This window comes from Musa acuminata, chromosome BXJ3-10 (assembly GCF_036884655.1).
Source record: "Musa acuminata AAA Group cultivar baxijiao chromosome BXJ3-10, Cavendish_Baxijiao_AAA, whole genome shotgun sequence".
In the NCBI taxonomy this organism is placed as follows: domain Eukaryota; kingdom Viridiplantae; phylum Streptophyta; class Magnoliopsida; order Zingiberales; family Musaceae; genus Musa; species Musa acuminata.
This window is the reverse complement of record NC_088358.1, coordinates 20,548,102-20,686,636: the sequence shown is the minus strand read 5'-3', so window position 1 is coordinate 20,686,636 and position 138,535 is coordinate 20,548,102. Positions and strand designations below refer to the sequence as shown.

General features: G+C 38.0%; 18 protein-coding genes across 45 annotated transcripts; 8 read left to right on the top strand and 10 right to left on the bottom strand.

The window, feature by feature from the left end:
• Positions 1-8,165: 8,165 nt before the first annotated feature.
• On the top strand, positions 8,166-11,920 carry LOC135650370 (probable transcription factor KAN2). The gene is made up of 6 exons (XM_065169614.1): positions 8,166-9,261; positions 9,360-9,436; positions 9,999-10,044; positions 10,133-10,298; positions 11,245-11,311; positions 11,402-11,920. Exons 1-6 carry the CDS (start codon positions 8,649-8,651, stop codon positions 11,516-11,518), a joined length of 1,086 nt encoding a protein of 361 aa, XP_065025686.1. The 5' UTR covers positions 8,166-8,648; the 3' UTR covers positions 11,519-11,920.
• Positions 11,921-36,715: 24,795 nt separating this feature from the next.
• On the top strand, positions 36,716-42,163 carry LOC135651491 (uncharacterized). 5 transcript variants are annotated; one of them, XM_065171567.1, is made up of 7 exons: positions 36,758-36,824; positions 36,993-37,068; positions 37,822-37,922; positions 38,428-38,511; positions 39,033-39,636; positions 39,717-39,828; positions 40,173-42,163. In XM_065171567.1, the coding sequence occupies exons 4-7, from the start codon at positions 38,438-38,440 to the stop codon at positions 40,793-40,795; spliced, it is 1,413 nt and encodes a 470-aa protein (XP_065027639.1). In that variant the 5' UTR covers positions 36,758-36,824; positions 36,993-37,068; positions 37,822-37,922; positions 38,428-38,437; the 3' UTR covers positions 40,796-42,163. The 5 variants fall into 5 exon arrangements, with proteins under 5 accessions (XP_065027640.1, XP_065027643.1, XP_065027639.1 ...); XM_065171569.1 differs by having other exon boundaries at positions 37,822-37,934; XM_065171568.1 differs by lacking the exon at positions 36,993-37,068 and having other exon boundaries at positions 36,716-36,824.
• On the bottom strand, positions 41,617-45,656 carry LOC135651493 (uncharacterized). The gene is made up of 4 exons (XM_065171572.1): positions 45,501-45,656; positions 43,067-43,221; positions 42,693-42,971; positions 41,617-42,391 (listed from the first exon to the last, which is right to left on the bottom strand). Exons 2-4 carry the CDS (start codon positions 43,211-43,213, stop codon positions 41,765-41,767), a joined length of 1,053 nt encoding a protein of 350 aa, XP_065027644.1. The 5' UTR covers positions 43,214-43,221; positions 45,501-45,656; the 3' UTR covers positions 41,617-41,764.
• A 1,225-nt stretch (positions 45,657-46,881) lies between these two features.
• Positions 46,882-51,638, bottom strand: LOC135650387 (growth-regulating factor 5-like). The gene is made up of 4 exons (XM_065169659.1): positions 50,665-51,638; positions 49,400-49,772; positions 47,275-47,741; positions 46,882-47,168 (listed from the first exon to the last, which is right to left on the bottom strand). Exons 1-4 carry the CDS (start codon positions 50,861-50,863, stop codon positions 47,161-47,163), a joined length of 1,047 nt encoding a protein of 348 aa, XP_065025731.1. The 5' UTR covers positions 50,864-51,638; the 3' UTR covers positions 46,882-47,160.
• Positions 51,639-52,952: 1,314 nt separating this feature from the next.
• LOC135582090 (syntaxin-43-like) lies at positions 52,953-57,661 on the bottom strand. The gene is made up of 8 exons (XM_065169660.1): positions 57,394-57,661; positions 55,669-55,945; positions 55,295-55,384; positions 55,127-55,204; positions 54,794-54,871; positions 54,592-54,657; positions 54,423-54,503; positions 52,953-53,457 (listed from the first exon to the last, which is right to left on the bottom strand). The coding sequence occupies exons 1-8, from the start codon at positions 57,606-57,608 to the stop codon at positions 53,350-53,352; spliced, it is 993 nt and encodes a 330-aa protein (XP_065025732.1). The 5' UTR covers positions 57,609-57,661; the 3' UTR covers positions 52,953-53,349.
• A 481-nt stretch (positions 57,662-58,142) lies between these two features.
• Positions 58,143-63,555, bottom strand: LOC135582088 (uncharacterized). Of its 10 annotated transcripts, none has more exons than XM_065169655.1 (6): positions 63,427-63,555; positions 62,433-62,750; positions 61,751-61,973; positions 60,479-60,934; positions 60,241-60,391; positions 58,143-60,150 (listed from the first exon to the last, which is right to left on the bottom strand). In XM_065169655.1, exon 6 carries the CDS (start codon positions 60,137-60,139, stop codon positions 58,271-58,273), a length of 1,869 nt encoding a protein of 622 aa, XP_065025727.1. In that variant the 5' UTR covers positions 60,140-60,150; positions 60,241-60,391; positions 60,479-60,934; positions 61,751-61,973; positions 62,433-62,750; positions 63,427-63,555; the 3' UTR covers positions 58,143-58,270. The 10 variants fall into 10 exon arrangements, with proteins under 10 accessions (XP_065025727.1, XP_065025723.1, XP_065025726.1 ...); XM_065169651.1 differs by having other exon boundaries at positions 63,291-63,540; XM_065169654.1 differs by having other exon boundaries at positions 63,363-63,540.
• A 686-nt stretch (positions 63,556-64,241) lies between these two features.
• LOC135582082 (probable chromo domain-containing protein LHP1) lies at positions 64,242-80,865 on the top strand. 3 transcript variants are annotated; one of them, XR_010502004.1, is made up of 6 exons: positions 64,242-64,591; positions 64,696-64,782; positions 64,897-65,619; positions 73,465-73,678; positions 80,390-80,450; positions 80,533-80,865. XR_010502004.1 is itself a non-coding variant. In XM_065172631.1 (5 exons), exons 1-5 carry the CDS (start codon positions 64,323-64,325, stop codon positions 80,578-80,580), a joined length of 1,188 nt encoding a protein of 395 aa, XP_065028703.1. In that variant the 5' UTR covers positions 64,245-64,322; the 3' UTR covers positions 80,581-80,865. The 3 variants fall into 3 exon arrangements, 2 of the variants coding, with proteins under 2 accessions (XP_065028702.1, XP_065028703.1); XM_065172631.1 differs by lacking the exon at positions 73,465-73,678 and having other exon boundaries at positions 64,245-64,591; XM_065172630.1 differs by lacking the exons at positions 73,465-73,678; positions 80,390-80,450; positions 80,533-80,865 and adding an exon at positions 77,457-80,383 and having other exon boundaries at positions 64,243-64,591.
• A 452-nt stretch (positions 80,866-81,317) lies between these two features.
• LOC135651957 (two-component response regulator-like PRR1) lies at positions 81,318-84,935 on the bottom strand. Of its 2 annotated transcripts, XM_065172628.1 has the most exons (7): positions 84,645-84,932; positions 84,236-84,470; positions 83,426-83,587; positions 83,205-83,338; positions 82,965-83,132; positions 82,653-82,734; positions 81,318-82,547 (listed from the first exon to the last, which is right to left on the bottom strand). In XM_065172628.1, the coding sequence occupies exons 2-7, from the start codon at positions 84,420-84,422 to the stop codon at positions 81,652-81,654; spliced, it is 1,629 nt and encodes a 542-aa protein (XP_065028700.1). In that variant the 5' UTR covers positions 84,423-84,470; positions 84,645-84,932; the 3' UTR covers positions 81,318-81,651. The 2 variants fall into 2 exon arrangements, with proteins under 2 accessions (XP_065028700.1, XP_065028701.1); XM_065172629.1 differs by lacking the exon at positions 84,236-84,470 and having other exon boundaries at positions 84,645-84,935.
• Positions 84,936-85,169: 234 nt separating this feature from the next.
• LOC135651958 (peptidyl-prolyl cis-trans isomerase CYP20-1-like) lies at positions 85,170-87,917 on the top strand. The gene is made up of 7 exons (XM_065172632.1): positions 85,170-85,328; positions 85,590-85,668; positions 86,148-86,195; positions 86,391-86,414; positions 87,161-87,343; positions 87,461-87,536; positions 87,618-87,917. The coding sequence occupies exons 1-7, from the start codon at positions 85,254-85,256 to the stop codon at positions 87,754-87,756; spliced, it is 624 nt and encodes a 207-aa protein (XP_065028704.1). The 5' UTR covers positions 85,170-85,253; the 3' UTR covers positions 87,757-87,917.
• Positions 87,918-88,429: 512 nt separating this feature from the next.
• Positions 88,430-95,333, bottom strand: LOC135582073 (uncharacterized). 7 transcript variants are annotated; one of them, XM_065172077.1, is made up of 9 exons: positions 95,042-95,199; positions 94,660-94,953; positions 93,571-93,633; positions 92,697-92,736; positions 92,177-92,241; positions 91,528-91,644; positions 90,121-90,249; positions 89,702-89,755; positions 88,430-88,818 (listed from the first exon to the last, which is right to left on the bottom strand). In XM_065172077.1, exons 1-8 carry the CDS (start codon positions 95,099-95,101, stop codon positions 89,708-89,710), a joined length of 816 nt encoding a protein of 271 aa, XP_065028149.1. In that variant the 5' UTR covers positions 95,102-95,199; the 3' UTR covers positions 88,430-88,818; positions 89,702-89,707. The 7 variants fall into 7 exon arrangements, with proteins under 7 accessions (XP_065028149.1, XP_065028153.1, XP_065028154.1 ...); XM_065172081.1 differs by lacking the exon at positions 91,528-91,644 and having other exon boundaries at positions 95,042-95,330; XM_065172082.1 differs by lacking the exon at positions 89,702-89,755 and having other exon boundaries at positions 94,660-94,930; positions 95,042-95,226.
• Positions 95,334-95,389: 56 nt separating this feature from the next.
• On the top strand, positions 95,390-104,078 carry LOC104000161 (protein DAY-LENGTH-DEPENDENT DELAYED-GREENING 1, chloroplastic). 3 transcript variants are annotated; one of them, XR_001976053.2, is made up of 9 exons: positions 95,391-96,174; positions 97,047-97,132; positions 97,759-97,932; positions 99,704-99,818; positions 100,559-100,656; positions 101,789-101,924; positions 102,363-102,463; positions 102,664-102,869; positions 103,423-104,078. XR_001976053.2 is itself a non-coding variant. In XM_018819830.2 (8 exons), the coding sequence occupies exons 1-7, from the start codon at positions 95,548-95,550 to the stop codon at positions 102,429-102,431; spliced, it is 1,305 nt and encodes a 434-aa protein (XP_018675375.2). In that variant the 5' UTR covers positions 95,391-95,547; the 3' UTR covers positions 102,432-102,463; positions 103,423-104,078. The 3 variants fall into 3 exon arrangements, 2 of the variants coding, with proteins under 2 accessions (XP_018675376.2, XP_018675375.2); XM_018819830.2 differs by lacking the exon at positions 102,664-102,869; XM_018819831.2 differs by lacking the exons at positions 102,363-102,463; positions 102,664-102,869; positions 103,423-104,078 and having other exon boundaries at positions 95,390-96,174; positions 100,559-100,661.
• An 802-nt stretch (positions 104,079-104,880) lies between these two features.
• Positions 104,881-110,844, bottom strand: LOC104000160 (reticulon-like protein B23). 2 transcript variants are annotated; one of them, XM_009422133.3, is made up of 4 exons: positions 110,513-110,840; positions 109,688-109,829; positions 105,397-105,466; positions 104,881-105,175 (listed from the first exon to the last, which is right to left on the bottom strand). In XM_009422133.3, exons 1-4 carry the CDS (start codon positions 110,731-110,733, stop codon positions 105,060-105,062), a joined length of 549 nt encoding a protein of 182 aa, XP_009420408.2. In that variant the 5' UTR covers positions 110,734-110,840; the 3' UTR covers positions 104,881-105,059. The 2 variants fall into 2 exon arrangements, with proteins under 2 accessions (XP_009420408.2, XP_065026620.1); XM_065170548.1 differs by lacking the exons at positions 104,881-105,175; positions 105,397-105,466 and adding an exon at positions 105,493-105,690 and having other exon boundaries at positions 110,513-110,844.
• A 765-nt stretch (positions 110,845-111,609) lies between these two features.
• On the top strand, positions 111,610-116,266 carry LOC135650609 (GATA transcription factor 20-like). The gene is made up of 7 exons (XM_065170090.1): positions 111,610-112,239; positions 112,349-112,432; positions 112,521-112,633; positions 114,282-114,410; positions 115,090-115,195; positions 115,764-115,835; positions 115,946-116,266. The coding sequence occupies exons 1-7, from the start codon at positions 111,874-111,876 to the stop codon at positions 116,012-116,014; spliced, it is 939 nt and encodes a 312-aa protein (XP_065026162.1). The 5' UTR covers positions 111,610-111,873; the 3' UTR covers positions 116,015-116,266.
• A 496-nt stretch (positions 116,267-116,762) lies between these two features.
• On the bottom strand, positions 116,763-119,413 carry LOC135651257 (large ribosomal subunit protein uL30y-like). 3 transcript variants are annotated; one of them, XM_065171215.1, is made up of 8 exons: positions 119,269-119,413; positions 118,984-119,174; positions 118,810-118,907; positions 118,634-118,691; positions 118,412-118,491; positions 118,208-118,310; positions 117,894-118,118; positions 116,763-117,064 (listed from the first exon to the last, which is right to left on the bottom strand). In XM_065171215.1, exons 1-7 carry the CDS (start codon positions 119,402-119,404, stop codon positions 117,903-117,905), a joined length of 882 nt encoding a protein of 293 aa, XP_065027287.1. In that variant the 5' UTR covers positions 119,405-119,413; the 3' UTR covers positions 116,763-117,064; positions 117,894-117,902. The 3 variants fall into 3 exon arrangements, with proteins under 3 accessions (XP_065027287.1, XP_065027286.1, XP_065027285.1); XM_065171214.1 differs by having other exon boundaries at positions 117,053-117,191; XM_065171213.1 differs by lacking the exon at positions 116,763-117,064 and having other exon boundaries at positions 117,685-118,118.
• Positions 119,414-120,075: 662 nt separating this feature from the next.
• Positions 120,076-121,171, top strand: LOC135651369 (uncharacterized). Its single transcript, XM_065171434.1, has one exon. It carries the CDS (start codon positions 120,080-120,082, stop codon positions 121,169-121,171), a length of 1,092 nt encoding a protein of 363 aa, XP_065027506.1. The 5' UTR covers positions 120,076-120,079.
• A 1,899-nt stretch (positions 121,172-123,070) lies between these two features.
• On the top strand, positions 123,071-125,811 carry LOC104000157 (uncharacterized). The gene is made up of 2 exons (XM_009422127.3): positions 123,071-123,775; positions 124,009-125,811. Exons 1-2 carry the CDS (start codon positions 123,439-123,441, stop codon positions 124,227-124,229), a joined length of 558 nt encoding a protein of 185 aa, XP_009420402.3. The 5' UTR covers positions 123,071-123,438; the 3' UTR covers positions 124,230-125,811.
• A 2,509-nt stretch (positions 125,812-128,320) lies between these two features.
• LOC135651256 (uncharacterized) lies at positions 128,321-130,958 on the bottom strand. Its single transcript, XM_065171211.1, has one exon. The coding sequence runs from the start codon at positions 130,080-130,082 to the stop codon at positions 128,826-128,828; it is 1,257 nt and encodes a 418-aa protein (XP_065027283.1). The 5' UTR covers positions 130,083-130,958; the 3' UTR covers positions 128,321-128,825.
• A 4,912-nt stretch (positions 130,959-135,870) lies between these two features.
• LOC135651368 (squamosa promoter-binding-like protein 10) lies at positions 135,871-136,945 on the bottom strand. The gene is made up of 2 exons (XM_065171433.1): positions 136,431-136,945; positions 135,871-136,042 (listed from the first exon to the last, which is right to left on the bottom strand). The coding sequence occupies exons 1-2, from the start codon at positions 136,943-136,945 to the stop codon at positions 135,871-135,873; spliced, it is 687 nt and encodes a 228-aa protein (XP_065027505.1).
• Between the last annotated feature and the right edge of the window lie 1,590 nt (positions 136,946-138,535).

Below are 138,535 nucleotides of genomic sequence, written 5' to 3'. Positions count from 1 at the left end.
AACATCTTTATCTAATTATACATGCTTTACAATATCACCATCTAGGGCTGTACACGGTGACAAATTGATCACATCAATTGTTGTCCTTAAAGTCTCATCCTAAAACTTTTTAGATAGCTTGGCTTGTGAAAGCATACATATGATCTTTTTCACGATGGTGCAGTTCATCTTCTTTGCAATTGTATTATGCTGATGTGTACCAGGAACTGTCATCTCATATTGGATGTCATGTGACCTGCAATAATTATTAAACAATCCTATATACTCACCACTATTATCTGTTCTTATGCATTTCAATTATCTTTCTGTCTCCCTTTCAACTTTAGCATAAAACTCTTTGAAGATATTAATAACTTGATCTTTTGTCCTTATAACATAGGCCCAAACGTCCCTAGAAAAGTTATATAAAAGTAACAAAATAAAGTGCACCATTGATGCCAGGAATATTAACAGATCCACCGGAAGTTTTTATCCTCAAAGGGACCACATACATTTATATAAACATGGTCTAAGACATGCATTTTTCTAGATAAAGAAAGACTAGTAAATGAAACTCTGTATTGTTTACTAGCCAAACAATCAATAGAAGGATTCAAATGTATACCTTTGAGGTCCGACAATACCTCTCTCTTTAAAACAACTTGTTGCCCCTTCTACTCATGTGTAATCTAAGGCATACATTTTTCTAAATAAAGCAAGACTAGTAAATGAAACTCTGTGTTGTTTACTAGCCAAACAATCAATACAAGAGTTCAAATGTGTACATCTGAGGTCTGGCAATACCTCTCTCTTTGAAAAAACTTGCAACCCCTTCTATTCATGTGTCTTAATCGCTTATGCCACAACTCTATGCTGAAGTCTTTGTCTGTAACATTCAGTTGCTCACCACAAGCTTTGGCTTGTAACTTGTATAAGGTGTGATATTTCTTTGCACTAGTTATAACAAGAGAACCCTTATTGAGTTTTCATTGCTCTTTGTAAAATCTGCTATCATAGTCTTTATCATCTAGTCTTCCAATTGGAATTAAATTCAGCCTCATGTCAATCACATGCCTCATATCCTTAAGCACCAAATTGCAACCAAAGTTGGTCTTTATGTGAATATCACCTATACTAATGATGTTTATTATGCCATAGTTGCCCATCTTGATAATACCAAAATTTTCAAACTTGTAAATAGCAAAAAACTCTCTCCATGGTGTAGCATGAGAAGAAGCACATGTGTCAATCACCCACTCAAGATCCTAACACACACAAGAAAAAATATCATTAAAAAAAGTTAAAGCCAAATAATCAATCCTACATTATAGTTGTGGTATTATCTTTTGACTCTGTAGACTCCACTTCTTTTCTCTTTTTCTTACTCATCTTAGGTTGCTTGCATTAGTTCTTGTAATATCTTTTCTCACCACAATTATAGTAAATAATATATTTCCTTGATCTTGACTTGCTTTTACCCATGTGTGAACTACTTCTTTCCTTGGACTTTGACCTTACTCTATTCTCTGAAATAAGTGCCTCTGAATCATTCTGAGATATTACTGAATTCTTTCTTAACTCATGGTAACAACACCATCTTGTTACGGACTTAGCTGATTTTGCTTAAGTCGTGCGGCATCCTTGCGTGTCCGTTCGCAAAGATTAGCCTCCCCGAAGTCTCCCATGGTCCCTTAGGACCCACAAAAGAGAGAACGAGTCAGAGAAAATGCCTCATTCGGGATCCACAAGCAAATATTTCCAAAAATACTTCATAGACAATGCAAATTACAAACAGACATTACAAGCTCTAAACAGTTGCACAATAAAGGGTCAAAATGGTCCATTATAGATAAAAAATCTCTCACAAGTGTCCACATGACACAACCTTTATTTACAAGCCTAAAGCGGCCATCAAACCTAACTAAAATGAGACTATTAAGCCTTCGACCATCCCTCTATATGTTGTGCAAAGCATGAATATACAAAAAGATACGAACATACATAAGTATTACATCAAACATCCTGTTTCGAAGTTTGTTTGTGATAATCTGGCATAGAATTACTAAGGGAAACCATCAATGTCTCACAACTTTCTGAATTGAGAAGTAACAATACCTACAACTCATCATCAAGAGATATTTTCATAAAGGATAATTGGTTAATGATATTCTATATTTCATTCAAATGCTCAGCAATAGAAGCACCCTCTTTATATTTCAAGTTTATAAGTTTTTTGATCAAAAAAGCTTTGTTGCCAATTGTTTTTCTTTCATAGAGACCTTCCAACTTTTTTCAAAGAGAATATGTAGAACTTTCGATAGAAACATGGTAAAAGACATTGTCATCAAGCCATTATCGAATAAACCCGATCGGTTTTCGATCTAATCTCTTCCACTCATCATTTGTCAAAGTTACAGACTTTGCACTATCCCCCTACAAAGGTCCATATAAATCTTTGCAATATAAGAGAACTTCCATTCTTGGTTTTCATATCATCTAATTGATTTCATTCAAGCTAATCACGTGAGAAACACTATCGGTCTCTATGTTCGAATACAAAAATTAAATCATCAAAACCCTACTTTGATACCAATTGATTGGATATAAAGAAGAACAAACTTTATATACGAACAATATAAACAGTTTGTAACACGCAATGGAATTAAATGAAATCATAATAAAATAGGACATCAAGATTTTTATGGAAAACCCCTCTAATGTGAAGAGTAAAAACCATGAGGCAAACTAGAAAAAATCTACTATAAGAATAATGAATATACAAATCTCAAAGTCTCTTACCCAAAACCTAAATAACAATTACAAGAGAATAATTGGGATGCAAAAAATACGTTATTGTGCATAATATTCAAAATCTCCCTAATTAATCATAGTAAGAATTTATTATAAATCTGATCTAACATAAGATGAGAACACTACCTAGATGATTGAGAACAATATCTTTGTATTATCGTTGTCTTCTTTCATTTCCTTTTTTTATTTTTTTCATCCTTTTCTCCTCTCTTTGAATCACGTTGCTAGTATAGTTTTCTGCCCATATTGCTGTAGTTTTCTATCTCTATTTCGCAGCCACCACACAATCTATCTCTATAGATTGTTGTCACCAGACGATGAGGAAGAAATAAGTTTTGCTCACGGCAAGAATTATGTAATTTCATTAAAGTGAGCAATATTTATAGGGTGAGATTGTTTTTTATCATTATCAGTTAATTAGGAGAGATTTTTTCTATCATTATCAATTAGTTATTCAAATCTTATCATGATCATGATCTTTTATCAGTGGTCGTCCGGCGATGAGTCACCGGATCGATGCCCATCAGGAGGAGCTTCTTCCTCAGACATTTCATCTCGTTGTCTTGTCTGCTCCTCCCGAGCAACTTCATGGCGATCGAAGATCACCTTCCAGGAAGACGAGTGTCGTCTGATGAGTAAGTAACACATCGCAGTGTCTGAATCGGTCTTGAGCAATGTCTGTGCGTATGAAATGAGGAAACAGTGTTTTGGTGAAGCTTCCCCTCAACAAATGACAAGGTATTAAATGCACAGAGTCTCCATAGATTGATGCAATGCGTATGCTTACTGGCCTTTCACAAGGCCCACTTGGAACAATAAGTGCACCAGGAACATTAGTGTTGAAGGCAAAGCCATTACTCTTCAACAAGATCAATCTTAATGCAATTTAAGTCAAGAAATCACCAACCAGAGACTCTTATACTGACAAGTTGGTCCACAAGCATCTGTGCATCAACTTCTTCATGATTTAAGTTTGGTTCTTGAGAGAAGAAAAGTCTCCACAGAAATGTGGTTCATATTCATTGTAGTGAATTAGATATATTCGTGAGGTCTACGTGAGGTCATGAAGAGTTATGGATAGGAGTTGAGTTGAGTTGAGTTGATATGAAAGATGAGATGAGGTGTATAAAGTATATGTTATAATGAAAATATCTGACTGAAACAAGTAAGTTTTGTCTTGTCCATATTATGCTCCTTTTAAGTTTGGTTCAAGAAAAAAGGACAGAGACTTTCACATAAACGATAAAAGTAAATGAATATATTTCAAAGAAATTAACTTAATCAACGTTGAAGCATAAGTGGAATTCTCAAGTTATGTAAGGACATAGGATTAGACAATAGGTAATAGAAAAGCCTGAGACTAATGCAAATGTTGCTACTTTCATGGATCCAGTTATTCATATCCTCCTTTTCTTACTATATGGTAATAGTTTAATCCACTTAATTTTTATCAACTATTGGCAAAATTACAACTTTATGGTGTTCCAAAGACATTGAGAAATTTTCCTACGAAGTAATTTAATCTCCAACTATCACATCTCTTATTTATATATAAAAAATAAATTATTATTTTAATATTAATAATTTATTAAAAAAATTATTTCGAATTCAAATCTCCAACTTGTTGTTCTTGGTAGAACAACAAGTGATAAAAAAAACTCTCCAACCCAGGTCTCACATCTACTATAAAGTAGTATATTACTTAAAAATAAATATAAGATAAAGATATGTTAGCAACACATGTTAATAAAAATAATTTCAGATATTTTGCTGGTAAGAACCTTCAAAAAATTATCAATAAAATAAAAATATAAGATAAAAACATATTGATAGGAAACTTAAAAAATCATAAAAATAATTTCATGAAACATATATAAATATTAATAATTTAATATGATATAAAACAAATCAATGTATTGTGAAACTCATATATAAAGAATAATAATAATTTTTATATAGTAGATAAAATAATGTACAGGTGTCACATGTAATACATCTTGATGACATACATAATAGTCAAATAACAAAGGTATACATCACACTCGATGACACTCTCCCAACAATGGATAAAAAGAAATACTCTATAAGATGGATTCCTCTTAACGACGGATGGAGAGGAACCATATTGCACCCTCAATAGCATATGGAGTGATATCGCTCACCCGTTCAAGTGGAGATATGTTCCTCTCAACAAAAAGTGGAGGAATCGTCTAATTATCACGTCTAATGGCTCACTAAATTTTAAAGGGAATTGCCTTACATGCTATCAGTAATAATATATAAATAATCATAATCATTCATTTGTATTTATTTATTCATACATAACCCCAAGTAACAAGTTTGGTTAAGGTGCAATGGACTAGATAGAGAAATGATAATGTGTCTAACACTAATTACATAGCTAAGCAAGTTTAGCTTCACAAGTTAGGTTGAGTCTTACCATTAAATTGGGTTATATTTGGCTCGTAGGTTAGGTCATATCTAATCACATTGGTTGGGCTATGCTTGACCACTAGATTGGGTCATGCTTGACTATATGAGTTGAGTCATATTTAACTACATAGGTTATATCATACTTAGTCATATTGGCTAGACCATATCATACATGGGTTATATCATAGCTACATAGATTAGGTCATGCCTAACCATATTGGTTAAATTATATTTAATCACATATGTTGTGTTATGCATGATCACATGTGCTATATTGTATATGGCTAGATGGGCTAGGCTGATGAATTAGCCTAACTTAAGTTAGACCCCTAATTTGACCCATTTTATTAAATTAGATTTTAATATTTTTATTATTAAAAAAACTCAAATCCATGAATTAAATAATTTAGTTTCATGTTCTTAAATTTAAAACTATTTAAATCATATAAATTCATATATAATTCTTAAAACATATATATCTAATTAAATAAATTAGAACCATTATTTTAATTTAAAATTAATATTTTTAATAATTAAATCAAATTTAAAATTTATTTAAGTTTAAGAGACCATCAAACAATCATTCTAACGTCACAAATCAATTATCAATATTTATTAATTATAAATTTTAAAATTAAAATATTATTATAGATTATAAAATTTTAATAATCATAGTATCAAAGATTTCATGAATGAAAGTTAATTAGAAAAGAATAATGATCGTATCCCTATCTACGAATCATAAAATTTTAACAATCATAATATCAAAAATTTCAATACATGAATCAAAATTGATTTAAAAAATAAATAGTCCTATCTCTCATTCGGAATCCTCTCAAGGAATTTGGGAGGAGCACAGGAGAAAGATGAACTCTCCCCGAAAAATAAATAATAAATTAATTTATAATTTTAATTTATTTTTATTTTACTTTTATACACACAAAGATAGGATTATAATATTTATTTCTTATAATTCAAACTTAAAAATAAAATTTAAACTATTTACTTTCTAAAATTCATATCACTTATCTGGAAATAAATTAATTAATAAAATTTCTAACTTATTTATATAATTAATAAAATTAATTTTAATTATTTCCCTACTCATACTGTCATAAAACAAAAATTAGCCTTCTCTATTCTCATCTTTGTATGATCTTGACAAAGCCACAATATATTCTGTTTTTACATAATATATCTCTATAAATTTATGAACTTATGCTCACATTATAATATTTGATCTATGATAATATTCAAGATTATGTAGGATTGATTATATATGAAAAATTTTCTTTTTTTTTCTTTTTTACTCTTTCTTCAGTCCTATGTCTGTGTAGAGTCCCAAAACTCTTTCTCAAGCGTAAACATGAAATTTTGAGTTAAGACTACATAAACGGTATATATAAAGAATATGAACTTTCAAAGGGTGTGTTTACAAACATCAAAGAGGTATGTATGCAAAAGAAAGATTTTTCTTTTTTTTTTTATCATCTCAGGTAAAATTGATGTTGCACCGACTGATATGGACCACCTATCAGCAATCCTCATTTAAAGTATGGGCAACTGGCTTTTAACACACTGTTCACATGACTATGGAGCTATTAAATTTCCAGACTTTGAACAAACCAAAGAAAATGAAATCTTGTTTGATCTCAAAACTATCACCATATATATATATATATATATATATATATATATATATATATATATATATATATATATATATATATATATATATATATATATATATATATATATGTACACACCATAACAATATTAAAAGGAAATTCTAGGGTTCTGGTTCTTTCAAGATTTATTTTCTTCTTCTAGAAGTAATTATTTCTTGCATATGTTATTTTCATAGCAAGTCAGATCAAGTGATTATAGAAAAGAAGAATTTATTGCTGAAGAATCAGACATTTAAAATGGAGTTCTTTGCAAAGCTTATTTTTATATAATTTTATATATTTTTTACTCACACATCCAAACTCTATGCAAGATATGTAACACAACACAAAAGATGTGCAAGAGATGCCTGTCTTAATTAAGAAAAGAACAAAAAAAAATATTTTTTTGAGAGCATGAGTATAATATTACAAATTAAGTTATTGATGCTTATAATATTATTTATTTATATATACAAAAATATAATTCATTAGGCAATTTAAGGACTGTTCTTCTTTGTACTACTACCATCAAATAGAAATATAGTCTGTCAACTATGAGCCCATAAGACAGTAAATTTGCAGGATTATAGCAGGTAAAATGATTGGAAGAACAGTTTAACCATGCATGCTTCCTAGTCTTCTTGGAGTCCATAAGACAATGCCACCAAAGAATATTAGTTGTTCTACTTACTAGTTTCATGAACCCCCTTTTTCCTTTCTTCCTTCAGTTTGCCTTTTCTTCCTAAAAGTTTTCTGAGAACCACTTTTCTGAATCACCTACCAGTCTCTCATTGAAGTATGTGAATTTTGCTGGCAAAATAGCTGATGATTCTCAAGATGATTAAGAGCAAAAAAGAAGGAACAAAATTGGCAGGTGTTTGTTTCTCTTTCATGATCAATGTGTCAAATTTATCACAATGAGGAGGATCTCCAATTTTCCAAATTATCAGTGAGAAATGATGTGAAAAGCATTACAATTGAATGGTGCAGTTTGGCTGGGAGCAATAGTAATCCATGTACAGTAGGGTTCACTTTCATATAATTCATAAAGGAAACAAGTGAAAGGGAATATGATCATGAAGCCCATATCACTCATATAGAGACACCCAATGAAGTGTCATTTTCTGGGACATAGTAACCTGTGGAAAGCAAGAAACTGACTTTGTCTTCAAATCATGCTTGTTTACCCCCACAATGTTTTTTTACTTTCCATGCTAACACTGCATACAACCCAGACATCAGAAGCTTTTGTCATTACACCGCCATCATTCCCAGACAAATTCCTCTACATCATACCCATATGAACAGGCCTCTTATTCCACAGATCGTCCAACAAGTACGCCCAAGTTTACCTCAACATTTACCACAGCAGATAGATAAAAGCTGAAGAAGAAGAAGAAGGAGAAGAAGAAGGAGGAGGAGGAGAAAGAGGAAGAGGAGGAAAAGAAGGAGAAGAAGAGAGAACGAGAAAGAGAAAGAGAAGAGGGAGAAGCAGGAGGAGGAAGAGGAAAAGAAGGAGAAGAAGAAAGAGGGAACGAGAAAGAGAAGAAGAAGCAGGAGGAGGAAGAGGAGGTGGAGGACGAGAAGAAATAAAGAGAAAGAGAAGAAGGAGGAATCGTAGGAGGAGGAAAAGAAGGAGAAGAAGAAAGAACGAGAAAAAGAAGAAGAAGCAGGAGAAAGGGGAGGAGGAGGAGAAAGAAAGAGAGAGAAGGAGGAGGAGGAGGAGAAGAAGAAGAAGAGATCTGAAGGTTAGCACAAATGGAGCTCTTCCCAACACAACCAGATTTATCGCACCAAATCAGCCCACCAAACACCACGCCAGCATCAACATGGAGGAAGCCTGATGAGAGCATCGACTTAGGGTTTTGGAGGAGGTCATTGGACTCGACCAGCAAGAGTATCAACAAGAACATCACCAACCCTTGCACGGCAAAGGCCGACGACATCACTCTCTCCTTAGCTAACCCAAGTGCCACCTACTCCGGCGACTCAAGGAACAGCCTGCTTCCCCGCCTCCACCCTCACCCTCGCCACCACCATCACCATCTCCACTTCCACCACCACCACCACCCACTACTATCAGAAGACTATCACGAAGACCTCGGCTTGCTAAAGCCCATAAGGGGAATCCCGGTCTACCACAACCCACCTTCCTTTCCTGTAGTCCCACTGCGTCAGCAGCACCACTTGTGTGACTCTTCTTCCACATCCAATTTCGCTCCCTTCGCCACAACACAAAGCTTGTCCAGACTGAGATTCTTGCCGTCGAGGTTCTCAGCTAAACGGAGCACGAGAGCACCGAGGATGCGGTGGACCTCCACGCTTCATGCCCGCTTCGTCCACGCCGTGGAGCTACTGGGAGGTCATGAGAGTACTATCCACTTCCCGTTGCCTTCTTGTCTCAGTTATTCGTTTCAGATCGATGAAGGGATTTCTGACCAACGCATGTTTGACTGTCTTGGAGCTTAGGAGCGACGCCCAAGTCAGTTCTTGAGCTCATGGATGTGAAAGATCTCACCTTGGCTCATGTGAAATCTCACTTGCAGGTGAGCAAAATCTCTGGTTTCTTACAATCTGCAAAAAGGAATTTTTCTTGAACTTACAGGAATCAGGCAGTCTCGACCTTTTCTTGGATTTGATTGGTTTCTCGCTAATCTTCTTCTGAGTTCTCTTACGGCTGCTATTATTCGATCCCTTTCCCACTTGGTTGATGCGATGTTCCCTAATGATCAAAGACCGGTTGCCGTTGCACTTGGAGAGGAGAAGATCCGTCCCTTCCATTGCCTCTCTCTCTCTCTCTCTCTCTCTCTCTTTGTGTGTGTGTGTGTGTGTTGGGGGAGCATTGCAGCAGCTTTTGCATAGGGAACATAGACAGGCTACTGTAGGGAAAGAGAGGAGGTTAACACCACCAAAAAAGAGAGAAAAGTCCACTGATTGGCTCAAGCTTTAAGAACAACAAAGATGAATCAAGTGTACCTTAGAACTGCATCAATGGCTAAAAATAGGACAAGGGGAAGCTTTAGGTGTCTTTCCTGCAGCAATTTAGACATGGAAATGACCTATAATCCCAATGTCAACAAATGATCATGATGATATGGATGACTGCAGATGTATCGGACTCTGAAGAACACAGATAAACCAGCAGTTTCTTCAGGTAATTTAAGAAACATGTATTTATTTGTCTCTATATTTTCCAGTTTAGAAAGCTTCTTGCTTACGTTTATTCTCGCTCTTTGCTGTAGGTCAATCTGATGGATTTGAGAACGAGTCAGCTGGAGAGATCTGTGATGATAATTTGCTAGATAACACAAATCCCCATAGGTTGGGATCATCTGCTCAACATGGTTGGTCATCAGCTGCACATCACAGCACCACTCACATCAGTGGTCTATGGAGCAATCCTTCAAGGTGATGACGAGTTTGTTTTCCTGTAATTGTATGGCATAAACATGATTTCTTTTGCTCTTAGATGATTACATTGATTCATTTCTGTCACTATGTTTGTACTGCAAGACGATCCATGTTCTGGAGGTAGACTGACATGTGTGAGCTTCCCCTATCCTCTTTCTTTCTCTTGGGTAATAGACATGCACGTATAGGTGTCTGTGTTAGTACTTGACATTCTTTCAGTTGAGAACCATGTCAGGACATGGTTTGTATTTTGAGCACCTCTTCATCAATGTCAATAACATGTTCTCAATCGTGTCATAAGCAAAGAAACAAATTGCTATGTGCCCATTGCAAAGTTTCTCTTCATGGAACAGATGATCACTAGCTATCACTGGTGAGGATAACCATTGCTTGCTCCTCCCTTATATGCACTTGAGACCAAAAGCTAAGAATGTAAACAAGAATGGTTTGGGGATTTGCTTCTCATTGAAGTCAGAGTCTGTGATCTCCTCTTTCTTGCATCAATCTTATGGGCCCTTTAGGTTCGTCAAAGCCTCTCTTCTACTCCTTTTTAACTTTCCACTGTTGATCTCCACATAGATGCTCAGAAAAGGCAGCATGGATCATAGCTTTGTTCCATCTGTCCAGGATCTCATGAACATTTGATCCTTCATGATGATGATATGATCCATTTGCATAGTTCAGAAAGGACACCACAGTGACACTTTTGTTCCAAGACACAGACTCATCTGAAAAATCTGTTCCAAAAGGGACAGATCTGACTGTGGGTACCTTTCTTTTTTCCCTTTTAATCTTGCAAATGTCCTCCGAGCTTCCTTGCATCTTCTTTTTGTGGCTAATTGGTCATGGCATGGAACTGAGATTTCCTTCAATAAGCTATTAAATGTCTACATCTTGCATGTACTGATTCCCATGGTCTTTCTTGCGGTTTCATTTGCAACAGGGAAGGCTGCCTGACTGCCACCATACCTTGTGATGAATCCAACACTGGGAGTATGCATTCATTTAAGGTACCAAATTAGCATTTCAGATAGATATAGCTAATCTTTCATTCATATAAACATCACAAACACCAATATGATGCTTTATTTCTTCTGCAGAAGGACCTGCAACCAAAAAGAATGGAAATGTATTCAGATTTGAACTCATCATGCCTGTCGGAGACATTGAGCCCATGCAAACTCAATCTGGAGTTCACTTTGGGTAGGTCACAATGACCTGAAGTACCCCAAGAACCCACCGCCAAATAAAGGGACTCAAAAGAAAAGTAAAGTGAAAGAAAGTTGAAAGAGACAAGAAGACAATTGAGGCAAAAGGCAAGAGTAGCGAAAGCATGTTGATCTATAGATATGTTCTTCAAAGATATGAAGTTTCATGGCATCTCTCTTTTGCTTTGGTAAAGGGGAAAGGATCAATCAGGGTTGCTTCATTCTCGTGCATGTTCGCGTGTACTCTTTGCTTTATATTCTCCCAAGAAAGTCAAAAGGCAGTCATGAAAACAGGCATCAAACACAAAAATGAGACGATGCTGCATTGCTTTACTGTCCTTCCTATCTCCACGATCAAATCCCTCGGATGATAACATGTGTTGCTGATGAATGAATGAACATTAAAGAGCATCTGAAATGATTTTTTTCTTGAACATGATAACTTCTCAGACAGCATCATCTTTACCGATAATTTCTTTCGCCCGAAAACTTTCTACAAGAAGCTTGCTATGATCTTGAAGTCGCAGTAGCCGTAAGTTCTCTTTGATAGAACATGTTAACATCAGAAAGTGCGCTAGAACTATTTTTCATCCATAACTTTTGATGATTCATCATGGTGTGTGGACTCCAACCAATAGACATATAGGACTGTTTTACTCCTATCATCTCATCTCTACCTTTTTCATCTTCTATGAATCTTATTCATGGATGATTAGCTTTTGTAATAATTTAGATAACACTGGACCATCAAAACAATAATGACACCTGCTGTCTCTACCAGAAAAGGACCTGCAAATTTAACCTTGTAGATGATCCCAATTCAGAGAATGGTGTGAAGAAAAGAGAGTGGTGGCAAAGTGGTTTTTGGCTCTTGTTCATGTGGTTCTGCTCCCCCATGCAGCCCTTGTCTGCATGCCATGGGACTCTGAGCATAATTATTTGTGCTTTTTTATCCCTTTACCCTGCTTTTGCTTTACCAGACACTGCACCTGGTATCTTTCTCCAGTTTCACTTCATGCGACAATGAATAATACTGCTGGTGACCTCTCAGATCTCTTGCAGAGATCTTTGACATGGATTGATCTCAGTTGACAACCTTGTTAACACGGACACCGGTCGGTGACAATCTAAGAACATGCATGCATTCTTGGCCAGTGACTACCCATTTGACTTGTGGATCCACACATCACTCGCACAAAGCTACACCAACACTTGTGTGATTCACAAAGATGTGATCTTCTTATCATGATTTGGATTTTTAATGTGGACGACAACCTTAAATGCCACAACAAGCAAACTATACTTCTTCTACAGGATTAGGATAGCATCAGAATCAATGGGCGAGAACCTACCAACGTGGCAATGGATCATGCAGACATTCTTGGGGGAAGAGACTCATGGACCTAAACCTGTGCACTTGGCAAAATTTGATGGTCAACCTGCACTCAAAGCAGTTTCATTGTGTGCTTAACATCTCGTTCGATCGAAAGGACAGCAAATAAAGGAGAGAAAAAGAGGGATCAACAGTGATCAATTTTCCTAGTGACTTGGTTAATTCAGAAAGCAAAAGATGGGGAAGTAAAAGCAGCAAAGTTACATGGATGAGAAGTAAATAAAGCTTCCTTTATTGTTCCTTTAGGGCAGCTGGATAATAAAAGACCTCTTTTCAGAGGTTGTGGTACAACAGCATTTGTAGCTTTTAAGGCTCTTCCCAACTTTATTTCTCTCTCTCTCTCTCTCATCCTGTCTTCTCTCTATCACTTTCTTCCGCTGACAGAATCAGTATTACTGACATCAAAAGAAAAGTAAGAGGTTTTCTTTACCACAGGAGCCCTGTGGAGCTCAAATTATAAAAGAATGATTACCACATGATGAAACATGCAATCTTCTCACAAGGTTCCAACCCTCTTTCCCTTCTCTTCATTCTCCCCCTCTTTCTTCGCTGGCAACAAAGACAGAGGGGGAAGTGAGAGAACAGCGTGTAGTCCTCTCCTGGTGTTGACGCTTTAGAGAGGAGGCATCAGAGGCTGTCGGCCTAGTGACGTGACCCCTCTATGATGCCTTGTTTTCACCAGTCCTTGCAGCTCCCTGCCTCTTCCCCATGACCCCATGGGACACTGTGCTCCTTTACCGAGTTACCTTTTGACTCCCCCCTCTCTCTCTGTCTCGCTCTCTCTCTCGTCTCTCTCTGCGGTCAATTCAACGAGGTAGCCTGTTCGTAGCGTAGGTGTTCTCCTTGTCAAAATGGTGTTACTTCGGTGGTCAGAGGTGAAGGCACACTGATAAAATGGTTTCTTCATATATGAAGTGTCTCTTTGGAAATGGAAGTCTTGCCTGCCTGCTCTGTGTGTGTTACAGCGAGATCTCAGTGAAGAGGATACATACTATACTGTATATATATTATTAATATGATAGTAATGTATATATATATTTGCAGAAAAATAGATGAGAGGTGAGAAGAAAGAATGAAGGATGAGAAGAGATTGGATGGAATAAGGTCGCAGAAATATACCTACTTGAATCCTTTGGTACTTGCACTGTGCCACAGCAGACAAAGGAGGAAAGCGGACGAGGAAGAAAGTGAAAGGAGGAAAGGGACGTATGGGGAACAGGAGGCTCAGGTCAGCCCTCAATGGCCGGTGAAAGGGGGGGGGGGGGGGGGCCGCGTGGTCCGGTGGCCAACGGGCGTGGAGTGGAGGGAAGGCACGGGAATCAAGGGGGATGAAATGATATAGCAATCCATTGCTTTATGATTGGGAAGCTGCCCGGGCTCGGCGTTCCATGCTCAGCTCTCTCGGGCAGCGCAACACCGATGGCAGCTCCTCCTCCTCCGCCTCGCTTCCCCCGCCGTTAGGCTGATGGGGATCACACCCTCCCCACTCCCGGCCTGCCCGTCGCTCTCCATCCATCCTCTTGTCCCGAATCTCCACACGAGAGAGAGAGAGAGAGAGAGAGAGAGGAACAAAGCTCTCAGAGTTGTCATGCATGCACGTACTCGCCAAGCGGTCTCCTGTTTCGTCTGCAGTCTGCAGTCTGCAAGTCTGCGGAGGACACAGAGGAGAGAGAGGCAGAATTCTCAAACATGTTATAGAACAACACAAGGGTTTGTCCTTCTTGTGCAATCACATTGCATGAGGAAAAAAAACATTCTTTGTTTTAATCTACCACAATTTTTTTTTTCTGATAAAACAAATAATTGTAGTATTGTGGCAATTTTTTTTTTCCATTCCACAGCTGCATAGGATTAATTAAAATAATAACCAGCCGTTATATAAATGGGGACTGAATACATTAGATAGGTCATATCAGGTTAGATTTTGATCAGACATAGAGCAAATAATGCTATTCTTTTACAATTATTTCCTACTATTTTATTTTATCTTTATTTAGGGAGTTGATTCTGCATTTTAGGTATTAATGGTGAGTTGTGCTGCTTGTGCTTAGAACATACCATCCCCAAAGCCCATTGGTTCAGCATATTAATTGGGTTCATATGTGTTTCTGAAATTAAAAAGCATCAAAAAATGGTCTTTCCATCTTTATATGATTTGAGTTATAAAAAAGTTGTATAAAAATACAATCTACCTAAAGTACACCTAAGTAGTATATACACATATAATTTTGGAGGGATACATATGTGCAATTTTGACAAGCAAAGTATTGTTAGCTTGAAACATGCTTGTGTTTGACCATTGTAGCTGTCCTTCAATCTCAATAGAAATTTAGGGAAATTTTTTGTCATTTTGGTTGATCAAACCTCATGAACACATATTGTGGCACTCACTCACCAAAGTCCATATTGTGCCTCAAATAAAATGGCATGTTGAGTGTCAACAACCCCTTTGTTGAAAACACACAATAGACCAGCTTCAAGGATAATTATTCTCTAAGAGCTACATAATTATATTTCAGCTAAATGGTGTATAGATTCTGCATATGTTGGATATTTGAAGATAGACATGATCTCGAGAAGTCGATGAATAGGCTTAGGCTGATAAGAATTCCCCCGTATCATCGAAATTTCACAATGTCTCCCTTTGGTTTTCGCCTAAAGGGGACAGAAGATAATGAATTGGATTTATAAATTTACATAAGTCCATGTACTCGTACCGATAAAAACAAATGACGACTTATCATATAATACCTATCGTAAGGCCCAAGAGGTCTCTCCTCCGTAGGACTTTTCCTAGAATGATCAATTCTTCACGGGCCAAAATGCTCATACCCATGACGACAAATAGTTAAATTTTGAAATGTACATCAGATTAAAAAAAAAAAAAAATCTGTAACATCTTTAACTTGGTAAAAGTTTTTTCATAGAGTTGTGACAGAAATTTACGGTGGGAGACTGATCAAGTATTATGATACACAACAAAATCAACTTTGATGCAGAAGAATATTAAGCACTAGAAAATGGAGAAATCAACCTGGTTGAACTTCCAGAGCTTGACCTTCTCAATGTCACTATAAAAGTAGCAGTCATATCTGCTGCTATATTTTCTAACATGTGTCACTCACTGTATGTTCTCTACAGAGAGATATTTCTGCCTCTATATAGTAGTGCAGTAATCTATTGGATCACTGATTACATATGCAACATAAATTTTTGGCACACCAACTTTGATCAATTATCATTTAAAACATTGTTTTAAGAAAGAAAAGTTAGTGTAGAGTTTCTAAACTAGAAACATTCATTTCACCACTCTATAAATAGGAGCATCTCAAAAACATGATTTGGGATTTGGATTTTTATTTTCGATCTTTATTTACATAAAACCTTAAACTCACATGAGTGTTGAAATGGCCTCGTCAAACATATGTTTACAGTGCTAATTTTACAGATACAGCTTATGACATAAAGGACTCATTTACAATGAAAAATGGTCTTCGAAGGTGGTAAATGACCCTGGAGAATAAGAAAGTTGTAGACAGTATAAACAAATATCAAGTAAACAAAGTCCCATGACCACGGATGTTGAATTCAAGACTATCATATGATCATCAAATACACATTTCATAATGTCATCAAAATACAATTATGCTCTTTATTATATGTTTCTTTATTCTCATAGGTAAGACTAAAAGGAAAGCAAATGACAAATATACATTGTAGAAAAAACTATCTTTTGAATGTGACACAATGCACAAGCTAGAATCATCGAAAAATAAGAAGTGGGTTGTCATGTTGAGAATGTGGTGTTGAATTTATGTTTTTTTATAGGATAGGTATAAAACAAAATAAATAAATATTACTTTATTCATATGTATAAATTATAAATATTTATTATAATTTATTTATTTATTTATCAAATTTTAAATTAAAAATAATCATAGAATTTATTAAAAAACATAGTGGTCTTAACTAAAAAACAACTAACTCTACCTAATAATAGAGGAATGTTTACTCTTCCGATCTAGTATTATTAGAAGACTATTCTGAAAATAAAAAATTTGGACAACGCTAAATAAGAACCCTTGTAATCCAATTGTTAAACAAATATATATCCAAAAGTCAATTATCCCACCCGTATATATCAAATACCTGAAGAAACACTCTTCCAATAATGGATGAAGAGACTTTATCCTTGGGGATAAATATATATTTTCCCAATAGCAGACTAAGACAAGCTCATATCACACTTTAAATAGGAGATAGAGTGGTGTCCCTCACCCACCAAAGTGGGGATATGTTCCTTCTAATAACAAATGGAGGAACCATTTAATCATCTCAATTAATGGCCCGCTAATCCCCGAGGGGAATAATATGACATGCTCTCAAGTGGAAAATAAAATTATCTCATCAAGGTCATGTCTATGTCGGAATAAAATAATATATTAAAATATCTCAATTTATCTTTTAAATATCATTAATATCATATAATATCAATTAGCTTTTAATTGACTTAAACCCTAGCTCAATCAATCCAATTGAGCTTAGCTTAACTAGAAGATAAGCTTAGCACTATCAATAGCAGATGGAGTGGTGTCTCTTACCCGCCAAAGTAAAAACACATCCCTCCCAATAACAAATGGAGGAACCATCTAATTATCTCATTTGATGGCCTGCTTATCCCCGAGGAGAAATACATGATATGCTTTCAAGTAGGAAACAAAATTATCTCATACGGGTCATGTCTATGTAGGAATGAAATAATATATTAAAACATTTTAATTTATCTTTTAAATATTATTAAAATCATATAAGATCAATTATCCCTTAATTCACTTAAACCCTAGCTCAATCAATCCAATTGAGCTCTACTTAATTAAAAGATAAGTTCATGTAGCACTCTCAATAGCAGATGGTGTAGTGTCCCTCACTCGCCAAAGTGGGGACATGTTCCTTCCAATAACAAATAGAAGAACTATCTAATCGACTCATTTAATGTCTTGCTAATCCCCTAAGGGTACATGACATGCTCTCAAGTGGAAAACAAAATCATCTCATGCTGGTCATGTCCATTTTGTAATGAAATAATACATTAATGTTGGGAAATCTATGGGCGACATCACATGCATAACGAAAGAATAGAAAACATAGATTCTCAAAATTTTCAATAATGTATTCGTCGTCATGCAAAGATTAGTGCACAAAATCCGTAAAACTAAAAACTATATATATGAAAGATTATGTTTTACCTAGGGAGATCGTATATCCTTGAATCCCTACATATCTATAGGAGAGGATGAAGGAAGTCAAGCCTCCTCTCTAGCGGTGATCCGCACAGTAGGGCTATGACGACGCTCATCAAATCTCTAAGCTTGCTATCTAAGGAGGAGGAGAGAGGAGAATAGAAGATGACAACCAAGAGAAGCTCTAGCTATAAACCTTTAGTTCCCTCCTATTTATAAAGGCCCTTTGTCAACTTAATCCTAATAGATCCTACCTTATTGGGTACTAGATCTCTGTCCAACTACAAAAGTCTCTTAAATTAATGGATTTATATTCAATAATCTCTCATTAGCTTTTATTGGATCTCATCCATAGGATCCAATAATTTAGGGGCTTATTAGATATCCAATAAGATAGGGGCTCTAGCAGATATCTCATATTTGAACCTTTACTCGTTGTAATATCTACCATATGTGTGTGACCCTTTAGGCCTAATATCGAGCTGGTCGTGAGTCATACCCATTAGAACTATTTCTAACTTAGTGAATTATTATCTTCATAATAATTTACTCGATTCATCGACTATGAACGCACTATACCACTATGCAATAGTCCCTAGACGATATAAGGGAATCCAATCTATTGGACCTATCTATCCTCAATTACTATGTACCTATAGTCCCCCATCTATCTAATATCTCAGAGATCGTATACCGGACATGGTACTGTTAGACCCATACAGTTTCTATTCGAGTCTCGCTCTAATCGGATTCTTTTGAAGAACTCTTTTTCTCTCAATCTGAATGACAATAGTCAAGGATTTGTTTAAGCAAGAACAAATGAGATATTCCTCTAATGACATCGAGAGTTGATGATCCTTTATCGACACTCAATAGTCCTCGTAAGGTTAATTACCACTCTCGATGACTGGTTGTGTTAGATCTGGAACTTCCAAACCTATAAGTCCGGTATCAAAGAATAAAGTACTCATACAGGACATCCTTGGTATCTTAAGTCTAAGAACTAGGTACACCACTAGGACAACGAAATCGCTATCTGATAATGAGGTATAATTAACCATCAAGCATTCTGTGAGTAGAGCAATTAATAAACTCATTCTTCAATGAGCACATACACTATATCCCTAATGTCCCCACATGAGTAGCTATGAGACCAACAGCCTCCATCATATGTATGGGTATACAGTACACCAGTCACTCTCAAGTAACCTATGACTAAGATTATTTAGGATTTGTGTTTAAAGGCAAATCGGTCACATTATTGTGATCTCATCACAATCTGATTCCCATTGTGATAAAATATCAAATAATAATAATAAGTAAAAAGACTATGCGTTAAGTCACACGTGTCATCACTCACATGATTGACTTGTAGAGTACCTATAACTAGTAATTAAAACATCTCAATTTATCTTTTAAATATCATTAATATCATATAATATCAATTAGCTTGTAATTGACTTGAACTCTAGTTCAATCAATCCAATTGAGCTTGGCTTAACTAGAAGATAAGCTTATGTCGCACTCTCAATAGCAGATAGAGTAGTGTCCCTCACCCGCCAAAGTGGGGACATGTTCCTCTCAATAATAAATAAAAAAACCATCTAATCATCTCGTTCAATGGCCCGCTAATTCTCGAGGGAAATTACATGACATACTTTCAAGTGGGAAACAAAATTATGTTATGCTATCATATCCATGTTGGAATGAAATAATACATTAAAATATCTCAATTTATCTTTTAAATATTATTAATATCATATAATATCAATTAACCCTTAGTTGACTTAAATCCTAGCTCAATCAATCCAAATGATCTCGGCTTAACTAGAATCTAACTGAACTTATATCTAATTCTCATTTAATTAATCTAGAATTATTCTAAATTGATATAATTTAGCTTATATTGGATCCAATTTAGGTTATACAAACGTATATAAGTCAAATCGGTTTAGAATCATCTTGAATCGATATAAACTAATCAAATTTGATTTAATTCAATTAATGTTTGGATCTAAATCAAATAAAGTAAAGGCAATGGGTTAGACTGCATAGCATTGGATAGGTTAGGCTAGCTCATGTTCTAGACATGTACACTATACATGACTATACATACACTATACCAGGTTGGGCTAGTCCACAACCCGTGGTTATGTGCATTGTATATAACTACTCATTTTAGGCTGAGTCGAGCTAGCCTACAAGCTAAAGGTTAACTTGTTGGGTGAGCTTAGCTTGTTAGCTATGCCTAATCTATCAATTTTTTTTTTAATTTTAAATTATATCATCATGAAATTATAATTAAAACATATAATCAATAATATTAAGTCATTAAAACATAATGAATAATGCTACATTAAAAAGATAAAATTGTATAAAAGAGGAAATAATTTTTTTAATCAACTACCATGTAAATCTAAATAGAAATTAAGCATTACAACTAGCATTAAGGTTATATATATATATATATATATATATATATATATATATATATATATATATCATGAATAATTATATTATATTTTAATTTAAAATAAAATTTTAAACACATGAAGGCATAAGAACCTATCTCTCCTTAGCAGGATGTAATGTCTCATTTCTCCTATTATTAGGCTTGGTTTGGTGAGGAATGAGAGAGAAGAATCCCTCCATACGTGCAACCTTTTGTAAGATCTTAAATGACCAATAAATCTAAAGACTAGCTTTCCCCTTTGGTCAAATCTCATGACTTCTCTAGTTGGCAATACTTTTGAGAAGATGTGATCACCAATTTTAAACTCCTAGTCTTTTTGCCTTTGATATGCATAACTTATCTAGTGATTTTGGGTTGCTAATAATCTCTATTATATTGTTCAAATATTATCAATTGAGACCTTCAAAGTTTCTGTTCTCTTATTTCATCCTAGTACATAGGTGACCTATACTTTCTTGTATAAAGAGCTATAAATAGGATCGTATGTATGTTAGAGTGGTTGCTATTATTGCAAGCAAACTTAATTATATACAAATATATATCCCAGCTTCTACTAAGGTCCAAGGCATAAGCTCTTAAGAGGACTTCAAGAGTTTGTGTTATTTTATCATATTGACTATATGTTTCAGGGTGAAAGTTGTATTAAACTTTAATTATATGTTCAAAGATTTTTATAGACTGTATCAGGAGGTGAACTTTAGATTTTTTATCAAAGATAATACTAACCGACATCTCATGATATCGAATGATCTTTTATATATATAAACCTACTAGTTTATCTAAGAAATATTTCTGGTTAACAATGAGGAAGTGAGCAGATTTAGTGAATCTATCATTTACTATCCAAATTTCATTATTTTCTTTCATAGTCTTGGATAGTTCTATCATAAAATCTATAATGACCTACTCTCACTTTCATTCAGGAACTAAAATATTTTGTAGTATTCTCGTATATACTTGATGTTCTATCTTCACCTGCCAATAAACCAGATATTTATAGACAAACTATATTATATCTCTCTTTATACCACACCACTAATAGCTTTGATATAGATCTTGATATATCTTAATAGACTTAAGATGGATATTAAATTTTAATCTACGAGCCTCCTTCAACAGTTATATCTTTATTGGATAACTTTTGAAAATATAAAATCAATTATAGAATATCTTCAAATTTTTAATCCAAAAATGATAGTTACTAACTCTAAGTTATGAGTAAGATAGTTCTTCTCATAAAGCTTTTAACTCTCTAGATGCATAATAAACTATCCTCTCATTTTATATTAGAACATAACCAAGTTCTTGAAATGAGACAGCATTGTACACCATAAAACCTTCATCTCTAGAAAGAATCGCTAATATCGGAGTACTAGTTAATTTCTCCTTTAGTTCTTGAAAACTTCATTGACGCTTTTGTCATAAAATAACTTTACATTATTTTCTATCAGCTTGGTCAAAGGGTGTTACTATTTTTGAAAAACCTTCTATAAATATTCTATAATATCTAATCAAACCTAAGAAGCTTTTGATCTATGAAACATTAGAACACCACTTCAGATTCATCACATCTTCAATCTTTTGGGGGTCAAAAAATATACTAGCATCAGAAATTATATGATCGAGAAACATAACTTCATTGAGGCAAAAATAATACTTGCTTAATTATATATATATATATATATATATATATATATATATATATATATATATATATATATATTCTTGTCTTAGGACTTATAAAACTATTATGAGATAGTGTTCATATTCTACCCTGCTTTTGGAGTAAATCAAGATGTCATCAATAAATATGATTATAAATTTGTTAAGATAATGATGGAATACTCTATTCATGAGAACCATGAAAGCAATTAGTATATTTGTGAGTCCGAAAGGTATTATTAAGAATTCATAATGATCGTATCTTATTTTGAAAGTAATTTTCTGCATGTCTCCTTCCCTTATCTTTAATTGATGATATATAAACCACCAATCAATCTTCCAACATACTTGATTAGATAGGTCATCTATTCAGGGAAAGAGATGTATAATCGATGCATAGCCGTATAGATATATCATTATTCTTCAAATAGGGGTACCCCAAGGTGATACATGTTAAAATAGTTTACACTTAGTTAAAATAGTTTGGGCTTATAGTTTAGGCTTTTCTTGTTTAGTAGTTTAAGGTGTTTTATGGCCTAGGAATATTTTCTTAAAGCATTTGTAATTATTCCTTTTATAGTAGAGTTTTGCTCCTCCTCCGTCCATAGATGTAGGTCAATTGACCGAACCACGTAAATCTGGTGTCCTTGTCTTTTTTATTTTTTTACTTTATTATTTTTATTGGGTTGCCAAATTACCCTTTAGTAAATTTCTTAGGGCCAGCTTTAACAAATTTGTATCAAAGTCTGGTTTTGGGATCTTTTGGCAAAGATCGTTGTCGAGAAATTCGATAGAAATGTCAACTTCGGCATGTGACAGCTCAAGATGGAGGCCATTCTATTTCAAGACAGAGTTGATTTGATACTAAAGGGAGCTGAGAATATTCCAGATGATACGTCAAAGGAAGATCTTGCGGGTATGGATAAGAAGGTCTGATCAATCATTATTCTAAATCTCTCTGACGAGGTTTTACGGGAGGTAGTTATGAAGACTATGACTAAGAGCATGTGGGACAAACTTAAAGCTTTCTATATGAAGAAGATAGTGGAGAATCGTCTCTACTTGAAGTAGAGTTTGTATATGCTTCGGATGATTGAATGTACATCTATACTCTCACATCTTGATAAATTTGATTCCTTAGTTATGGATTTGGAGAATATAGATACGAAAATTGATAACGAGGATAAGACCCTATTACTTTTGTGTTCTCTTCCCCAATCCTTTAAGTATTTCTATGATACTATGATTTATGGAAAAGAAATAATTTCGTATTAGAAATTTAAATCTGTACTAAAATCTAAGGAGCAGATAGACAGAGATATCATCGGGGAAAATAGAGGGAATCAAGCTAAGGGTCTGGTTGTCAAGGGTAGAACGGATAAAAAAAAATTTGATAATAGTAGATCTAAATCTAGACATAGAAATTTGGAGTATAGATATTGTCAAAAAATGAGGCACATTAAGGCTGATTGCTTTAAATTAAAAAATAAATTAAAGCAAAAGGAAAAAATTATTGAGAAAACTACTAAATCCGTTGAAGCTTGTGTAGCAGCTGATAAGAATGTTGGAAATATTTTCTTTGCTACTGATGACAAGACGAGGTCTAAAAATAAATGAATTTTAGATTTGGGTTGTTCTTATCACATGTGTCCTAATAGTGATTTGTTTTCCATATATAAATCTTGTAATGATGGAATTATTTTAATGGGCAATAATGCCGCGTGTGATGTTGTTGGTAAAGGCATAATTCGAATTAAAATTCATGATGGTATTGTGAGGACGCTCACTAATGTTAGACATGTTCCTGATTTAAAAAAGAATCTCATCTCTTTAGGCATCGTAGAGGCTCTTGGGTGTAAATACGTAGCTGAAGGTAGAGTTATAAAAGTTTCTAGAAGTGCCATTGTTGTTATGAAAGCTTGTAAGTCTAATAGCTTGTATATTTTGTAAGGAACTATTGTTACAGGCTCGATTGTAGTCTCGTCATTATCATTATCTGATTCTGACATCACCAAATTATGGCATATGCGTTTAGGTCATATGAGCGAAAAAGGTTTGAGCATATTGAGTAAAAGGGGTCTTCTTTGCGGACAGAGTATTGGGCCACTAGATTTCTATGAACACTATATTTTTGGAAAGCAGAAAAGAGTCAACTTCAATTCTCTGACAGTTCACAAAATGAAAGGTACTCTTAACTATATTCATTCAGACCTTTGGGGTCCAATTCGTATTCAGTCTAAGGGTAGTGTCAAGTATATATTGACTTTCATTGATGATTATTCCAGGAAAGTTTGAGTTTATTTTCTAAAAACATAAAAATGAGGTTTTCTAACCTTTAAACAATGTAAGGCTTTGATTGAGAAGCAAACAGGTAAATAGATTAAGCAACTTCGAACAGATAATGGCATGAAATTTTATGAATGTGACTTTGATGAATTCTGTAAAAATGAAGGAATTGTTCATCATCGCACTATTAGGATGATGCCTCAGCAAAATGGTGTGGCCGAATATATGAAAAGAACACTCTTGGAGAGAGCAAGGTGCATGATCTCAAATGCAGGGTTGACAAAAGACTTTTGGGCAGAGGCGATTAATATGGCCTGTTACATTATCAACCGCGCTCCTTCTACAGCACTTAATTTTAAAACTTCGGAGGAAGTTTGGTCGGGTACTCTTGCTGATTACTATGATTTAAAATTTTTTTGGTGTCTAGCATACATGCATGTAAATGAAGAAAAATTAGAGCCTCGAGTTAAAAAGTGCATTTTCCTTGGGTATGCTTCTGGGGTCAAAGGATACAAATTATGATGTTCTGATCCCAAATCCCTAAAATTTATAATCAGTAGAGATATTACTTTTAATAAATTGTCTATGTTATCTTTTAAAGAGGAATCTACAAGTTGTACAAATGATAGTGCGTAGAAGTAGGTGGAGCTTGAGATTAGTAGTTCTGATTTTTTTCAGACGAACTCTTTTACTTAAAAAATGCCAGTAGATAGTCCCGAGTCTACTGACGAAGATGATATAGAGGAAGAGCAATATTCCATAGCCAAGGATAAACCATGGAGAGATATTCAACCACCACAAAGATATGCAAATTTGGTTGCATATGCTTTGTTTGTTGCAGAAGAAACAAGTGAAGTTGGTGAACCTACTACCTACTTAGATGCAGTTTCTTGTGATAATTCCACTAAGTGGTTGATTGCGATGAATGAAGAAATTGAATCTCTCCATCAGAATAGAACTTGGGATCTTGTGAATCCACCTTCAGGTAAGAAAATTGTTGGATAAAAATGTGTGTCTTCGAAAAGAAGGAAGGTATTCCAGGGGTTAAAGATGCAAGGTACAAAGCACGATTGGTTACAAAGGGCCATAGTCAGGTACATGGCGTTGATTTTAATGACATATTTTCACTTGTTAAACATAGCTCTATTCGTGTTTTGCTTGCTTTGGTTGCCATGTATGATTTGGAATTGGAGCAACTTGATGTCAAGACAGCTTTTTTACATGGTGAACTTGAAGAACAAATTTACATGGAGCAACCTCATGGATTTGAAGTTGATGGTAAGGAAGACCATGTTTTCTTGTTAAAGAAATCCTAGTACGGATTGAAGCAGTCTCCAAGATAGTAATATAAGAGGCTTGATTCTTTTATGTTGGGTCATGGTCACACGAGGAGCATGTATAATAACTGTGTCTACTTTTGTAAGTTAACTGATGACTCTTTTTTGTATTTGTTGCTTTAAGTTGATGACATGCTTATTGCAGCTAGGAATTTATCAGAAATTCACACTTTGAAAATGCAGTTGAGTAGTGAATTTGAAATGAAAGATTTGGGAGCAGCTAAGAAAATTCTTGGCATGGAGAACAAAAGAGAACGAGGAGTTGTAAAATTATTTCTGACCAGAAAAATTACCTCGAGAAAGTCTTGGAGAGGTTTGGTATGAAAAATACTAAGCTAGTGAGTACTCCTCTTGCTAGCCATTTTCGGCTATTTGCTGCTCAGTCACCACAGTTAGTTGAAGAGGAAGAATATATGGTGCAAGTTTCATATTCCAGTGCCATCGGTAGTATTATGTATGCAATGGTTTATACTCATCTAGATATTTCACAAGCAGTTAGTATGGTTAGGAAATATATGTCTCGCTCGAGTAAAACACATTGACAGGCTATAAAGTGGATTCTTAGATACTTGCAAGGGACTTCAGATGCTTGTTTGGATTTTGGGAAAAATCATGACACTTTGGTTGGTTTCGTCGACTCTGATTATGTTGTGGATCTTGATAAACGAAGATCTTTGATAGGCTATGTTTTTTGCGTTGACGGTTGTATAGTTAGTTGGAAAGCTTCCTTACAACCAATCATGGCTTTATCTACTATAGAGGCAAAATATATGACAGTGACAGAGGCGATCAAAGAAGTTTTATGGTTAAGAGATTTATTTGGTGAATTATGTCTGCATTAAGATGTTACTATAATTTACTGTGATAGTCAAAGTGCTATTTATTTGACTAAAGACCAGATGTATCATGAGAGGACGAAACACATCGATGTGAAGTTTTATTTTATTCAGGATACCACTGCTGAGGGAAAGGCCCTAGTTCAGAAAATTTATACAAAGGACAATACAGCTGATATGCTTACGAAACCTCTTCCGGTTTATAAGTTCAAGCAGTTCTTAGACTTGGTTGGTGTTAATTGTTGGTGATTTCTCGTTGGAGCTTTTGTGAAGAAGGTGAAGCAAGTTTTCTTAATTATCAATGTTGGGACATGCCAAGGTGAAAATTTGTTAGTTCGGCAAGTCCCACATTGTCTTACATTGGGAAAATCAAGCTTGTTATCTCCTATTACAATTATAAATAAGGGCCTGGGCTTTGAAGCTAGAGGTACCACAAGAAAAACCTAATTGTTTACTTTGGGTTTAATTTCTATTAAGTCCACACTTATTTAAAATAGTTTGGGCTTTTCTTATTTAGTAGTTTAAGGTGTTCTATGGCCTAGGAACATTTTCTTAAGGCATTTGTAATTATCCCTTTTATAGTAAAGTTTTGCTCCTCTTCCGTCTCTCTTCCGTCTAGGTCAATTAACTGAACCACATAAATCTGGTGTCCTTGTATTTTTCTGCTTTATTATCTTTATTAGGTTGCCAAATTACCGTCAGCTTTAACAAACGTTTGTTAGAGCTGGCCCTGAAAAATTTACCAAAGGATAATTTGACAACCCAATAAAAATAATAAAATAAAAAAATAAAAGAGAGAAAGACATCAGATTTACATGGTTACATTCACGGATGGAAATTGACCTACATTCACGGATGGAGGATGAGCAAATCTTTACTATAAAAGGGATAATTACAAATGCCTTAGGAAAATATTCCTAGGCCATAAAATACCTGAAACTACTAAATTTTAAAGCTCAAGCCCTTATTTATAGTTGCAATAGGAGATAACAAGTTTGATTTTTCCGATGTGGGACTATGTGAGACTTGCCAAACTAATAATAAATTGTGTCAAATGAAGCCCTTATCCAAAAAATCATAAATATGTTTCTTTAACTCATTTAACTTAATTAGTATTATTCTATAAGGAGATTTAAAAATAAGTATAATGTCAAGTAGAAGATCAATTATAAATTCAATCTATATGTCAGGTGATAATCCAAGTACATCTTTAGGAAAAAATATTTAAAAAATCTCATATAATAGGAATATCTTTTAATATTAGCGTCTTATGTTCTTCTCCATAAATAAAGATCAAATATCGTTAACATCCTTTCAATAATAGTTGAGTAGCACTCAAGACTAAAAAAAATAAGATGAAGCCTCCTTGAATCCTAATAAACTGAAAGGGTTGTTGATTGAAGGGTGAGAAAATAATAGTCTTCTAAAAACAGTCTAACACTTGCATGGTACATTGAAAGCTAGCCTATACTTAAGATAGTATCGAAGTCCCAAAACTCTAGTAAAATAAGGTCTACTAGTAATTCATGGCTTTCAATAGTAATAACTCAATTTCTAAATATTTGATCAACTATCAAGGAGTTTTCAACTAGTGTTACTACTATTAATACAATATTCATTATCGCAGGATTCATATATAGTCTCATAGTAAAATAATATGATATAAAAAAAAGATAAAACCAAAATCTATAAGCACAATAACATACATATCATAGAATGTGATTATATCTTGAACGATAGATCCAAAGGCTTCAACATCTTGATGGGTGAGTGCATAAACCTCGCTTGACCTCTTTCCTCTAGGTCTCAGTTGCTATTGTCTAGCTATTTACTATATAGTTCGACATTGATATTGTTTCCATAAGTAATCCTTTGACATGTGCCTCAATTGCAAACAAAAGGCTGTCATATGGGGAATGAGGTGCAATCATATCAATCTTTCCAAAAAAATAACATCTTATAATAACTTGGTTACTAAAAGCTCTTGTTTGTTAATGTTCAGATTGTTTGCTCTTACCTTCTTTAAAAGTCCAAAATATAATCCCTCATACGTGTTAGGATCGGAGCGGCATTGGGGGGGGGGGGAGGGGGTGAATTAGTGCAGCGGATTAAAACTCGTAAGTTTGAAAATGATTTCGTAAATGCATAGAGATTTCGATTCGACAATGAATGACTTGGTGAAAGTAGCTCGAATAAAGTAAGAAGATAAAAACCGAAAGCTTGCTACTATGTAAATAACGGTTTAAGAAAGGTAAACACTCACACATTCAAGGAACACACTAATTTAAAGTGGTTCAGTCAAAATGACTTACATCAACTTGCGAAGCCTTTTTCAATGAGGCTCCCAACTTCCACTAGTAAATCACTTTAAAGGGGAAGGACAAATACCCCTCTTACAACCTTTTACAAGTGGTTCAAACTCTTACCGATTTTCAAAAAGAAAGAGGGAGGTGAACACTTAAGCTATTGAAAACAAGATTTGCTAAAGACTTTGCTAAGGCTTTATCTCAATCTCTAACTTCTCAAAGGTTGTGTTCTCTGCTGAGAATTGAGGGGTATTTATAGGCCCCAAGAGGATTCAAATTTGGGCTCCAAATTTGAATTACTTTTGGGTTTCTCGATGCTGGCGGTGCCATCGCCTATTAGTGGCAGTGCCACCGCCTGTCAGTTTCTGACACTGATAGTGTTCTCTTTAGACTACAAGATAGCAATTTTTACGATATGTAACTTTTACTACATACAAGCTACTAAAAATTTCAAAAGCAAATGCAAGATAGCTTTCTTATGTAAGCTCATGATTCTTGCTTCCTATTGCAATATGCAAGTTGCAAGTTTTGCTTCTTGAGATAGGCAAGATAGCACATTTGCTTGAGATTATAAGATAGCATTTCTTGCTTTTGAAATGAGTAAGCTAATAAGTTTTGCCCCTTTTTGCGATGTGAACGTTTACAATTTTTTCCTTCTCTTGTCTTATGCAAGCTAGCTATCTCCCCCTTTGTCATTGTAAAAAAGAAGGAAAGACCCTTTATATCAATTATGATAAAGGTAAGTATCAATCTTATTTATACATCATTATATTTTTAAATTAAAAAATACACTTTTAAAAACCTTATATTTCATTCAATGATATTGAATAAATCAATCAACATTATGAGCATATAATAAATGATACTAAAATTTTTAACTATTTATCAATATTTTGATCATGATATCAAACATTCATCATATAGAGCATTCATGATACAAAACATTAAATCAACATTTATGATACATCATTTTAGCAACAATTCATAGTATTTTAAATCATGATTCACATCATATGTAATACATCACATCATAATTAAAAAGCACAAGTATTGCATGCTCATTGCAAATCATAAATATTTCATATCATGATGGTATCAATTTTATCAAATTATATCCTACCATGCATATTCATAACTTTTCATTTGTATGCATCAAAATAATATCAAGAGTATTTTATGCATAATACCAAATCATCATTTATAATTACATCAATATTCTAATCATTATTTCAATCTATATATCATGATAACAATAAATTTGCACTATAGATAATCTCATGTTTTATCATTCAAACTAGCGTATATTTTTGCAATTAGCAAGCTAACAATTTCCTTTTTCTTTTATAACAGTGATTCAATCATATCAAGGCATTTATATCATAGATACAAAGAAATCATATCATCAAAGATAAGACTTTTTGAATATCGAAAGACATGATTTATTTCAATAGATCTCCTTTATTTTTATAAATGTCAAAAAGAAAGGTAGGAGATCAAATATTATAGTACCTTGATTCTTGCATAAGAAGTCTTAAGTTATAAATTTTGAAAAATCAAGATAAGTCTTATTCAAATTTAAATCATCAAATCAAAATCATTTTCAAGAGATTCATAAAAAGAAAAACATAGATAGATTTTTTAATCTCTCAATTCTTTATAAATCATAAAAATTATAATTAAAAAAAACCATGATTCATTTCGGAAATTTTCTTCTTTAGTAAATAATAAAAAGAAACATGGGAGTTCAAAGAACAAGATCTTGATTCACAATAAAATTTCATGTATCGAATATCAAGAAATCAAGATGATGATTCATAAAGAATATCACAAGTTACATTCAAGAGAAAAATCATCATTCATTTTCAAATCATTCAATTTGTCAATCAACATTTCCTAGGTATACATGATATCAAAACATGATTTCAAATCTTCAACATATAACATGCATGAATTTAAAAATTGAAAGGAGAAGGGAAGAATTCAAAGGTACAAAGATTTCAACCATCTCATAAACAAATGAAGGATCAAGTCATGAATTCAAAATTCCATGAATCATTTCGACAAATCTTCTTTAAATAATCAAAATGATCATTAAAGGAAATCTTATATTATTCCAAAAAACCAAGATCATGATTTTGATAAAACTCAATTAAAATTCAAATTATCAAAATTATTTTTATGGTTTACAAAATTCATAACATAAGTAGATTCATGATTTCATTGATAATAGATTTTCTCTCCCTTTTTTTTTAAGTGTTTCATTTTAAGTGATTGATTTCATGTTAACATACTTTTCAAACATGCATCAACATTTAGGATAAAAAAATAAATTTCGTCATAAAACCATCAAGACCAATAAATTACAAAAATCATTATGTATTACTTTAAAATCTCATGTATAAAGTTATCAATCATGGTATCAAAACTTCAATATTTTCATTACAACATGAAGCATTATTAATCATACAATTGTCAAGCATGACATTTATACTATTTTATATAAGCATGTCTATTTCATTTATGTCAAATCAAAACATACATCAATTTTTTTTTTAAACCGAAAAAGCCACTTTTAATATCGTGAAAATTGATAATCCATAAATCACAAAAATCATTATGCATCATTTCAAAAGAAAACTCATTAAGCATGATCATTCTGCATTACTTTAAATCAAACATGATTTCATTTATTTTCAAAATATTTATCATGATAGGACATACAAGGCAAAGAAATCATTAAACATAAAGCATATTCATCAATTATGGTTTCATTGAGCATAAGTTATTTTTAACCAAAATAATTTTGTTATTTGTTATGGTCATGCATTTTTCTTTTTAGATTAATCTATCTTTTTATGCTTAGTTTTCCATACAAAAGTCATGCATCATCATTAAGCATGATGTTAAATTTCTTAATATTTTCATTAAGATATCAAGCATGGTTTCAATCAAAATTGAAAATCATCAAGATACACATTTTTTCTTCTTAAGAAAAACATACATATGATCATTAGATTTAAATCTAATGTTTTATTGTATAAACATAAAACATACAATTTTTAAGAAAAATAATTATTCAAAAAAAAAAAACATCACGAAAAACATCAAGTAATTTCAAAATAAATTAAGGGGGTTTCAATTACCTCATCGTTGAAAGCTGTTAAGGCGTAGTTTGCCACCTTGCCTTTCTTGATTTTCTCCTCATCTTCGGAGGAACTCAACTCATCCCAATTTTTGTTCTTCTTGCGTTCAAAGCAAGTAGTTTCGTTCTTTTTATTTTTTAATTTTTGTTTCGTTTGTAGTTTAAGTTCATCATCACTTGAGCGTATGCTCGAGTGGTCTTCATGTGTTTTATGTCTCAAATCCTTGTTATCCTTTGGAAAGTTGTTCTCGAGTTCCCTTTTTGTCACATTATTCATTTCGTAGGTCATTAGAGACCCAATTAATTCTTCGAGTGGAAATGATTTAAAATTCTTAGTCTCTCGAATAGCCGTAACTTTTGGATCCCAACTCTTTATAAGGGATATTAGAATTTTAGTTACTAATTCAATGTTAGAAAAATTTTTACCAAGAGCTTTGAGTCCATTGATGACATATGTGAAACGGGTGTACATGTCTCCGATGGACTCACTTGGTTTCATCCGGAAAAGTTCATTAGAATGCACAAAAATATTGATTTTGGACTCTTTCACTCGACTAGTGCCTTCAAGAGTGACCTCAAGAGTTATCCAAATATCAAAAGCCGAATCACAATTCGAAACACGATTAAATTCATTTTTATCAAGTGAACAATATAAGACATTCATAGCCTATGCATTTAGAGAAAACATCTTCTTCTCCAAATCATTCCAATGGTTCATTGGAAGAGAAGACATTTCAAATCTATTTTCGACTATGTGCCATAAATTCAAATCCAAAGAAAGTAAGAAAACTCTAATTCGAGTTTTCCAATAAGTGTAGTACATCCCATTGAAAAATGGAGGACGAATGAGAGAGGAACTCTCTTGAAGGCCGAAAAGAGCTTTCTATTTGGGTGTTAAACCAAAGTAGAAAACCATGGCTCTGATACCAATTGTTAGGATCGGAGCGACACTAAGAGGGGGGGGGGGAGTGAATTAGTACAGCGGATTAAAACTCGTAAGTTTGAAAACAATTTCGTAAATGCATAGATATTTCAATTCGACAATGAATGACTTGGTGAAAATAGCTCGAGTAAAGTGATAAGATAAAAACAAAAAGCTTGCTGCTATGTAAATAACGGTTTAAGAAAGTTAAACACTCACACATTCAAGGAACACACCAATTTAAAATGGTTCGGTCAAAATGACCTATATCCACTTGCGAAGCCTTCTTCGATGAGGCTCCCAACTTCCACTAGCAAATTACTTTGAATGGGAAGGACAAATACCCCTCTTACAACCTTTTACAAGTGGTTCACACTCTTACAGATTTTTAAAAAGAAAGAGGGAGGTGAACACTTAACCAAGTCATATTCGGGCCCATTTGGCCCATAACCAGGATATAGGATTATTTCTTAATCCTAACCCTAATTACATACAAACAACGAAGTTAAGACATAGTCCTAAGCAGATATAACTGGCAATGTCGAGTTTCCTTCCGATGAGCTTTCCGGCGATCTTCCGGTGGACTTCCGATACACCCTCGGATTTCTTTCGGTGAACTCCTAGTAAGCTCCCGATCTTGTGACGAGTTCAGCGAATAGCTGAGTCTTCTCTATAATCTCCGTGAACCTCTGACAATCTCTTCGGTGAACTTCCGAAAACTCCGACAAGTCCCCGATTTCCTCTCGATTAATTCCGGTAGCATCTCCGACGAATCTTCGGACTCTCGAATACCCATCGAACTTGACTCCGGTAGACTTGCTTTATGTCTTCAAGCTATCGTAATTAATCTTGCACATGTAAAAACAAACTTCGATCGAGACAATTAATCCTAAGTAATTAATCAAGTTGTCCGGCATGTCATTGGTCCCTCGATGCTTCATCCGATTCTTCGGTGCATCGTCCTCTCTTGCGGCCTATTGCCCAATCGGTTAGTTGACTCCGCAACTCCGATATCCTTGGCGCAATACTCGCTCTTCTTGGCCTGATGCCCGAATTCACGGCCCGAAGCCTTTTGTCGATACGTCGACGGATCCACCGGCCCAACGTCCAATCTTCCGACATGTTTCTTTGGCATAACATGATTTTCCTATTATAATTGTCTCATCATGATCGAAGCATTCTACGTCACTCAAAATATAAATTAAAACATAAACACATATCAAGTGGTTTCATCATCAAAATACGAGATTCAACGATACGGAGATGGTGCAGCACTTAAAAGTCACTTTCAGTCCTTTGTCTTTTGCAATTCATTATCTAATTTTTTATAATTAGAGTTTGATCGGGGGCTTTAGCATATATTAGTATAATCAATGTAACAATAAATTTTTTTAATTGAGAAAGTTCTTTAATATTCATTGAATATACGGAGAGAACTAGGCCAACTTAATGAAATAATGATCATACTCTATCAAGAGTCAAATAAATAAATATTATTTTTATTAATATATATAAATTATTAATATTTATTATAATATGTTTATTCATCAAAATAAAAGTCAAAAAAAATCATGGGCCTTAATGAGAAATATAGTGATATTAACTTAAAAATAAAATCTAATTAGTTCTATCTAGTTATAGAGAAAGTTATGCTCTCCATTCAAATATAGTCTAATGCTACTAAGAGACTGCTAAGAAAATAAAAAGTAAAATAAAGAATTTTTAATAAAGCTGAGTAGGAATCCTATAAGTCAACTGTAAAACAGATACATATCCAAAAAATCAATTATCCTATTGGCATATATCAGTATTCTCCCAACAATGAGAAATAGACAAACCCATATCACACTCCAAAAAACGGATGGAGTGATAACCTTCACTCGTCAAAGAGAGGGCACATTCCTTCCAACAGCGAATGGAGGAACTGTCCAACCGTCATGTTTGAGAATCCGCTAATCCTAAAAGTAAATCACTATACTTACTCTCAATTAAAAAATAGAATCATGTCATATTAGTCATGTCTATATCGGGATAAAATAATATATTGAAACATCTTAATTTATTTTTTAAAATATTATTAATATCAAATAATATTAATTAGCTCTCAATTAATTTAAATCCTAACCCAATCGGTCCAACTAAGATTGATTTAATTATAACCTAATTGAAGCATCTCTAATCCTTATTTAATTGATCTGAAACTACCTAAACTATGATTATTTAGATTAGATTAGATCCAATTTAAGTCAAGTGAACTTGAATAAGTCAAACTAGTTTGAAATCACCCGAAGTTGATCCATATTAATCAACTGATTTAGTTCAATCAATATTTAAGCCCTAACATTGCATAGCATTAGATTAGGCTGGGTCAACATAAACATTGGTCATGTACAACACATGATTATACATGCACCGAGGAGACTTGACATATTAGCTGGGCTTAATCTATGAGTTATGGTATAGTCTATGAGCTAGGTCTTGCCCACTAATTGATTTCAAATCGAATCCTAATTAATTTTCTTAATTTTTAATTATAATATTATGAAATTATAATTAAAATATCTAATCATTAGTATTAAGTCATTAAATATAATAAAAAAGATAGATTAAAAGATAAAATTATATAATAGAGGAAATAATATTTTCAATCATATATTATGTAAAATATAATAAAAATAAAATATTACAACTAGTATCATGCATGAAAGATAAAAATTTTAGAAAACTGTACATAGCATGAATAATTACAACATACTTTAATATGAAATAAAATTTTAAACACTTGAAGGAATAGAAAAAGATTAATTTTTTAAGAAAATACAAAAGAATCTATCTCTCTTCAATAGGATGCAACACCTTATTCGTCTCATAATAATTTTTTTAGTTATTATATTTATTTAATCTTATTTTTTTAATTTATTGATAAAAATAATATCATCCAACATAGAATATTAAATATTTATTTTTATATTTTATTAATAAAATTTAAAATAATTATGTTTAAATTAGGGAATTTGATATGTTACGCCCTAATTGAATAAAAGAAAAAACTGACTAAACACATATGAACCGAGAAACATGAAATGAAAATGTGGCTAAGTGCGTAAGATTATTACGAATGTGGAATCTTGTTAATTCTTATCTTTATAAATAGAGATATTATTTTCCTGACTTGAACCTTAATCACGTGTGTTGCCATGAAACTCTCTTTGCTCCCCTTCCAACTTTTGGTTTCTGCATTGCTCCAATGAGGAGACCTGCGAGCAAATATATGTCTCTTTTAAGTTGTCTTCCAAAAGACATAGCAATCTTATATATATATATATATATATATATATATATATATATATATATATATATATATATATATATATATATATATATATATATATATATATATATATGTATAATCAACCAAATGAATCCAAGTTCGACTAACTCGCCTTTCGGTCACACGCACCACACGTGGCATCGAGACTTCTTTCACAAAATAAAAGAACACAGGTTTTCAGCGCCTACTGTTTTAGACGCCACATATTATGGTGGGTCCCACTTTATTACCCAACCAGAAAGCAGGTACTTCCCGCAGAGAAAGAAGGCGCATTTCGTCTGACCCCCGCTATAAGCTGAAAAACCACTTTGTTTTCCTTCCCGGTCGACCGCGCAACTGGAACAGAGAGCGAAGGCGTGGCCGTCTCGATCGGCTCTCTCGTCTCGGGTTCGTCTCTCCGTATCCTCCCTTCTCTTTCATCTTTGTATTTCTCTTTGAAGTTTGGGATTTGATCTTCGCATGTCGTCCGGCTTTTCTGTTTGGAACTTCATTTCTCGATGTGATCTCTAGCTATGATTGAACTTCTCTGGTTGCTGTTCGTTGTTGTTGCACCAGCTTTAGAAAAGCTTCGATTTTGGCCGTCGCGCACGCCCTCTTTGCGGAGATGACGAGACATGGTGATGCCAAAAGAGTAAGGAGAATCTGTATCCGTCTGTGTATAGGCGCACGAAATAACTTAGGATTTGGGGTATTTGTTGGCTTAGGTTTTGAATGAATGAGTGAGGATTTGCCAAATTTGTTGGATGAATGAGTTTGGCTAGAAAGATTTTTTTCTCTCTTTTGTCTTGCTAAATTGTTGGAGAGATTGATCAATCTTCATTTGGCTTGATGTTAATTGAACCTAGGGCTTGCCTAGAATACATTCTGAGAACGCTTAAATTTGCTATAAATAAGTGCTTCTTCGAAGGTCCACAACTGATGTTATTCTAATAAGAAAAGTAGTGGCGTCAATTAAAGAAGGCCTAATTAGAAACAATAGAAAGGCTTTGATGGATTTCAATTTGATCTGTGAGATTGCCCTCAATTGGGCTCAGCGATGCGAAAAGACCATGTAGCCAACCCCAAATAGTCGTCATAACATATGGCTTATTGCTCTATTATGTGTCTCAGACTCTATTATTACACAGTTTCGTTGTTCATTGTACTCAATGAAGCATCTTACTGGTGCCTCTGCGCCATCTGTTAATGAGACCTCTATGATTATCACATCAGTTCAGCTGATCCACCAATTTTCCTTTCGAAACATGGATGTTTCTTATGAAGCTAAGTGCTTGTGAACTTCTTTATTGCTAATGCATTTTTTCAGATTTTTTTTCTGTGGCATTGTTGTTGTGTTTGATGAAAAACTACCAATATGTCTTGTTTCTTTTGTTTTCAATTTCAGGAAACCTAGAGTTGAGGATGGTGAAATCAAATACAAGTGATGCCCGAGCCCTTATTCGTTCTCTGCATTCAGCTTATGCTGCCACACCAACAAATCTCAAAGTACTTCTTTTGGTCTGTGCACTTGTAGAATTGCCACTTTATGTTCTAGTTGAGGCAACTTGATTTCGTTTTCGATTAAGTAATGGAGGTTGATGCTGCATATTGTCTTCTTTCTCCATGTATATACATATCTGCAGTTTATTGATCCTAATTATTAGCAAGTCATCCTCCATCATGACTTGCTAACTATTGATCTTATGATGCCCAAAGAAGCATTGTTGACATTGTAAGTTTTATACATCTCGTTCATGGCTTTCTTTCTCCTAAAAGAAGATGATTTCATAAACTATGGAACTTGTATGTTTCTCATATAAGATATGGAGCTTGCACCAAACTTTTATTTCATTGAAATGACATTTATTATTGTTGGAAACAGTAGAAGAGTCTGATGACATTTCAAGTTTTGTAATGACATGCTTCTTTGACTTGAGAGTCAGTCATATGTGCTTATTTTGGGCAAAAATCAAATACAGTATATCTTCACTCGAGCATTATTTTTATGAAGGTGAAATACTATGAAGAGATCAGATGAGGTAACAGCCCCTGTGAATAGGTTCTCCATCATTCGGCTTTTGGTGATATTTGATTGGTGAGTGCTAATTGTTTTAAAAGGAAGCTTGATTTTGATATGTAATCATTTAATTGTATACACCAATAGATGTTGATTCATATTGATGTACGTTATATTAATGGTTTAGGGTTTCTCCTCCTCACATGTCCACAGGTGTTCATCAAGAAAGCCACAGATATTTTTATCACTCCTTTTTGAACTAAATTTGTCATGTAACTTTAGAATCAACAGAAGAATGTTATTCTACTGAGACCACCAGATTTGATGCCTTGCAATTTCATTACAATTTTCTTTGATTTACTAAAACTATGCTTTTTTCTTTTTTTTTGTAGTTTGGAACAATTGCTTTCTCTTGAATTGACATCATTGGCTTTCTTTTAAGCAGACTAAAGATCTATATGAAACCTGAGTGGTAGTGATCTAACTTGGATTGTTCACCATTGATAATATTAGGAACTGTACTATGGCGGCAGAGCAGGCCATGCTAAAACTGATCGCGGGAGAACCCGACCTCCTCGCACTGTTGTCAAATCCTGCAGGGGAAGGACTGACGGCGGCGTTCACACTGGGGGGAGCGACCGAAGTCGGCTGAGGTGGCGGTGCCAGGAGAGGGACTGCCGCCGCTGGTGGCAGCGGGGCTGCTCCGGCGCAGTTGGGTGGCGCAGCTCTGTTCACGGCGACCGCTGTCATCTCTCCGTAGATTCCGTGACACCTGAACGACGGGCCGGCGGTGCAAACATTAGGGCGCACCAGCAGCGCGCCGTTGAGGTACAGGTTCCTCCTCCCGCTGTTGTTCACTGTGATCATGGAATCAGGTTGGTACGTGGGAACCAGAGTCCCCGAGGGGAGACGCCGCAGGTCGTCGAACAGCAGCAGGGAGGGGATCGAATGCCTGCCCAGGAACGCCACCACCTCGTTCTCGGGGATGAGGATCTTGGACATCATCCTGTCGCTGGGCATCAGGAAGGTGGAGTTGTCGGGGAGCTTGTCCTGCACCATCTGGATGAGCATGGCGAAGGAGAAGTAGCTGGCGCGCTGCATCTCCCGGACCGCCACTACGACGTCCCTGCCGTGCGGCGAAGCTGCAATCGGGTGGTGGGACGAGGCCGCGGCGAGCAGGGAGAGCAGAGTGATGGGGAGAAGGTGAGTCGTCATGGACGAAAGATCGTTCCTTTGGGTACCGTAAGCCTTCTTGCTTGGCTGATGGCGGAGTATGTGTGCAGGCAAGGATTGATTATAGGGAGACGTCACACCTGTGTGCTGCGCCAACTACTACGAAGCTCATGGCTTGGGCATTGCCTTTCGACCTCGTTCCTTCGCAGGGCTTACAGGCAGGTAAGCAAGTTATTTATTTATTGCCTCACACCCTTCATGTTAATAGATTAATTATCTTTTCAAATTATCATTATGATTATTTTACATAAAACAAATTATAATCATTAAAAATTATTAAAACTATTTAGACGAAATCATAAATATTATGTTAACACATATTTTTATGCCACAAAGAACTACACTAGAAAGCCAGAACTGCACAATGGCAAACTTTTCTTTTGTTCCTCATCACAGTCAATATCACAAACATGTTGCATACAACTTAAGGACGACAGTTAGTGGCACCACCAAGGGCACATGCATGTGATCGACGAACATGGTTCAACTTGATTGCTTCTTCCTAGGCGAAGTCCTCCTCGGCACCGCACCATCGACCCCCTTCATCTTCTTTCCCTCGACCTGGTTGCTGCGTTTCCTGTTAGGAGAAGCAGACGTAGCGTCCCCTTCATCAACCTCGACTTCCTCTGTAACTGATCTCCGCCGCCGGGTCCTTGATGCCACGCCACCAGCATCCTCCCTCGGCCCCTTCAGCTGCTCCGCCGCGATCCTATCAAATTCCTCCCCGAGCCTCCTCACCCTTTTCCTCTTGCCATCACCAGATCTACTTGGAGAGGAAGAAACCTTAAACTCACTCTTCCCTTGCTCCGACGCTACCACCTCCTCATCATCATCGCCACCAGACGAGACCGAATCGGGGGACGCAAGATGGAGAGGCTTCCGGCCGGCGACTCTGGGCTTCGAAATCATCGACTTGGGTCTGACGGAGAGCACCGGCGTTCCTCGTTGCATCTTCTCTTGCTGCGCGCGGAGCTTCTTGATGGAGCCCTCGATGCGGCCCTGGAGGCGGTGGCGGTTGAAATTGAGGCCGCCCATGGACCAGTGCGCCTCCTTCGCCCAGGAGAGGAAGGGGTCCATGACGGGCACCGGTGGGTCCACCCGCTCGTCGTTGAACTTCACATCAGCGTAGAAGCGAGGCCGCGGGAGGCTACTCCCGTAGAACCTCCCCGGACCCAACGCCACCACCATTTACAGCGAGAGAGAGAGAGAGAGAGAGAGAGAGATGCAAGATAAGGAGAGCCTAAGCGTATTATATAGGCAGGAAGGGGAGATGGCGGGAATGATTGGCGCCACTCTCTTGGCGGGATGAACCGAAGAAATCCAAGTGAAGGCGCGAGGGGACGGCGGGAAGGTAAATTTTCAACCTTTTCCCGGTAGACTAATAATGGTCGTTGGATTGACTTGACGATGTAGAAAGAATATACCAAATAGACGTCTAATAAATTGACACCTTCCGCGACACATAGTTTTAGTTATGTTTGTTTATTAAGCATAAATTCTATAAAATAATATCATGAAAATTTACATTAAGATTCATGTTCATAAAATCTAACAAATTTTAAGTTGGAATCTAAAAATATTCTTTGGTTTGTTTTAGTTTATTTCTCACTCTTTAAAAACATACAATAGATATGATTGATAGATTCCAATTTAATTTCTTAATCATTTAATTATTTATCAAAAATAGACAGATTTCTATGGTAGCTAATATCAAAAGAAAGGTAAGGGAAAATTAGAAGACAGAAGACCCACCAATAACCTTAAGTCATACCTGCTACAATATCATTCAACCACCAGCACAGATTTGTCCAACCAAAGCACATTGGTAGTTCTCATTTATGCTTAATCCACATGTATAATGCTTTTGTTACATTCCAACATAGTACCTAAGTTTGAAGAAGATTACCCAGAAACCCTGGGTATATACAGCATATAATATCAGCAACAGAATAAAACAAGCTTAAAAGCTCTTTATTCATCTTACAGCTTCTGCATATAGTGCAATGTTACTGGTCTTGGCACACGAGATAATAGTCTTTTAAAGCATAAAATGGGTTTTAGAGGTTTGATAGATGCTGCAACATAAGTGCAATAATTTTCAGAAACACACACTTGCGGTTGGCGATGAACCTCGACCAGCCACCTTCAGTGGAAGAGGCTCCCAGACTCTACCCTCACCCTCACTGCAGTGTCCGCTTGATTTGACAGCTATAGCTGCCTGGTTTATCGAGTTGCTTGAGCTCCCTGCTGCTGCTTCTGCCTTGAGCCGGAGCCGCTCAGCCCTTGAACCAATAGTCTGACCTAAAATTGAGGCTGCTATGGTTAGTGCCATAGCTGTCTTGGGCATGACCACAGACTTCCTGAGCATGCCAATGAATGGCACAGCAGCATGGACTGCGGCAAACCACTGAGGAGAGAACTTTTCAGTATGTTCTCGCCAAACCCCAAGGGGAACGTTTGCAGCCATGCCTAGCAAAGCTATTGCTAACATTTTTGCAGGCAGGGGCTGGGGACGGAGGGTCTTCACAAGGGCAGTGCGGGCTAGTGCTGCTCGAGCAGCCACCACAGCAGGGGGGCACTTCAGTTTCATGCCTGGTGGTGGCTGTAGGATCTTTGCTACGAGAGGCAGGACACCGCTCACTGCCCTATAAGACTTTGCAATTGGACACTGCCCTGTTTTGAGCCACTCGTTGCTTGATGCTTCATGTGATGCACCATTTCCATTCTGAAACAAACAAATACAAGCAAGAATTTGGACATAAGACAATATATGATATCGGATGTTAATGATAATAATGCAAATCACAATAATTCTTCTTCTTTTAAGGTTCAAAGCTAGATGGGAAAAACCACTGTTCTTGTTTCTTTCATCAGTGATATTTAATGCACCAATTTATGAATTCAACAGTTCCAATGATCATGTGTACATAATCAAGTTTTTGGAGTGTCGAATAACCAACGTAACTAATGAACTAGAAACACAATAAAAGTTTGAGATGAGGTATGAATGTTACAGGAGACCTGACCTGTCGAGAGTGATCTTTCTTGGAGGATTTCTCCCTTTTCCACTTTTTTGAGAAGAAATCAAAACTGAAAGGTCCTCCTGGCCCAAAAGCTGAGAGGCTGATAGAGGCTGCTTTGCCTGCCAAAGGGTTAAACTGCATTGCAGGCTCAGGTTCCACATTGTCCTCACATATATAGGATTTCCCTGAAAGTGGGACGACTCCGTTGCGCCCATGGAAAATCTTGAATGCCATATCAAAACTGGGTCCATCTTCGAAGATTGGACCCTTCGCTCCTCTTAACTAAAAGACAACAGTAACGGGCACAGTAGGGTAAAAGGGACAATTCATCCGTGTAGTCTATATTGAAGCATGAGAAAGACATAGTGTTGACTTACTGGGAAAGGAGAACCGAGAGATGATGAGAAGGAAAAGTTTGTTGGTTCATTGATGTTCCTCAAAAATGGACACCTCTGAGCGTCCGGATGAGAAAACAGGTTCTCAGACGGTGTTGATTCGCACAGAAAGCCAGTGAAGAACTCCATATTCAACACTGTCATGAGACCAAAACAACCATTTGGTTACAGATTCTGTACTATCAATGATCTTGGACAGACAAAAATAATAATAATAAACCAATGATCTTGGACAAACGAAAATAATAATAATAAACCACCAGATGGCATCAGCTTTGAACATCTATAGATACTACATGTTCAGACAAAAATAAGATGAAAAGAGATCTTGCTGCACTATGATATATGCAATATATTTGGTTTAGGGCAGAGCAAGTGGTGAATCATAGTTATAACTAACAATTAACACTAATATTTAGACATCCGTGTGCTTAGAAAGAATAAAATCTGTTATACATAAAACGCTTGGCACAAAAGTTGATGCTAGATATCAACTTATGTGCAAACTGGCCCTCATGACATGTTCTTGTAAGCTACATGCGAAAAAAGCATACTGCATCAAAAAATTGTCCCCTCGACTATAATTCAACTGTTTATGAGTTGACAAAGTTGTGAAACTTATAGAAAATGTCAACCAACATCCTCTCCAGAATTACCTCCTGTATAAAAGCACATGAATCATGGAGATCGTATACCACGAGTATAAAAAAAAGGAATCAGGCACAGTCCGCCATAGCTAAAGGAACACATAGTTCTACCCAATTTAATTCAATGTTTAAGTTGGAGAAGTGAAGAACTGAGGACCACATCAAGTCAATCTAGAATCAGAGTGATGATTTAGCATATATAAGGACGGAGGTGTCTGCCACCTATATAAAACCAAGTATACAAGCATCAAGGCCCATGACATGGCTGCAAACAGAGTGGGCTGAGGTCAATCAAAATCCTAAAAGGGAAAATCTCCCCAATCTGATCCATCAATCCCACAGTAAACAATGATCAATATCCAGTTCAATCAATAACCTGATTTCTATTAAGCATGCCATGACTGCATCATAAACTCCATCTTACAGTGGACCTATTTTTTATAAAAATGCAAAATGTCATATACTATTTTAAGTATTGAACCGTAAATAAAATCAGATTGAAGTTTATTTCCATAAAGTTAGAATTGCACAGGGAATTAAGTCATGTGGCATATGTACATCCATATAGGCAAGAACAATAATATTCGAGAAAAACTCAACCGTCAATGAGACAAAAAATCATGAAACAAGTAGAAGTTGTGGCACAATGCTCCGTTTTTATAATAGCACAGCTTAAACATTCAGCAAAACATTTAATCAGCATGATCAATATCCTTTTTCAGATTGTTTCATCTGAAAGCGTTGTTAAAGCATAACAGCACATTATTGTGACACACAAATTATACTCACTGTGATGTACTTAAAAGGATTTCTTGATGTTACAATCCTTGACAAAGTTATTATACATGCCCATTTCAGCAAGTTGTGTGTTTGCATAACTGCAAACTAAAACTTGAGATCAAAACAATCATCAGAACCAAAAGGAGACAAAAATGACAATCTGCATATATAAAAGCAAAATAGTAGTCAGACCAACACCAAATTACCCACTCATTTCTCGAAATTGCACTTTGTTGTTAGAATTCCTTTTGATGTGAGAACATTCATCATAGTAACATGATACAAATATGCTAAAAATCTAGACATTTAATCTAATCCAGATTACGATTTCCACAGTTCAATTGATTTCAACTAGGCAATATTAAGTCCTCCCACAACACTTCTAGGCTAGAAGTGAAGAACTTTAACCAGTTGTCCTATGATCAGCCCAAGATAAGAGACAAAGAGTTGGATCTAACATTACTTCTCGATCTCCTCCCACGCAAAAGACTTGAAACAACTCAACCAAAATCCACATCACAATAACTTTCAGTCAATCAACTAAAACCAAAAGACATCACCTCTATAGAATTCCGCATAAACACTTTCCGACAGATTCAACACAAAAAAATTTCAAACAAATAGCAAAGCCACAAATATGCATCAACAAGAAAACGATCCAATGGATCAGAGGTTTTCAGCTGCCCTCTGCACCAATACTTTGAATTCCTAAACCTAGCAAAAGGTCCACCCTTTCCTTTAGATCCCAATCCACCCCAACCATCAGATCTCGAGAAAAAGAAGAAGAAACATTAAGCTACAAATATTCCCCAAAAAATCTCAGAAAAGGTTCGGCGATGCTGACAAATTCACGGCACAGATCAGAACCAAAGGTGAAAAGGGCAAAAAAGAAGTGCGATCAATCAAGTTCAATCGCCAAAAATTGGGGGATAACAGTGGGATACACCGAAGGAGGAAGATCCAAGAAGAATCACACCGCAAAATCTCACCTTCCCTTGGGAACGACGGAGAACTCGAGGCCGAAGAATCGTGTGGAAGGCACAAGGCGAGAGCACGCTTCCCTTCCCTCGCCCCTTCTCCACCTCCAATATCGGAAATCAACCGGTTAGGCTACTCACCAACCCCATCATGTACCCGTCATTGCCGGTTGCTTCAAGTCCAGTTGGTTGTGAGCCGTCCGTCCTATTTCCAAGGATGAATCTGTGCCGTCAATCGTATGTTGATTTTGGGCTTTACAAAATTCACTAAAAATGCCCTTTATATATATATATATATATATATATATATATATATATATATATATATATATATATAAAGCAATAACAATATATATATATATATATATATATATCTTTCCACGTTATATATAAGGAAAATATTGTTATTGCTTTAAGATGTACACATGATTGACTGTGTAAGCATCAAAGATGGAGAAATACAATCAATTTTATGCATTAATATTTTCAATTCCTTAAAGAAAAATTTTGGAATTGATGATTGGATTGAGGTCATGAAAAATTAGAAGACAGATATGTGTACTCATCATGCAATCATAAATGTCAAGCCACAATTGTTGACCTTTTTATTTATTTAGTCCTTTAATATCTGATATTGAAGTCACATTATTGATATATTTATTTAACAAACTTTATTTGTATTACTTTATTAAAACAAATATAGATATTATTATTATTAGTCTTCGATATACGTTTTGATTGGTTAAGGTATTGTTGTAATGATTTTTTTTTGTTTTTAAAAAATATAAATATTATATCATATTTTATATTTATTTTTTTTTATCTCGTACTTATACAAGTAATATTTATTCTCGTCATAGGGTCCTTATTTTTGTATTAATTTGAAATTCATATCATCGATATTTATTTTTCACACATATGCTAATTTACTATACACTACTTTAAGATTTTATATTCTAATTTTATCATAAATACTTTAAACATTTCATGAAAACTTATTTAAGGTAAAACTACTAATAAGATCATTTGCATTACTTTTGGACTACCAAGAAAAATGAAGTCCAAGACATGATTTGGATTTGGATTAAGTTTGTCAAATTTAGCAAAATGCCTAAATTTTTGCTCAAGAAAAAAGCCATCTTGTTCTGTTTTCATGTCAATACCACCACGAAATAAGGCTTAAGAAACAGTGATAATTACACAACAACAATAAATTGCCAGCTCTCACATTTTGTGTGAGAGACAAAAAAAAGTGTTCTTGAAGTTGTTGATTAAACAGTGAACAAATCTACTCATTAAGAACTAAACCATGGATTGTTCTCATTATAAACTAATACCATGAAAAATGAGCTTTTTAGATGATAAATTTTGATTATCTACCATAAAGTTTTGAGCCACAAAAGTATCCACAAGATTTATTTGGAACGATTAAAAGATGACATCAAGCATCAAGATATGTGGTAGATGACCAAAATGACGACAACTTTTGCATACATCTTCCACATACAGTTTCAATACAAGAAATCAGCAACATCAGGGAATTGAAAAGGTTCTACCACATCAAGGAAGAGAGATGATGGCAAACTTGAGACAATCTCCTAAAAATGCACTAAGAAGCAAGAACATTGAATGCCATTTGGAGTCGGCACCCAACGATCGAAGTGCTTTTCTTTCAATCATCTGCAGAGACAAGGATCAGCGAGAGAACTCGTTACAACAAGAAAGAGCTGCAAATTTATAATAAGGAATAGATAAATTATATATCGGAAGAAGTCAATGAACTTACGTTTGGGTGACCTGGAAGAGGAGGTAGAGAAGTCCGAGGAGGCCATGGGAAAGGAAATCGAGAGCTGGGTTGTGGAATATGATGCTCGGTTGGATCGATCTTCTTCTAGATCAGACCAAGAGTCTCTCGTCTTAGGCCACTCGTCGAAGAAAGGCCGGAGGAATTGGCTTTCATGCTTCGCGGGCTGTGGTGAACCAAACTTGCTCCCGACAAAGGAATGCTGCTGCTGTTGTTTTGATATTGAGCTGAATGAGACCTGCCCAAGATCTTGAACTGACTGAGGTGGAGGGCAAGCACTCTGCAGAAGAGAAGGACCTCGAGCTTCTGATGGTGGAAATGAAGACACTTGGGATGGCATCAAGCGCCATGAGCCGTCAATTGAATCCATTCCAAGATGCCTTGTACTTCTAGAAGTTTCTGAGAAGAAATTGTGCTCGTCCGCCCCAGGTTTAACACCACAGAAGTACCTGCAATATGCAGATGAATGAATTTATGCTGATAACACGGAGAGCCATTTTATTTTTGAACATAGAAAGCAAAAACTTCAACCTACTGAACTCGCTCCAGAAACTATTGAAACTCATTACGAAATCCACCGCGCAGCTGCTGCTTCGCTTCCTACATGTACCCACTCCTATTCATTCTTCGGGTATCTAGGTTATATAGTCAGAACTAGGATATAAGAACCAAAAAGTGCACAAGATCAAGGATGCTTTTGCAAGCCCTTGATGCCAACATGAAGAACTTGAAATATGGATCACATTTTTCTGCACTTCATCTACCTAGGACATAGTCATTCATCCATCAACTTGAGTCAATCATTTGCCTTATTTGGCTAAATCCAATAATGACGTCCTTATTGCATGTGACTTTTATTCCTACAAAGATGTTGCATTCACTAACTCATAAGCCATTATTGCTAAGCAAGAAAAAAGGGACTAAATTTCCCAAAATGACACAACCATTTTCACTGATCACTATAAGAATACCCAAGAACTAATATATTTGATGGTTTCTTTGAGTGTCCAATAACATGGAATGTTTCCAGAGTGGACCATTAGTTTTTTAATATAAAATGAAGATAACAAGGTCCATTTCCTAAGTTAGAATTGTCTGATTGCGGATGGCCTTTTCCTTCCAATAAATATCAAAAATCTCAAATATAGCTCTGTGGGGACAACTATGACAGTGATAACTGCATCACCTAATAGAAAAAAGGCACAAGCAGCACAACTTTGTTTCATGAGGACAAGTTTCTAAAAGGGTCTCTAGAGAACATGTAAAAATGAGACGGTCAACTGATGAACTGGCACAGGAACCATGCGATGCAAACAACTACCGGTTTGCTATGTTAATACTGCTTAGAAGTCATAAGTTACAGCTGGAAGGACAGGTCTTGTCTTTTATCGAAGATATTCAATAAGTGACATCCTGTCACCATAGTGCAAAGATGGAGAAATTTGTAGCTGTGACATGGTGATCACGTTGCATCCAGCTTCCTCCACAGCCTATGAAGGTAAAAATGACCGGGGAAAATGGAGATGAGCATGACGGTATGCCCAATACCTGGTTGTCACTGTCACATGACAAATGACAGCACAGAATTGAATCAATAGCCTCAGGTTTTGCATCCAAAGCCTGCTTTAGAACAGCATAAATTTCTCTACAGCCTGTGAGAGACCAGATTGCTAAAACTGTTTCAAGAAAAGCTAGAAACAAGAGTCTAACAAGCTGAAAACCTCTTGCTATCATCTATATTCAGAAAAGAGGAAGTTCACAGAAAATTTAGCACTTCTCCAAAAATTAACAACTAAAGACTTCCTGTTTCAGCCATTATACTGTGCACTCACGACTCCGATCCAGACTGCTCCAAATGGGTGACAAGATAATAGATTTCTCCAAAGGTGGCTACCGTGCTGGCAGAGTACCAGACTATTATATTTAATCCATAAATCAACACAAATGAACGTTTCCAAATAATGTAAATCTGAGCAGCTGGGCCTATTTATTATCCAAACATCCAACTTTAGTCCGGAATAACCATCTCAATAATGGATGATCACATAGACAAAATCCTAATGATGATAATTGTACTGCCATTTCACAGTGAGGGAAGAAAAGATACCTGTTGCCAAAAGGACCAGGGCCCAATGGCAGCTGAGAGGAGCTGGAGGTCCCCAGGCATAAGCTTTGTTGTGTATTGCTATGACCTGCAACCGAGAGCTGGGGAATGCTCTGGAAGCTTCCCCCACCATTACCACCGCCACCACTACCGGCGGGAGCGATGGAGGTCACAGTAGATGAGGATGACTGCATTTGGGAGGCGGATTGTGATTCCACAGGCTTTCTTGAACGGTTGCGGCCACGATGCATGTGGCGCTCGCAATACTTGGAGTCGGGGTGCGCATCCTTGGAGCACCGCCACTTCTTCCCATCGGTTCGGCGGCACCGCCCTGGTTCAGGGTCTAGCTTCTTTCCATAGTAGGAACAGTAAGCTACTGAACTCAAAGAACATCCAAACATATTAGATTTCTTTGAATGATGGATGGCTACACTTACTCAGAAGACCAAGTTGCTTCCCAAAGACCAGGTGGAATCTTCGAGAAGAACCACCATTTCCCCATTAAAACAGCTTATATCATCCAAAAGGTTTACAATATAGGCCACGACAATGAAAACAAGAACAGAAAACATAAACCAATATTTCAGAAGTCTTCTTCTGTTGCATCCATCAAACGATAGTAAAAATTAGCGTGGGGCAGCAGCAAAACCGAAATTATATGATTGTGGAAACCAAAAGAAACCTTAAAACAGTAATAAAGCTGATAAGCAATGCTTGCAGATACACTCTGTTACCAAAAGAAATGGGAAAAAAAAGAAGAAAAGATTGAATATTTTGATACATAAATGGGAAAAACTTAGAATCAAATCAAGTAAAGGGAGAAAAGTTTATGTATTCATGTCCTTGGCATTCAAACAAAAGAAAAGAAAAAGTACAACTCAGAGCGCCTATAAAGAACATCATGATAGTATAAAGTTCCCAACTTCCGGCATCCCGATAAGATAGCGAGGCGTTAGCTCCGGAGAAACTACCAAATCTAAGCTTTAAATCCATCAAACAAGAAAGAAGAAACGGACGAACATGTAAAAAGTCCGCATCTTTCGATCACATTACAGAAACAAGTGAAGATGACACCAAGAACACACAAATAGATGCAGCATATCACAGCAGGGACCCAAAAGCTAACCGGTTTCAGCTCTAAAACCCAACAAAAAAGAAGAAGAAGGAAAAACCGATCTTGACATCAACACCATCACTGAAACAATAGCCCAGAAGAGGGAGACGACCAAGCCAGCGATGGAAGAAAAGAAGAGGTCGGAACTACGTACGCGCAGGGTGGTGGTAGTATCGCCCAGCCAAGGCCTCAAAGCTCCTCTGGATGGGAATCACGAGCTCCGGCGGCACGGGCACCCCCGCCATCAGGTACTTATAGATCAATGCCTGGTGCTCCAGCTCCTGCCACTGCGCCGCCGTGAACGGCGCCCGGCCCCCCATCCCCATCCCCGCCGCCGCCGTGGTGCTGTTCATCCGTCCCCCGAGGAGCCGAAAGCGAGGCGACGCCGATAAGAACAAACAAGCAGCAGCAGTAGAGTAAAGGAGGCACCTTTGAGCTCAGTCATAGACGAAGGCAAGGCGGGCGGTCGAGTCCTCCGCCTGCGAGCGAGAAGCACAAAGTTTCGCCATTTTTTGTGAACGAAACAAAATGGGCGTAGGAGAAAGGACGAAAGAGAGCGAGGATGGGGATCAACGGAAGAGACTGAGGTCAAGTCTTATAGAGAAGGAGAAGGGAAGGAGGAAGGGGAAGTGGGGGGGGTTCTACAACTAGAAGAAGGGGAAGTGGAGAGGAAAAAGGAAGTGTAGGTGGGATAAAAGCATTGGGATGAGGGAAGGGGTGGGGGTGGACTGTGTCTCTATCTGGAACTTTGGATTTCTCAGTGTGTGTTGGGAAGGGAGACAGTATCTGTTTATGAGCAGGAAAGGAAAGAGAACTACTCACTGGCAACCCAACTCTTTATTTCTTGCTCATAAACCATGCAACAATCCAGTGATTGTAGTAAATGAGGGTAAAAGACTCCATTTTGCTTCACATCAATCCTTACAGTCTGCAGTAAAAAGTTGGCTCAAATTCATCTGTGACCATCACATAATAATTTTTTTATTTGTGGGTTCAATATTTGTGCATTTATTTAACTCCTTGAATCCAGCAATAGCAAAAACACCTAAAGTTACATGAGTTTGAATTCTATGTTTAGTAAGATACTTTTTTCATTGAAGTGTAATCACCTAAAAATTATATTTTCCTAGAGTAAATAAATTGTTTTTAAAGAAAAAAAAAAAGATCCACTGTATTATATGTACATACTTCTCGGGAACTAATGCAAAGTGCAATCAAACTTCAATTCCATGATAGAGGGTGGGAGACCAATGATCCATCCATAGGGAAATGGAATAAGGAACCCTAAAGTTCAAACCAAGTGGGTGCCAACTTTGTCTCAAATAACTAAGGCACCCTTGTATGGGTAGCAAGTGGGTGATTTATCACTTTAGTCGTCCCACATCTCTTTTGCTTGAGCACCACTACCTCCACCTCAAGGTAAGTTGGAGACTTTTCTCTTCCTTCCTTTCCTTTCTATCCTTAGCTACTGTAGTAGCTACAGTGTTGGGAGAGGAATAGCTCTCCCCATTCGCATCTTTTGGGGTGGGATCCATGGTGACAACAATGGCAATCATTCCGCAAACCATAACTTAGCCAGCAAGATGTTTAGGCCCCATCCCTTTGTCCATGTTTGCTTGTTCCTTTTTCTTTTATCTATATCTTAATCTTAGTGATTAAGACTTAACATGATCAGTTAAGTGGATATGAGTTCCAATTGTAAACATCTAATAGCATAAAATGTTTGAATGAAAGCTTTTTTTTTTTAATATAATGAAAAATCAGAATTCAAATAATATAAATGTATAGAGATAAGATTAGAAAGCTAAGAATTGAGGGATGAAGGTATATGATCAAGAGAGCCTTAGATGTGGTCCTTGGTACTTTCTTCTTGGCAACAATCATCTGCTACAAGTTGTATTGGTTTAATGGAGAGTTTGCAGCATTGGATCCCCAATCAAATTTACTGTTACTGATGTCCTACTCTGGTGGATGTCTGGGAGAGTGATGAAGGGCACAATCCACTCACAAGAGCCAGGATGATCATCCACATAAACATTTAGCAACCAATCAACCAACTAGTGTAGTAGTAGCATCACAGTGATTGCATCTGTTTCCACTCATGTGTGGACTTGATTCTCACAAGGAGAGGATATCATCTAAGGAATTATCTCCAGATAAGAGGATAAAAATACATGGCCTGGCCAATATATCTCTTTCGTGCAGACATAACCATGTAACATGCGTCAGGTTTCACAAAAAATATATTTGAGATAATATAGCCCAACAACATACCATGAACTTTTGGAGAAATATTCATTCTGACCTGGAGAGGATACCATCCAAGGAGTAATCTCCAAATAAGAGGTTAAAATGCTGTCCTCAACAACAGCTCCACATAGGCAGGATATCTCTTTCATGCAGAAATAACCATACAACATGTTCCAACTTTCACAATAAATCTACTTGAGAAAAGAGCTTGATTAACATACTATGAACTTTTGGGCAAAACATTGTGTCCCTGCGGGGAAAAAATATTGTGTTTCAAACATTACTTGAATCTTTACAGAGTTTTCTTATACAAGATCTCAAACAATTGGAACAACCAGCTAACACGACGCACCAACCTGGGCCTTTGATTATCAGAAGAAATACTCGTCAGACGATTGTGCTCTCGAACCATGGCCAATCTTATATCATGAAGCAAGATTCAGCTCAATTAATTTACGTGCAAACTGGTTGAATGAGAACCTATGATAAGATCCTGTGGACAAGAGCCATGGAAATGTTCAAACAGGTGAAGCCATGTGGCTCAAGCTTCACAAGAGATCATGTGACTTCATGTGTTGGTTAATCAGAACTAGAATAATATGGTCTTCAATATCAGGAGGACAAGCATGATGAAAATTAATATCACAAGCACAGTGGCACACATGACCATGCCCCCTTTCCTCTGTGTTCGCTCTGCCTGCAAATGTACAACCAGATAAGACGTCAGCATTCATATGGAGTTCCAGTGAAATCCAATACAGTAGGGCGCAACAAGACACCCTTGCCACATTCAAATATGTATTAGTTTGCAGTAAGATTTCATCAAGTTTAAAGCAATACAAATAGAGAAGTGGAATTCAAACATCCTTGCTTAACTGAGCATGTATGGCAAGTTCCAACAAAGATATCTATCGTTAGCGAACCGAAACATAGACCTCAAGAAAAAGATATAAACATATCCCACAGAATTATCAAGATATATCACATGTTATAATTAAGATCCCTAACCAGCAATGTCTTAAACATGGTGTCACAATGGAGAAGGTTTCAAAGTATAGAAAAGATTTTGATAAATGGTTCTTCATAATATTACTTCAGAGATAACATAAATCTTTTTCTATTGCAAGAAAAAAAAAGGGTGTTCCACAAGTGTTGAACCAAACTGTTAGGTATTTATCAGGTCAAGAATCAAAAGAGAGCCAATGAGAAAGATGAAGAGAAATGACCAGAGAGCCAAGTGCCTGACAAAGGGAGCGCTTCAAATTCCAACTATTTGGGCCCAGCTAAAAGAACATGCTCACAGTGTCAATGAAATTTTTGACCATGTCACAAGCTAACCTAACTACCATTGGCTGAAGTTCAAATTAGCCAAGTAAAATACCATAAACATTGAAATATCACAGTTATACCAAGTCTGCAACAACTAAATGTTGCATAAGTTGGTTATCCATGAGATTGCAGCTACCAGCAATAGTGAAAAACATAATGTATTTGTCTCCATCTGGCTATTGGCCATACATCCAAAAAATTGCCTAATTAGTTTAACATTTTACAACTAGCAGATGACAGGTAGTTTCAGCATGATCAACTTGCACATTCTAGATAACTAAAGAGCCTAGTTGAACAAATACAAGCAGAAAAAAAAAAAAGGGAGAAAGGCACCTTCTCTAACTGTTTATAGCCCTCTTCTACTGAACTTGCAACATTTTGTACATTGTAATCTATCCGATCAACTATCGTTCCCTGCTTGCATCACATGCATCAGAAAATAGCCACTTAGCAGCAGCAGGAAAATAGGAAATCAAGAATTCTCTTAAGGTTAAAAGAGCACCTGATCTATCACAAGGACTGAGAGATCCTTCATGATCTGAGCAAGTTCATTAACTGATTCTACAACCTACGAACAAGAATTTTTGATAAGTCATGAAAAACATACATGAAACTTCATATTGTTACAGATTTCACAAGACGAAGCCATAAATAGATCACACAAACATTATGGGCATAGACAAACTAAAATTTCCAAGTGTTACCTGTACAATTTCCCTCTCCCTCTCTCTTGTGAATACCTCACTTCTCTTTAGTGCAGACATCTGAATATCATTAAAACCCTGTCATGAAAAAAAGGAGTAAAGACCAGGATAAAGGATCAAGAATTAGAAATGACTGGATGTTGATAAATTAGCTAAAATAGTTTCATGCTCAGTCGCAGACAAAGAAATTTTCTTTTCATGTATGCTGTAAGATATTCTCTAAAAATCATATGAAGATTTGATCTAAAAAAGGGTTCACAATCCCACAATAAACATTCATTGCCATATATTGTTAGGACTGTCAAATGAAATATGAAAAAGAGAAAAAAGTACCACATCACGAAAGTCATCTTCTTCTATCTCATGTCTAATCCCATTGTGATTCATTTCCAAATCAACACCATCTTGCCCCTAAAGACATCAAAGATAGCATTCAAAACTTCTTCACACATAAGAAGCCCAATTAATGACATGCATAAGCATGATCAGAGATCAACAGACTTCTTGTTGCTGCTGAAGACGCTTTAAATAAGAAGACTGTTTCTTCCGGAACTCCATCGAAAGGTTTTGAAGGTCAGTTGCAAGAGACCGCTGCACAATCAACACCCAAAATAATAAATATCCAAAAAGTGGGCAGCAAGAGGACAATAAATACAGTACGAATGGAGTCAATGAAGTGCTTCAGTATGATTTGACATTGAAGTCTCATCCACCCATATCCATCTACATGATTTCTTGACCAAGAGATGGTGATTGTGTAAACAGACTAGCACTTAGCATAAGAATTTTGTTCCTACCATCACATGCAAATGAGGAAGACCGGTGATGGTTGGCAATAATCATAAAAAGAAACTAAAAGTCAAGCTATACTACACCTGAACATTCTTCCGAACATTTGAATCTTCAGAAGGAACACTGGAAGATAGCTTCTGCAGTCTCTTTTCAGACCTCTTCAATACATCTGTTATTTCATATGTAAGAAGCTTGATGGCATGTTGATCCTCCTTGTCATCACCAAACGAAGGCATTAAGGCTTTTGCATGGGCCTTGACCAACTCTGACATTTTTGTCCTAGCACGCTGCATGTCTGCAGCTATTTCCTCAGAAACATCCACCCAAGCTGGAGGTAATCCAACCACAGCTGCACCTGTACTGCAATAAGCTAACAACACTTTTAATTGGTTTTATGGCATTTTGAGTATCACCAGAAGTGTTGAGTGAATATTGCCAAATATCACTGCTTCAATTCCAGCTTTTAAGAAACAATTCTACAACAAGTTTGTCAAGATAAAAAGCACAAGAAATGCAAAGTAATGAAAAGGAATGACATGCAACTGCTTTAGTTTAATGCTCAAAAGACTCCAAATAAATTAAAAAATATATTAGCTTAAACCTTGAAAGGACCCATATTGGAAAGCAATATATAAAACATAAATGTGATAATTTCCAACAAAACACATTTACAGGGGAATGACATACCGTCAGTTGGAAGTAAAGCGGGATGAGTATTTACTAATGCATGTGTCTTTACCCCTTTATTCAGATTTACCATAACGGCCATTTCAAGCTTTACATACAACATATGTAGCACAAGAAAATAAAGGCATACAGAAACAATTGTAAAACCACAATTTCTTACATAATCCAATTTTGTTCCATAAAATCATTGGAACAAATAGAAACAGAAGGGAACTGTTAATTTACCAATCATAGCACAGTCCTGTGTGCTCGTAAGAGAGATTATAAATTATATAAATTAATAATTTATGATATGAACTATAAAGTATAACTAGATTTAATGTGCTTTGTACAGTTCCGCTTTTACCAAACTGAACATGCAAATCTAGTAAAAGCTCCACTGCTCTTTGCTTTTAGAAAGAAGCAAATGGCCTGTTCCTGTAACACGAACTTCAAATCAGTACCTCCTTACATTGTTATTAGCATACAATGTTTCAGTCCATTTCGTAATGCCTAAAATCTGCTGTCATCACTAGAAATGTCTTTTCTTCCCACATTCCTCTTTTGGGTGACTGGACGAGAAAATCCTACATCATAATCTTCCTTATAAGCAATATTTTCAAAATTACATAGGCAAGGTACGATTAACACTTAAAAGTTTGATAAATAAGCAAAGTGTATTCAGGACTACTATCTCTTACAGATTCACAGCAATCAGATGGGTCTTCTCCATCAAAATTGTCAACTTTCAAAACAGAAACTCTCTTATCACTTTCAGATCCATTTCTAGCATGTAATTTAGCATTAGCTCTTGGGTTTTAGTCCCACCCAAGTGACCTACGAATTGACTTCATACTCACTTTTTGATAGAACAATAATGTCAATTACAACAATTGAAACGATCCACCACCAATTTCGCACACATCATTTCTCATCCTCAATGATAACTACTCCAAATTCCCAAAATAAAAGGGGGTATCATCCCTAAAATGTGATCCCCGAAGGAATTCTGGGTGCAGTCTGAGTCCAATTAACCCTAAAAAAATTGACGATATCAGCTATAGGGTTTCGACAGAAAGAGAGAAGAGTTTTAATCGAAGATACGTGAAAACCTAATAAAGAGAGGAAAACGTAGATCGGACCTCGAGCCACCAGGGTCTTCCGTGCTGAGAGGAGCGTAGGACCGATCGGGGCGGAGAAGCGAGGCGTTCACAAGCTCGATCACCGGCCCGCCCCCGCTGCCGGAGTAGGAGGAGGAGGTCGACGGTCCTGAGTGGGAGGAGGGGGAAGGGACCCGAACGTTGCGTAGGGCATCGCGGTACTTCCTGTAGATGGGCGTCCGGTTCCTCATGGCCATGGCGAGATCTCGGAGACAACGAGGGGGTGGGGGGAGGGAGAGAGAGAGAGAGTTGTCGAGTCCGCGGTGGTTGAGTCCATTGAGTGGCTTTTGATGCAGCCGAAACGCGTTCTTTCCGGCCCACTAAGAGAAGGCCCAAAAGAGGGAATCGCGTGCCCGAATGGGACGAATCGTCGCCGTTCGTGGGAAATCGGATGGACGGCAGACGGAGGCCCGCACGAGTATTCGTATGCGGACGTTCCTCTCTTCCCTCCGTGGCTCCGTCGCGTGCTCGAGCAGGTAGAGAAGCCGATCGGCGATGATCCTCCTCCTCATCTTCCACCGTTGATTTGGTCTCAAGATTCCCCATTTGCCTGGATGAGGTTAGGTTGTTATGGAATCAGATTCATTTGTCTACGAGATAACATTCAGTGAGTTGATCGTTTGCTGAGTCTGATAGAGATAACAGCGTAAGGATCGTTTGGCTTTATCTTGAATTGCTCGGCTGATTGATATTGATCGAATGCTTGGTAGAGAAGTAACTAACAATAAATATAGTTATAGACAGACGCATAATATAGATTGCTATAGTAATCATTTTACAGGCCGTGATCATTTTACAGCGTAAGTATAATCGACGGCTGTCATCATGCCGCCATGGAGATCTCAACGGTCATCCTGGTTCATTTTCTCTGACACTTCGCCGCCACGAAATCCAGCAGAGCATCCAAAGCGGCCTCGGAGCTCGCAGGGAAGCCTCCCGCGAACAGCCCTGCTGCCAGCGCCGCTGCCCGCTCCCTCGTCCCCACGTCCGACATCAACCGCTCGATCGCCTCTGCCACCTTCGCCTTCGTCACCGCCCCGCGCTCGTCCTTGATCGCCAGCCCCGTCCTCAGCCTCCTCACCACGAGCTTAGCGTTCCAGACCTGGTCCCCGTGCACCGGCCACGTCAGCACGGGGACCCCGCGGCCGAGCACCTCCACCGTCGAGTTCCACCCGCAGTGCGTCACGAAACCCCCGGTGGCTGGGTGGCTTAGTATCAGGAGCTGCGGCGCCCACCCGTGGATCACGAGCCCCCTCCCCGCCGCCCGCTCCGCCAACCCTTCCGGGAAGTAACCCACCCCGCCGCCCACCTCCACAGGCCGCCCATCCGCGTCGTGCCTCATGGCCCGTGGTTGGATGGCCCAGATGAACGGCCGACTCGACTCCTCCAGGGCTGACGCCAGTGCTGCAAGCTCCGCGTCGCTGGGGACGACCAGGGACCCGAAGGAGATGTAAATCACCGAGCCACGGGGCTTGGAGTCGAGGAACTCGAGGACGTCGGTCTCGGAGGCGATGGCGGCGTCTCCGTCTCCGCGGCCCTTGGGCCTGATGGCATTGTCGCGGATGACGGAGCCGGTGGCGGACCAATATTGGGAAGGGAGGAGAGGGCCGATGCCCCAGACCGGCTTCTTGGCTTCGTCGGCGACGTAGTCCAGGAACGGCCGCTCCAGAGCATCACAGGTGTTGAACAGAAGCGCGATTGCCTTGGTTTCTGCGAGGTCATGTTGCGGGCCTCCTCCGCGCCATGGCCCTGGTGGTGGGGTTGGACCGCCGCCTTCTCCTAGCCGGAACAGCGGCGGGCCACTCGGGGTTGCTGGCTTAGCTTGAGGCGGAGAGCCTCCACCGATTGGAAGCTTTGGTGAAGCAAAACCGCCTCCTGGCAGAAACGGTGGCGGTGGCGGGACAACTGGAAACCCTCGGCTTTGAGTCGGCGGAAGGCGAGCTTGATGCCCCGGTTGGAACGGTGGTGGCGGTGGAGGTCCATCTTGGTGCCCCCATCCAAGCGGAAGCAGCGGCACATACTGAAGTCCAAAATCCGGTGGTGGCGGTGGCGGACGTCCATGGAGGCCGGGCAACGGTGAAGACGGACAAACCCGTGGAGGCGGTGGCCAAGCATCATGCGCCCCAGTCGCATCCTCTTCGAAAGCAGGATCCCGCGATCCAAAAGGCAGCGGTGGCGGGCCCTGACTCATCAGATCGGCGGCCGTCAGAACCATCTCCTCTGGCAAGCCGGGAACACTCACCATTCCACCCGGGCCGAGGTCCGCCGTCGATAGCTTTGACGCGGCGTGATCCATGGCGGTCGAGCACGCACTGGAAGTGAAAAAAAGAACCGCGAGGACCCCGAATTCCCCACAGACATCCAGCAGCTGGCTCATCATCACGTCAACGATGACGCACACCGGGGGAGACATATCGTCGCCGCTGCCATTAAATCGCTCGGCAAGAAGATCACGGAAGGCAGAGCAGTCATTCCGGGAGTGTGGCCTCGGGGAAGCGCAAGACAAGGACAATGACGACGATGGCAAAAGAGGAGGACCAGAAGGTCGGGGCATGGAGTACTCCATGATTCGGATCAGAGGGTGGAGGGCGCTGGAGGAGGACGAAGCCGACGGCAGGAGGAGGGTGACACGGTAACCACGGGAGGCGAGCCGGCTGGCAAGCTCGGTGGTCGGGAAGACGTGGCCGGAGTCGTGGAAGGGGACGACGATGATCTCGCCATTGGCCATCTTTATTTAACCTGGGAACAAGACGGGCGCAGCGGGAAGGAGTTATATAGGCGGAAGAAGACTTTACCGTTAAGAAAGCAGTGAGGGAAGCAAGCTTCGACCGTTAGGCGGAGACCGCGTTGCCTGTCATGTTGACCGATCGCTACGGATGTCGGCGGAGTCGGCAGATGGATACAGGAATCCATGTGATCGATACTTTTTTTGATATTGGATTCTTAGATTGCTTGGTATCTTCTTCACCTCCTGATTTCCCTGTACCAGAAAACAATCGATTAAAACAACACGGCAACTCTGGTGCCTGTGCAAACAATTTTAAGTTAAGAACAATGTTTTAATTACCTGTCAACAATTAGAAGATGACTTGAGACTGCCAAAAACGTCCATTCTTCTGCTCTTCAGTGCCAAGCTTATAAGAAAATTAGTAGAACCAGTGATAACAGGTATTTTAATCCTGATTAAAATGAGATTAAATTTAACAACTGATATGCATCTGACCTATTAGATCCATGTTTTCCATTTTCTGAGATACATAGTTGACATTGAATATAGAATAGAGGAATAATAAGTCAAATTAAACATAGGTATGTGTTGCACCATTATTGGCCTTACCTGGCTGCTTTGTCATAAAGTCATGTTTAAGCTTGATCCAGGCGAATTGGAACTGTGGTCAGCAAGGCAATAAGAAATCAATTTGGTCCCTCTCCCAAAAAATGATTCAGCTGTTGACCTCTATGTATGGTCCCATTTGTTTGATCTCATCTTTCAAGCAAAACTAATTGGCAATATGAACTGGGCCTGCACAAATGAGAACCAGAATGAGATACTGAAGGCAGAAACTATTCTTCAAGAAACTCCAATAAAAGCAAGAGTCATTTTCTAGCAACTTTCCTAAGTTACTGATTAGTTGCTATTTTTTCATGAAATGACCTTTCATTTAATATGACATTCAAAAAATGTATAACTTAAAAGACAGGAAATGAAGAAAGGAGAGTGTCACTGTTGTTGATGAAACAATTATGATCAATGGCACCGCTTTGTTTGCTGTTGAGAAAGCTTTGATGCTTGGTTCAGGCATAACTGGGCAATATCAAAGTAATAGATGGAAAGAAAACTCTACTAAAATGGTAATATGGTGAAAAAGAACATGAAGCAGTTCCAAACTTTATGGCTTTGTCGCATGCAAAGTTCAACAGCTAATTGTGAGAAGGGTGAATATTAAGCAAGAGAAACTACAAAGGAATGTAATTGAGAGGAAAAACAAAGACCACAAAAGAAGCCCTCAGTTAAATGAAGAACCAACTTCACTATAATAAGCACTGAATTCATACATAGAATGTGGCTTCCAAGAACTGTGTATTCATACATACACATAACTCAAACATGCAAAACACAATAAAGGCAGATTAGCAACAAGTGGGAGAAAGACTAACAAAGAATGCACGGTTCTATGAGGAATGGTGTTGCCGTTTGGGATTAGGCCCGAGGGTGGATTCACATATTGGGAACAATTAAAAGCAATCTGAACCAAAAAAATAAAGAAACATATAATCAAGAAAATAATAGGAAGACTGACTTTCAAATATAGCACAAATTTAAGGAGGAAAGACTCACATGAGTCACTTCTCCACTAAGTTCTCTCTCTCTAGTTAGACATCCTATGAGTGGCAACAGCTGCAAGCATGGAAATGGCCTCTTTCCCAAATAAAAAGATATCTGTTCCTCTTTTTCACCTACTCTCATCTTTTTTTTCTTCCTCTCCTCGTTTCCTCCTTTCCCTGAAGTGTTCACCAGCAGGATTCTGCTGCAATCGATCAATTTGGCCTATTTCCGGCAACTGGTTCAACATTTTAGCACAATCAAGGTCAGTACTTATCAGGAATAAAATCACAAGTGCTAGCAAAATTTGTATTTATCCTCTACTACCATTGAAATTATTCATTCCTCATTTCTAGTTTAGACTTCACTTATTTAAAAACCCAACCTTGCTGCTGTAATTACTCTTGCCATGCCTCATCTCTGCTGATTTTATATTGCATTTCTTAGTAATGGTATCTTCATCATTCTTATTAACACCTCAGATTGTCGCAGAAAACATGGACTTCTTCAACATTAGCACCACATTATCCTCAAAATTGAACTAGAGATGCTGAATACATTAAAATGGAAGGTGCCCAGTTTGGCTGAATCATTATGTCAGTCTCAGATGCCATGGGCCAGAAAATTATTTTCTTCCAGCTCATTTGCACACAAATCATCTCATAAAAGACATTTTAGGTAGCAAAGCCTAGCTCACCTGTGCAGAACTCATATCATATTTTTTGTTCTCTTTGCCAGGAAAACAAGACACCTTCTCCCCAAAAGAAGCATCTGTAAGAACCCAAACAAAAATCATATTGCCTTCCTTTTTGCCTTGCTTTGATTTCCATCACTGGAATTCAATTCCTGTTGGGTCCTTCCTTTTTTCTCCTCTATTCTGCTCTGTTATTTGATAAAATCAATTAGTCCGGGCTTCGCAAGGGTATGGCGATGCCTGGGTTCCAATTTGGTGGCTTTGCAAGCGGGGTGCTTCAAAATCTTTCACGCTCACCTGGTGAGGCTCGGCTGCCCATTTCTGCAACAGTGGAGGCAAGTCGGGGCAATGATACATGAGCGGAATCTTAGACTTCCAATTTGAACTTATGAGTTCCAACTCACTGTTCAATAAATTACCAAATTTCCTATATAAATCGCTTTATTTATTAGGTAATCATATATTGTGTTGCTTACCTTGAATATATTAACACAAAATTGATATTTGAGTCTCACACCTACACATCTGATTTTTAGAGTTTGCAAAATATCATTCTGAGCATAAAAACTTCCCTAATCTTCGGATAAAATCTTTATACGAACAATATCCCCAAACCCAAATGGTAGTGAACATTCAGATCTTTTAGAACAAAAAGAAAAGACTTGCAAATATTTAAGAAAGCTTGATGTAGGTTACCTAACAGAGAAGGAATTGCGGTAACTTTTTCAGCAACAAACAGAATTCAAAGAAGCACATGGAGACAATATATCGATTAACTGAATGAACTAAACCACAATGCTGCTGATCGGAAGATAATCTGATCTGACGTTGGAAAACAAGAGGAGAGACAGAAAGACGAACTCTAAACGCTCCAAAACTAGATTCGTCGGTTCAAAGGACAACGAGCAGACAGGGCGGCGGAAGGTCGAGAACCTCGCTCTCCGCTTCCTATTCATTTCGCGCGAGAAGGGATCCGGCAGAACCAAGCGTTACCGACCTGCACCAAGCGAATCAGAGGCAGCGGCGACCGTCGACCCGCGGCGGCTACGTCGGCAGTGGCAGATGGGAGCAGAGCACATCCGAACCTCCAACACGAAATCAAACCCTCCATCGCAAGATCGAAGTGCGGTGTTACGAATGAGAACGTAACACGTGGCTTCCCACTTAGCAGAAAGGATAAAGCTTAAAAATTACTCAAATGAGGCCATATATTAATTAAAATTAAAATTTTGACGTACTCTTAGAAATTATATATATATATATATATATATATATATATATATATATATATATATATATATGGATACCATAGAAAAATAGTAGTAAAATAATAAGTTCAATATATATATTAGAATGTTGATTTTGTTCACTTCTTAGCCAAAAGCTATTAAAGAAATATTCTCCATACAAAAAGTATGAATATTTCTCCTATCAGTAATCATTTATTTATTTAGTTATTACAACAAGAGCATTTTAAACATCTTAGAAGCGAGTTCTTTACAAACAAAAATATAAAAGCTCAGAAAATTGAAATTATTCATGGAAAAGTGTCCAAATTTATCCTAAGATAATAAAAAAAAATAAAAAAAAATATATATGAGATTAAGTAAAAATAAACGAGAAGTCAGTATTCCTTATTTTGAACAATGCAAAAATAATCCTAATAATTGAGTTGTTCATAAGTGTGATAGGGAGAATATGGTTCAAAAGCCAAAGTTGTTCATAAGAAATCAATCTTATAATAATATCATAATAATTGAGTTGGAAATTTAAATTTTTTTTTTACAAATATTAAAAATGCTTGCGATTGCCAACGCCTGACATCGAAATCGACAGTGGACAGCTGACCGGCGCCTGCGCGGACAGAGAGAGACAGAGAGAGAGGGAGACACTATGAAGGTGGGAAAGAAGAAACCCGAGGCGGCGGCGGCGGCGGAGGCTGCGGGGGAAGACGGTAGAGTTGAGGATGGCAGCGGCGATGCCGGAGAGGAGGAGAAGGAAGAAGAAGAAGATGAAGAAGAAGAAGAAGAAGAGGAAGAAGGGGAGGAGGTCGGGGAGGCGGAAGCAGGCGAGGTCCCGAGATTAGAGGACGGTTTCTACGAGATCGAAGACATCAGGAAGAAGCGAGTCCGCAAGGGTCAAATCCAATACCTAATCAAGTGGTAGATCTCCTCCTCCTCCTCCTAATTCAATTCCGCTTGTTGCTTTTCGCTTTAGGGATTCCTTTTCCGCCGATTTCTTAAGCCTTGTTCTTGTTGGACCCAAGGCGAGGATGGCCGGAGACGGCCAACACCTGGGAACCCTTCGAGAACATCCAGTCCTGTGCTGATATCATCGAAGCATTCGAAGAGAGGTCAGCCTGTTCTCTTCGCTACTCTAAATGTCAGTTCTTTGCTGGGGAGGGTTTCTCCTCCTTTTTGTCTTCTTTTTCTTTTGTCGATTTTGAGCTCTTCCGATGTGTGGGCAGATCGAGGTCACCGCGGGCACGGAGACGAAAGCGGAAGCATGGCGGTCCGTACGGCATCGCGGCCCACAAGAAGCGGTCTCTCCAGACTGAGGAATCAAAGACGGCACCGAATCCAACCTCGTTGAATCAGAATGACGCCACGGGCACGGCGGTGGCTGGTGCAGATGGCGATAAAAGCATGGGGCTAGTTGGAAAGAAACTGGTAGTGGAGGAAGAGATAGGAGACTTGAAGAAGAGCAGGGCAGAGGAGGTTAACTTGACCACTTCGCTAGATAGAATGGGTGATGACCAGAACTTGGAGGTTCTTAATTCTGCAGAGCAGATAGGAACCAATGGACATGTCTCTGTGAATCCCCCTGAGGCACGGGAGGAGGATGGCTCCACGGATGGGTTCTCTAAGGTCGAAAGCACTCGGGCTTCGCAGGGCAATGTCGTCACAGGTGCGAAGAGAAGGAAATCTGGGTGTGTGAGAAGGTTCCAGCAGGGTTCTGCTATGGATCATCAGGATGAGCAGCAGAATACATCTATGAGAAGGCAAACTGGATCTTGCGGCAAGGGTGAGAAGTCAGGAAATAAAAATGTTAATTCTGAATTAGAGGACAAGAATAAGTTGGATGATACTGGAGAACTGCCTTCAATCACAAAGCTACTGAAGCCAGTTCGCTTCTATGCTTCCGTGACAAACAATGTGCAGCAAGTGTCCATAACATTCAAGGCTCTGAGGTGAGAATTTGTAGAAGTGGCTACTTTACTTATTTTAAAGTCGTTAATCTAGTTTTCACTGGTTAATGCTGGGTTTGTGCTGAAATTCTTTAAAGAGATTTGAACCACATGAATCTGTCTCTTCACTTTCTAAAAGGTTGAGCTGAAACACACTGATTTGAAGTTTACAATGTGCTGTAGATTAGCATCAATATTAGCAGTGTTTAAATTGTTTATGTAACAACGATCACTCAGGACCAGCATAGAACTCTCCCTAATACAGGGACCGGGGAGGGTCAAGCAAAGAGGCTAGTTTTGTGAGGTGAACTCTGGTCGATTGGGTCTGAAAAAGTAACAATGCCATGGCACTAAGGTTGTGCTAAGGGTCGAGTCATAATGTTATAGTTAAGTTTATGATTGATTTTGAGTTGTATTTTCTATCTTTATAACTTATCTTGTATTTTGTTGGAAATATAGAACTGATATTAGGAATCACAACAACTTGTGTGAAACAAGGCTGTGTTTAGGCTGTCATGGTAAATGGTTGCCTTTTCCTTTTAATTGCTTTTGAATTTTTTTGATTTACTTGAAAACTATATCCTCATTTATGGTGATAATGTTAATGCATGATTGAAAATTTTTTGTAGCTGGCTTTTAGGTATAACTTGCATACCTTTCTTCATTTATTACTCTTTGTTTCTCTTTAAATCTTACCTTGCAAAGCTTGTCATTTGGGTGGCATGAGTGAGCCTATACCTGTCATGGAATGGCCCTTTGTTGTTCAGCACAAGCCTAAAGCAACATAGTCATATATTGGTGAATTAGTGCTTACGATAAAAACGTCGGTTTTAAAATTCTCGTTCGATAAAAACTGATATCGGAAAAGAGTGCTTGACTAAGAGTAAGTGAACTAAGTAATTAACTCATAAAGTAATAACAATGATAATGAAAAGTAGAATAGAAATTGCACAACAAGTTTGTAGTGGTTCGGTCATCATGACATACGTCTAGTCCTGATTCCTCTTCACTCGATACCACTGGTTTCCACTACCCGATCTTCTTTCAATGGACGAAAATCAACCACCCTTTTACACTCTTTTTTCCTTTTCACAGGCTCAAGAGAGAACCTTTACACCTCTTTTTTTTTTTAGACATCGCTCCTCCCTTAGAAACCTTCTAACTCTAGGAGGAAGAGACTCGCTAAACTTAAAGAGATTAAAATTTTTACTCGAGTATTCTTTCCCCATCTTTTGCTCAAATTCATGCTCTTACATGCAGGAATAGCTGGGGTATTTATAGACCCCAAATTGCTTTAAAAATAGAGCCAAAAAAGGTCTCATCCCGAGTCCTGGCGGTACCACCACTTAACATTAGGCGGTATCACCGCTTGACATTGGGCGGTACGATCACCCAGTCTGGTAGTACTATCGCTTAACATTACGCGGTACGATCACCCAGTCTGGTAGTACTATCGCTTAACATTACGCGGTACGATCACCCAGTCTGACAGTACTACTGCCTGACATAGTGACACGGACTTAGCTGGTTTTGCCTAAGTCGTGCGGCACCCTCGCGCGTCCGTCCGCAAAGGTCAGCCTCCCCGAAGCCTCCCATTGTCCCTTAGGACCAATCAAAGAGAGAACGGGTTAAAAAGAACGCCTCAATCGGGATCCACAAGCAGACATGTCCGAAAAATACTTCATAGACAATGCAAATTACAAACAGACTTTACAAGCTCTGAACAGTGGCACAACAAAGGGTAAAATGGTCCATTACAGACCGAAAATCTCTCGCACGTGTCCACATGACACAACCTTTATTTACAAGCCTAAAGAGGCCACCAACCCAACTAAAATGGGACTATTAAGCCTTCGGCCGCCCCTCTACCTGCTGTACAAGGCATGAACATGCCAAACGACACGGACATACATAAGCATTACATCAAACACCTTGTTTAGAAGTTTGTCCGTGACATTCTCCCCCACTTATCCCTTCGACGTCCTCGTCGAAGCCTTTGTGAACACTGCAACTCTTCGCCTTTGCTGAGTCTTCAATCTTCTGCTCTAGCTGCAATGCGCCTCCTAGCTCCCAGCTGCTCTCCGCTGCTATTTCTGAGTAGTCGAACCTTTGATCCGCCATGCTGCTTCAACTCGCCAATGACTCTGACTCTGGTGTGGGGTTGGCTAAGTTGTGTTGATCCTCATTGATTCCTGCGGATCTCCCAGATGAAGGAAAAGACCATCCTTACTGCGCCAGTCTCTCATAAATTCCATATGCTGCTCGAACTGGGTGGATGCTTGTTGGAGCTTTAACGAGCATCGTCTCGTAAACTTCTGAAGTTTTGGGTCCTTCCTCCACAAAATCTGCTCATTGACTCTTCTTTCAGTTAGTTGTCACATCCAAGTAGGTTCGCATCACTTCCGCTTTCGATTGACATTTCGTTGGGAAATGAAGCGGACAATCTACTCTCAGTAGCACTGATCACCGTTGGTGAGGATTTGACAACTATTGTCTTCCATTATCTTCGAAGGGTCTTTGAACTTGTGCAGAGCTCCTCTGCTGGATAGATAAGAGAACTGGGGTACTCGGTTTCGCCCATTCTCTTAAGAGTTGAGAAGGCAAAGGTTACTTGACTTCGCCCGCCTCCTCGAGGTTGTACTTCATGCATCGAGTTGGTTATTGGCCTTCGCCTGCTCTTTGCTCACACTTCTGAAGCACTTGAAGTGTTTGCACTCCTTGCGTTGAGTTAGCTACTGTGATTCACCTTCTCAATGCCATTGAACTTCTGGAATGCAAGAAGTTTTCACCCCAACTTGGAGTAATTCTCTGATAGATGAGGTCGCCTCTGGGATTGTACCGTCTTCTCCATCAACCCTGCCGCCTACTCCACTGAGTAGCAAAGGTACAACACCACGTACTGCCTGCTTCGTTCCTTGGTCGTGCACTCTTGCATGACCCGAAGTCCTTCACTTACGGCTATCTTGATGAGAAACTTATTGACACCGGTCTTACGAAGTTTCTTGGCCTCTGCCCTTCAGCCTTGTCTCGGTACTTGGAGATTGCCTCTGCATGCTCCACCTCCTCGGCCCCTTTCACGACCAAGCGCTCTCCCTCCGTGAGAGCAAGGGATCAATGACTTTCACGGAAGTCCCGCCTCTGCGGTACCATGGCGCTGCCATGCCCATGGCCCTACTATCCGTCGCCTCGCATCTGCATCCCTTTTCTTCGCGATCAGTAGATGTCTCCGTGGCCCTCCTCTGAGTCCACTCCCATTCTGACTGATACTTGATTTTGGGTAGCTAAGTCCCTCTGGACTCGTCGTCGCTTCCTCGCCCTTTTCGACCCCCTGCTTCAACACCTCTGTGTTCTCCAAGCAGACTGTTTGGTCGATGGAAAGACAGATTGCAACTCCCATGCATGGCCTCTGCCATCACATTGTAGGGTTTGCACCGATTCTGTTCTCCTTAGCTTCCTTGGTAGCAACGTTCGCTTACTCGGCCTTGTCCTCTGACTTGCCGGGCTCCCTTAAGCGAATATGAGCTCTGGAGCAATCCAACTCTCCAGCTGCTTCGATCATACCTCTGCATGACCAAGTTCCTCCCATGGAACTCACTGGTACTTGCATTCGAACTTTTCCCTTGGTGGAACCCAGCCCCCATATGCTGATGACCAAGGTTTTCATCCGATGCAAAATTCGATGCACGCACGGAAGACCCGCCTCTGCGGTACCATGGCCTTCACTCCTTGAATCCATAGCCCTTCTTGCCGTCGTGTTGTTCACCGAAGTGGAGCTCCCAGTAGCTCCTGATCATACCTCCATATGATCCAGTCCCTCCCGGGACGAGGTTGTGTGTATCGCATTGCCACGAACTGTTCCACCACGATCCGCTGCACCATGTCGCCTCCTGGTGACATCTCCATTGCATTCTGATCCTTGTGGAATAAACTCGAATTGTGAACCCTCCATGTGTGGCCTCTGCCAATACATCGCAGGGTCTCCTCCACCTTCGATTTTGTTCGCTCCTTTGGCAATCGACCTTCATCCATCCACTCTTGGGTCACACCTAGATGAAGCACCGCTCTAGGACAGTCCGTCGCCTAGTAGCTCCCGAAGTCCACCGACTTCACTGTAATTTGTGCACCATTGTCTGGATCCTGGGCCTCTGCCCCTACCAGCACAATCTCCGCTGCGCACCGCTTCCTTCATGGCAACTTTGAATGACAACACTGTGGCATATTCTTCAAGAGTACCCGCCTCTGCGTCCTCTTGCCCCGTGCTAAGGCCTTCTGAACTCAACTTCGCCTCCGCAAATTGAGTCGCCTTAGTTCCTTCATCAAATGCTCCTCCAAGATAAGGTGCATGTGCCCCGAAGCTCCCTTCGTCTTTGGCACCATGCAAGATGAGTCCACTCCGTCAGAATGAAGGACCCATGGAACAACATGATCCTACTATTGCCTCTGCAAGAGTTCATGTCCTTGACCTCTGTCTAAGGAAAGCACTGTGCCTCTGCTCCACGTTCCAACTTCTATGCTGGCTCCCTTCATGCGGCTTGGGTACTTCGCCAAGTTACACCCAAGTTGCTCCGCTCCTCGTTTTTGCATTGAGTCGATGGTGGCCCTCGTGCCCACCATTCCACGGGTCAGCCCTCCCTTGAGTTCGATCTCCACAACGACTCCAAGTGTGCCTTCATTTAAGTTGCTTTAGGTCGCTCCCCCACTTGATCTCGCAATGCATCCACCAATGCATTCTCTTGAGCGAGATCATGCGACAACTCCTCGCTGCTTGCTCGGTCCATTGAGCTTCGTGGAGTTGTTGTTTGTGAGGTACTCCTCCTCAACATGTGAAGTCCATCTCACATGATTCTCCCTCTGGAGAGCCGAGACTTATCCCTCCTGGATAACTGTCCCGTTGGAGCAACATCTCTCTTCGTTTCGGAGATCACCATCCCCTTGGACTACTCCGATCTGCTGAACAAACTGTGCATTGTTCTGCCTCTTGCAAACGCACTTGCTAGATTGCGCCTCCACGTCAATACAGCCACCGCTACACCCCTCAAGGCCTAGCAACATGCTGAACTCGTTGCACACTTCAGCCTCCTCCGGACGTATCCTTCGCATGCCGAAGAGAAAGTTTCAATGCTCCATGGCGCCGAGTCTCGACCGCCTTGGGATGGCCACGAACATTCCATCGTCCGCATACAAGCCCATGCATGAGTACCGAATTCTTCGAGTTAGCAATTCCCCTCACCTCTGTGAGCTTTGCACAACTCTTTCGGTCGCTGAGCAACCCATTCCACTTTGCATGGTCTCGACCTTTGCCAAGCGCCTCGCTTGCCTTGAGCACCATCAAGTAAAGTTGTCAACGTTGAGCCGTAGCTCAAACTCAGCCATCCCAACCTTTGTGCGCTCCGCATTCTTCCAAGCTTGCCTGTTCTCGTGGTGCCTCTTGCGCGAAGGGTTGGCCATTCCTCTGAATGCCAATGTTAGATGCCCGCTCCTCTGAGCGACTCTTTTCCCTACATCTCCATGCCCGTTTTCCCTCAAACGGTCGCGCGTTGCTGACTGCCCTCAACGCAGCCCCGCTAGGTCCCCCACGTTTGCATGTCAAGTGTTTCTATGAGTGCTTGTCCCGCTCTGATACCATATGACACGGACTTAGCTGGTTTTGCCTAAGTCGTGCGGCACCCTCGCGCGTCCGTCCGCAAAGGTCAGCCTCCCCGAAGCCTCCCATTGTCCCTTAAGACCAATCAAAGAGAGAACGGGTTAAAAAGAACGCCTCAATCGGGATCCACAAGCAGACATGTCCGAAAAACACTTCATAGACAATGCAAATTACAAACAGACTTTACAAGCTCTGAACAGTGGCACAACAAAGGGTAAAATGGTCCATTACAGACCGAAAATCTCTCGCACGTGTCCACATGACACAACATTTATTTACAAGCCTAAAGAGGTCACCAACCCAACTAAAATGGGACTATTAAGCCTTCGGCCACCCCTCTACCTGCTGTACAAGGCATGAACATGCCAAACGACACGGACATACGTAAGCATTACATCAAACACCTTGTTTAGAAGTTTGTCCGTGACAATAGTCTCGGAGATTGTGTCTTGGAGACTGAGCCTCTGGCGGTGCCACCGCCTAACCCAACTTTTGGGTCACTAAATGGGCCTTTTTCTTGGCCCAAAACGGTCCCAATTTGGGCCCAATTGGCCCATAATTGAGTTGGCATGGTTACATTCTAAACCAACTCAATTATAACTAAAACTACTTCGATCTAGACAATTATTACAAAGCATTAATCACATGTTGTCCGGCATGTCATTGGTTCATCGGTGCTTCATCTAATCCTTCGGCGCATCGACCTCTTTTGTTGCCTTTTGCCCAATCGGTATGTTGACCTCTGTAACTCCGATCTCCTTGGTGCAATGTTCGCTCTTCTAGGCCTGATGCCCGAACTCATGGCACAAAGCCTTCTGCTGATACGTTGACCGATCCTCTGGCTCGATGTCTAATCTTCTGACATGTTCCACTCCGGCTCAACATTGATTCTTTTTGCTTTAATTGTCTCTTCATGATCGAAGCTAGTCCTACGTCACTCAAAACGCATATTAGATCATAAACTCTATCAGTTGGTTTATCATTAAAATCCGAGATTCAACAATCTCCCCCTTTTTGATAATGACAACCAATTGATGACAAAATTTAAACCAAACTCCCCCTATCAATAAACTTTATTGATAGGACCTTGAATTCAAGTCAAAGCAATTATAATCATGATCATATGCAACACATTATATACATATCATTGCATTGCATGCATCATTATCATAAGTATTGCATGCATCATCATAAATATTTCAAATCATCATGGTATCAATCAAAGTATATTACATCCTACCATGTATGATCATCATAACTTCTAATTGTATGCTTCATCATAATACTATGAGTATTTCATGTATTATTTCATATCATTGAAGAGGAATTGAGAGTGAATGTGGGTCACGACGACCGAACCATTACAAACTCGATGTGCAATTTCTATTCTGCTTTTCATTATCATTGCTATTACTTTGTAAGTTAATTACTTAGTTCACTTACTCTTAGTCAAGCACTCTTTTCCGATATCGGTTTTCATCAAACGAGAATTTTAAAATCGATATTTTTATCATAAGCACTAATTCACCCCCCTCTCTTAGTGTCGTATTGATCCTAACAGTTGGTATTAGAGCCATGTTTTTCTCATTTGGTTTAACACCCAAGAAAAATAAATTTTTTTTGCTTTCAAGAGGGTCATTCTATCATTCGTCCTCCCATGTTCAATGGGACAGACTACACGTATTGGAAAACTTGAATGAAAGTGTATAATTCTTTTGTATTTATGGTTGCATACCTTATGTGATGCTTAGAGAATTGATATAAAGGGAAATGAAATGCACATTTGTGTTATTCCCCTCTTTTTGCTAATGACAAAGGGGGAGAAAGAATTGCTAGTGTGCACATCTCAAAAGAGAATCAAAATTTGCTAGCTTTCACAATTCAAGAAGAAGCAAATCACGCTAGCTTGCACATCGCAAAGAAAAACAAACTTGCTAGCTTGTATGTTCTAAAATGATGTAAATCTTACATTCTTTTTCAAAAAATTTGCTAGCTTGAACATCGCAAAGAAAAAAAAACATGTTATCTTGCACATCTTAAAAGATGTAAAAGTTTTGTTAACTTTCATATCTAAAAAACTTGCTAGCTTGTATGATGATATATGCAATGATGTTTCAAAAACTTGAAATTATGTTTATAATGCAATGATTCGAAATTATATCTCAAAAACTTGCTAGTTGTACTTCTTTTTGTTGATGACAAAGGGGGAGAAGCGACGGGGTGTTGGTCAGCGTTTCTCGATCCGGGCCGCCGTTTGTGTTGAGCAGCATCTCTCCGTTCCCGGGCTGGTTGCCAGCTCGCCTTCGTTCGCTGGATGGCGATTCCCAGGTCGAGACGCTCGTGGCTCGGGGGTGGCCGCTTGCCTGCAAAAATGGCCTTTGTCGGGTGATTCCCGACTTTGGCCCTTCCGACGAGCAAGTCAGTAGTTGTTTTTCTCTTCTCTTTTGTGTTCTCCCCCCCTCAAGCCGGATGCCGGCTAAGGGCTTTTATATTATTGTACGAGAGTCGGTCGCACGCGGGCTCGACGTGGTGGCTTATCCTCGGGGGACGAGATGTTACTGTGCGGCCGTTGTCCCGGGACGCACAGGACGATGTCAGACGACACTGCCCCAAGCATCCGGGATGGGACATGCCAAACAGTGCCTCGATACGGACTCTGACTTAGCGTGTGGGGATGCTCTGACCTGGCTGTAGCGCAGCGTGGCATCAATCGTGATGTGTCTTGGACCCAAAATATACCTTATCACTTCTCCCCCAGCCCCCCCCCCCCCCCCCCCCCCCATCAAGGCGTGCCGTGGGGTCCCTGAGGGGATGAGAGGCATGCCTGGGTCGGAACGTTGGGGAGGCATTGGTTGCTTATGAGGGAAAGTTGGACTGGCTCGTCGAATGCGGACGCTGGATGATGAGCTGCTGACCCTCTTCCACGATGTCGAGTCCGTTAGGTCTTTGGCTTGGGCCGCTGAAGAGGTCCTGAAGGAGGAGCGACTGGCGCTACCCTAGAAGATCTACGGGGCGATCGCCGCGTACAAGGCATCCGCCGGGTTCGAGCGCGGCCTGGTGAGGTCGGGGCGGGTCACATATGAGTTCGAGTATCGTGTGGCCTATGCTCGCTTTCGAGCAATGTACCCGAACCTAGAACTGGAGTTGGACCCGTTTGTCGACTGTTGGTGAACAAATGTGCCGTGGCTAGTGAGTCAGCACGGCTCGATCCACGGGTCGATGTCGGGAGTCTTCTGCCGGCTGAGTTGGATGCCGAGGTAGGCCAGGCCCTGATCTCGATTCATGTATAAAAATCTCAAGTTATAATTCTGAGAATTCAAGATCATGTTATAGATAAGATTCATTTAAATTCAAATCGTCCAATCATCAAAATCATTTTCAAGAGATTCATAAAAAAGATATAAATAGGTTCATTAATCTCCCTTTTTTTTTCATCAATGATTCAATTATATCATGAGATATACAAATCATAATTACAAAGGAGTAATATTAAAATCATGACATGAAAGATATTAATTTGAAAGATCAATTCGTGAATGATTCATCTTGACAAATTTCCTTTTTAGTAAACGACGAATAAAATGATAGGAGATCAAATAAGATATCTTGATTCACATAAAATAAATCTCAAATCATTAATGTCAAGAATCAAGATTCATTTGGATAAATCTTCTCTTAGACGATAAAATTATACGAGAACAAAATGATTCATATAAAATACATCTCATGTCATAAACACGAATAAATCAAGTGTTTGGATAAATATGAAAACAAATTATCAAATCCAAAATCATCATCAAAATCAAATTTCTTTCATTCGGAAAATTTATTGAAAGTAGCATTGATTGATTCCTATAAGATTAACAGTAGCTAAAGTTCTTTTAGTTTCAAATTTTGTGAGATATTTCATACTCAAGTCTTTTATACAAAAGTCATGCATCATTATTTAAAATCAAAAAGCAATATAGAAATCATCAAGATACACATTATTGCTTCTTAAAACATATATATAATTAATCTTATTAGGTTTACAAGTATTAGATTTAAATCTAACATTTTGTTCCTTTATCATAGAACATGCAATTGTCGGTTTCTATTTGTGAAACTACGCATGGAATTTGGCACACTCTTGAAATCACACACGAAAGCACTAGTAGAGTTAAAGATTCTAAGATAAATCTTTTTATGCATGATTTTGAGTTGTTTCATATGAAACTAAGCGAAACCATTGGGGACATGTACACCCATTTTACGGATGTCATCAATGGTTTAAAAGCACTTGGTAAAAATTTTTCGAATCTTGAACTTATTAATAAAATTTTATGTTCTCTTCCTAAAATTTGGGATCTGAAAGTAACCGCAATACAAGAAGCGAAGGACTTGAATAATTTTCCGCTCGAAGAACTTATTGGTCTTTGATGACCTATGAAATGACTTGTATTAAATATGATGAATATGAGAACTACCTTCTAAAGAACAGGAAGGATTTGACACTTCAAACAATAGAATACCACTTGAGTGATAACTCAAGTGATGATGATGATGACTTTGAACTTCTCACTATAAAATTTAAAAAGTTTATAAAATAACAATTAAAGAATAAAAACGAACTTAAAAAGGATAAAACAACTTGCCATGAATGCAATCAGCCAGGGCACTTTAAAAGCAAATGTCCGCAACTAAAGAAGAAGGTGCTTGCACAAAAGAAGAAAAATGCAATCAAGGCGATAGTGGAGGATGAAACGAGTGCATTTGAAGACAAGGTTGCGAACTACGCTTTGGTGGCTTTCGACGACGAGGTAAGTGACTCAATCAATCGGCTTCCACTACCCGATCTTCTTTCAATGGATGAAGATCAACTACCCTTTTACACCCTTTTTTCCTTTTCACAAGTTTAGGAGAGAACCTTTGCACCTATTTTTCTTTTTAGACCTCACTCCTCCCTTAGAAACCTTCTAACTCTAGGAGGAAGAGACTCACTAAACTTAGAGAGATTATAATTTTTACTCAAGTATTCTTTCCCCCTCTTTTGCTCAAATTCGTGCTCTTCCATGCAGGAATAGCTGGGGTATTTATAGATCCCAAATGTCTTCAAAAATGGAGCCAAAAAAGGTCTCATTCCGGGTCCTAGCAGTACCACCACTTGTGCCGGTGGTACTACCGCCTGCAGCATTGACACTAGGCGGTACCATCACCTAGTCTAGCAGTACCACCTCTTGACACTAGGCGGTACCATCGCTAGTCTGGCGATACTACCGCTTGACACAGTTTTGGAGATCGTGTCTTGGAAAATGAGCCTTTGGCGGTGCCACCGCCTGACCCAACTTTTGGGTCACTGAATGGGCCTTTCTCTTGGCCCAAAACAGCCCCAATTCGAGCCCAGTTGGCCTTTAATTGAGTTGGCATGGTTACATTCTAAACCAACCCAATTACAACTAAAACTACTTCGATCTAAACAATTATTACAAAGCATTAATCACATGTTGTCTGGCATGTCATTGATTCATCGGCGCTTCGTTCAATCCTTCGACGCATCGCAACTTCGATCTCCTTGGCGCAATGTCCGCTCTTCTAGGCCCGATGCCTGAACTCATGGCACGAAGCCTTCTGCCGACACGTCAACCGATCCTCCGGCTCGACATCCAATCTTCTGACATGTTCCACTCCGGCCCAACATTGATTCTTTCTGTTTTGTCTCGTCATGATCGAAGCTAGTCTTGCGTCACTCAAAACGCAGATTAGATCATAAACTCTATCAATTGGTTTTATCATCAAAATCCAAGATTCAACAGACTCATACCTAGAAGCACGACAATCCTTATTAGCTATAGCATTTATTTCCTCTGGATTGATTTTCTTCCATTATTCCTGTAGTTATCTTGCACAATGATAACTTCTTTCCTCCTGTCAAATCTGATTCTATAACCATATTCTCTAGTGTTGGTTCTTTTTTTTTTTTCAAGTTGGTATCATATTCAAGCTGATTAGGAGCCCCTTGCCATGGTGGTTTAAGTCTGATCAACCATCAACCTGTTCATTTTCTCTTGCTGCTATTTTCTCGTAGCAATAGATGCACCCTTCATTGTTTCATGTGTCTTTACAACATGTTGAGTTCAGAATGACTTTTGGCCTGAAGTGATACGAGTTTGATCCCAAAGCCAGGTCACCAAAAATATATCTGTTGTATTTGATACAGCCACAGTGATCAGAGGAATGTTTTCCCGACCAAAGCTTTGTGGCACTGGAGGCATCTCATAGTGTGTTGGCATGGATCATGCTTATGCTCATGGATATGCATAGGCTCTTATTCAACTTAATACTGTGTTGGCATGATACGCATCAACTATCTTGGATTCTACTTATGTTCATGCTACATTATGATGCAAAAGACAGGAAGATTGGAACTGTCAGTTGAATGATTTAATTGTAGGAGGACAATGCTTGAATAATTGTACATTGCACGATCAAGATCATTAATTAGATGAATTAAAAAAAGCACTGGGGAGACAAGATCATGCAGCCTATGCTACAAGCTTGTTACTTGAAAACCACCTCTTGTGATATCACAAATAATTCTTGAACATCCAAAGGAGACAAGGGAGATGACATCCAAAGTTTGATCATGAATGAAGATTCACAGAACATGGAGACTCATGACATTTCCATTTCCTAATGGTCAGATAAGTTTGAAGCAAAAGTTCAGATTTCAAGATTCTTTCTTCTGACCTTTCCAAGATTCAACTAAAGGTGAATTGCAGGTTCTAATGAGCAGTTAAAACAAGGAGAGATCAAATGATTTAAAAATTTTCCATGGAGAAGAATCCCAATTTAAGGCTTCATCATCAAGCTTTGATGTTTCATCAGTTGTTTGCAGTTCCAACAAATTGAATGATTTTGGTGTAAATCATTGCAGCACAGATGAGTTTCATGCAATGGAAGCATAATCATTGCAGCACAGATGAGTTTCATCCAGGAGCAAATCTGTCTGGGTCTTAATTTAAGTTTGATTTGAGTTTAGTTAATGTTCTTCAGAGATGTATCTTCTGTTCTTAGAAATGTTTGTGTATTTTTCATGTTGCAAAATATGTCTGATTCAAGCCCTAAAAGTGATCTGTCAGGCAGCAATCTTTTCCTAATAAAAGAAGTCCTAGCAAATCATGTTTACACTTCAAAGAACAGTGACATATTCAATAGGTTTCATTTGTCTCTTATATTATTTTTACTTTTAGTGATAACTAATTTAGTTGATATAGCAATTTTGTTACTTTGTCAAGTGAAAAGACCTCATAACTGAAACTAGAAGTAGGTGTCATGTTTTTGGAATAGTTATGGGTGGAGTATTTAAGAATATGGAACAATTCTGGTAAAAGTAGAAAAGACCTTCCAACAGCTCAACTAGTTCTGTATGGCTCTCTCACATGTGCCACCAGTGGGGGTTAACGTAATCTTAAAAATCCACAAAGGGTAAGAACATTTTTGAAGAAAAGTTTGACACAAAAAACCATATATGGAAAACTATGTGGACCAGGGGGCCCATGTTCCCATTGGGCCCTTGCATGGCATCACCCCTGTTTGATGCACTAGGTAGGGTTTTTAACTGCTACACCTAGTTGATATTGTGAAAACAAATAAGTGCATATTTGGGCAGGGTGAGGTCATAAAAGCTCTAGCTTGCTCTTGCATACTATGGTTGGTATCCAAGACCAACAAACACACCATTGTACTTGTCTGTTGGTCAGGCTTAAATGGTTTTCTTTTGATTAAATTGGCTTAAGCTCATCATCCCTGATGTTGCATCCTAGTGCAAGTTGCAATATAGCTTTTGGTCTAGCATGGGTTCTATTAAGATCCCAAGAAACAGTCACCATCTCATGTGAAGCAAAAAAGGTTATGTTGGAAGGATGCAATACTCCATGTGAAAATATGTGTGGGGATACCAACAGTTATTGTGTCCATTTAATAGTAAATGAGCCGCTGCAAGGTACTGCAGTATTGTTATCTACACTGGTCAATAATGTTGCATCCTAGTGCAAGTTGCAATATAGCTTTTGGTCTAACATGGGTTCTATTAAGATCCCAAGAAACAGTCACCATCTCCTGTGAAGCAAAAAAGGTTATGTTGGAAGGATGCAATACTCCATGTGAAAATATGTGTGGGGATACCAACAATTATTGTGTCCATTTAATAGTAAATGAGCTGCTGCAAGGTACTGTAGTATTGTTATCTACACTGGTCGATGATGTTGCATCCTAGTGCAAGTTGCAATATAGCTTTTGGTCTAACATGGGTTCTATTAAGATCCCAAGAAACAGTCACCATTGCATGTGAAGCAAAAAAGGTTATGTTGGAAGGATGCAATATTCCATGTGAAAATCTGTGCAGGGATACCGACAATTATTGTGTCCATTTAATAGTAAATGAGCTGCTGCAAGGTACTGCAGTGTGGTTATCCACACTGGTCGATATGTTTAACAAAATTTCCCCTGTGATCTATCTTTAATAGACACTATTATCCACACTGTAATATTAATATTGACATGCATACAATTTTTCTGCATCTATCTTCTTGTTCCCATGTCGTCATATCATATTTTCTGAATTCTTTTAGAAGTTAATGTGGACAATGTGAAAGAAATAGTGGTGCCAGTTTTGATCTACCCAGAAACTTGTTCTTTCGGTTGAACCAACATTAAATATGCAGATAAATTCTTCTAGACTGGCCTGTTAGATTTTCGATCGTATTATGTTTCCTGACATGCAAAAGAGTTTGCCATGTGTCTTTTGGTGTTTGTATTATCACTCATATTCTCTGTACATGGAAGTATGAACAAAGTAAAAGAATTAGTCCCAGAAGATATAATCAATCTGATCCAGGATGGTGGTAATTTGGGTCTTTACTACATTGAAATTCTTATATTCTTTTATGCTTTAGTTGTCATTTTACAGGCTCATTAGGTCAACACAAACAAATTTTAATGTTACTATTTGGTCTGTTTTCTTGAAGGAATTAGGAAACTTGGTTTCATTGAGCAATAGTATTATGTACAGGTGGAAATGTCAAATGATAGCGATAACACTTATGGTGCCATATGCAAACTTTCTAACCCTTGTTCTATGTTGATGTATAGGTCTGATGGAAAAGAAGTGCTTGTGGATGACAAGGAACTAAAAGCTAATAACCCATTGTTGGTATGATGCAGTCTACTTACCTCTTCGGTATACATTTGCTGTCGTTAGGCAAATATTTCAATTGAGCTTTTTAATGTGACAGCTGATCAGCTTCTATGAGCAACATCTTCGCTATAGTCCAAATCAATGAGCAATTCAATATCAAGGTTAACATTCATTCGCCAAGTTTGCCGCAGCTGAAGAACCAGATTTATGGCTTACCGATGTCTCAACCTGGTAGCCGGATGCAGTTTCGTGTGCAGTACTAGTCTGGCTTGAATTAGGCTTTTTTGGTTTCACAGACTGAAAGCCTTATCCCTTGCTGTGTTGTAACATTGGCAACTAGTAGTGTTGCTTCAGAATCAGATGATAGTCTGTATCATTGGCATGCTCTATTGTCGTGTATATAATAATCTTATGGTCATTGTTTTAGACATTAACAGATCCAAAGGTTTCTTGCGCTCTGGCAGAATTTTCCATTAGCAATTTGTACGCCGACTGGCTGTCATCCGAAATCAATTTATAGGTGTAAGTTCAAAAATTTAGAATGATTTCTTGGACTGATAGGGGGCTTTTTCAATTAATTTCGTAGGACCAAATAAATGTTGCATTAGTGTTCTCTATCAAATTGGCCCATGCTAAATTTGTTCCTCTTTGTATGGAAAAATAATACTATCAAAAATGTTCTCCAATCTATTTTGATGAACATTTTTGCTTCAATGTGATTACCATGTGAATGAGTGTACTGTCACATAGGATCGACTTTGGAACAAAGAGTAATACTCTGTTAAAATTTGGGACGCATGAATTGCCTCCTAAAAACTCTTTGCTGAGAATTAAATGTACACACAGTTTAAGGAATTAAATATATATAAATGCATCATGGTGTTCAAGAATGCACAATAAACTTTCATATATATTAGTATTACAGCTTTTGAACATGGTGGATTGTAATATGAGAAACACCTACTTCTATCAAACATAATTTCCAACCAATGATTTCTTGTTTCTATGCAAAAAGATTAATCAACAACACTGCCTCAATGCCTTTGATGCCTCAAGAGTTATCAACATCACAAATTTCTTCTGTGATAAATTTTTTGAACATATTTGCCGCAGCAGCACACGGTTCATGATCAATGTGGCGTCCGAATGCAGACTGTTACCCTATAGTATATCGTAAGCACCAGCAGTCCATGGTACAATTGCTAGCTTCACTCTATCAATAGGAAGCATTCTGTTCTGGAGAAGAAATAAGTTCAAGTTCCCTGGATGTGGGTTCATCAGCTTCATCGTCTTCAGAATCACCATCACCACTAGAAATATCGTGACTAAGATCTACATTGTCCACTTGCTTAACAAACTGCCCTCGAACTCTTGGCCTTTTCTCTGCAAGGCGCTTCCGTTTTACATACCTAATTTTCTTATCAAAACATCTTTCCTTTCTTTTCTGCCTGAACTTGACTAGTGCCGCCGCCCTTCTTTCTGTTCGACCAGATTTCACTTCAGGTGTGGATGAGCTGGTCATCGAAGACCACATACTTGGTGCAGCCATATGACTTGATTGCGGATTTGTGCCCAATGGCTGGCATGGGAATGATGGCATCAGAGGCATGTATGGAACAACAGCATACTGAGGTACCATTGCTGGTGCAGGGTGTGCTTGCACATCATTCAAGCTACCTTGAAACGTCTGCCCAGGTGAAGACATTATATTCTGATTCATCACCCCTGGGTAATAAAATGGAAAAGAGAAGACAGGTGGAACACCAGAAACATCAGTACCCTCATTCTGCTCAGTGGAAGAAGATGGATATGGTACAGGACACTCTGGTAGTGTTTCGAAGTCCTTCGTATTGCATATATTCTCTCTGGTCACAGAGACATTTCCACTAGTGTAGTTTTCCTGCACCAATTTGTTGTTGTATCCCTCCATATTGCCTCCTGCAAGAGGGCTTCCTTCATAATTCAAGGATTTTGATGGAGCAGAATTTGTGTCGATAGCAAGATGTGGGATTTTGCTTGGTGCATTTGAGTTAACGTATGTCAAAAACGCAGAAGATCTGCCAACCTTGAACTCAATCTTCTTTGGTAATGAGACTATTCCACTTGCAATTACTAGCAAAAGAAAATAGTTTCTTGAGAAAAATCAGAGAAGATACCTACAGGAGTGCAGTGTAGAAAGAAAATGATATAGAACTGTAAAAACACAGGAGTAGCAACCTGCACGATCATTATTCCTTGGAATATATTGTGCATCATCCAAATCATTATTGCAGGCAGGCCCTACAGGAGAGACATTAGACTAGAAAATACAAGAAAGATCAATGTTAGTCCACATTACTTATATTGTTTTGATCCATAGAATAAAAAATATGACAAATCATGGTATTTTTGCAAGCATCTAGAATCATGCAAATGAAATAACCCTGATGCACTGTAACAGAATGTGACACTGATGAAATGAAGACAAAGAATGTCAAAAGAGCCTGCAGGCTAGTTTCTTACCAACAACAAGCTCCTCAATGATCTTACCTCACATTCTGGATGATTTGACATTTTTAATTCTGGATTCGCAACCACATCGAGTTGGTCATCAGTGTTATCCGAGATAAGAATTGTACTACTTGTGTTGACATCGCTAGGATCTGACAATGATATTTCTAAATCATGGCTGAAGACATCCTTCTCTGTCAAACCAAGCTGGTAAAACAAAATACAATTACATACACGTCTTAAGTAGTAAAAATCAAGGAAGCTCATGTCGAGCACTACCATGCGCCTTCTTCTCCACATGTGGGTCCAAAGATTCAACAATTCATTCATGCGCAATGGTTTCACAAGATAATCAGCTGCTCCAAGTTGCAAACACTTCACAACAATCGAAACCTCATCTTGAGCAGACATCACTAGAAAAGAAATGAGAAGGAAGAATAAGAATCTAATGATGTCCTACAAAAGGAGCAAAAGCAATAGCTAAATCTCAATAAGCTCACTTATTATAGGAATGTGCCTCAACTCCTTATTCCTTGCTATATACTTCATCATCTTCAAACCTTTGGCCATCGGAAGCTCAACTTCTGCAAGAATGATGTCGATTTCTGACCCTTGGGCATTAAGCACATCAATCACCCGCTTGGCAGATTTCACAGAAGTTACTGGAGCATGACAAGTTCAATCAGCTAGATGTTGTTCACTAGAGCTTGCGAAAGAAAAAAAGTGGTACCATCTATTCTATCAGAAACATTACCATATGAAAAGAAAAGAGACAATCTATCAGAAACATTACCATATGAAAGAAAAAGAGACAAACTATCAGAAACATTACCATATCAAAAGTGAGTCCAATAATGACTTGAGTACTCAACCATTAAGTTGAAGAAAAGATTTTAAAAAAATCTTAGCACATAAACAGAATAACAAAACAAATAACAGGTAACTACATAGACCACATTTTTTTTGAAAGAATGATTGTGAGTTGGCAATGATAATGATTCCCTCGTGATTGGTCGAATAGAAGAGTAAAGATCACCAATTGAAGAAAAAACATAAACAGAATTTCTAGCAAACACATCTTTTTCCTTATGAACAACAGATTCAATTGCAGAAATAGCTATCCCAAAAAATAGACAAATTTGTAACAAAAACATTTTTTTTTCCTTCTGAACAACGTATTCAATTGCAGAAAGAGCTATCTTTTTGTATTCTTAATTGCTACCAAACAAAGGCTTTAATGGAAAAACATGGATGCAGCAAAGCTGCCTGTGTGTGCCGTATGTGCAAAGGAAGAGACCAGAGAGCCATACCTTGGTAGGAGCACTTGTAGAGGAGCTGAAGAACCTCTTGCGAACTCTTGGGATCATTATCACAGAGCAGAATCCTAACTTTGCTTCGATCCAAGAACTGGTGCCCACCAGCATCACCACCACACCCACGTTCGTTACCTCCTCTCCTCCCCTCATCTTCCTCCTCCTCGCCCTTCTCTCGCCCCATCCCCCGCCACAACCAAATCCTCTACCTCCCTTGGTTATCTCCCCATCCCTTAAACCAAGTTCGAATCATAAAAACACCAAAAATTCCAAGGACAAAACGACGCGATGACCAGCAAAAGCTCATATTAAGCAGATCACCAACAGGTGATCGACAGATCATCTAACATTTTTAAGAAGGAAAGGAGAGCGAATAGTGGAAGGGGAAGAAGAGGTGGAGGAGTACCTGTCAATGTGGACGAATCGGATTGGGAATCAGCAACTTCGGGCAGCATATGAGGAGAAGAAGGAGGCTCCGGCGGTCACGGCGGCTTCAAGAAGCGTTGATCTCAAATAGGGAGCAGGGAAATCCACCGCCGCAGGATGCGTCGATCTCGTGGAGAAGCAGCGAGCGGCGGTGGCATCAAGGACAAGGAAGGGGAGGTCTGGCGGCGGCGGTGTCGACCAGAGGGAGGAGGTCGACGGCTCTGGGATGAAGAACAGCGTCGAGGGTTTTGTGAGGCTCGGCGAGCTCGGCCCATCATTGGCTCCCTTAATGGGTCCCATTTAAGCCGAACTCATTACCAGCCCTAATGACCTATTAATTCACCTTAACAACTCCTTTAATCCCAACATTATAATCTAATCCAATTCTTATGCACAGTCCGAAACAGCGACGTCAGATGTTGTGACACGTGCCCATCCCAAATAGCGGACTGCATTCCCATTGGCCGACGCCACGTGGTTTCTTCAGGTGCTATCCACGTGACTTAGGGTTCTGACGAGTGAAAGGTCGTTCGGTGGGCTCGACGCACAGATCTCGGATCACAGGCTAGAGAGAGAGAAGACCACAGAGATGGCAGCGGCCGCGGCGGCGTCGATGCGGTGCTTCCTACTACTCATCGTTGCGATCGTCCTCGTCCTCGTCCAGGTTCTTATATGCGTTCATTCATTCGTCCCGTCATTCGTTCTTGACTTAGTTCTTGGATCATCGCCCCCAGTGTTCGAATCGAACAAGTCCCTTGTGACGACTCAGGAATCGATGACGAGTTGTTGGTCTATTGAAGACCTGCCTGCGTCCTCTTACTACTGTGTTTAAGATGTGCTATTTGCTATAGAAGACGATTCTCAGTTCCATGTTGGTTCTCTTTTCTTAATTTTCTTTTCTTTTTGGTTTTGAACATTATTTCAGGCTAAAGAATCTAAGGGAAGTTCAAAGGAAGTATCACACAAGGTCTACTTTGATGTTGAGATCGGTGGAAAGCCTGCTGGTAATGATCTTAGCTGTAGATTATTCTTAACATTGATTGAAGCAAAAATAGGTGACTGTTGAAGTTGAGCTAATGTCTTTTGTTGAAAGCTTTGATTTTTATTGTCAGAATGAATATAAGTGCTTTCCTGATGACTATGTTGTCCACTTTGCAACTATATTGATGGCATTGCGATGTTTATCTGAATCTCGTCTTAAATGATCTGCTTGGATGATGACTTTTATCCAACTGTTGTTTTATGGTGTTGCTTTGCTCATGAGCATACTTAACTCCATATGATTGATAGGATGCAAGATCTGAGGTTCAGTGTTGGTGTTCTATCAATGATTTTTTGTTCTTGTACTAATACTCTTTCATTAGTATTTGAATGAACAATATGCATTATACCATTTATGTTGTTATGTTGCTGCTGAGATTTGACTATGAAGTGATAGTGTGTTGTCATTAATGTTAATTGAATGGATGTCTAATTCTACCAGGTCGCATAGTTATGGGTCTTTTCGGAAAAACTGTGCCTAAGACAGCAGGTACTGTCTTTTAAATAAATGCTGATCTTGTTGGATTTATAGTTTTTCATGTTCATTATGTGTCTTCCTATTAAGTTTTTTCTTTTTTACTTTTTACTTTTTACTTTCTGATATGTTATTTTAATATGTAAAAAAGAACATCTAACTTTGTTCCTCTTCTCTTTTTCTTTTTTCTTTGGTTTGTTGCTCCTACAGAAAACTTCCGAGCTCTATGCACAGGTATGCTTGTATTTTCTTTACAATGCTTAAGCTTGTCTCAGTTGATTTAACTGCTAGCTTGTGATTTGATTTGTTAAAGAAACTGTTTTCTTTCAGTAACAGTGATATTCTTTCTTTCTTCTGGTATTTATTTGCCGAAAATAATGAAAACTGGTCTCAGTATATGCTATCAAAAACATAGAGGCTGTAACAAGCTGTTTTCTATAACCACACTGGCAAAATGATCAAATGAAAGTATGTGAATATAACCAATCATTGCAGAACAATTAAAACTGTGTTTTTTTCCTTTTTAAGATAGTAAAGATGTTGCTATAAATGCTAAGTGATGAAAAGGATGTGAGAAGAAACAGAACAGAGAGACGTTTTCCTCTTTGTCCAAATACAGACACTTCTAAAATGCATGAAATGATTTAACCAATATGTATGATAATTAATGACCATGAGAGCAGATTGTATCTCTTATGAAAATATCGAACATCTTTTTTGGGTCTCAAAACAAAAATTATCTCTTTCTGGAAAAAGAGAAATTACACATCCATTATCATGATATAAAGCAAAAGTTAGGTTCTCCGATACACCAAGTGATGTCTGAGTCATGCTTGGCACCTTTGAGACTAGATAAACATTGATTCTGGAATAGCCATCTGTACTGATTGAAGAACTTTAAATTCATAGTTTAAAGCGTATTGTACGTCAAAATACTCTGTCTATGGCAACTCATGCCGCTTATATGCTTTTATTCACAGGTGAGAAAGGTGTAGGCAAGAGCGGGAAAGCTCTTCACTTCAAGGGGAGTACTTTTCACAGAATAATACCCAGCTTTATGATCCAAGGAGGTGACTTCACACATGGAGATGGAAGGGGTGGAGAATCTATTTATGGCATGACATTTGCTGATGAAAACTTCAAGCTCAAACACACCGGGCCAGGTAGCACGAATAACATATCATCTATCCACTTAAAAAAATGCATTTGCTAGGCTCCTATTCTTGTGTGCATTGCCAAAAAAAAGAAAATGACACTGCTTTATTTATTTATTGTTGTAGGATTCCTGTCAATGGCAAATGCTGGCCGTGATACCAACGGATCTCAGTTTTTCATCACAACTGTGACAACTAGCTGGTAATTGTCATGCAGTGCAGTCGCATTCAACGACTATAATAGGTAAGTATTTACTGATTTGTGGCCTTTTTTCTTCTGCAGGTTGGATGGTAAACACGTTGTTTTTGGGAAAGTTCTATCGGGCATGGATGTGGTGTACAAGATTGAAGCAGCAGGGAAGCAGAATGGATCACCTAAAAGCGAAGTCGTGATTGCCGACAGCGGGGAACTGCCTTTATGAGACCCTTTTTTAACTTTTTTCAATAAGCTAGCTTTTTAAGATGCTGCATCTGATCATTTTATTGGCGAAACATTGCTGGATCAGAACTGGAGAAACCTTATGGTTGGTAGTGAATTGTGTTTTTTGCCCATCTGCCATTACAATAGCTCAGATTCCCAGCATGCTTGCTCTGTGGTCATGCTATCTGTGTTTGCGTGAAACAGTGAAACCTGGAGCTGATTACATGCAGCTTGTGTTATTTTGCCCATTTCTTTCCGTGCACTAACTATATCCAATCTTTCTAGTTGGAATATGTTCATCGGTGCATATTGATGTTTCCACCAACGTCAACTTTAGCACATATTCATCATCTCGTTAGTTCAGTTATTTTTTTTGGAGTTTTGATACTAAGATTTTATATTGATATTTTGATACAATTTAGAAGGAGATCCAATTGACAAGGTCTTGAATCTTCAACATTTGGTGAGTGAATTTGATATGCTATCTATCATATCAATAGATAGAATAATATTCGAAGCATAAATAATTCAAACTACATAATATTCTTTATATACATATGTATGAATAAAGAAAACGACATAATCTTTGCCCCATTCTGCAGTGTAAATTTTGCCCTTTGAGAAAGATGTTGTTTCATGATACGGAAAATATATTTAATTGTTTGAACCAAAAATGTCTCTTTTTCATCCTCATCTTTGCATTTATGGTGATACTAATAATAACAACAAAAATGACTGCTCACAGTGCTAAAGAAGAACATTGACAACCTGCTGCTAATATGATCATGAACAGCAGCAACTGACTCAGCTTTGATTGATGGGAGTTTCCCTTGATTGCCATGTATTTCATTTGAGCTTATCCACCAAACTGAAAATTCATCTTAAAAGTTACCTTTGAGCTATGACTTCACATCAAAATAATCATTGCATCGTCATTGTCGAACAAGAAAAGGTCCTATTGAGCTAAGCCTTCATGTTGGAAAAAGCTCCCTCTAAGCTTAGGTCTTCATGCCCTCTTGTTGATGCCTCTGATAGATAGATGGCCTTGTGTCCAACTTATGACCTGCAATAAAAGAACAAAAATAGCATGCTTGTGCTGGAGGGTATCCGGTGAGATACTAAATCTAAAAGATCAAATAAATAAAGACTGACCAAGAATCCGAGGAGCAGCATTTGTTTTCACTATGGTCAATCATGTACAATAGACTTAGCAATAAGGTTGAGAATCTAGAATGTACTTGCACTGTTGCACATGTTCTATTCTGTTAAATCCGATAATTCATCCATAAATTTGCGATAAGTATCCTCTAGATGGGTTCCAAGCACCTTTTGCAGGTTCGACTCATCATTTGTTTATTCGATTTACAAAGGTGAAGCAAATTATCATGTTTAATCAGTAAAATTACGTTTCTTATACATCTATGCATAATCTGATAAACTGGTAAGGACATACAAAGAAGAAAAAGCAGACTTTTCCCTATTTAGTGGTAACAAGCTGGAGAATTATAGAATCCAGATAGTTGATACTAATTACATCATAAACCCAAAGAGAACCACTCAAAAAGTCCAAGAATAGAGACATTCTATCTATTTTAGTTACAGGAACAGATATGTGTGTATCATAAATAAGTTCTCTATCTTATGGCTGATTTAGTGGTAAGGTAATAATTAACACCGAACAATACAGATATTGGTTAATCATAATGAAATAACAAATAAGAAAGATCAACAGATGACCACTAACACAGAAGGATGAAGATATAACATAATATGCATATCACAGTTTGGAAGTTTAATCAACTAGCTAGCAACTTTAAAGAGCAGAACTAAACAACAGGTGATCTATAAAAGCCCCACAAATGTGTTAATTTTATTATTTTCCACATCTGAAAATCTCAGAAAAGGAAAACAAAGAAAAAACAAAATAGAAGAGAAGATCATCATACCAAGGTCTACAGTCCTTTGAACTTCTGAAGGAACATCTTGGATCTTATATCAGCCTACAAAATTACAAGTCGACATATTGCCCATGCTAAGATCATACCGATCTATGAAATATCAAAAAATGGAAAAAAGAGAAAAACGATTGCACAGAATCTGACAGTCCAAGATTACAATAATCTAGACCAATTAGAAGGCTGTCTTATCACCCTGACAAATACCTCTATCTAGTCATGGAAATCATTTTTGTATAACACCTAAATGGTAAAAGATTACTATAACAAGAAAACTGCACTCAGAATGATACAATTGGGATCATGAATCAAGTTATTCCAACTTCAGCAAATCCTGAAACTAAACAGTGAAGAAGATCAATGAAGAAAGCAAGGAACCATATTCATTATTTCAAAAATCAGAAGTTTACCTGTCGAATTGGCTCAGGAATGCGATATTTGCAGCATGTTTTGACGGTGCTAATGGCAGAATCAAGTGATATCCGATGACCAATTGACACATAAATAGGTTTTGATGACCCAAGACTGGATCGCATTGCCTAAAAATATAAAAGTGGTCCATTAAGGAGACTAGCAAATTCTCAAAGATCTAGGCACCAAACTTTTATGATTGCAGGACATTGCACCAACAGAATATATTTGTTTATGCAGCCTAGAACCAAACATTTCTCATGGCACCCCAGTAATAAGAACTATATCAGGATTTACTTTGTAAATACAAGATGCATGGTAAAACTGCTTCTTGTTTAAATCATATATGGTCGAAACATGTCTTCCGAACTAATTTACTGGATAGCACACTGGGATAACAAACAAGAATAGAAATGTTATAAAGACCATTAAAGTTTACTTGATCAGAAAAAAATTGCTTGATAGATTATATAAACAACAGACAAAAGATTGAAACAATGATTTAAATTCTGCCTGGTCCTGATGGTACCTAAAATTACTTGCTGAATACTGCCTGGTACTATACCTAGCAGTACTTACTGGTTAGATCCCAAACTGGTACAGAAATCAAACACTAGTAAATATTGTTGTCACTAAAACCTACCACTTCTTTTGTGTGTTGTTACATATTTCATTATTGTGAACAGGTTTATTATAACCTAATATTAGAAGCTTAAGCAAATGCAGTGATGGACCAGCAAAATCTGGTAAGGTGTGAAGGGCACACTACCAAGTATGTGTCTTTCCAGTTCCTCTGTTTTTCCCTCCCATTTCTCTTCTTTTACCCTTTTTCTTTTGCAATGCCAAATGGATTATAAGTATTAATTTTGATTCATATGCTAATCATCTATAATAACTCGTTTGTGTTCAAAAGATGCAGGCATGTGGTATGCAATCAATACCATGATGCTAATATGAATTCAAAGTGATAAATTGAAGAAAAAAAATCTGAAAATGGACATCATGACTTCGGAGAGTTTTGTGCCACAGATACAAATATAGCTAACCATTATGTTTCTCGTCCAGTCCCACCCTTAATCCAAGGGATCAAATTGCAGTGGGTACTTAGTGGTCCTACATTTCAATGAAGCATGTAGGAAAGGAGTGGTGTACCGGCATCCCACCAAAACGTTTGGTTGGTTAACCTAACATGGTCAGCTTCCATAATTTGTCATAGTGTTAATTAAAGTAGGAAAAATTGCAGTTATGAATTTTATCTTTTTCAAAATACTGAAACTGCAAAAGAATCCTTTAGTAAGCAGTAAATGCATGTTTACTTAAGGTATCTAACCTAGAGGAGATAAAGATAAACAGAGAAAAACAATTGGAGTACATTTAGTGTTTTATAATGATCTCAATGTTCTTACCACTCCCCAAGTTTTCCCAGACTTTCCAGTTAAGAAGATCAGATCCTTGTCATAGTTTTCTCTTGCTTCTAAACTTTGTCGCACCGCAGACTGAGTTAGTCCGTCAACATGATGCAACTATAAGATATACAATCATTAAAATAACAAAAAATCCATGATTTACATGAACAATTGCATATTTTTTGTGATCAACAGCCTTAGTAGAAAGGTCTGGAACTAGCATGAGTAAGCAGAAGATAACGCTGATCAAAGTGTACAATACCAGCCAACAACAGATCCATTCGTTTAAAAATGTTTTCATGTCATTACAAACAATGGTATAGAATAAACATCTTGCACCTTTTTCCATGGACATTTATTTGGTACTGGATATGGATCAACCAATCAATAGGTAGACCGAGTAGTTTAGTAAGTAAACTTAAACCATGAACCAAAGTTCAACCATGACTTATGCTCTAACCAGCCTAACAACACTATGAGGAATAACATTTATGATCTCTTTGCATGTTTAAAAGATGGATGACTAATAGATTACTCTTTGTGAATGACTGAAAAAGTCTTAAACTCTTATTATCACCTGCAATTATAGTTATGCTCTGGAAAAATTTAAGAAGAAGGGAGTTTTAAGAAAGGAGCTCTTTTTACTTACATTTTTCCCGATTCCAATAGTTGGAAGATTAGCCAGGATCCCAAGATGACAAGCTAGACCAAGACCTGAGTAGTGTTCTAAACTTAGGATTCCGTGCAGAGTATATAGAATGCGTAATGGATTATTATATGCAAAATCAGTTAATGAAGCTGCAAAATCACTCGGTCACCCAAAACAAAAGGGAAAAAAGTTAATGTGCCATGGCACCATTTATTAAAGCAAGAAAAAACAAATCAGGGTATTATAGTTCATTCTTTGTGAGCTCTAGCTCCGCATCCCATGTGACCTTTTATAACAAAAGACAGTTACAAAAAGGAATACAGAGAATAACATAAGTTGCAGCGGAATGAATATATTCACATAAGAATTAGTTTATACAGCAAGAGTTGCTGCAAGATTGCTAATTATTTGAATGAGATACTGGCATACGTCAAATGAACTACCTTTAACTACTGAGTTTTTTAGTATATATCGTAGTTGCAGTGAAGCGCATGACAAGGTAATGCATAATGAAACTTACCTCGAGGATGAAGCAATCCATTGCCATCAACCATCAGTAACTGCAAAAATCAATACAGAATCAAGAATCTTTAGTTTGAAAGTTTCAGTTGTGGTGACAAATCAGATAGTGGCAATAGTAAACACATAAAACAGTTGTACTGTTATTACTACAGATATATAAGCATCTAGACAAAATCAGAATCAATGGAATTATGGCCATTAAGGATTTCATTACCTATATGCTTTCTTATCAGCTTCAAAAGGTTCTTTTACAAAAAAGTATAAGCTACCTTCATTCTAATTTACAACAGATGCAACAGTTAATCCTAGAGTAAAAGGTGATATCATACTCGATCTGAAATGCAACTGCAAGATTCTAGTTTGAAAAAAGAATTCTGGACACCATATAATATATTAAATTGATGGGTAGGGTATGATTTTAGTTGTTGACACTTGATACATCGATCATTAATCCAAAACGAAATGTTGGTTAAATCAAAGTTGCATACAAGCTATTATCTGTTCATGCATTCATTGGTTGGAGGATGAGTCAGAAAACATGTAATTCTTGCAGCTATCACTCCATACCTCCCAAGAGACAAGCCATCAAATTTCTTCAGTCCGATAGATATGACACGGTTACCTATCAAACCCATTTAATGTCCAATATGATCTTTGCAGTTATAATAAATACGTATTCCTGGTCTTTATGATTTGATTATACCCAACTTTCAAATGTGGTGTTTCAAGAATATATAATAAATTATTTGCCATATTGCCATGAATAAGACTGCATTATAAAATTCTAAACTGGCAAACTTATTTACCAGTAACATCCAGACAACTAATTGTTTCATCACTTTTTTGGCTAAGCCAGTGCTTGGAGAGTTTACCTGAGGATAGTAAGGATGAGCATTTGCTTTCATTTTGTTCAGAAGCCCCAGAAGCATTGGAGCCTGCAATACCACAAAAAAATGATTTGTAAATTTCAACATATATGACAGAGAGATAGACACATCCCATATATGATATTTGCAAAGTCGGAAACATTGCATACACCACAGTTGCAAAATCATCAAACTGAAATTGTTTTTAGCCAACTTAGCTTAAATTAAACAATTAATGTAAGAAAAGTAGTAGAGTTTTCAACTGACAATATTTTCATGCCATTCTTTTCTCTTTCTTTACCCAGTATCAAAGGGATTAGAAAAAATCAGACTCGAATTGCACAACCACAGTTAAAAGAGAGGTGGAGATGTTTTGTACAGTTGCAACTAGAGTTACTATCTCAGATGCAACAAGCCACCAGCAAGGACTGGGTAAACAATTTTTCTCATAAAGCATTAATGCCTTTACAGTGAATGGTCCAGACTTGAAGTCCAAGTAGGGGCCAACAACATAGCAGTCATGGAAAGAAAGAATTAAGAAACGACCAAGACAAAGATATTTGACATAGTTAGCATCTGGCTCACTATGTCAGCAGACCACTAATTCGGAAACTAACATAGCAGTCAAAGTTAGCATCTGTCATACTAATTCGGAAACAACCAACTGAGAAGAAGTCGGGCAAAGAGGTCAGCGGACCACTTCTTCAGGGACAACCATATTAAGAAAATGTGTATTTCGCGAATTAAAGAGGTCCAAGAACGAATTAAAGAGATTTATTGATCATTGCATGCCCTTTTGATGAAATAATATATGGCAAACAATGTTGAAGCTATTATTCTTGCGCGATTCTCCATATGTTTCAAGGCTATCAAAGAAAGGTTTTATAGCAAGTAAAACAGTGCATTCATGCTATAAACTGATAGCCTCACAATCATATAATTCTGCAGTCTTTGAACTCGCAACATGTACTTCACTACATTGTAATCCGACACTCAGCGAAAAGCCCCTCAATTGCATAATAAGCACGCCAAGAGAATACATTGGACACAAATGACGCATCACTGATGAGAATACAGCACCGAAGAAGCGCATACCTCTCTGAATGCAAGAAAGCCAGGAACATACGGAACCTGCAGACGGGTAACCTCAAACTCTTCGTGCACAACGTCCATAGTATCAGCATCCAGCACCACAAGAGCACCGCACGACACCGAAGGATCCTTCTTTAAGAAACTTATATCGACTCCTCCGATGTACTTGAGCTTCTCCCTCGTTGACCCATCCCCGGATGCCAAACCTTGCGAGGGCACTCCCCACGCGAAATCATCTTCAAGAACCAGTTTTTTCTTAAGCGATTCCTGCGCTCTGCGTGCCAAAAGATCGTCCCTCTGAAATCGACATGGATCATCAACAACGAAAAAGAAGGGCAGAAAACAAACTTTGGAGTGCGACTCGAGAAACAGATGCATACTCAACCCATTCTTGATGATACGACGAGGAATTGACGCCCTTTTCTTGATCGGAAGAATCATCCATGCGCAAAGCGACCAGAGATTTGGATGATAATTTCTCCAACAAGCAGACGATTTCTCGAGCTCGCGTTTGGGAATTGGATTTCTCTCTCTCTCTCTCTCTCCCTCTGAAATAATATATATAGATATAAATAATATATATATATATATACATATATATATATATATATATGTTTTGTATGAATATCTATAATAAAAATGAATTTTCGGGCAACAATTTAGGAAGTCATGATTTTAAAAAATATATATATATATTATTATATATTACGTTATCCATTGTTCCATTACCTCTCCATCGGCGACGCCAACGATTCCATGTCGTAGCTCGACCTCATCTCCGATGTCCTGCGTCCCCGCCTCTTCTCCTTCGTCTTGTGGTTTCTCGATTCCGCCATGTGATCGTGTTGCCGGCACGAGTAGCATGAGCGCGAAACATGCGGCGCCTCGTTCATGCCCTTGATGAGCGCTTCGACTAGTGCTTGCCGCGGGAATCTCGTTTTCTTTCTCGGCGATGCACGTCCCGCCCGCAGTAGCGCGCCGAACCACATGCTTGCTTTTGTTATTCAGCGGAGTCGGCGACGGCGGAGCGCCTCCCGAATGATTGGAAATTGTAAGGACAAGGGGTACCCCAAGAAGAGATCTTGGTGGCAGAAGTTCTTCTCGGACGGAGACGACGAGAGCTGGTTCGGCTGGAGTGCTGAGGATGTGCTCGGCGTCGACGGGGTAGGCGATGATTACGGAGAGAAGGATGGGCCGGAGGATGAGAGATTTGAGGCATGGAAGAGCAGGGCCGAGGCGATCGTTAAGCTCCGTGAAGCACAAGAGAATGCGAGAAATGCGGAGGGCCGAGCGTGGGAAGATTGGCTTGGAGGAGATGAACTTGCTGGCGGGGGTTCTTCGTCTTCGGATCAGGATTGGGGCGGTGAAGCGGCGGGACCTCCGAGCGAGGTGGCCGATGACCCAGAGGAGATAACGCCGGAGAAGGGTCTTGTAGAAGCAATTAAGGATGCGATTGCTGAGAATGATGAAGAACTGTTGTTCGAGGATAGAGTTTTCCGGTATGCTTCGACTAGTTCGGTATGTAGAGGAACCAACTAATCGTAGGTTGGCATGTACAATTTTGCATACTGTAGAATTTGAACTCAGTACAGGTTGAGTTTTCAGGAATCTGTCTTTTGTCTCAAAACTAGGTTCTAGCCACTGGTTGGGGATTTAGATGAAGTTGAAAAGATTAGCATAATCATCCAAGATTATTTAGCATAATCATTCCAAAGAAGAAGCTTGTTGCATAGTAAAGATGTGTTTCTCTAGAAAAAAAAATCTCAGTAATGCATGATCATATTAAGTGGATTGTTGTTTCTAAGCAAAAAAATTGGATTTATAGGCTACTTTATGTTCTTTAACCAATATACTATCTTCGATTATTTTCTGGTTGCCTAACACTTGTTTACGTAGCATCATGTACTCTATTTGATGATGGGTCCACATATCATCTCCATCTAATGATTATCTTCATGTACACTCATGTTTATTATATGTCATCCTCAGCACAAAATCACATGCCTACAGACCTATGCAAATTACTGTTTTATGAGTTATTTCTGCAGAGAATTTGTGCATCTCATATTGTAATGCTTATATATTTACTTGTTAGCAACTAATTTATACAAAGCAAGATTGTCACAGTTTTCGCACATTGAACCTACACCGTTCTACACTTCTAGGAAAAGGGCAGAAACATAAATATGCATATTACATTCTCTTTAGAATTTCATCATTTCTTAAAGCATAGTCTACATAGCTTATTTAATATTTCTGGTTAATTAGCCTCTGAGATCTTGTTAGCTTTTTGCTTATGGTAAATTGTTACTAGACTTGTGGTTGAGGTCATGTCATAATATTATTTGTCTTTTGTGACAACCATTACTGATGCAATAGACTGCTTGCAGGCAAAATTTGTTGCTTTATTGATTCTCGTTCCATGGGCATTGGACTTTGTGGTTCATGACTTTGTCCTGATGCCATTCTTAGACAGGTAATTTCTGTAAATTTATTGTATATCAAATTTGGTGTTGTTTATATTGTAATTTTGTTGTTGCTCTTATACTATTATTTGTGTTAAAACCTTATTTAATATTGAGAAGCAGCAAAAATATTATGGAGAACAAACAAGATACAAATAAGTGGCTTTGTCTATTTTCATGAACTTAGAACATATTTAGCCATCAGCTATGAGGAGCATGATGATAAGCTAGTTACCTGTGGTTTTATTTCATATACATGTTCAATAAATCTTAAAATGCCTCATTGTCTGTAAATTTTTTCTTTGCATGATCATACCTTAGTTCTACAATTTCAGAGTCAGTTATTCCAGGTAGGTATGGCATTAGAGTACTTATTGCTCCACTCTAGCAAACATGGAAAACATACAAATATAGGCTGGGGCCAGTCCTGTGTCTATATTTGCACAACCATGGGTCTTGGACTTGCCCTTGACTAATGCTTGTATCCCTTTCGCAATCCAGCATGACTTTCATGCTTGTTTGTGAGTTTTGTGCCTAAACCAACAAGGAAAGTCTCCTTGGTATGGGTTTCCTTCCATTAAATCTGTAAATTTAATCAACTGAGAACATGTTTGAAGTCCCTTTTTGTGTATAATAGGTATGTGAAGACCGTACCACTTGCTGCTGAGATGCTTGATGTTAGGAGACAACAAAAACTTGAGATGATAAAGACTTTAAAGCTTGAGAGAGCAAGATTGCGCTTAGAGGTAGAGATTGGTAAATCTCCTCCTCTTTCAGATGAAGACGTCTGGGTGGAGTTGCGGCACAAAGCGTAAGATTGATATAATCTAGTGCACCTTCTATTTAACTAGTAGAACAATTCTGATACTTTTTGGGTAATGTGTAATTGTGTATAATGTTCCATTTTCCTTTTCAAATCCCTCTACAACAACAATAATAACAAGCCATAATGTCCCAACTGTTTTTAGGGTCTATTACATCGATTTTTTTCTAGCCATAAGTCCTTTTTTCTCAGGTAAAGATAGTATATACCCATGTTTATCTTTATCATTCTGATCTAATTTTGTTGGTTTCAGTTAGCTTATTTATTGTATTTCCAATGATTGCTTATAGTTATTTTACTAGTACAAAACAAGATAGGTAGCATGCACCAAAAAAAAAGCATCTCTGAAGGCAATAGAACATTAAAGTGACAGGATGACCTGAGGATAAGTCCACTAATTTCTGAACCATCTGGATCTCTTTTACCAAGGAGTATATTCAGGTGCACTGGCTTGCATATTTTTGTAAATGTATAGAGTTACATATAACATTGGAAGTGAGTGGTTTATTTTTTTTAGAAGTTACATATATCATGACTTACACATGTTTGTTTTCCATTCCACCATTTGGACTAAAGGTCCAAAATTGAATATCTGAAGTGTAACCCTAATAATGCCAAGAAAAGAGTTGAGAGTTCAATATGAAACAGCTCCTTGAAGTAGAAGTTTTTAAGATCTTGGTCATATTATTCAGTAGAAAGGGGAATTTAATATCATTCATAGATTTAGGCAGAATGATTAGTGTAGAGAGTGACATTGACAATTTTATATGATTGTTGTGTACCCCTTAGATTAAGCGGAAACAACAAGAAAGTAAGGCTGTTATGCTTTATTGCCTAACATGTTTGGCAGTTAGGAAACAATATGTAAACTTCTGAGATGAAGATATTGATTCATATGTGTGAGGTTAAAATAAACATTAGCATAGTCTGTTTATATTCATGAACAATTACATATTGTTATTCTGACATATGATAGGATGAGATAAAACTATTTCAAGATTATATGTGCATGTCTAAAGAAGACCTATAGATGCACCGATTAGACTAGTTGAGCCCTTTAAGATTAGTGATGCAAAGAGAGAGAGAGAGAGAGAGAGAGAAACCTAATAAGCTTTATTATGAATAATAAGAAAATTGATTGCTCTTAGATTGATTAATGGAATTGTCATAAACCAAACTTAAGGCTGAAAAGATCCATATAGCCACTCGCAAATAATTGGACATTATAGTTTGTTGTTGTTAAGACATTATATCATGTTGTTGTTAGTGTTGTTATAATGTTCCATTTAGAAGTAATCAGTAAGAAGGCTGTGCATGCAGCATGTTAGAGCAATGGTGACTGGAATACATATTGGGGAGACAAGTGAACTTCCAATTATTCTATCATTGCACCAAGGCTCAAGGTATCTTTTTTGCAGTCAAGATTTATCAACTCATTGGGGATACTTTGTTGAGGGCCCATAACATGTGCTAATTTACTGATATATTATTTATTTAGATTAAGCCAATTGTCCTGTGTAGTCTAATAAAGCATCCTTATTATAGATATATTTCATTATGGTTTTCTCTCTCTATATATCTCTTTTACGGTTGCTTTTCTTGTTTGTTTTCCACTTTATACATTGTAATAATTGTACGTAATTATCCACTGGCTGGAAAATATTACTTCTATATTGGATAGTTGGAACTTTATCTATTACATTAGATCCTTCTCAAATATGTTATGATATCTATGATTTTGTTTCTGTTGTTTTATCAGGATAGATCTAAGAGATGAATGGAGATTAGAGAACCGAAAAGCATTTGCAAACATTTGGTCAGACATGGTGTATAGCATCACATTATTCATTCTTATCTACTTCAATAAGAGCAAAGTGAGTATGCTACTTAGTACATGACCCAATAAGTCTACTTGCCTCAGAGAATTCACATTATTCTTTATAGGGTATCTATACACATTTTTTATTTGGGTTCAAGGGTTTATATCTGCAATTGTATTTATATGGTAAAATTAAGCCATTGATTTGTGTAAGTATTTCTTGATATGATTTAAGTGGCTTTAACAACCATGAAGGAGGGATGAGGCACAGGATCGACTGGATCTAGTATAAATTGCATACTTTAAATCAATTTGGTGCAATGTCTAGTTAATAACCAATTGATGTCTAGGAACATCAATAACAAGATCTTAAATATACATGTACTGCTCTGAGTGCTCTCTACCATTAGGCTTTATCAAATGGTAACACAGTTGAAGTGTCAAGCAGTTGACCATGGGCAGAAGTCAAGGTGAGGATAATTGCCCTCTGGATGTAGTTATTAGTTCAGACATAAATTTTTTGACTTTTTTAATATCACATGGTACAGTTTTTAAGGTTTAGTTCACATGATACTCAAATTTACTTGACAAATTTATTTTGTTTTAGTCATAATTTGGTGTTTGCTCTATTGTGGTATTTTTGTTGTCAATTGATTATAGAAGATGGGATGGTAATGCTTGCATGCTATATTTCCTTAGGTTGCATTCTCCTTTTTGTTTGTGTGCTTCACTGTGTGTATGTTACTGTGGAAATTGTCTACAGATTTCTCATATTAATTGCGTTTGTTTCTTCAGGTTGCTTTGCTAAAGTTTACAGGATATAAGCTACTAAATAACATTTCAGACACAGGGAAAGCATTCCTTATTATTTTAATCACAGATATTTTTTTGGGGTAAGGTATTTGAATTTATGCACTTATTTGCTCCAATTCCTTCACAATTGAAAGCTAAAGGCTGTTTATTTGAACTGATATGACCAAACATCATGGTGTCAAATAAAGCCATATGTGTCATGGATCTTCACCATGAAGCCCCTTTGTTGATACAACACAATCTGTATAAGCATATTTGGTTGGTTTACTTTAAATAATAAACATGTCTTGACGTTCTTGTCACAATGGATCCTGATCTCATCTATCACAATTATATCCAGGAACAACAAAAGTTTATTGAACGTCCACATTGATAAAAGTTACCATTTTTTATTTTCTCTATTTTTAAATTTTTATAAGGTTATCCTTTACCAATTAGTTGTCAATTATTTTTTCATATATTTTTATTATGGGTACTAATGATTGCTTGGGTTGCTAATGCTATATCATCTTTGAGTCCTTACAAATTTGTAAAGTGATAATGTTGTGATGCTTGTTCATGATACTTCTATTTCATTAATTTGAATACCACCAGTTCCTTGTGTGCTTATCAAACCTTGTGCTACTATAGAGTGTTCTACTTGCTTTTTATGCTACTCATCAAAGTAATTGAGCAGCTGAAGCTTGATTCTGTAAGGTAGCATTTTTCAATCTTTTCTGCAAAGTGCAAAGTTTTACCATCAGTCCCATTTTTAAAATTTTTATTTTTTCAGTTCTGTCAATTTCTGTATAAATATCATGCTGAATAAGAACATATCTGCTTCATATATACAACCTTGTGAGGTTCAGTTGATCAGCTGAAACATTGTGAAGCTTATCAAAATACACAACAATGGTTACCAGCACCAAACATGTATATTATTCCTGACATGAAACTTAAGTCCTAATCCAAACTTCTTGATTCCTTTTTAAGCCTTCTTTCCTACTAAAGATTATTTTTTAAGGTCATCTTTTTGTTTGGGTGAATTAAACAACAAACAGTGCACTAGATTTTCCTTGTAACCAATTATCACTTTATTCTTAATTCTTGAATTGCATTGATGAACAATTCTATAATGTGTTGTATATTCACACTTTCATATGTAGATCATGCTTGTTACAATAAGAATTACATTTTTATTTAGTTAATAACTGAAAAAACACCCAAATGCAGGTATCATTCTGAGTCTGGTTGGCAGGCTTTGATAGAGATTATTCTTGAGCATTATGGGCTTGAAATTGATAAAGCTGCAATAACCATTTTCATTTGCTCAGTTCCAGTTGTGATTGATGCCTGTGTGAAGCTTTGGGTAGGTCCTTTAAGTAGCTTTTGCAGACTCTCTTTCAACAGAATAAAATGCATGCTATCACTGCATTGATACATGTAAATATATGTACTAACCAGACACCTATTGAAATGTGTACTTCTGGTAAATATTCTGTCGGTAACTGGATAATTTTCTGGAATTTTTGTGTCATATGAATGTTGACATGAATGAGTGCATGTCTATTAGTTATTAATACTAGGAATGCTGAGACTTTGTCACTTTTGATGCCATCATATGGAGTACCATTGTAATTCCCAATATGCATAAGAAGTGTTTCACTTCAATAACTCACTGTTCCAGACTCTGGGACATAATATTATTTAATTTATTTTAAATACCAGTTTTTATTTCTTTTGTCTCAATTTGACCTTTAAGGATCAATATTTACTCTCCATACTGACTGTCTTGTCCACTGTGCAGCTATTCAGGTTCCTTCCGAGGCTGTCCCCAAATGTGTCTAATATTTTCCGAGAAATGAAGCGGCATTAGTTGCAACCATCTTGTTCTCACTTTTTAGTTGGGTAAGATCATATATGATTTGTTTAGCAAAAACTGCTGCTTAAACTGAAGAAGAATGAGAAAATGTGGAAATAACATGTGTGTGGGTGGCATTATTTCTACCTTTTATTCTTGAAAAGATATACCTAAAACCTAGGTGAAAAACATGTTTGATCATTACTATTTGGATTGTCTTCTAAAATGAATTTTCTACTCTCTACAGCTCCATGACTATCCTTAGGCCCCTGCAAGACAATTGGCCTTGAAAGTCTTTACAATAACGATGACCACCAACTTTTGCCTCCCTCTGATGTTCCAATTGCAAAATCTGTGACCATATTTCTATCAATTTTCTTTCCAAGGGATTCTACTAATTTCAGAGTACCAAAAACAGAAGTACTTTCATATTGGCAGTACATATTTTTACCAGTAAGTAAATACATTGTGCCTAAAATTGTCAACAAAAATTATATGGGTTCTTTTGTTTTTGTATCTTAGATTTGATCGATTTCTAGTCAATAGTTTCATTTTTCAAATGGGCCAAGCATTTCAGTTTTGTCCGCTGACATATGTCTAGTTGTGACCTGCAACATTGCATTAGTACAAACTTGAATAATTTCTTGATGCCTATCAAATGTCTGATTTAGCAGAGGCAAAAGGTAGATGCAGAATTTACTTGAAAAACCAAAATCTGTAATTTACATGACACTAAGTTTTAGTCTTGCTAGGATGTCTAGTAGTAAAGATAGGATTATTAGAAGTTAAAAAAGAAGAACACTTTGTCGTGTTTTATGGAGACTTGCTTTTTATAGTGACCATAAGGAGTGATTCCTTACTCCCTGCTTTAATACCTATGAATTTTTTTTGTGTTTCCTGGAGAAGACTTTGCTTAAATTATGTCATTTACTGAGTTCCTTGATTGTGTTAATCTTCAAAAAGTTAAAGAAAATGCTTCTGCATGTTGGTTGAATTGTGAGTGCAGGTTGCCTTTGGAAGGTGCTCCTACCAGATCTTACACATGATATGCTGGATTGAAATCTTAAAGGGTGACGCAGGAAGCATTTGATTTCTGCTCAATAGATACATTTTACAAGTGTGCCAAAACCGTTCTAGATATTTCTTCTTGGTAGTTAACCTTTTCTGGCAGCAGATCACAAGTTCTGCACCATCATTAAGAGTCAGAAGTGGGTTGTTTTCCATAGCACATACAAAATAATACGTGCAAGATCTCTAATTCCAGCCTGAAGTTACCCACTTGATCTGTTGTCTATGCTGCATGATGTCCTTCACTGATGCCTATCCATCACGGGGATTAGTCAAGGCTTGTACTAAAGTGTCTGAGGAATTGCTTTGTGTTTATTCCCCGCACCAACGATGCCATCAAGACACATTCGATCCAGCCTACTTTAAGTTGGTTCATGTTATGTACAAGTATTCATTTGAGCTGTATATGTCATATTGAATGTTCCATACAATGTAGGGTATCACAAAACCACTACAACAGGACACATATTTCACCACATTTAAACTTTGTTACTTCTTTTGTTTTTCGTCCACTTGTTCCTCAGGGACTGCTATGTATAAGTTTATTGCTTGACTCCATTGTTCCAATGTGAAAAATATCATTCTCTTTTACCAGTTTGTTTTCGGAAGACAGTGCATTAGCATGTCAAACTGATAGTTTCTCTTTTATGCTAACCAATTAAATGGATGCTTTGTTGTGAAAGTTAGTGACTGTTTCTCTATGATTCTTATGCATATTTTTTCTATGATTCTGAAGAAGGAAATGCAGAAGAACATGAAAAGAAGAGGTAGTGGAGCAAGGTAAGTGTAATATTTTGCTTTTATTTAGGAGTGATGACATTCTTGATCCTTGTATGTGTTGATAGTCCCAATAATTTGTTCCTTGTATGTTTTATTTATTGACTGAAATTGTTCATACACTTATCCTTTAAATTGCCTGATCAGTAATGATGTGGAGGTAGTCATAAGAAAGAAAAAGTTAGCTTCCTTTCTTGACTTGATTGATCAATTGGATGTGTGGAACCACAAGAAAAAATGTTTTATTTCTTGACTGAAATTGTTCATCCACTTATCCTTTAAATTGCTTGATCATTAATGATGTGAAAGTAGTCATAAGAAAGAAAAAGTTATCTTCCTTTCTTGACTTGATTGATCAATTGGATGTGTGGAACCACATGTTCTGCTCAAATGCTGTAGTTGATATTTATTTTCTAATTAATTTACTCCTTCCATTCAAGCAATATTAGATTCTTATAGTATGACATTGAGTACACTACACCTATCCACTAAAATGATGCAAGAGTTGATGTTATCAGATTCACTTGATGGAGAAAATCTAACTTTGAGCTGAGAAAACCCAGTCACTAGAAATGACTCGTGACCATAGCCTCAATTAAGAGCTGTAAGGTGGAATACATGAAAAAAATAAGAGATGGTATTTATTTTCTGGAGTCATCTTTCATATTGTAAATGTGTATACACAGTCACATTGCAGTGAACCAAATGGAATTAACCAGAGTTTTTGGAAGCAGTCCATAGAAATTGGAATCAACCTTTGAAGAAAGAGTCTTGAAGGTAAATGTGTAAATGTTAATGTTACATGACATCTTGATCTCCGGCCGCAGAGTCGCTTCTCTTGGAGAACTGAGAAGTGCACATGGAAATGAGCTCCAAACTTCGTGCAAAGAAGTAGAGACATAACAAGCACAATCCTGTTGCACAAGGATAAATGATCAGTTCATCGGTACGGTTATCAGGTTATCAGCTTACCGTAGTCGAAGATAATGAAAGCAAAGTTACAACTCATAGATGATTCGCAATGTCATTATGAGGGCTAATTTGAATTTCACGTAGAAACCATAGCCCTCATGTGAAGTTAAGACGGTAAGTTAACAAAATTGAAGAGTAAAGAGCAACACGGTTCGAACTTTACCAGCATAAGCAATTGTAACACCTGAAGCTGCTCGTCCCAAAGTTGACAAGAGGTAGAGAGTGAGAACCACCTGCAAAATAAAGAGACTGCAAGGTAATGCAGAAAAGTTGGTTGCATTTGTTCTGCCTTAATTTCATTCAGATGAGAGCTCAGTAGAAGTTCAAAAAATAAAAAATTGAAATGCAAGTAAGATGAATAATCATATTATGGCGCCTTTTGATGCAGAGGTGTACCAGGCACCCAAGACACACGAAAACTATCTTCCTTCTGCGTGCTAATGGTTTGGATCAGTTTCTGCTAAAAATCAAAATCTTAAGTGCAAAGTGAGGGGCTACCAAGTCAGTGCTTGGAAGGTATAAAGAATCTTAATATTTCCAAATTGAAAACAAGGTTGTGCAATCAAGACATGTAGCTGCTCAAAGGTGTAAAGCTAAAAATCAAAATCTTAAGTGCAAAGTGAAGGGCTACCAAGTCAGTGCTTGGAAGGTATAAAGAATCTTAATATTTCCAAATTGAAAAAAAGGTTGTGCAATCAAGACATGTAGCTGCTCAAAGGTGTAAAGCTAGAATACTAAGTTCAATTATTAGGTTTCACATAATTTAATCAAGGAAAAAGAAAGTGAAAATAATCTATCAATAGTCAAAAGGAGGTTTCTTTATGATCTAGCATCCTGTAAAGGTTCCAAACGAGGGACCAACAAAAAGGAATCCAATCGGTGGGAAGTGAACCGGATCCATTTAAAGAAAACCTCTGTATGATGAAGTCCCATGCAGCCATCCTTTAGCTCATTCAACCAAAGGCTTTTGGAGAGGAGAAGAACAAATTGGCTTGAAAAAAAAGGTTATAGTGCTTATCTCATGGTAGGTTAACTCAGATCATATTGGATGGCCAGTATTGCATTCCATTAGAATAAAAAAAACCAAGTGAAAAATGCAATTGGATTAAGAGTCTTTAGTTAAAATTTCAGTAATTGGCTTGATGAGTAGAACTTCATTGTCTGGCTTAAGAACATACAAAGTCGGAGTTAATTCATGACTCCAAATCATCACTGAGACAGACCAGTATAATAACCTTTCAGCAAGTCAAACACGGATATGATACTCATACCATTTGCCACACATAAATAGTTTTTAGATACCCGAAACTGAAATGGTACAAACTAGAGAAGGCTGGGTGATATTAAGAGGCAAAAAAATAGTAGAATATTTTACATATTGGAGATCAATTGAAATAAAAAAACTGTAGTGCCTGAGTCTTACACATACTGAATTATAACTAGCATGCTAATAGAAGCACAAATAATATGTATATGTTATCCTCACTTGGTAATATGATTTATGAAGTTTATGTTTTATAAATATGATAAATGATATGCTCATGTTTTCAACTTTTAAGATTGAAGTACATACTTTCCAAAAATATTATTCACAGTATTCTACAAAATGTTGGATAAGCAAGTATAAGCATAAATGTCTACTTTAAGAATATTTCGTAGCAAAAAGGCATGGTCGTTCGGCACAACAAGCCTAAGTATGCCAGTGGACTTAAGTACGAGATTAAGTTATGATAACAAATATGCATATAGTGATTAGAAGTGGTTATTGAATTATAATCGACCTTAAGTGAATCTAAGGTTTGGATGAATTTGACCATAATTAAAATAAAAAGTTTTGAGTTTTAAACATCATATATGTAGAGAATAATAGGTTACTTAGGCATAGAAGGAGTAATGAAAAATTAAATGAAAATGAAAATTAAAAATGTGTGACACTAAAAATTAAAAAAGTGTGATTGAAGGATAAATTTAGATTGAAACATGTCATTCTCGTCAAACCAAATAAGACTCAATTGAAATTGCTGCAATATTAAAATTATATTATCAAAAGAAGAAAAGAAAAAAGAAAACTTGAAATGAGATTTAATAAGATTGAACCCTAGACCTCAAGGTAGCCTCTTAAACACCTTTACCCTATTTTGGTCTCATCCTTCTGCCCCACCTGACAACCTATGATCATTTCTCTTTCTTTAGCCATTATCTCAGCTTTCACTATGTTTTAATGGAGGCAAAGAAACTCCAACTCTAAGGAAGACCGAGGTAAAAAAAACTCAATTCTTCCCTTGCTATACCTAGAATTTTAATTTTACAAATTATAAACTGATCTTTTTAGTTGCTTTTGAGTAACCTAAGCTTCAAATTAATCTTTGATTTTTTTATATGTTTTGTATAAATCTCTTATGGTTCTAAGTTCTCTAGTATAATTTTAATCTAAGATTAGTGCAGAGACTTATGAGTGTCTCAATCTGAGACATTCAGAATCTCTTGTTTATTGAGAAGGGGTTCTTTTTGAGCTGAATGAACCCCCTTAGGGATATGATTAGGCTTTGTTCTTTTGATATGTTTTAAAAGATTCCCTTAGGGTTCTGTGGATTTGGAATTTAATGAATACCATCTCTGTGCACCAAGATATGAGATTTATAAGTTCAAATAATCCGAATCCAATTTTAGCATAACAAAATAAGTATTGATAGTTGAATTGGGAGAATAGTTTAGCCTCCAAATAATTATGTTTTAAGCTGAAATTTGATGTATATTTAGTTTTATATGTCTTCAAGTTTTCTGCAAAATTTTATGAAAATTAAGATCACTTGGTCAGTTAGAATAGTGAAGTAAAATTATTTCACAGAATTATGCGATGATTTAATTGATACTAACTAGTTCAATTGATTATCGAGTGAATTGTTGAAAAAGTAATGGTCAAATTTAGATAAATCTTCAAGTTGAGTATAGTATATTTAAGAAGGGATTTTATCAAAAAAATTTTGAGTTATCACTATGGATTATTCTAAATCAACAATTCAAGATGTAGGGTTCTTAATTAAGGTATCTCATGACCCAATGCTCCTAATTTGATAGGTGTACCGCTTCTTAGCACACGTGGTCATTATTAATGAATGTGGTCTTTCCCTGTCATTTTCATTTTGGGGTTAAATCAGGTAAGTATAAGTTTAATTCACTGTAAAATAGTGATCGTATAAATTATTATATTCATAATGTATTTTGGAAAGCATGTTTTGAATAATATGATTGTCATGAGCTAGGCATGAGCTCAATGTTAATATACATATTATGTAAGTATAGAAATATATGAATTACGATGAAAATGTATTATATAAATGTATATATATGATGATGTATGGTGTGGGAGTGCACATATTTTCTATAACGTGCAGTGTGAAAATACACGAATGTGTTACGATGTGTGATGCATATATATGCTATGACATGCAGTGTGAGAGTGGACATATGTATTACGATGTGTGATGTGAGAGTGCACGTATATATTACGATGATATGTGGTATGAGATTGCACGTATATATTATGATGATGTGTAGTGTGAGAATGCACGTATAGGTTATGATATGGGGTGTAGGAGTCCATGAATATGCCATGATTCTTACATGTGCATATAAGCATTTTGAGTTATTTCGATGTAAAATTTTATCCTTTTATTGTGCATATACTATGTTGTATGGTTATGCTTGCTAAAGAAGCCATAGGATGATGTGTTTACTATTAAATATCTTATGCTTATGATTTTAAAATATTGTATACATGATATAATACATGCTCACCTAAATAAAGCTATAAAGACATATAATCACTGAGTGATTACTCACTATAGTTCTTATTTTGCAAATAAGGATACTAGTACTCCACCCAAGCGATTGGACAAGGATGTGAGAATGTGAGAGCCCATGCTAGTGCACAGTTAGACTATGACCTGCCGACAATTTTATACGTATAAATTTTGGACATTTTATGCGTGTGTGTTATTCTTTTAGTTAGAGGTTATAATTATGTATAGACGTCAAAATCACTATGTATAAGAGAAACCTTATTATTTTGTTTAGTAAATTTTATTTTTAAGATTATCTACTTTTTCGCTACACTCCTATTGATAGTAATAACTAAACTAAAAAGTAGCATCCTACTTTAGTCATGCATATACGGTGTGAAAAATCTACCTTCAAAATTACATGCTGAAGGAGAAGTATGGAAAACATATTTAACATCTTCAAACAATGACAGAATCTTCATTTAAGAGGAATAAAAGGCAGCCTATCTTTAAATCCTGACCAGAAAAAATGTGCTAATATTTTAGAGGAAAAAACTGGTCAAAGAATTTCAATAACCAAATAGTAGTGTCCATCAAATTAGCATGATGATAAAATAAAGAAATCACAAGTAATTGCCACAACACAATGTCATGCAGTTCTGAGATAATTACCTTAAGGAACAGCCTCTTGTCATGCCCTGTTGCAGCAACCCTTAACACAGACTCTGCTGCTCCAACTGTATTGGCCAAGCAAGCAACAATGGTGTTGGCCATGTCCTGTGATATCTGCCATTCAAGAGGATCCACAGGTACCCTAAGAAGATTCATGAAAGATATGGATGCATTAGCAAAGAAAAACCTCTTATCATAAAGTTCAGAAATAAGATATAACCATTCAGTATCAGAAGACAAAACTCAAGCAAGAAAGTATCAGTGTGACACTTAGAGACATTATTCTTTTCAATAAACATATTTGAGAATTATTAAGAAACCTCAAAATGTCCCTTTTTAAATCACAAGTGTATCAACTGCAAGGGTTTTCAACGCCAAGGAACAATACATTGGCATCCATGCCAAAGTCACACTACCAATAAAAAACACAACTGAGGATTAAATTTTCTTCATTTCTCCACCTTTTGATCATAGCAGAACTCTAATTTAAGATTATAAGGAAACTCCTCCCTGTCTTAGAAAATGATTTAGACAGTTATGAGTTGCTCCACCAATCATTCTTCATTGAAAAAATTAGTGGAAGATGCTAAACAAGAATCTCTAACATAATCATTACTTATCAGCACAAATATGCAATAACTCCTATTTGCAATTGTTTCCAATAAAATCTCAATCTTAACTGTGTATATCGCAAAAACTAATTTTTGGTAACTTTACGAACAAATCATTTGGAGAAACTAAATCTTCATCGATGGAATCAACTTCGATCATAAACTGACAATAAATTACTAAATGATATAAAGATGGAGGGGGACGGCGCATTACGAGATGTTCATCTGGCGTAACAGCATGCCAAGGATGGCGAGGGAGCAGAGGAGAACGATGAGGACGTCGGAGACGAGGGATAGAAGACTCGACCCGCGGAACGCGCAGTGGTAGTACACCAGGCTCCCGCACACGAGCAACACCGCGGGCCGCCCCACCTCCACCCTCCCCTCTGCCGCTGACGCCTCGTCGGTCACCGCCGACCTTTCTCCCTCCACCATCGAAGACCTAACCCTAACCCTTCTCGTCCTTCCCCAGAAGAAATCGCGGGAGCGGCGTTGGACTGCACACAGCGTGGGCGGCCGTCAAAGGGCAAATCTTATGACCACCCGCACACCCACCTTCCTTACCGTTGGAGCAGACTGTGGCCCATGTCAGTGGGACCAGCACTCTCTGCCAATAGGAGACTTGCCAACGAATGATTTGCAGAAAAGAAGTCAAAGGGCAAGAGGGAAACCAGAACCAAGAATCCTTTGGATCGAATCCAAACAGCAGATCTGATCCCCCGTTTTGACAGAATTACCCCTAAAATATTTATTGAATAACCGGATCCTCCTCGATCAGCAATCCAACGACTTAAGTTTACCGCGGTAATCATAATGCATGACGTGGCCACTATCTCAGACTAGATCAACTCGCTGGCACTGACGTATTACGGACGTCACAATTCCGCATAAATAGCCTCATAAAAAGCTTCGATCTACCGTTGGTTCTCGCCTCGAAAGCATCCCCTCCGTCCACGTAACTCGCGCCGCACAGGAATCTCCGCGGTGGGGTTCGCCACGTACGCTAGGAGTATGGCACGAGCAGCGTCGATTTCCTAAGCGTGCGGACTGACGTATGCAAGCTGGTACAAATAAATCTCTACGCGGGTGCTATTGACCGTCCATAATGATCTGAAACTGATATTTTTAGAGATGAACGGACGGATTTATTGTCCGCATACAAATTCTTTGGGATGGTAGAATCAAGATGCCTCAGCTTAATGGACGATTGTGATTTATTGAAGGACTGGAGTCGTCGGATCTTCCGTCCGCATATGATTCTATGTTAGTATGCGCACATAACTTTGTCGTCTCCCTCTCGTTCTAGGGCTTCCTCGGTCTCAGATTGGTTGAAGCAAGTTAGGGTTCTTCTTGGATCGATTCTTCCTTTATCCTTCTGAAAGCTTTTGAATGGTTGGCATTTCCGGAGGTAGTGGGTTGCTGGCCCGATGCTCCAACTGGTCGATCGATCCCAAATCTTCTGAGGGATCCGTGGTTTTGTTGTCAGTAAATCTCGTCCTTTGGTTGTCTTCTTGATCTCTTTCACCAAAATTTGGAAGGCTGGGGAGGATTCGAGCCCGTGAGAGAGATCCAGGGATGAGCGAGCACCCGGGCCACCACATCCATATAACGGCGGCCGACCACCAGGCCCTGCCGTCCGCGGCCCTCACGGCCCACATCGATGGTGCCAGTGGCCGTAACGGAGAGTTGATCGCTGCCGCCGACGCGCAGGCCTTGCAGCAGTACCACGATGCGGATCACAGCAGTGGCAGCGTCGGCCACGGTATGGAGGAGGACGGGGTTGGGGCCATGGATCACGAGGGGATGGAGACGGAAGGGCCGTCTGATCCGAGCCATCTGGGTGATGCCCAAACCCTGATCTCGCCGCAAGTGGGCGGGAATCAGCTCACGCTGTCGTTCCAAGGCGATGTTTATGTTTTCGATTCCGTCTCCCCAGAAAAGGTGACGTTTTTTCTACCTCGTATGTGATTGACTACCTTCAGTCTCAAAGATAGAATCTTGCTGAATAAATTCGTGTTTCTCTTTGTTTCTTGTCTGTTTAACTTCGTAGGTTCAAGCCGTGCTCTTGTTGCTTGGAGGCCGTGAGATGCATACTGGCCTGAATCCTTTTCCGTCAACTTCTGTACAAAACAGGGTATCTTTTACGACTCCCAGCATGTCAATTAGTTCATTACGCGGGCATTTTTAGTGTCTAATAGTTGAGTTGCTTTGTGACATGACAGCGTGTGAATATTCCCCATAGAGTTGCATCCTTGATGCGCTTTCGGGAGAAGCGGAAAGAGAGAAATTTTGAAAAGAAAATACGGTACACTGTTCGGAAGGAGGTCGCACTGAGGTAGGAGGTTGCATTATCTTAAATCATTACTGCTTTTGTTTTACAAGTGTTTCTTAATAGCCTGAGGCAAGTTCACATGTTTTGCCAGTGTACTCTTTGTTGAAAATTTCATTTGCAGAAAAATCAACCATGAGTAAAATGAAAGTAGATTTTGCAAAGGTTTGCTGATTATGTACTTACTATGGATGGTTTTGCTTTTAATTTGATACCTAATGAAGTAAAGAACAGTTCCATCTAACCTTCCTGATCAGGGAAGTAATTAATGGAGCTGATGAAAAATCAGGAAGTTTGATCTAAGTCCCTGTTTATGTCTTGGATATAAAGGATGATAATTGGATTCCATTAGTTTGTGGTGTCCTGTCCGAGAGACATGACGGTTGTTTGGGAACTTTTTGTTTGAATTATCAACAGGATACCATAAAAATCCCTCTTATACAAATGTATTATGTTACTCACTACCCAATATAAAAATGATAATGAGAGTGAATATGCTTTTAATTTTCTGATAATAATAATAACAGAGGTGACGTTGTTTTTTATAGTATTTAGAAGAGTTGATATGTTTTTTCACTTTTCTGTTAATAATACTAAAAGATTTGACTTTCTATTTGATAGAAACATATCTTTTGATTGTTATTGTAAAAGTAACTAACTATCTACTGATGATGATAGAAAAACTTTTTTAAAATTAAACAAAATGACAGGCAAAATATAAATATTGTTTTTTTATTCTCATAAATGGAAAAAAAAAAAAACTTTAACAGTACCAAACTTGCCCTGTACTTTTAGTAAAGTGAAATATATAGGTTTGTTGATGTTAATCTAGTTAACTCAAATGCACCAATGTTATTGTGTTGGTCTATGTCTTAAACAAAATAGACTATGTCTTCAACCATATTATTAAAATAGAAAAAGAATTTTGAAGTAGGTAGCTCAGAAACTTAAAGGTACCCTCTAGTATGCCCCCCTGCCTATTGCCTGAAGCCTTTGGGCATGGTGAAGGAACAAACCTGCTTGTGTCGTTCAACCTAGAACTTGTAGACATTAATTGCCTTACACCAGAATATAAAGTATTGTATCTAAATCAGCCGTTTTCAGTTGGAAAAAGTAAACAGAAGTGACAACAAAGTCAGATATGGTAATTTATTTATTCAATTATTTTAAACTTCAGAGAAAAGAAAGGGTGGCAGCGCATGAGACTACTGGTGATAAAGCCTAAAGGATCTGAGAATGGTTGATATACACAGTGAATCTTGATGAATTATTTTGGATACAGTAGTTTTTATTTTGGTGTAAGACAAATATTGTTTAAAAGTACCAGGTTGAATGATAGTCAGGTTTTTCTGCCACATGCTCTTTGGCTTCCTGCAATAGGTAAGGGGAAACATACTGGGTGCATGACCATTGTTATATGTATGTAATTGCTGCATATAACTGTAAGAATGTGACATATACAAGTGTTGCATGTCAAGCTATTTGCCTAGTAGTGTAGGTTGCAATCATAGACCACTGATGTTTACCAATTGTTGTGACTTATTAGTTTTGCCAAGATTGTGGTTTATTACAATTATAGACAATTGTATCTTTCTCTCTGTTCCTTGATGTTAGTTTTTCCATGATTTTTAATTTCTCTTTGAACTTCTTACAGGATGCAAAGAAACAGGGGTCAATTTACATCATCCAAATCCAAAGCTGAAGATTCCACTGGTGGTGCTACCACTACTGATGCAAACCAAAATTGGGGTTCACCAGAGAACAAGACCCCGGGAGCATCCGCGTAAGTTTTGGTCTCGACTAGCAGTTTCACTATAACATCATTTAGTTAAATACTCGTAGTTCAAATTGATTTTGTTTTGTTATTTTAAGTGATTTCAATTTTCTTGAATTTTTCACAAGTTTGAAATTTTGGTAGTTGAGACAATATAGGAGGTAGCTAGTTGTGGAATTAGTTTATTTAAAAGAAAAACTTAAGTTGTTATAGAGAGAGAAGAATATGCTGGAAATTTTCTAATTAGATAATTGTTTTTAGTACTTTGAATCCAATTTTTAAATTAGAAGAGTCAAAATGTCCAAATGTTGGTCGAATTTGAAAGTGAAGAAAATTGCTTAACACCAAAATCCAGATGCTAATACAAATCACTTTTCGAGAACTCCAGTCAGCAATTACTCGTTCTTAATACAAACATCAGCTTGATATGTTTGGTTCAGGCGACAGGCTAGGTGTATTTCTGTACATTAAATGTTAATTATGTCAAATTATCAGTTGAATATCTTTAATTTGGTGCCTATGTAATATCTATTTGATGATTAGCATCAGAGAAAATGGTAATCAGCAGTCATCATGAATTGTCAGTGTTTCTCAATTAGTCCATTTATATACAATATATGATGCATGCAATATTGGAAATTTTCTGAAGCTTCAAGACCTGATGTAGATGTCTTTTGAATTTGAACAGGTGCCATCACTGTGGCATCAGTGCAAAGTCTACACCGATGATGCGCCGTGGGCCTGATGGACCAAGGACCTTATGTAATGCATGTGGACTTGTGTGGGCAAACAAGGTAGATACTTTAATTGTCTTAATAGTATGAACTAGTGCTGTTTGTTTCTCAAGAATATTGCAGGGGGGTCCTTAGCTGGAAAAGTGATTTAGATGATTTCATGATTATTTTATATTCTTTTTAATTTCAAATCTAATTCATTCTGACCTATTCCTTAATTTAGATCACTGTACTGAACTTTTGAAAAGATTGATCCCAACCTAGTCAGTTCTTATGTTCTGTCTAGTATGCATGTTCAATACATATTGAGTTACATATGATAAAATATCAAGTGCACCATCCTCTTTTTATATGGCATTCCTTATTTTGCTGGTTTTGTCGAGTATGTAATTACATAACAGATCAGTATACCTTTGCAAGATATTAGGATGACTAATAAGCCCTATTTCTTTCCAATAAAGGTCACATGATGGTTTGTTTGGCCATTTTCTACAGAGATTGAAAAAAAAGAGTTAAATAAATAAGAAAAAAAGTTCAAATTCATATTGTTTTTCTGCTTATTTATACATGTGAAATAAACTCGACTTCTCTTTTTGATTAATGTTGATTCATGTTGCCGGATCTGCAGGGAACAATGAGGGATCTTTCGAAAAATCCAGCTCCGACTACTCCAAATGCCTTGTCAGAACCAAAAGAAGGGGTAAGTTTGTTGTTGCCATTTCTTTTGTGGAATCATGGAATTTACATTTACATTAGAATTAACTTTGATTCCCCCATTGACTTACACACACACTATTCCATTTTCTCTAGGACAACTCTGTGGAAGCAGTCGGATCGCAGCCGATTGCAGTGGGTGTTAATGGCCATGATACATCATGAGAAGTGCTGTGCTTTTGGAATAAGCACGGAGTGCAAGAGATCGAGTGATCTAACAGGGAGACTCGCTCCCGCATGGCTTTTCCGATAACGTGTGATGCTGTTTATCCGACGTGCATGTACTATAGTTTTAGAATTTAGAACATAGTCTTTCTGGCATCTAGGGTTTATTTTCAAACAACTGCAACTTTGTTCCAGTTGAATGTGTATGAACGATTCTTTGTGCAGAAGAATAACTGGCGTTCATGTTGGCTATTTAAGCTTTCTTTCGTCTTCATGGGAGTTGATCAACCCGACTTGATCCAAATCTCGCGATGCGGTAAGTTCCCAATGTTGCGTCTCCACTTACCTTTCTAGGTTTTTGAGGGTAGAGATGTTGATGTGGTGTTCAACTTCGACCATCATGTAACAACTGCATGTTGAGCTTGGAATGATGATGAATATTTTGCATGATAGTGTTTGTGATAATTTACAAGATCGATAGATTTTTTTTTTTTAAGACGATGAAGACGACATGTTTGATGTTAGGACTTTGCCATCAATAATCCAAATTTAGTTTATATCATCAAAATCATTTACGATGCAGCACCAAGTCTGATATACCACGATCAAATTAATGCCTTCATCGTTTATTTCAATACACCAAAGTTCCTAACCCTTAAATTATTCTGTTGTAATATTTTAAAACTGTAATGTCTTTCTGATTTATCTTCCTAATAAATGTGCATCATAGCTTCATAAGTCACTCCGATGCAACCCCAAGCAAGCAAGAATAATGTTTTTGATGGATCATTTAGCATCAAATATCGCTACACAATATTATATGTATAATATAAGAAGACGAGTCAAACTAGCACAAAACACACAATACATTACGTTTCAGAGGCAACAGAGCCCCATCAGATAGATATAAACTAAAAACCACATCAAGAAGGGGCAGAAGATATACCACCAGCACCGATCAGAAACAGCACTCACAGATGCTAGCTAGCTAGTCATGGATAAAGCAACAAGTCTCACCTGATCCATTAGCCAGTTGAAGGATCGGGCTGACTGAAACAAGGTAGAGGGTATCAGAATCTGTATTAACTTGTGTCCTGCAATCATCCTGTCCTGAATCGGACCGAAATTAACGCAACAGTCCACAATTGCTTGAGGCAGCCCAGAGGTACAGGGAGGTCTGCATTCCAATATCAATAGCCGATAAAAATTGAACGACGACAACTCAAAACACTATTTGGACTCAGCTACATGAAATTTTACATTGTTAATGTCGATCCAAAGCCCGGAGTGAAAGATTGCGTTAGACCACTAAGAACCACACGCAAAAGTATGTCTGGTCTTAGGAACAAAATTCACATCCATTTAATTGTAGCAATGTCCACAAGTGCCGGCATCTATCCTTCACAAGTTGTGTATCATCATTCATCATTCATCACTAATCATAGTCCCATTGTAGAGAAAGTTTACCGTGTGACTAAATAAGCATGGATATATAAAATGTGCTCACGTCTGAAAATGTGAAGGATCATAAAAAGAATTAACCAGAAAACAAGATATTCTACGTGCAACAATATGAATACATTGTAAGATGTTCGCTCAACTTTGTTATCAATGCAATAATACAATGAAACCACAAACTCGTGAGCATTTGAGAAAGACAAACATCAGAATTCACCACACGAGGCATAGACATCTGATTTGAAGTAACGAAAATACTAGAACAAATATGAATACTATCATCATCAAGGGGAACTAAACACACCAAAACTAGACTTGAAACAACAAAATTGCACAATTTTTATTCTCTTGATTCCAACTAAAATAAAAATCAAAGTTCAACTACTTTTTTCCTCTCATAATAAAAGAGATAAAAGTGAACCTCAGATAACTAATTCATCCTTCTGATAAGCTCATTGATGTAATCCTCACGGTTTCCAGCATCACCTCCCTCGACATAGTGATTCCTCTTTTTCTTCAGGCCACCCAATGGTGCCTTCAACTTGAAAGGCCACAAAAAGTTATTTGCCTCCTTAAAGTGTGGTCCAACGGTCATAACCTCGTGAACAAGATCTTCAATGCAGATGATACCATGTTTCCCCAAGCCCTGCAACCAAAGAACAACCCCATGTAAACTTAAGAATAAAAGGTTGGAAGAACACGAAACACACACCGGCCCTGCATCCTAATACATACCTGCTCGATGATCGAGTTGTCAGTCAAAGGAATTCTCTGCTTGTTCAACTTCCCATACCCTCGCTTGTAAATTAACTCCCTAACACTCTTGAGATTAGGATACCTAAGCCATCAAATTCAGAATTAGCATAACAACCACACCAGACTCTCAACAAGCCTTAGCAAAGACTCCAATAATAGTCTAAAAATGACATCACTGGGTACCCATATGTCACGTATGGCTCAACACGCTGCAACATGTTCATCGTAGCCTTGTTCACCTTCAGAAACACGCCATTGAATATCTACAGCAGTTTGCAAGGAGACATGTGATGATGAATTTTAACATCATGTAATTTACACTACAATAATTTGTGTTTCTTTAATAAAACACAAAGAAACACTACAATAATTTACACATGTGATGATGAATTTTAACATCTGTACCTGACGCAGACGTAGGAGCTGCAAGATCTTTCGGGTTTTTGGGTGCATGGCATTTATACTACCACAATCAATAGCAAAGAAGGAATATAAGACGCAACAGTCATCTAAAATATCAAAGCAAACCCATCCATTACGTATAGACTATACATTTAGATGAGTAGAGAAAGCAGGCGTACCCTCGTATGCGGATGATGAACAGAAGCTTGGCTTCTGGGCTGACATAGAATCCGCCCTTCAACCTGGCCTCTCTCTTCAAACGGATCAACTCCTTCTCCTACCATTAGAGCCAGATACAATAATGAGATAAAAATCAAATTTTTAACACTAAGAATCATACTAGCGGTAACCACCTGCGATCCGTACTCCTTGGCGTACTGCTGGGCTCTGCCGAAGATTAACTTCCGGTTCTCGCGCGCTTTCTTCTTCCTGGCGTCGAGCTCCTGCTTCTTCGCCAGCGCCCACTGCTCTTCCCTCTTCCTCTTCTTCAGCACGGACTCCGGGACCACCGCCTTCGGCCCCTCCGCCGCCATCTCCCTCCTCTGCCAAGAACACAGATCAAACCAAACGTCAATCGCTCCCTAAACCCTAGACCGAAATCATCCAGTAAACCACCACTGGCATCAGAGGGCTTTCCTTGGGATCTCTCACGATGGATTCGGGGAGCGAGGAGACGAAAGCTTGACGGTTGCGAGCTTTATCGAAAGGGTCGGTGGGGAGTTCGCTCTCGGCGTTAGGGTTTGCAGGGGAGATCGACAGCCGTTCGATCCCCATCTCTCCTCTTTCTCTTTCTATATATATATTTATTTATTTATTTTTTTATTCATTTATTTATTTTTTATAGGTTGGGCCGTGAAGTAGTTTTAAACTGAGGTCCATTAACTAAATCGGACCGAGTTTGGGCTTCGGATTGTTAGGCCCATCATCGAACAGGCTTCACAAGTTCCCATTAATATTCTTCCAATTAATAAATCTTTCCAAAATATTTATTTCTAGATTATATATATATATATATATATATAAGCCGAGATTTTAACCCTGTATTTTTAATTAATCATATCATATACATATAAGTTGGCTGTTAATTCTTTCCCAAAATTGGGCTTGTCATGGCATGTTCCAGCAAGCAGACACCGGATTTTGACCTGGTCAACCCCAGTATTAGAACATGGTAGCTGTGTTAACCGACCAATAACTGTCCCACGAACTCCCACTCGGTCCAACCACCCAATTCATCCCTCTCTATTATTTCCCCACTGTTTCCTCGCAAGCAAGAGAAGCCTTCATCTCTCTCTCGGTGGATCTCCTGAGAGCAATTCTTTGATCCCCTTCCGGCACGGGTAACACTAACTTGAAACTTGTTGTCTGATGTTGATTGATCGAGATCAGCTTGAACTGTTTCATCATTCTTCCACCTTCTGTGGTTTCCGTGCAGGTATCGAGTAGCTCATGGCGATGGCCAAGAGAGGAGTGCATCAGAAAGAGAGGGACAACAATGGAGGAAATGGCATCAGAGCCTCCCACCAAGGGGACGTTTCAAAGCTGCCGGGGAAGACGATAGCGAACTATCTGAAGCCCACCATAAGCTCCTGCCATGTCGGCAGCTGCAGGTATCCCAGGAGCCAGAAACAAGCTTCCGAGGCCTCTTCCATGGCTACCTCCTCTGCCAAGCCTGGAAGCTCCATCAACAAAGCTCGCTTGCTGTCCTCTGTGCCCGAAAGAACTCCTGCATCGATCAGCTCCAAAGAGAGAGCAAGGACCAGAGCTGCCAAGTCTCCAATGACAACAGCAATCAGCTCAAAGAAGAGAACGATAGGAATCGAGAAATCTCCAGTGACGACAGCAATCAGCTTAAAAGAGAGAACCAGAAGAACTGATGGGAGATCTTCCATGGCTGCGATCTCTCCGAAACCAAGCTTGAGGAAGGCATTCAAGACTCCAACAAGCGGGAAAGCAGTTCCGGTCAGGAAGGCCAACGTCGCTGCCACGACCTCCACCACTGCGGCCAAATCGGAGGACGACAAGGTGATACATGTCGACGATGAAACCCAAACACAAGACCAGGCAAAGGGCACACAAGTGGAGGTAGAACAGCCACACGAGAGCAAGGCCAAGGTAGAGAGCGAAGAGCCAAAAGCAGCCAAGACGGACGACGACGAGGTCTCACACGAGACGGAAGGAAAGATGGAACTGCAGCGGGAGAGCGAGGTGGGAGGAGACAAGACAGTGGCACAAGAGAAGGAAAAGGGTGAGGAAGAGGGGGTGGCGCCAAAGGGGCCAGCGAACGGGAGGAACGAGCCGCTGCCGGCTTACAATGCTGTGATAGAGGAGAAGGCCACCAAGCTGGCGGCGCGGCGGAACAAGGTGTTGGCACTCGCGGGGGCCTTCGAGTCCGTCATCTCGTTGCAGATGCCGGAACCGAGTTCACAGGAGCAGGCGGCGATGACGATGAGGAGCGTCAGTCGGGGCCGCGGCAGAGCTGCCCAATCAACCCAGCAACCGACGGAGGAAGGGAAGGGTGGGAACGAGGGAGCCAATTGACTGAGTCAACTCGGGAATGAGTCAAAGAATGTTCAAACGGGTCAAACTGTAGGATGATCGAATATGAAAATGAAATATTTTGTTAAATTTAACCTTTATGTTAATGATGCTTTACACTTGCTATTTCTGTTAATGATGCTACTAAAAATTTACCTTATCATAATAATAATGTTCTGATTTCACGAGTTCATCAGCTTAGCTTAATTGTTCTAACAACAGGCAATATACTTGCAATCTGCATAACAAAAGCCATTTTTTTCCTCAGAAATAAGCCCCTTCAATCACAAAATTAACATACCAATTAAACAATCTTTTTGTCTCTCAGTACACTCAAAATGTATCGAACAGGACGTTTCATTGAGACAGGATGACAACATCAAATTCCTCCTCAATGAGAATCTCCAGCCTTGTCTGCCATTTTGCTGCTGCTCTAATTGTTGCTTCCTCAAAACTATAAATCCAAAAAAATGACCATACTGTAGCAATAACTAAGCATTGTTGATCTCCACTAGCATGGATGGTCAAGACATTTGGACTCCTTTAAAGAGATTGATGATTTCCCTGTGACATTTTATGTGCCTATTTTTCTCCTTAGCACAGAACTCATAAAAATATTTATATGCAAGATGAATATTTCAAATATTCAAATAGGAGAGTCACAAAGTAAAAGACATGTATTGAATTTATTTTACAATTGAACATCTTAAAAAAAGGTAAAGTTGATGAGTCAAAAAAAATAAAAAAGATTAAATCAAACTTTTAAGATATCTTTATAAATAAAAGAGATGCAATTGAATTATCTTAAAAAAAGATTTGAGATGGAAGATCAAAAATAAATCATTCATAAATATACTCAAAGCCAGCAATTTTAAACATCTTCACCAATATTCCATAATTTGTTGTGTCCAAAACTCTGTTCGAATGTCCACTAGTATTCTTTAATCAATAAGACCATTAAGACCACCAGTTCTGGTTTGCACAATTCAATTCCTAACTGTGAAATCCTGATAACAAGATTTTTAGAAACGATGATCGAACTCTATGAGGATGATGATGAAGATCGAAACAACAATAACAATGATGCTGAAAATTAATCTAAAACCGGAGTTAAAGAGAAACAAGGATGATATTTGAGATAGAGAAATGTGGCAGCTTTAAATTTGCAGGGGGCTAACAAGAGTAAGCACACCCCACAATCGTGTGGCAGCCTCACGGTGTTTGGTCTCTCTGTAGGCACCGTGCAAAAGGTGGCTTGTTATGTGAGAACAAAGCACCCGTTGTCTGAATTAAATGCCATTCATCCATCGATCAAAATCAGTAACATGCAATATAAAACTAGCATTAGAAGAACTATAAGCTACATGAAAAACGAGTAAAGAAAACAAAGGGGGAGAAGAGGATCTAAGTTTTTGGTGTGGATATGTGGCCGGGTATTGTGGCGTTGGATTGAAGGAATAAGAAATCCAAGCAATCTTCGTCCGGCGACCTAATATCGGCTCCATGCGGCAGACAGGTATATCGCCATGGATCACAAGGCGCCTGCTGTTTGACTCTTTGTCAAGAGCCGAATCCTTCTTCAGATAAAGCAGGTCTAAAGTTTGGCAAGCGAAAAAGCAACAGAGAGAGTGAGAGAGAAACACGAAAACCTCACCGGAGAGATCTTAGAGACGGAGAGGGAGAGAGAGAGAGAGAGAGCGCCGCAGCTAGGGAAGAGGCGGCCGGAGATTAGGGTTCTTCTGCGGCTTCTGCCTCAATATATATAACGGTGTGATGGTTCACGATGCCTCGAGTTGTGGTCCAATAGGAGCTCGCCACCTAGGAGTAAGTTTTCCACGCGTGTATCTAATTTCTGGAGAGAATACGACAGGCACGTGTGGGTGGTAGTGTATCTCGTGACGTCCACTGGCCTTTTACACTTCTAACGAATCATCCAATTGGAAGTCGACACGTTTGCTAATCAGCACCCGACCAGCGTCTCCCAGCGGCGCTGAAACTGTTCCACTTTTTTTTACCGCTTTGCTGCAGATCCAGAGCAGCGCACAGCATACTATGATGACGTGTAAAATTACCTTTGGCTGCTTTTGTCCGTCACGCGGGACGAGAGGTTGTGTCCGACACGTGTCGAAGCAGAGTTGGAAGAGTGGGTGCGGACATGGTCGGATGCGTTCACGTCGTCGGTTTGATATTTTCACCCCTCGGAGAGTCGGGATTTAATCCCGAATAATTTAATGTAGAACAAACAAGCCCACTTTGTAAGGCAACTTCTCATGGATCTGAGGGTGACTATATCAACCGCGGAAGCCAAGAAGGAAAAGGAGAGAATAAAGAGGAGGACCGGAACACAGGGGGATTCAGACACGAGAAACTGTGCACCGACAACCGTTTGCGTCACCGGACGTAGAAGGAGGGGGTGGTGCTCTTCGTCGGAACGGTACACCGGGGAAGGAGGACTGGCGGGAGCAAGGAGGCGGGCGTCGGACTGCGCGAACCGGCGGCAGAGGATGAAGGCCAAGACCGTGGTGTCCTGGTGGCGGAGGGGGGTGGTCTTCCCCGTCAAGCGAGCTTGGCTCGCCGTCTCCTCCCGCGTGGAGACTCGGAAGCACGGTAACCATAAGCTCATCTCCTCTCTCTCTCTCTCTCTCTCTCTCTCTCTCTCTCTCTCTGCTTCTGTAATTACCACCAAAGCAAAGAGAAGACACAACGAGTGAATGAGATTATGAACTCTGTCTCCCGATTCTCTAAAGCTATGTAAAACATGAACACAGCAGATTCATCATGTAAAAACCATGCATCCCTACAAATGGACAGATGGTGACTGTGTTCTTACTCTTGCACAGGGAAAGGGATTCTTAAGCTCTATGATGATGTGCAAATGTGTGGCTACCAAGATGTGCAGGTTATGTGGGAGATTCTGACCAAACCTGAGATGGAGACACCAAAGAGGCTGAAGCAGAGGAAGGGATCGATATGGCGACTGTCATCCTGCTGCAGAAGAACAAGATTCTCCCTGATGCAATGGAAAACTATCAGTGAAACAGTAGATGAGAAAGGTAAATAAAGCTTGGCTATGTCATGAGATCATAACAAGTAGAGATGACTGTAGAGTCTTGCAAGACTCAGGTGTACCTGTACATATGATATCTATCACAAACCTCTCCCATCAACTGAGGTGGAAGAAGGGTTTTAAGCTGTTGTCAATTGTATCTCTTCAAGCCTTTGTTATTCCTCATCTATCTTATTAACTGTTACATCACAACTAAACTCTGCTTCCTTCATGCTCATAAAAGAGGATATACGAATCTAAACCAGCACCATGGAAAAAAATTGGATCTCAAGTAGATCCAGTACAGAAGCTTGATAGCTTTATTGTCAGTTCTTAATTGACATTATTAGATTTAGACCTACAAAGGAACCACTGAGTCAACTTTAGGTTTTGAATCTATGCATGTTAGGATTCCAACTGGATCCTACTTGACTTGGACAGAAATAACAAACATTAGCTAACCAAATCAATTCCAGTCACAAAAAGATTAAAAAAAGAAAAAAAAAATACAATGCCTTGGAGCCATGCTTTGCCACCGCAACCATCATCAGATCCACTTGGTTCTGATGATTTGACACAATGATGCTCATGCTATAATCTACATAAACCTTGTATGCACTATGTATTTGTTTAGGATTTGAGCCAAAAAAGATGCCATTGTCTAAATGCATCAGAGCACTAACATTGGTCAAGTCACCATCTTACATCCATTATCTATTTGAGCCCACTGCACAGACAGTGACACTCTTCCACTTCCATTCAGTGACCAAAATTGATACATCCTCATCCTCATCACTTCTGAGTTCTAATTCACAAGCCTAGAGCTTTCTGGGACTATGCCAATTTCCTCCTTTTGGAAACTCCTGCATAAAAAGCTCTACATCTCTACAGGCACAAACTATCTGATGGCATCACTCCTAGACAGTGAATATATATAACCCTGTGGGACTAATTATGATGAGCATCACCAAAATATTCTACAATATATGCAACAACTTTTAAACTATGTTACAGCATGATTTATGGCCTTGCCTTTTGCTTAAACCTTGAGTTTTTCTGACCCATGACTAAGAATATAATCAAGTACTTACATGACTTCGAAGTCCCATATAATAATATCCTGTCCTACCGGCAATAAAATATTGACAAATACCTTGATATTTGGCCAGTGAAATTAGGTGTAGTTGTATGTTCGCCACATCTGCCAGATTCTACAATTCAAATGAATAAACTCAAATCCCACCAACCAAAAGCCAATGAGAGAAAAAGTAAAGAAGAAAGTTATTCCAAACACAAAAAACACCCAAAAATGCCAATGCAGTACATACCTCACAAATCCTAGCCGCCAAAGAAAAAGAGAAAAGAGGAAAACACATAGATAGAAAAAAACATCCCTACACTCAAGTCAGTCATTAAAATATCAGGTTATGAATTCTGTGTCATGCATAATGTTAAAAAGTCAAGTCCCAATTAAAAGCTGCATTCAGTGTTATGCATAATATCAAAATTCAGTACACATAATTGCATCCTTTTCAAGGTGATAACTCATTTCAGGTAGAAATATGGAACATCTTATCTATTGTTGCTTGTTAGTTCATAGCAGGAAAAAAGAGAAAAAAAATCGCAGCTTAAAGTCAATCAGAACAGTGAGGCACTGTGGAGGAACAATACATAGACAGACAGGGTGTATAAGTATTTCTTACAATCATTCACCAAGCAGTGTGAAATGTACCTAATACAATATAAAAGCAGCTGCCTTGATGATCAACAAAGATTCAGAAATGTTACTGAAAAGAGTGATAAAAAAAATATCACTTGTCCTCCATTTGTTTCTTCAACCTTCTAACTATTAGTTCAGATTCACTCGTAAAGTGTAGGCAGAAGGAGCAATCAAGCCACTCATTAGGTTGTTGCATGAATCTCAACAGAGCCCATTGAGACCACATGCCAATCTCAATCATCCATGATTTTGATGGATGTAGATCCCTCACAAGCAACAACCTCTAGTGCGAAAGAGGATACAGATTCTCCACATCCTCCACACCAATATTTCATCAGGTAGTAATTATTACTTATTTTAGGCCTCTCTTCATCTTTCTAACTTGTTATAGCCACAGTATAAATCAATGAAAGCTCATACACATCGACTATGCTTCCTCTACAAATCAATGACAATCAGAAAAGAAAATTCTATGAAGGATTTTCTACTTTCGGATATAGCATTTGCTGATTAAAACACTTGGCATTCAGGGATATAACAGAAAAAGGAAGAAGAGGAAGAGGGAGGAAACAATTGCAGATAAAAGTGGAGATATTCCTAAAATTAAAGAATAGTAAAGCTTCTTGGAGAAAAGTTTATAATTTCCTCAGAAAGTTCTCTGAATCCATTCGTAACAGTAGATTTATCTAGTAGCATAGCTGAAAAGGAACGGGTCAATGCATGAGGCATTTGCTAATGTGGAATCTAAGGAAGATCAAAGTATGGAGATTTCGGATGTGAAATATGTCAGTCAGCAATTTTCCAATTTTCCTAAGCCTTGTCCTCTATGTAATTTTCTGAGGACTAGCTTTGTCACAGAAACAAAAAATTGAAATTTAATGGCAACATATTTCCAATGCAAAAACACATGAGCACAAAGACCAAAACTTAAGCCGTATGGTTTAGCAATTTCAATGCATCTTTGCCAGGGAAGATAAAGGCATTTCAGAGTGTTGCATATTTGATGCTTACTGCAGTAATCAGAATTCCAGGAGAATTGTAAGGTAGAATTGTTGGCATCTTATTTGGTAGTAAAAAAGATAGAATGAACACAGAGTTTTTTTTTTTTTTTTCTTTTTTTGATAAAAAATGAAACATACAGAGGTAATTTTTTTATTCAGAAACAACATTTATTTCACAAAGTAATTTAGTGTGTTATTTCTTGCAAATGCTGCAGTGGCATTAATTATTATTTAGAAGAAAATTTCTGTTAATTTTTATTTTGTATTTAGATAAGAAAGTACTATCATGTGTAGTTCCAGATTAAACTCAAACTTAGCATCAGATACTGAATAAAGATCATAAAAAAAGGCACATTTAACTGAATTAAATACTGAACTCTAGAAGTGTAGCATATCAACAATTGCAACATTTCATACATGATTTTTGGTGTTATGAAGCATTAAGGTACAGAGCTAATCCAATCAAAATTGTGACTACTGTTGGGGTTCAAGTAGCAAAATCCTTACACTTTTTGGTACCTCGGACTGCATGAGTGTCACGATGTGATGCAGCGGCATAATCTATTGAATTGATCAGAAAATATCTCCCTGCTTCTTAGATAAGAAGAGGTCTGTTATAGAAGATATAAATTGTTATAACAAGATGTCATGCTCAATCAACATAAAATCTTGCTATAAGCATATAAATTTATTTTGGCGTATAAGTAGTGCTGACCAGCAGAGTTTGCAACTTTCCTTCCTGGTCTTATTGGTTCTACAATATAAGCTCAATCTTGAACTAAAAAAGAATCACCAGTGATTCTTCCTAAACAGTCTGCAGCATGTATCATTTAATCACAGTTCTAACAAAACATGAGGTTCACCATGGTGAATGAAATTTTGAATTCTCAATCTATAAGCCTCTGGTAGATTTACACAATCTTCAAAAAAGATCTCTTGCTTTATACAAATTAATAGCTCCAGTGATGGCAAGGTCAGTAATGCTACCATTAATCGTTGAAATCCTTCCCCATTAAAATGGTTATATTGTGCAACAAAATCTTCGAGACAAGAAGGTTCTAACAAAGATTTGAGCAGTCTTTGCAACCAGATACCAACTCGATGCCAACACTACAGGAGTTGGTGCTAACATCTTAGCCAAAGCAAATTTAGAATAGAGAATTTTCATAAGACAGCAAAAGAAAATTTAGGGAACAGAATTTTAGTAAGACCCAGAAGACCGCTAGGAGGATGTACCTTATTCCTTGAAATTCAACCAAGCGTCAACCCTCCAGATCACCTTAACATAAAGAGCATCACCGAGTGGGAAATGACCAACTCTGTAATCCCTCATAATGCTTCAAATATATCTAGATTAAACTCTGTAAGAAAAAACATATAGGATGTCTCCAGATACTCGATTTCTTAGATGTGTATCATATTTCGATGGCACAAAGTTTTCTTCCGGACAATCATGAAACAGTAAGAGGCTGCCACTGACTATAACTACTCAAGCAACTTCTGAAAGTAATGTTACATACACAGCAATCCCTCTAAGAACCTACATATACCTATATCAAAAGTTACACATCAGTATTTTGCAAAATTGATTTTCTCTGAGCATGCTGAAAACCATATAAAAGCTTGACCTCTCTGGTTCTGGTGGAACAACCCCTTTCTTATTAAAAGCATACAGCAATGAGCCAAAGAGGGAAAAACTAAACTTCCTTCCAGCACTGACGTTTGGTTCATTTGAACACATCAGGAATATTAGAAAAATAATTTTGCCTTGGTCCATGATACTGCTCCATGAGTGAAGCCAAGAAGGGAAAATAAAACCAACCCTTGAGGTACTTAAAGATTCACCACACAAGAATTTGACGGATCAAAAAACCCCAAAATTGTCCTATCTTAATCTTCATATGAATGGAGGCATATTTTCTCGAGTAGCAATGGCCAATCTTCACCAAGTTGCTGTGGGTTCAGCTCCATTGCAATCCTAAAATCCTGAACAGATACTGGGTGTGTTTTCAGCCATTGCATGTGGTTTGAAGATCCAGAACTATTCTGCGCATGCATGTGATTTCCAGGCCAAACTCCGTTAATTGGTGTCATCTGAGCTTGCTGCTGGAAGAATGGATGCTTCATATGATCATGACCTGACTTTGATCCTAATAACTCAACACATGACCTAATTAGACGCTTCAAATAAGCATCTAGGCCATTATTTAATAGGTTAGAGCAGTCCAATGCGACTCCCTCCAAGCCATGTGCTTCTGCTATTTTCTCCATCCTTTTCTTCAATATCTCGCTATGACATAATTCTCCATGGTAATAGTTACTTGTAAGACTACCGCTACTAGAAGTAGTTCCTAAAGGCAAAGATCTTTGTGCCCCACCCAAACTTGCAGGACAGAAAGGAACGCCAAGTGGAGCCTCAAGAGGACCTCTCCCGGAGTACAAATCAACAGCTTGTCGCAACTCTTCCGCATCTTTCATGACTTCAACCTCAACCAAATCCTTGCTCTCTAGAAAAGCTTGAGCATGAGGTGTCAAATCTCCTGCTCGTGGTCGCTTTGCAGGCTGTTCTGAAGGAACACCTTGATGATGCTGCATCGGTCTCTTGCGATTCCGAGGACCAAGAGTGCCATTCTCTGTGGCAACATTCTTGTCCAAGGGCACCGAGGATTCATGGTAAGTCGCATCCGCTGTTCCATTCTGTCCAAGAGGAATAGGCCGGTCTTTGATCCTCCGGTCTTGAATGCACGATCTGACCTTGTGAGAAGATGGTGACAAGATACTCCCATTGGACCATACACTGTGCATCGGTGTCGGTGCTGCCAAATGATTAACCATGCTTTCATCTTGAGACGATTTCTTTCCAACAGCTTCAATAGGCTTGAAAGTAGCCTTCTCAGGGCCAAGTGGAGGAGTTTTTGCCTGAAAGGCATTCTTGAGGATCGAGCGAATAAGCTGGTTGTGCAAATGGATGTTCTCGTGCCCGAGGATCGGTAGGCAGTACCTGTTGAAATCTGGTTTGCTCAGCCTCTGTGACAATAACAGAGTCAAATAAGCAAAATATCGCTGGGACCGTTCGGGGCCGAGCTTTTTATCTATCTGCAACTTCAGGTCACCGAGGTTGATCCGGAGAGGCTGTGGCGTCGGCATTCTCAGTGCACCGTAGCCATATAATTCACCAGACCAATACAAAATTACTGTTCCCGTTCGTTTCTTCACTCTCTTCTCTCAACCAAAAAGAACCTAAATCTTGATCCACTTCCAGCGGATTGCGAGAGCTATAACCAATCTCCTCCTCCTCATCTTCGAACGATCAAACGAAATTCTCAATTCTGGAGCACAAAACCCTAGAGCGAGGATGGACGACAAACATCCACTTCGCGAGCAAAGATCCCAAGCTCGAACCAACTCAAAAGGGTTCGCACCGGAAGAGAATCGCGATCATACTGGAGTAAAACCCTAGAAGAACTGAACCCAACCAGAGGAACAACCAATTCCGCGGCCGGAAGCTCAAGAAAGATCACATTTTTTTGCATACGAATTGCTCGCTATAGATACTCCGGAGATTGACGCCGTGCTCTGCGATCGGAGGGCCAACGCATGCTCGGCGGATCACTGGTTGCAGCCGGCGGGCGAGACGGGGGAGAGGGAAGCAGAGGGACGAAGAAAAGATCGAACCTTGGGGGCGCGAATGCGAGGAAGGGCAGGCGCCGAAGCCGGTCTTCGGGACCTCCAAGCTGCGAAAGAGAGCGCGGCGATTCCGAGCGCAAAGCGTGCTCGAATTCTCCCTCCTCCTCCTCCTCCTCCTCTTCCTTTTGTCTTCCCCTGAAATCCTCGTCTTTCTTCTTCTTCTTCTTCTTCTTCGCTCCGTTGGCTCTTGACGACTTCGTCTCCCTTCTCTCGCGCGACGGTGTCGAATTGGATTGTTCGAATGACTCCTTTCGATCGCGGCGGAGGCAAAGCAAAAGGAAGAAAAAAAGGGAAGCGAAGAGAAAAAATAGAACACTTCCGCTCTCCTCTCTCCTCTCTCTCTCTCTTCTTCCTCTTCGTCTTTTTGATAATTACTTTAATTTGATACTTAATGAAATATAATTTTTCCTAAAAATTATTTCTTATTTTATGTAAATGCTGTGCGCTTGTGATAATAATGTCTCAAACCATAGAGGGGTGAGTCACTATGATCTATCTTGTGATATGACATGAGTACACAAACAAACATGGCAAGGATTAGCTATAAGAATCAAATTATAAGGATTGATTTCATCAAATCCTATGTATGATTACTTGTTTTTGTTCTTCTGATGAATCTTCTTCTGAATTGACTTTTCTTCTCTCACTATTGGATTAAGATTAAATGTCTGGATTTTTCCTTGTGATGTTCTCAAACTTACCTCTTATACATCAATCAATGTGAATGTTATACTAAATTTTCCTTTAGTGGTCACCATCTATCTCAAAATAATCATCTCTCCACACTAACATTTTGGATATATGGTTCAAAAAGCATGACATCACATCTCAGTAATTTTTTTAAGATAATTTTTTTATTTATATTTTAGTTATTTTTAAAAAGACATTTTTGACTCTCAGATACTTTAAACTATAACTAGTACGTCGATACTAGAAACACAAATAATATATATATGTTATCCTCACTTCATATGATTTATGATATCTATGCATCATAAATATGATAAATGATATACTTATATTTTTAGCTTTTAAGATTGAAAAATATACTTTTCAAAAATACCATTATTAGTGTTTTATAAAATGTTGGTTGAGCATACATAAATAGCATGGTTCAACACAACAAACTAAAGTAGATTAGCAAACCTGTATATCAAGTTTAGTTACGGTATATATATACTAACTGTAAATGACAGTTTAAATTTTAATCAACTTTTAAGTGAATCCATGATTAACATAAGAAACTATGAATTTTAAATATTATATATGCGAAGGATCATAAACTAACTAGGCATGGATGGTGTAATAAAAAACTTAATTAAAATATAAATTAAAAAAATGTTATACTAAACATTGAGATATATGGGACTAAAAATATCATTTTTATTAAATTTAATTAAACTCATAATATTAAAATTATATTAGTAAAAGAAGAAAAAAAATTTAAAAGAAAAAGAAAACTTAAAATGAGGCCTCATGAGATTGAACATTTAACCTCTTGAACACCTATATTTTATTTTAAAATCATTCTCTTTACCAACTTTATTTTTAGTTATTTTATTAGGTTTTCTCATGGAGTAAGGAAACCTAAGCTCAAAGAAAGATTGGGGTAAACAAAAAATCAATTCTTCTCTTGCTATAACTTGAGTTTTAGTTTTATACATTATAGGCTGATTTTTTTTAGTAACTTTTGATTAACCTAAATTTTGAATTTATTTTTGTTTTTTGGATATGCTTTATATGAATTTTTTTATGATTCTAAATCCTCTATTATGACTTTAATCTGAGATTAGTACATAAAGTTATTCCTATCCTAATCTAAGGTACTTAAATTTTTTTATTTTTTGAGAAGGGGTTCTATTTAAACTAAATTGGCCCTTAGGGATATAATTAAGCTCTTTTCTTTTGATATATTTTAAAAGATTCTCAGAGTTTTGAGATTTAGAATTAGAATAGGTGTTGATAGTTGAAATAGGAGAATAGTTTAACCTCCAAATAATTTTGTTCTAAGCTAAAATTTGGTGTGTATTTAGTTTTATATGTCTCATAATTTTATGAAGTTTCATGATAATTCAAAATTGTTTAGTTAGCTAGAATAAGAAAAAAAATTTCTTTGCATAATTATATGATGGTTTAATTGATACTAACTAGTTTGTTTGATTATAATATGAATTATTAAAATATTTATGGTGAAATCTAGATAAATTTTTAGGTTAAGTATAGTTTATTTTATGAGAAATTTTATCGAATTTTTTCTATGAATTATCATCATGAATTATTAAAATTAATAATTTAAGATATATGATTCTTAATTAAGATATCTCATGACTCTATACTCCCGATTTGATAGGTATATTACCCTATAGCACACTCGATAATTAAGAAATATGATTTTTCACTAGCATCTTTATTTTGAGTTAAATCATGTAAGTATAAGTCTAATTCACTATAAAATAGTGATCGTATACATTATCGTATCCATAATAAATTTTTAAAAGTATTACTTCGAATAATATGAATATCATTAGTTAGACAATAGTTGAATGTAAATGTATATATTTTGTAAGTATAAAAATATATGAATTATAATAAAAATATCTTGTATGCGTGCATATATGATAACATATAGTGTGAGAGTACACGTATAGATTATAATATGAGACATAAAATTCATGAATTTGCTATGCATCTTACGTGTATATATATAAGCATTTTGAATTTTTTTGATATAGAATTTTACCTCTTTATTTTGCATATATTATGTTGTAGGGTTGTGCTTGCTAAAAAAAGTCATAGGATGAGTGGTTTACAATTAATATCTTATGCAAATGATTTTGAAATATTATATACATAACTTAATGTATGCTTAACTAAATAAAACTATAAAAAAAAATTTTACTAAGTGATTACTCATTATAAATCAAATTTTTGCAAGTAAGGATACTAGTACTCTACCCAAGTGATTAGATAGGAAAGTGAGCATGTATAAGCCCATGACAACGTAGATATGAATGATGACATGTAGGCATTTTATATATATAAATTTTAGACATGTTATATTAGTGTTTTTCTTTGATTAGATGTTATAATAATGTAAAATTGTCAAAAACAATATTGATGGGGGAAACTCTATCATTTTATCTAATATATTTGAATGTTTTAATTTTAAGATTATTTATTTTTCGTTGCACTTCTATCTATCGATAATAGTAATGACAATTGAAATATGACATCCTATTTTAGTCAAGCATATAAAATATGAGTGGAACTAGGAGTAAGGTGTTATAGTACCTCCCAAAAGTCTTGCCAAAATTTTCTACTCATTATTTTACCATTTTTCATATTTTCATTTGGCTCATTTACAATATTTTTCAATAAAATTTAAAATATATTATTAATATACTAAAAATATTATTGAAAAATATAATAAATGATATCATATGGTGTGATTATTATTACTCAAAGACTATTATAATGTCATATTTTTAGGTTTACAGTTAGTTTGATTAAGATTATGACTCTATTTAAATCATTTGCAATGATTTCAAGTAAACTTTATGATATTTTTATTATAGTGACCAAAATATTGTATGAGGCCAAAACACTATAACAAACAAACAAAAAAAATTTGAAGGTCAATTTAAGGATTTTTAAAATTTAAAAAATATAATGAGGATATCGATTGAAAAATATTCAAAATGTAGATATTTTATAGGGAAATCATCAAAATATATATATATATATATATATATATATATATATATATATATATATATATATATATATATATATATATATATATATATATCTCTCTCTCTCTCTCTCTACAATGATAACCCGATATATTAGGTTATCTACTCTAACTCAACCTACCAAGTTTTCTAAGATGACATCAGATTAACTTAGAATTTATAGCTGATAAGATTTCCCAAACTATATGAGGAAATCTTTCTACTCTGTTGAAAGAAATCCTTTATTAAGGAAAATCCTTCTCCCTCCTAATCTATATAAATAGGAGAGGGCTTTTTCCTCTGTTACAGTATTGCTATAGTTTTTTTCCATTGCTGTAGCTTTCTCTTCTACTGTAGCCATCGTCGGCTGCTAGCGATCTACTCTTATCTTACTCACGAAGTCTCTAACTCGTAAATTGTTTGTTTTGCATCAATCCAAGATTCTTATCCTTGACAGGAGTACCATTTTACGGGCAAGATTTCTTTAACTATATGAGGAAATCTTTAATCCTTCCTATGTATAAATAGGAGATGAACATGTTACTATATTTAAGCTAAAGCTACTTCAATAAAGTTTCTTCAATAAAATTTTTTCTTTTATTCTTTTCATCAAGAATAAATTCGAATCTCATTTTCACTGAGTTGACGAGTTGATCAACGCGATTCGGCACGAAAGCATTCCAAACCCAACCAAAAGAAGCAGGACAAGGCAATGAGATCGAAATGAGTGAGACAGAGAGGGATTCCACCTTAATAGAGCTGCTGCGCAGCCTCCCCCGCCAACGAGAGGCACGTAGGAGCAGAAGCTCCTCTCGGGAATACTATATATATATATATATATATATATATATATATATATACGTCGACTTGATGTCTTCTGCACATTGCATCGCTCTATCAAAAAGGTGTAACTCATGGAGAAAAGGATATTCACGCTACATTTCGATTATCTTTTTGTTTTAATCGAATCTACTTTATGATAATTTATGCTTTTATTCAGAAGACAAGAAATGTCATTTGGAATTTTGTTTTCATGGATTCAATATGTTTCAAAATACACAAGTAGTCGCATGGATTGAGGCTTTCGAAGAGGCGATGCATGTGAGTCCATTATATCAGCTACGTGATGCTCAACAAATCATGCTGTGAAGGATCCTTACAACGTCGTTCGTGAAACTCGAACTCTAGAATGGAAGAAATCATTAACACCATCGGTCACCTTTCGCCAAAAGTCACACAGAGAGAGAGAGAGAGAGAGAGAGAGAGAGAGAGAGTAGTGAGAGAAGGTGGAAGAAGGTTCTGTTGGGAGAAGATGGTCTGTTGCTGCTGTCACGGCATCTCCTCCGATGCTGCACCAAAGTGTTCTTGACTTCGGTACACAGAGTAAGAGACAGCTGCTGGAAGAGATAAAGCTTGTCCAACCTTCAACTGGGACGTAGCCGCGGCGTTGCTGTTAATGGAGGTGATTCGAAGCACGAGAAGAGGATATCGTGCGCAAAGCAAGCGAGCAAGATTCTTTAGACGTCTGCATGATGACTGAGCTCTTCGATGGAGTTGACTGTGGAACTTTTGGGTATTGTTGTTGGGAGTTGAGACTTCCTCTTCCTCCTCCTCCTCCTGCGGTTGTGGTCGGCCAGCTTCTTCCTGCAGCTTCTTTTGGCCTCGTCAAACTCAGCTAGCACATGAAACCTGTCCACCATTTTGGAGAAGATCGAGCAGCAAACGACCAAAACTTGAACTCAGTATGCATCTACGGTCTCTCTCTCTCTCTCTCTCTCTCTCTCTCTCTCTCTCTAACATGAGGAAAAGAAGCATCAAATGCAAGCAACAAAGAAGAAAGAGAGAGAGAGTGAGAGAGAGCAGCACTTACTCCAGAAAAGAAATGTGATTTACTAGCTTACATTCCTATGATTCACAAGGAAGGAAAGCAGAAGAAGATAGAGAAACACAAAATAATAAAAGGGAACAGAAGATGAAGAAAGATGAGATCTTTTGGACGGAATACAATGAATGGAGTAAATGCAGAGCTGTCATGAGGGATTTCTTGTTCCCACAAGAGCAACCAAGCGGATATTACCTGCTGCATTGCTGGCAGAACCTCTGGTGCAATCCATGGGCGACGACGACGGCGGCCTTGAAGTGGAACTCGCACACCTTGTGGCGGCGGTGGTAGTACTTTGCACCGGAGAGGTCGGCACTGCACCCGTCAGCCTGGCAGCGAGGTGGCGTGTGGCTCGGCGAGCGCGCACCAACCGACCTTAATGCGAAGAGGTGGGCTGTCTCGAGGCCGTCGCCGGGAGGAAAGTAGGTCCTGTGGCCCCACAGATTTAGTACGATTTGGCCTCCGGGGACCGGTTCCACCGCGTTTTTCGGCACGGTGGGTGGTGGCCAACAGAAGGGGAGGTTGTTCATGGGGAGGAGAGGAGGTGGGCAATCCGGAATGGGAGTGTTGGGGAAGAAGGTGTGGTTGGTGTCATGGTGGTGGGAGCTGGCCTCGCAGTCCAAAAGATGGCGCTTTCGGCTGCTGCCTTCCAGCCCAGCAAAGGACGACGTGGAAAGGACGTAGGCCTCACCGGAGCTGGACCAGTTCATCCTCTTCTCATCAACAGACTCCTAGAGAGAGAAAGAGAGGATAAAGAAGAGATCACTCAGAAGTAGAAGTAAGCCTCCGGCCTCTGCCGTTTCTCCCAACTTTCTTCTCTGTGGTTTGTTTTGGACTCAGGGAAAGTGTGGAGTGAAAGAGATGAAAGCAGTAGTGATGGCTATATAAGAGAGACGAAAGCAGTAGTGACGTCTACATGAGAGAGAGAGAGAGAGAGAGAGAGAGAGAGAGAAATGGGTCACTGTTATTATTACAGCTGCTGCTTGTAACTCCAAATGCTCCTCTTTTGCAGGTGGGATTATGAGGAAGGAGACATGGCTCTCGTGCTTCCATAGGTCAGAAAGAAGGCAGGAGGCCGTTCACTTGGAGAGACGAGAGCCATGAAGCATTCGAAGGACCATTCCACCGGTTCCTCTCTCGTTTCACGATTCTTGGCTATCGGCATACAACATTGTGAGAGAAACTGATGGTGATGGGGGTACTGTGCGAAGTGAAGGAAACCCTTATGCTTCTCATGTTCCTTTTGTTGAACTTTGACTTCTCTTGCTTCTTCCAAGGTCGGTTGCTTTGACATTTGGAGCGAGGTTGCCTCATCCCACTCCTCGTTTTCTCCATGCCCTGTAGGCTTTGTCTGGATGCAAGACTTGCCAAGTAATGTTCACCATGCAAGTTGGTACCAAGCAGCTCAAGGTTGCACTTGATTCCTTACTATGCCACGTTTCAGAGCTTCATGTTACTCTCATGGATGCAAGGGCAAGTGATCGAAGCCTAACTTCCCATCATCTTTTCTTCTGAAGAGGAAGATGAATTGCGTCGTCTGGAAGGCACAAAAAGAGAGACCGGGGAAAAAAGAGTTCGTTCTCCACACCAATCACACCATGGACTAGAGGAAAAGACAAGGCACGCCGATCATGCCTGTTCGACGTAATGTCACAGTGAATGAACAGCTTGTCACTTTGCGCATGTGCGGCAGAAATTAGAACAGCAGAACTATTTCGTCGGTAAGCATACTTCGACGCATGTTAAGACCGCATTATTTTTGTGCTGTCTATATTTGAGGCCGATATGATCACTTGTTTTGCATGAACTCGCTGTCGATTCGTTATTCGGTATTAATGTATTGATATGGTGTAGCCACGTTGGTTAGGGATTGGCCCACATTATGTCATGATGTCGGTAATGCCGGCTAACGTTCTCATAAACAGTGCTTTCCATTGCTTTCTCGTTTCCAACTATTAGCCGTGAAAAAGATGATGATATCATTTGAGATAGTATATATTTATATAAATTTTAAGAAAGAGATATTTTCATATATTTTATAGTGATTGATGTTTTAAATTATAAATTGATTAAGGATTAAAATATATGAGGAATATAAAGTTGACATTTCATGTTTATCTCTATCGTGATCTTTTATCATGCTCCCGTAAGCTTGAAATTCTATCAGCAAGAAACTATACGAGGGAGTTAGTTAGTTAGTCAGAAATATAGACATAAGAAACACGTAGTTTACATCTTATATCTTCATCTCTAACAAAGAAAAAGTTGATGATAATATGTTTCATACGAGAGTGGAATAT

Bases quoted from the DNA above. Each gene is read 5' to 3' on its own strand.
- LOC135650370 (XM_065169614.1), top strand. From the start codon at position 8,649: ATGGAGCTCTTCCCAACACAACCAGATTTATCGCACCAAATCAGCCCA. The intron at 9,262-9,359 runs GTACTATCCACT...CTTGGAGCTTAG, and splicing joins GCTACTGGGAGGTCATGAGA to GAGCGACGCCCAAGTCAGTT. The intron at 10,045-10,132 runs GTAATTTAAGAA...TCTTTGCTGTAG, and splicing joins TAAACCAGCAGTTTCTTCAG to GTCAATCTGATGGATTTGAG.
- LOC135651491 (XM_065171568.1), top strand. From the start codon at position 38,438: ATGAAGAGATCAGATGAGGTAACAGCCCCTGTGAATAGGTTCTCCATC. The intron at 39,637-39,716 runs GTGAGTCGTCAT...GTATGTGTGCAG, and splicing joins AGCAGAGTGATGGGGAGAAG to GCAAGGATTGATTATAGGGA. The intron at 39,829-40,172 runs GTAAGCAAGTTA...GCTTCTTCCTAG, and splicing joins TTCGCAGGGCTTACAGGCAG to GCGAAGTCCTCCTCGGCACC.
- LOC135651493 (XM_065171572.1), bottom strand. From the start codon at position 43,213: ATGGAGTTCTTCACTGGCTTTCTGTGCGAATCAACACCGTCTGAGAAC. The intron at 42,972-43,066 runs GTAAGTCAACAC...GTTGTCTTTTAG, and splicing joins CTCTCGGTTCTCCTTTCCCA to TTAAGAGGAGCGAAGGGTCC. The intron at 42,392-42,692 runs GTCAGGTCTCCT...TGTTTGTTTCAG, and splicing joins AGAAAGATCACTCTCGACAG to AATGGAAATGGTGCATCACA.
- LOC135650387 (XM_065169659.1), bottom strand. From the start codon at position 50,863: ATGAACAGCACCACGGCGGCGGCGGGGATGGGGATGGGGGGCCGGGCG. The intron at 49,773-50,664 runs GTACGTAGTTCC...CTTTGAGTTCAG, and splicing joins ATACTACCACCACCCTGCGC to TAGCTTACTGTTCCTACTAT. The intron at 47,742-49,399 runs GTATCTTTTCTT...TGCATATTGCAG, and splicing joins CCTGGTCCTTTTGGCAACAG to GTACTTCTGTGGTGTTAAAC.
- LOC135582090 (XM_065169660.1), bottom strand. From the start codon at position 57,608: ATGGCCATGAGGAACCGGACGCCCATCTACAGGAAGTACCGCGATGCC. The intron at 55,946-57,393 runs GTCCGATCTACG...AGCTTATTGCAG, and splicing joins GAAGACCCTGGTGGCTCGAG to TACAGGTGCAGCTGTGGTTG. The intron at 53,458-54,422 runs GTGCCTTTCTCC...GTACATTTGCAG, and splicing joins GCTATAAACAGTTAGAGAAG to GCAGAGCGAACACAGAGGAA.
- LOC135582088 (XM_065169655.1), bottom strand. From the start codon at position 60,139: ATGGCCAATGGCGAGATCATCGTCGTCCCCTTCCACGACTCCGGCCAC.
- LOC135582082 (XM_065172630.1), top strand. From the start codon at position 64,323: ATGAAGGTGGGAAAGAAGAAACCCGAGGCGGCGGCGGCGGCGGAGGCT. The intron at 64,592-64,695 runs GTAGATCTCCTC...GTTGGACCCAAG, and splicing joins ATCCAATACCTAATCAAGTG to GCGAGGATGGCCGGAGACGG. The intron at 64,783-64,896 runs GTCAGCCTGTTC...ATGTGTGGGCAG, and splicing joins ATCGAAGCATTCGAAGAGAG to ATCGAGGTCACCGCGGGCAC.
- LOC135651957 (XM_065172628.1), bottom strand. From the start codon at position 84,422: ATGGGGCGAGAGAAGGGCGAGGAGGAGGAAGATGAGGGGAGGAGAGGA. The intron at 83,339-83,425 runs GTGAGCTTATTG...TTTCTTTTCTAG, and splicing joins GAGGCACATTCCTATAATAA to TGATGTCTGCTCAAGATGAG. The intron at 82,548-82,652 runs GTTGCTACTCCT...TTCTTTTGCTAG, and splicing joins AAGGAATAATGATCGTGCAG to TAATTGCAAGTGGAATAGTC.
- LOC135651958 (XM_065172632.1), top strand. From the start codon at position 85,254: ATGGCAGCGGCCGCGGCGGCGTCGATGCGGTGCTTCCTACTACTCATC. The intron at 87,344-87,460 runs GTAGCACGAATA...TTATTGTTGTAG, and splicing joins GCTCAAACACACCGGGCCAG to GATTCCTGTCAATGGCAAAT. The intron at 87,537-87,617 runs GTAATTGTCATG...TTTCTTCTGCAG, and splicing joins ACAACTGTGACAACTAGCTG to GTTGGATGGTAAACACGTTG.
- LOC135582073 (XM_065172080.1), bottom strand. From the start codon at position 95,251: ATGTATATATATATATATATTATTTATATCTATATATATTATTTCAGA. The intron at 93,634-94,659 runs GTATGCGCTTCT...GTGGTATTGCAG, and splicing joins GCTTTCTTGCATTCAGAGAG to GCTCCAATGCTTCTGGGGCT. The intron at 90,250-92,176 runs GTAAGTAAAAAG...TTATATTTTTAG, and splicing joins CTATTGGAATCGGGAAAAAT to GCAATGCGATCCAGTCTTGG.
- LOC104000161 (XM_018819830.2), top strand. From the start codon at position 95,548: ATGCCCTTGATGAGCGCTTCGACTAGTGCTTGCCGCGGGAATCTCGTT. The intron at 97,933-99,703 runs GTAAGATTGATA...TTGTTTTATCAG, and splicing joins GTGGAGTTGCGGCACAAAGC to GATAGATCTAAGAGATGAAT. The intron at 99,819-100,558 runs GTGAGTATGCTA...TTGTTTCTTCAG, and splicing joins TCTACTTCAATAAGAGCAAA to GTTGCTTTGCTAAAGTTTAC.
- LOC104000160 (XM_009422133.3), bottom strand. From the start codon at position 110,733: ATGGTGGAGGGAGAAAGGTCGGCGGTGACCGACGAGGCGTCAGCGGCA. The intron at 109,830-110,512 runs GTAATGCGCCGT...GAATCTTCTTAG, and splicing joins TTACGCCAGATGAACATCTC to GGTACCTGTGGATCCTCTTG. The intron at 105,467-109,687 runs GTAATTATCTCA...TTTATTTTGCAG, and splicing joins ACAAGAGGCTGTTCCTTAAG to GTGGTTCTCACTCTCTACCT.
- LOC135650609 (XM_065170090.1), top strand. From the start codon at position 111,874: ATGAGCGAGCACCCGGGCCACCACATCCATATAACGGCGGCCGACCAC. The intron at 112,433-112,520 runs GTATCTTTTACG...GTGACATGACAG, and splicing joins CAACTTCTGTACAAAACAGG to CGTGTGAATATTCCCCATAG. The intron at 112,634-114,281 runs GTAGGAGGTTGC...AACTTCTTACAG, and splicing joins CGGAAGGAGGTCGCACTGAG to GATGCAAAGAAACAGGGGTC.
- LOC135651257 (XM_065171215.1), bottom strand. From the start codon at position 119,404: ATGGGGATCGAACGGCTGTCGATCTCCCCTGCAAACCCTAACGCCGAG. The intron at 118,908-118,983 runs GTGGTTACCGCT...CTCTAATGGTAG, and splicing joins CCAAGGAGTACGGATCGCAG to GAGAAGGAGTTGATCCGTTT. The intron at 118,311-118,411 runs GTACCCAGTGAT...TTGATGGCTTAG, and splicing joins GAGCCATACGTGACATATGG to GTATCCTAATCTCAAGAGTG.
- LOC135651369 (XM_065171434.1), top strand. From the start codon at position 120,080: ATGGCGATGGCCAAGAGAGGAGTGCATCAGAAAGAGAGGGACAACAAT.
- LOC104000157 (XM_009422127.3), top strand. From the start codon at position 123,439: ATGGATCTGAGGGTGACTATATCAACCGCGGAAGCCAAGAAGGAAAAG. The intron at 123,776-124,008 runs GTAACCATAAGC...ACTCTTGCACAG, and splicing joins CGTGGAGACTCGGAAGCACG to GGAAAGGGATTCTTAAGCTC.
- LOC135651256 (XM_065171211.1), bottom strand. From the start codon at position 130,082: ATGCCGACGCCACAGCCTCTCCGGATCAACCTCGGTGACCTGAAGTTG.
- LOC135651368 (XM_065171433.1), bottom strand. From the start codon at position 136,945: ATGAACTGGTCCAGCTCCGGTGAGGCCTACGTCCTTTCCACGTCGTCC. The intron at 136,043-136,430 runs GTAATATCCGCT...AATGGTGGACAG, and splicing joins TTCTGCCAGCAATGCAGCAG to GTTTCATGTGCTAGCTGAGT.